Here is a 101,020-nt window from a genome sequence, read left to right as displayed (position 1 = left end):
TATCTCGAATCAAGGAAGTGTGGCGTGTGGTAATTTTGGACTACTAAATAACTTTTGGCATGCAAATGCCTAAAAGGTGTACAGATTAGCTTCTTTGCTTTGGTATAAGAATATGCTCAAGGGTATGTACGTCAATTGGAGATCTTATTTGGTTTTGGACAATCAATTTCTCTACATTTTGATAGGACATGTGTGAGAATGAGATCTCATACTAATTATATGATAATGCGACTCTCGTGTAGATAATGCGACTTTATTTAGAGTTCATGCATAATTTATTTAACGGGAATAACATTTTTAAGGAAGATTGCTCTTTTTTAGTGTGACATGTACCTTCAACTTTCATCAACTTCTTTGGAGTTTTTAATTTTATATTTCATGGTTTCATTTCCGTCGCACTTAACCTAACCCATGATTAAGATATTAGAGGAAACTAAAATGAAAAAGTTTAATAAAGGTTTCCTATAAATTTTCAATTGATCCACTAATATTATGCTTTGTTACTATTTCGGCCGAGTCTGAAAAGCAGAGAAGCCCAGGATCACAATACCTCTCTTTTGATCAGCCCTACACGACCTCTCTCGCACAAATCCTCAAGAAGATTAAGAAAATCAAGTAGATTAAGGAGTTTTGTTTTGCATTGTATTCTTGTTGTATACATTTGCCTAACCTACTCATACAACATGGAAATTGTAATATATTCTCATTCCAAACCTCAATTGTGCATGATTATGATTATAGCTAGCTAAACACGCTCATTGTGTTTTTAGTAATGCTTAACATGCCATCTTATCCAACACAGAAAATGTAATATTTCAAACCTCAATTGTGCATGATTGGAGCTACGGTCATTGAGCTTTATTGAACTAACAAAAATGCTTAACATGCCTCCTTTTTCTAAGACACTTGATCTAGCAACCCATTTTGCAAAGTTTTTTCTTTTGTTTGCTGAGGAATCAAAGCTGATGGAATAAGAGGATTAAAATTGAAATGGTTTAACCAACCACAAGGATCCTTAATTATTATCCAGATCGAGTTTTATTAATACTGTACTTTAGCCAAGAGACCATATATGCATCATCTCCTTGCAGTTCATTCAAACATGAAACAACAATAACCTGTATAAAGTTCGCCTCTACAAGTTTGGATACCCTTTGTTTCACTGCTAACTTCACAACATAGCAACTGAACCCCATGACTCACAGAGAAACCCAGATATCACCAAGTCCGCCGCATTTCCAAAGGTTTTGTGCAATCCTTCCTATTAATTCCTATTTGATATTGACAGAGATTTCAATGCATTGTGATTTTCTGTAAATTAAGCTAACACATTGCAATACACCATATCACTCTAGCTGCAATTTTGATTAATAATTCTGCCCGGTAAGCCAAACAAAATGATATTGTTTTTAATTTTAACAACTCTGACCAGCTCAAAGATGTTAGCAAATATTTGAACACTTAAATTCATGAAGATGATCATCCCCATTGTCCAGAACTTAACATTCAATATATAGACAATTAGACATAGAAAGTAAACGCATCGATTGTGTTTGAGGTCACTCAAAATATTGTACGTTTTTATCACTGCTTGCTGCTCTGTGCCAAATGTAGTACCCTTCAACTTGTACAGGTACCCTGTATTGCTCTCTCAAAATCAACACATGTTTTACTTCTTTAGCCTCTCTAGCTAAAACCAAGTAAGAGGATTTCATCAAGAGAACCATACTTATTAGTCCCCAGTAGTGCTCATCCATCTTGTCTTTTTGCCACAATATTCCCCATTACCGTTCCTTTCCCAGCCGGTCCACAGAGCCAGAAATTAATCCATATATACATGCTCTCTACATGCGGTCATACATTGTGAGGCCGCGACAACGTTTACTGTTTTGGACATCTCGACCACATACGATATAAGGATATATATCCAATCAAAATCCTAACCTCAGCATCAACTTCAATCCTTGCAAGGCACCCTTTAAATAGCAACTGCTCTGTCGTTGATCTCAAAACCAGTTTAAAGGTACGGTAAAGAAATATCCTGAAAGCCCTACAAATCCCAACAATGCAAGAATGAGGAAACAATAGAAAGCCTCCTTCAGCTACCACGATTCAAATGATCTTAAAAGTTTCTACACTGGTTGTTTATGTGTACTTGACAATCTGGGAGGGCGTTAGTTGCGGTTGCTGCACGGGTTTTACAACAGTGCTTCTACGTCCTGTGAGAGTCCATCTATGGATGATACAATCATTATCTAAACACACACTATGCAATGTTCCAGTTTTAGTATCTTCACAATCAACAAAAGTTTTCCAAAATTCTTTGCTGTATGCAATATGAAAAATAAAAAAGACTCAAGTTGATATTCAAAAACAGAAACTCATAAACAAGTGTTTACTAGGAACTCTCTTTTTCTTGGAATACAAAAACTTGACAATCAAACTTGCAACAGGGAGATAGACACAATCATTCATCAAGCAATTGTGCAATCATACAATCTCATTGAAAGCAATTATCAGAGATTCATTACTCACATTGTCGTTCAACGTATAAGCAAAATACATGAAAAAAACATTCATCAAACAAAGCCTGAAATTCTTAATATCAATGCAACTCAATTCCTTGACTGCAGAAGCAAATTTTATACATACTTGATAAAAACTACTAAATTGATCCCAAAAAGAAAAAATAAAAAAAAATAAAAAATAAAAAAAGCTAAATAGTACTTGTAGAATATGAAAATTACACTAAAGGCCTATGCGATAATTAGACATTAGTACAGAGTTGCACTTCATTAGTAGTCTTGCCAAAGAGGTCTTCATCTTTTGGTGTAGTTTTGTAGTATCTTGCATAAACTATCAATTGAAATGCCCCAAAAATTGCGCCGAGACCGTTGCTAATCAAAATGAAGTAGTCCACTTTTCCAATGAGAGCATAGGATGTCCAGCAACAACCATTCAGGAAGTTGGCCACTAGGAGAGTGAATGGCATATATTTCACACTCTTAGTTTTAATGACATCTCGCACGTTGAACAAAGGAGAGCCATACATGAGGACATTGAAAAAATCACAGATCACACCAACTACGACAGCCCTCAAAGGTCGATTCATTGCCATCTTATGCTCAGGTATTGCCAACATAGTTGCAGCCACCAAAGCCCCAAATAAAATAAGTTCACATATAAAGTATGTAGCAACCCTCTTTCGTCCTTTTGCTGCGGCATAATAGAAGAATATGACAAGATATATGAGCTCTATAGATAGCCCAATTCCATTAATAGTGACAACTAAAATGCTATTTGGGTTAACAAATGGCAATCCGTAGTAACACCAGAACAAACAGTTTAACACTGTTGTAAGGTAAGGTCTTGGATCGAAAGCTTCCACATCTTTTTTTCTCCATATTTGTATGAACGTAGGAATTGGGGAGAGGAAAAGGCCGCCAGAGATGACATTCCCAACCACACCAACCACGAACCTAGCATCTGTGTGCACCATCTTTGCGAGGAAAATGACAAAGAAAATGTATATGTGACTGAAATATTTAAGAGAAAGTTATCGAGTATTGAATGAATGAAGATATCGTAGTCACCCTCTCCCTATATATAGAGTGTCTTTTAGCCTAGTTGGGCACTGAAAAGGTTTCCAATTCTTTAGCATATTAGAGAAGTAGATCTTTTCCTAGAAGGATTTGTAAAACCAAATTGAGTTCAAACTTGCAAATCCTACTTTGTGTAGGAGGGACTTTTATTAAAAAAAAAAAAAAAAAGTCTCAGCAAGACAACTCGAGATGATATAAGACTTGAGCCAACAGGTACCGGCACAACATTGAAAGCCTTTCGACAGAGTTGATTGAAGAGAACAAAACATGTAGCAGGAAAGAGGTAACATTCGGAGCGAGTTCACCATTAAGAAGCAAGATCGACAAAGCAAGCATTGCATGCTCGGTTCAAATGTTTATTTCACACTAATTAAATTAATGAATCAAGCTGGTTCGAAGCAAATAACGCGCACGCCCTCATTCGTATTTGTAAGACATGCTTTTGCATATGATGCAGGAGTAGAATCTGGATGCACAAAACAACTTCTAATTGGAAACAAGGGTGATTAACTGTGCAGGCCAACACAAACATAATCTTGATTGCAGTAGAAACAAACATTCATGCAGTTTTTCACTTCAAGAATGGCTAAGTACATAAAAGAGACAAATACACAGAAGAAGCTGTCAACTGATCAAGGAAAATGGCAAGCATTGTGAGCGGTAAACACTAGTATCATCAAAAGCGGTAAACAGATACAAAGTACTAGCATCCATAGAGTATATACTTAAAACACTAGTATCATCAAAAGCCTTTACCAAGTGACCAAAACCACAAAAACTTAGCAACGTACACATCACAAAAGTAAAATGCAATTCCGATTGAGTACGTTAGGATCATAGGACACAGAAAATAAGTTAAAAGCTCTAGGTTAAGTAAACAATTTAGACTTTTTACCAACAAAAGGCCTACTACATAGTTAAGGTATTACAGTGGTTTTTGTAAAGGGAATGGAATGTCAATTCTTCCTTGCAATAACTGGAATTTCATTTAACACAACTTTATGCTCAAACATTCTACAATTTTAACATCATATATATATATATATATATCACGAGTGGCTACAAAGAAATTCACGGTCACATACGTACTTTTGGATTTAATACCAATAAAATTAAAATACCACTAAAAGCAAGTTTAGAATGACTTTCGATTCAATTCACAGCGACTTAAGTCATTAGGTGACCAAAGAACATTCATTTTTGCAGGGTTTTTCTTTTGTTTGCTGAGGAATAAAAGCTGATGGAATAAGAGGATTAAAACAGAAATCGTTTAACCAACCACAAGAATCCTCAATTACCATCAAATCGAGTTCTAATACCGTACGTACATTAGCTAAGTGACCATCATCTCCTTGCAGTTCATTCAAACATAAAATAATAATAATAACCTGTATAAAGTTGGCCTAGCCTCTACAAGTTTGGACACCCTTTGTTTCATTGCTAACTTCACAACTTAGCAATGAAACCCATATATCACCAACTGATCCCCATGACTCAGAGAAACCCAGATATCACCAAGTCCGCCGGATTTCCAATGGTTTTTTGCAATCCTTGTCCTATCAATATATTACTCCTTGACATGGACAGAGAGATTTCAATGCATTGTGATTTACTGTAAACTTAGCTAACACATTGCAGTACACCATATCACTCTAGCTGCAATTTGGATTGATAATTCTGCCTCGTAAGCCAAACAAAGTGACATCGTTTTCAATTTAACAACTCTGACCAGCTCAATCCATGTTAGCAAATCTTTGAATACTTAAACTCATGAACATGATCACCCCCTTGTCCAGAACTTAACATTCAATATATAGACAATTAGACATAGAATGTAAACGCATTGATTGTGTTTGAGGTGACTCAAAATATTGTTTTTATCACTACTCGCTGCTCCGTGCCAAATGTAGTACCCTTCAACTTGTATCGGTACCCTGTATTGCTCACTGAAAATCAACACATGTTTTACTTCTTTGGCCTCTCTAGCTAATACCAAGTAAGAGGATTACCCTAAAGAGAACCATACTTGTTAGTCCCCAGTGCTCATCCATCTTGTCTTTTGCCATATTCCACATTACCATTCCTTTCCGGCCCAAGCGGTCCTCAGAGCCAGAAATTAATCCATACACGCTCTCTACCATCTTTATCAGTCCATGACATGCAATGAGGCTGCGACGACATCTACTGTCTTGGACATCTCGACCATATACGATATAAGGATATATATCCAATCAAAATCCTAACCTCAGCAATCAGCATCAACTTCAATCCTTGCAAGGCACACTTTAAATAGCAACTGCTCTTCCGTTGATCTCAAAACCAGTTTAAATGTAAAGAAATATCCTGAAAGCCCTACAAATCCCAACAATGTAAGAATGAGGAAACAACCAAAAGCCTCCTTCAGCCACCACGACTCAAATGATGTTCAAGTTTTTACACGGGTGTTATCTGTGTACTTCACAATCTGGGATGGCTTTAGTTGTGGTTGCTGCACAGGTTTTACAACAGTGTTTATACGCACTGTTTGGGAGTTGTAATAGTGGCCGTACCATTGTCAACTCCAAGCAATGCTGCTGCTCCAACTCTCAGTTCCTTCCCTGCTTGGATATTCATCCCTCTAATTATACCGTTGTTCATTTTGTAATTTCAATTTCTAACTTGACAAGTGATTAATGAAAAAGTAGTGTTTTAATTGAGAATATATTGTGTCATTTGGCTGTAGGATTGGAAATTTTGGAATTTTTTCTATCTAATTTTTAGTATTCCATTTGATTTATTGTAGATACTCAATATCAAAAATATTTAAAATAAATGTTCTTGAATTTATTCTCTCTTCTAATATGATGCTGCGTTTTTTTTAACATCTTTGAAAAAGCCTGAAATTCTCAATATCAATGCAACTCAATTCCTTGACTGAGAAGCAAATTTTATACATACTTGATCAAAACTACTAAATTGATCCCAAAAAGAAAAAATAAAAAAAAATAAAAAATAAAAAAAGCTAAATAGTACTTGTAGAATATGAAAATTACACTAAAGGCCTATGCGATAATTAGACATTAGTACAGAGTTGCACTTCATTAGTAGTCTTGCCAAAGAGGTCTTCATCTTTTGGTGTAGTTTTGTAGTATCTTGCATAAACTATCAATTGAAATGCCCCAAAAATTGCGCCGAGACCGTTGCTAATCAAAATGAAGTAGTCCACTTTTCCAATGAGAGCATAGGATGTCCAGCAACAACCATTCAGGAAGTTGGCCACTAGGAGAGTGAATGGCATATATTTCACACTCTTAGTTTTAATGACATCTCGCACGTTGAACAAAGGAGAGCCATACATGAGGACATTGAAAAAATCACAGATCACACCAACTACGACAGCCCTCAAAGGTCGATTCATTGCCATCTTATGCTCAGGTATTGCCAACATAGTTGCAGCCACCAAAGCCCCAAATAAAATAAGTTCACATATAAAGTATGTAGCAACCCTCTTTCGTCCTTTTGCTGCGGCATAATAGAAGAATATGACAAGATATATGAGCTCTATAGATAGCCCAATTCCATTAATAGTGACAACTAAAATGCTATTTGGGTTAACAAATGGCAATCCGTAGTAACACCAGAACAAACAGTTTAACACTGTTGTAAGGTAAGGTCTTGGATCGAAAGCTTCCACATCTTTTTTTCTCCATATTTGTATGAACGTAGGAATTGGGGAGAGGAAAAGGCCGCCAGAGATGACATTCCCAACCACACCAACCACGAACCTAGCATCTGTGTGCACCATCTTTGCGAGGAAAATGACAAAGAAAATGTATATGTGACTGAAATATTTAAGAGAAAGTTATCGAGTATTGAATGAATGAAGATATCGTAGTCACCCTCTCCCTATATATAGAGTGTCTTTTAGCCTAGTTGGGCACTGAAAAGGTTTCCAATTCTTTAGCATATTAGAGAAGTAGATCTTTTCCTAGAAGGATTTGTAAAACCAAATTGAGTTCAAACTTGCAAATCCTACTTTGTGTAGGAGGGACTTCCAAAAATGTAACTCGGATGCGTAAACCTGGTAAAAAGATTCAGCTCAAACACGCTTTTGTGAGTTTCTCCCTGTGTGATCACCAAGTTTCCACCCCAACCGTTGATATAACATCAGGTGGACCACACTCTGTACAATCCTAACCCTAAATCCTCTGTACAAAAAGCGCACCTCCAACTCTTCAAGTCAAATAGTCAACTCATTCTAGATTCTCTGAGAGTCTGAGGGCCCATGCTTGTAGTCCAAGTCTAATTCCCCTACACCAGGTAGCACAGAAACTCCGTCCTACCTCTTCTTCCCAACTAAAATTTCAGTTCGCGCTTTCACATCACGAAAATTTCGCAATCTCCCTCCTTCCCAAATTTTGGAGGCAAATGGCCACGTGGCCCCGGAACGAAATTATTTTTAAAATCCTTTATTAAGGTAAAAGAATAATATATATATTTTTTTTACCTTAACTTTTCTAAATAAAAAAAAAATATTACAATCTACGTAGTTGTGGGATTTGGATTTGGGCAAAATAGAATTCTCTCTCTTTCTCCCTGTGACAAACGCAGCCCAGATAGAAAACCCTGAGATTTTTTTTTTTTTTTTTTTTTGAATTTCCGTTGGAGATTCGTAGCCGATTTTATAATAAGCGACGACTCTGAGGTCGGAATTTCGAGTTCGTTTTCGGAGTCGGAGCTTTTGGTTATCGGAGGAACGGAAAGTCGGAGTTTGAATCGGCGGTTTTTGGTTTCGTTTGCATCGGTTTAGGGTTTCCGAATCCGAATTTGGGGCTCTACGGTCATTTCCGGGGGGTCTTGTTGTGTTTCCGGCGACGGTTACTGAATTCGGAAGCGTTTTTTTTTTTGGATTCGATTGAGGAGGTTTTGCGTGGGAGGTTTGGTTTGGGGTTCAATGTGAAATTAGGGTTCGTTGAAATTGGGAGGTTGGAATATGATAATTAAGCGGCCGTCGAGATTTGAAATGCCGAATTTGAAACGGTGTAAGCTGGAGGAGGCGGAAGCTAAAGCCTATGCGTATTCGGCGAATCCGAAGAGGCGGAAAGCGAATGGGTACTGCTCAGTTGGCAATGGCGAGGGGGAGGATTTGAGCAGCGGCTCCGGTTCGTCGGGATACGACGAGTCGTTTTCGGCTGCGGTCGAGGTGGTGGAGTCGAATTTGCAGCGGTTGAGTAAGCGGCGAGAAATGAATCGGAGGTCCGAGAAGTTGAGGAGGTCAGCTCGAGGACGGCCGCAAGTGCCGTCTTCGAGGTTTAACGGTTCAGGTGAGAAAAAGCAAGCGAAATATGTAGATACATATACGGTTTTTGAAGAAGAAGAATGTGATGTTTTAGCAGCGGAGGACAGAGAAGGGATTGAGAAATTGGGTTTTGTTAAAAAGCGTAAGGAGGATATCAATGGGTTTAAGAAGTTTAAGAAGTTCCAATATTGTGGGAAGGTAGAGCAAGAAGAAGTGGATTATTATGATGATATTGGTTACAGACAGTATATGGGTTTGAAAAATTCGATAGCCTCGAAACAGGGGAGAAATTCTTTGCCAGAGGAAAGAAGTGAGGAATATGGAGCTGGGCTTAGTTTCGGCGGCAAGGAGAAAGTTAGCAAACCCGATTGTGCAAAGAAGAAAGAAGTGTATAAGCCGCAGGACTTTGCTTTGGGTGATATTGTTTGGGCTAAGTGTGGGAGGAGCTACCCAGTTTGGCCGGCGGTGGTTATCGACCCCATATTGCAAGCTCCAGAAGCAGTGTTGAGCTGCTGTATTCCTAACGCTATCTGTGTCATGTTCTTTGGGTTCTCAAAGAATGGAACACAAAGGGTAAATATTTTTTTACTGTTGATACTCTGTGTTTATTTTTGTGGGTACAATAGATTTGCTTACAGTGTCTGGTTTAAATGAACAGGATTATGGGTGGGTGAAGCAGGGAATGATATATCCGTTCAAGCAGTTCCTTGAGAGGTGTGTAGCTATTTAATCCTGAGCTGTATTTTGCTTGTTTGTTCTTTAAAGATAAAGTCTTTGAACAGTCCAGAGTTTTGGCTTCTTCAGATTTCGAGGACAGACCCAGTTGTACAGGAGTAAACCAAGCGAGCTCCAGATGGCAATAGAGGAGGCGGTGTTAGCAGAAAATGGCTTTATTTACGCAGCTTGTAAAACTACTGATTCAGAGGCAAATGCCCCTGAAATCCAAGAGGCCACAGATTTTTATCAAGATCAGGCATATTACAGTCAGAATCTGAATCAGGCAAGTTCTTTTCTGGGAATATTTTCTTGTCTCAACATTAGTCCTCTTTGAGAAATATGATCTGGAACTTCTAGTTTTGTTGTGAAGTTGGACACATTATTTTGCTAATCCCCAGATAAAACTTGGAAGTACTTGTCTATCTTTTTAGGTGGATGTGCATTTTATAGCAAAAGGACCCAAATAACTCTTTTTGCTTGTTAGTTTTTTTTTTCTTTCTTTCTTTCTTGCAGAGATTATAATCCTTAACGCAGGTTTCTGCAATTTTTTCTTTTTGTGTAAATTTTGTTTCCATGTTATATGAATTATAATCTTTTGCTATTATTGTAGCAAAGTCTGGTTGTCTCTGGAATGAGAGTTCATCCAATGAATTTATTGTGCAGGAAGCATATCAGAAGGACACAAGACCTTGTGATTGCTGTGGTTTGATCACTCCATCTAAAGCTATGAAAAAAGTGAAGGGCTCAGGTTCTGAAACCCAAGTTTTATGTAAACATTGTGCCAAGGTTCAAACTTGCCTCATGTTGGAGTTTTATCAACTTTTAAGTCAAACATTTCCGTACATAATTGGAGGTTTCTAATGATGCTCTCTATCATTTTATGTAGTTGAAAAAATCAAGACAATATTGTGGCATATGTAAGAAGATATGGCACCATTCAGATGGTGGAGATTGGGTCAGTAATCTGCAATCTTTTTCATTGTGATCAATCTGATGTCCTCATGATCAATATCATTCATTACTATAGTTTTGTAGTTGAAAATTTTGGGAATTTGTTCATTTCAATTATCTGTCTCAGGTATGCTGTGATGGCTGTAATGTTTGGGTGCATGCTGAGTGTGACAAAATTTCCAGTAAAGTTTTCAAGGTATACCTTCCATGCTTAATTTGACAATACGTTTCCGTTTCTCCTATGTTTCTTTTACCTAATTTGGTTAAGTAGTGAAGCATTACTGAATTGCCCTGTTGTTCAGGACCCAGAGCACATTGATTACTATTGTCCTGATTGCAAAAATAAGGCCAAAGGTGAAATGTTAGATGAGTTACAGTGTCAGCGAAAACACAGGCATGTCATTTCATTAGATTATACTGATTTAGTTCGTTTTTAAATTTTCTTTTAATTTTCATTAACTTACTGATTGATGTGGCAATTTTTGAAACAGTTCTGGCCGGAAATCTGTGACTGGCGTAACTGTGTCTGAGGTAACTGTGGTTTGTAATGGCATGGAAGGAACTTATGTACCAAACCTTCATATGTAAGCGCTTATCTTCTGAAATTGAAGTGTTATATTGAGATTAATTTCTCTAAGCATTTTTGTACCTTTTTGAATTAAAGTCATTTGGTATTTTGCCTTCCTAATTCAAGTCAATTTCAACTGTACTGTAAAGTCATATTTGGAGGATTTGCAAGCTGCTTCTGATTATTTTATGTTGCAGGGTTGCTTGTAAGTGTGGACCCTGTGATAAGTCAAAGATGCAGAGCCTTGGTGAATGGGAAAGGCACACAGGTTGTAGAGCAAAAAAATGGAAGCATAGTGTGAAAGTGAAGGCCACAATGCTAACACTGGAACAATGGGTTTGTACAATATCTTGTATCTTATCTACACTATGGTTTTGGTAATCAGCAATATTTTTGTTGTAATTCTGAGAAGAGATTGATGGCTCATTTTCATTTTGGTCAAAAAAGATAATCTTTCCTTTTAACTTTAGTTCTGCACTATATTGATTCTAGACAGTTTCTCACTAATCTTGAATATGTTTCAGATTGCAGAGTATAATGAACATGGCTTACAGCCTCTCAAATTAGATAAGCAGCGACTACTTGATTCCTTACAAGGTGAAACACATGCCTAATTGTTTACATGTTGGCTGATCTACTTGTCCGTCTGTGTCTCTGTGTCTCTGTGTCAGTGTCGCAGAGGCGGCTGAGCCTTTTGCTTAAGTGGCAAGGAGGTTTTTGGTTGATAATTTTTTTTTATAGTGAGAGACTCACTTGTATCTTTGTTGCAACAGAAAAGTATGAGCCAGTTAATGCAAAGTGGACAAGTGAAAGATGTGCAGTTTGTAGATGGGTTGAAGATTGGGAAGATAACAAAATGATCATATGCAACAGGTGCCTGTCTCCATCTTTTGTTGCATCTTTGTGCCAAGTTTAAATTTTTAGATAATTGTTTTATTTTTGTTTCTGATGCAAGACTAAGAGTTTTATATAATTTTTGTTACTTTGTCCAGGTGTCAAATAGCTGTGCACCAAGAATGCTATGGTGCAAAAGATGTCCAGGATTTTACTTCATGGGTTTGTAGAGCATGTGAAACACCTGATGTCATTAAAGAATGTTGTCTCTGTCCTGTAAAAGGTATTTTTGCCATCATCCAGTGTCTTGAGTGGACTTTAGTGATTTCATATTGATTTATATACTTGCATTATGAGTTTTTTTTTATGATACTACTGTAATTTCTAATAAAATTATTTATGTTTGACTGCAAAATTAATATTTTGCAATTTCAGAGTTCTTTCTCATTTGACTATTCATTTTCATGCCATTGATGATTCTAGTGTTACTAGTGCTTACTATCTATATTTCTTTCATCCTCTTTTGGAAGCTTAAGCGGATATTCTTTTGACTTCTGCGAATCATTAATAGTCATGCATATGTTTGAATAGTTCCAATGATGGTCACTGAGTTTTGTTTCTTATAAACGAAACTGAATTATCTACCTAGAGCATGAAATGTGCACCATAATGCTATCTTATATCTTCAGTAAGGTTGACTGTTTTCTTGTTTGCTAATTCAAAATTGGTTTCTTCAGGAGGTGCTTTGAAGCCCACTGATGTTGACACCTTGTGGGTTCATGTCTCTTGTGCTTGGTTTCGTCCCGAAGTAGGTTTCTTGAATCATGAGAAGATGGAACCTGCTGTTGGAATCCTTAGAATCCCACCCACTACTTTTATGAAGGTAATTTAATACTCTGGGTGATACTTTTGGACACTTCAATTACTTTGTTTTCTTATTCTTAACCAAAGGGGGTGATGTTATGCTGGGACTTTTTTTTTTTTTTGGTTTTCTCCACCAGTTAGGGTTTTGGTTTCCTTCACCAGTTAGGAAAGAGTTCATTAGTTGCTTATTTGGTGATGGTACAAACTTGTAACCTCTCTAATTCAGTTCACCTTCTCTTTTGGAACAGCGTTGCGTAATTTGTACGCAGACTCATGGTTCCTGCACCACATGTTGCAAATGTGCCACTCATTTTCATGCAACCTGTGCATCAAGAGCAGGCTACAACATGGAAGTAAGATTTCATTGTTGTTTTACTTTATGAACGCCCTTTCCACTTGAGTCAGTAACTACAACTTATGCATTAGTCCTTTAATCTCAACTGACATATACATATACATTTGCATCTTTTATTAGACTAATCTTGTCATAATTTTCTCTTGTTGTTTTATTGTTTGCACTTTTCTTTCAATTCTTAGGAATAATTTGTGAACAATGTTGGTGATTTGATTATATTGCATCTTCAACTTTCAGTTGCACTGCCAAGAGAAGAATGGGAAACAAGTAACAACGAAGATGATATATTGTGCTGTGCACAGGTTAGGACCGTACTGTATTTTTCATATGGTCCCTACTGCTATAAGTCCTCCCAGTGGGAGCATTTGTTTAAGGTTGCATTTTCCTGTGGCTCATATATATTCATAACCTTTGTTTCAGGACCCCTAATCCAGATGCTGTTGTCGTTGTTCGTACTCCTTCGGGGGTTTTTGCTGCCAGAAGCTTGCTTCAAAACGAGAAAGGGTTCTTCAGGGGTTCGAGGGTGGTCTCATCAAAGAGGACTGAAGTTCCAGAACCTTCAACCTCAGAGTCTGATGAGTTAGAACCACTCTCTGCTGCAAGATGCCGTGCTATTAAAAGATCAAATTTTAAGGTAACTTGTGTTAGCATACTATGCATAGCTGTCATATTTCCTCTTGAATTTCTTTTAAGTAGTTTACTTGTTCATTATTGTTTCTAGTCGAGTTATTAATTGTGTTTTTATGTTTCATTATTCTCTACCAGGGAGGTGAGCGGCTACCAATTTTTCATCGACCAAGGGGACCAACACATCATTCATTAGACTCAGTGAATAGCTTGAGCACATTTATAGTAATACTCTTGTCCTTATTGACTTTTACATTTTCTTCACTTTATAATATAAATGTTGACATTTTTTTATAGACAAAATATCTATATATATCATCTTTTGTTTTCCTTGGTTGGTTGGTGTGATGGACTAATTATATCTGTTTCCTTTTATTAGGAAGTAGAAGATTCTAAAATTTTTTCTTCCTTCAAGGATCGGCTTTACCACTTGCAGGCAAGTCACATCTCTTCATTTGCTGTGGTTGCTTACTTGATAGACTCTTGACATTTTTGTTTTATGTGCAGAAGTCATTAACATTTGTTCTTGTCTTTATTTCAGAAAACTGAAAATCACCGGGTTTGTTTTGGTAAATCTGGAATACATGGATGGGGACTATTTGCACGTAGGAATATTCAAGAAGGAGAAATGGTACTCAATTGTTACTTAATACTGTAGTTATTGAATGAACTTGTAATTCAAATATGTATATGTATGTAACTATGACTTCATATAGATTTCTTTCTTTGTGTTAACCGCTTAGGGAATATTCGTTGTCATCTGATTGATAGGAAAGTGTGAATTCCTTAATGCATATTTAAAATCTTTTGGTGAATAACTCCAAGCCATTTTCTTTGATTATGAAAGTTGATTTTCAGCAACCAAAATGTTCTGTTTCATGTGATCTTTTTAATGTTAACTATGCTTGTTTCCAGGTTGTTGAGTATCGTGGTGAGCGGGTAAGACGTAGTGTTGCAGATCTTAGGGAAGCACGGTACAGGCTACAAGGCAAAGATTGCTATGTAAGTCGATTTTCAGTATACTCCTATGTTTCTATGTATGCAGTATACCTTATCTTGGGAGTAGCTTATGAACATATATTAGCCAGCAACTGCTGGAATCAAGACTACTTAGCATTCCAATTACATGTGGGAAAAAATGATGGGGAGCTTAAAAATTTCACATGTAATCATTTTTTTGTGCAGTACTTCTTATCAATTGTTTTGAAACTTATTAGTCTTGGCACAAAATGAGAACACTCCTGTAGATGAGGATTTGTCCCATGAAATTAATGGTGCTTTATACATTTATGGGAAGTTTATCCATGTGCCAGATCAAAATTGACTTTTGAACCATTAGAACTAGTTCCGTCTTTCAGCCCAAAAAAAAAAAAAAAAGAATTAGTTCTATCTTAATTTAAGCACCATCTCTCTATTACACAACTTGAGGATCTCTAGTGTTGAGTTGGACAATTTGTTATGTTAGGGTTGCGGCTCCTAACATGTTATTGATTCAATTTACAGCCAAAGCACCCTCCCCTCTCGGCCTTCAGTTTATGTCATTGGAATGTGATTTAAAGTGTATGAACTACCTTTTTTTGCAGCTTTTCAAGATCAGCGAGGAAGTAGTAATTGATGCTACATATAGAGGAAATATAGCACGGTTAATTAACCATTCGGTTAGTTCCATTAATTAATGACTTTGAGCTTTTGTTTACTCATGGATATAATTAAAGTTGACCATTCAAAGAGTCAATTTATTGGATTTGCTAAACTCAAGTTGGTCTATTGGAAGTTCTGAATTACATATCATGATGCTAAAATTTTGTTGCACGTCCTGCAGTGCACGCCCAATTGCTATTCAAGGATCATGAGTGTGGGTGAGGAGAACCGAATAGTTCTCATTGCCAAGACTAGTGTTTCGGCCGGTGAAGAACTAACGTAAGTTTTCTGGTATTTTCTTTGGGTTTTGCATCAACGCATTTAAAAATGATGTATATAAGTATATTTGGTTGAGAAAGGTTACAAGTTTCTCCTTAATTTTTGTTTAACAGGTACGATTACTTGTTTGAGCCGGATGAATGTGACGAGGTGAGAGTTCCCTGTCTATGTAAAGCTCCCAACTGTAGGAAATTCTTGTGTTAGTTCACAGTTCACAGTTCACAGTTCATACATTTTTTGGTGCTCCCATATCATCTCTGCACAGAACTCTGACCACTTCTAACCATTGAGGAAACCCGTTCCCCCTGTTACAGAAAAGAAAGGAAAACTTTTCTCCTTGAGCTTGTAATTCTTTTCAATTTATCTAGGGCAATTCGTGTTGTAACCATATTAGAATAAAATGTAATATCATTATCACCTAGCTATTTGGCTGGTGGCCTTTTTGCTTTTGTTTCTCTGTAAGTAAAAGAATTTGACAGATTGTTTTATAATCTCCATACTGTAATTGTAATTGTTCCCAAGCCAATTGATCTACTAATTTCAGTTTGTACATATATCTCAAGCACCCAATTTTTTGATCCATCAAGCTCTTTCATAACGAAGTATGATTCAAGAAAAATTCAAGGACTTCTAAACACCCCAAAGTTTGATCTCTGGCATCCAAATGTTAATTAAAGTTCTTGGCAATATTCAAAATGGTTTTCAAGACTAGAAACTCAAACTTTGCAAAGATTTATAGATCTAAAAATAACAAGAAGATGAATAAAAGAGCAAAACCATATATATAAGATGTGCCAATGCCGCTTGTCTTACATTTGCACCCCCGAAATAAAGGTGTTATGTGAGAGTCGAAGTGGTATTCTTTCGGAAATTTAAATGTAGAAGAAGCGGTATTGGCCTCATACTGCTAGAAGGCATTATTTAGAGATGGAAATTCACCCGTAGGGCTTAATCACTCTGTAAAATCTTCCTCGGTTATTCTTTGGTTTAGTACTTCAGTTTAGTTGTCGAGTTTGTTAATTTTCTAGGTTTAAAGGTTTTCCCGGAATAGGATTCAAATTTGCTTACCACTAATACTTTGGTGGTAATATCACCACTTAATATAAAACTGACATCCTTATTTCAAAAAAAAAAAAAAAATATATATATATATATATATATATATATATATATATATATATATATAAAACTGACATGTGTTATGAAACATAATTATAGTTAATCATGATGTTTTATTAAAAAATTATATTTTAAATATTTAATTAATTCTATATGATGTGACAAATTTTAATAGGGTGGTGATATCACCACAAAATAAAAATTGTGAGCAAATTTGAATCCCCCGGAGATATATATGAAATTATCAAAAAAAGAAAAGAAAAGAAAAGAAAAGTTAATAACAAATAATAAAGGGGAGGTCTTGTGCATAAAACTTTTATGGGCCTGTAGCAGAGAGTCATAGGCAAGCCCATAAATTTGAATTAGCTTTCGGTAACAATATTATAAGTTAGTTATGTTTTTGAATGTGTGGGTGGCGCGAGTATAAATAGCGAAGCCTCAAAGAAGCGTGATCGATTCAGTTTCAAATTTTTTAGAGAGAGAGAAAGTGAGAGACGCAGTGTGAGGTAGAGAGAGAAAATGCCGAAGCGAAAGCAGCGAACCGGAGCCGTTCAGCCTCTGAAGACGCAGAAGCGTATGCGAAGAGCCAAGCCGATTTGCTCTTGCACCTCTCCTCGTTTCACTTCTTCTGGCCCCGCCTTCACCTGGTTCGCTCTCTCTCTCGCTCTGTGAATTTGAATTTGAATTTCGAAAACCGGTTTGAATTTCGTGGATTTGGATTTTGTGTGTGTTTGCGAGTGTGCGTGAATGGACTTGCGCTTTGATTTGAAATTTGCGTCGGTGAATTTGAGCTTGTATCTGTGTGAACTTGCTTGAGAAATGAAGGAGCTCAGAGGAATCGGAGCTTTGATTTGAATTTTCTGTACTTCGTTTGAATTTCGAAGCTCAATCGTTTGAATTTTATGTCTTCGAGCTCGATCTGGATTTTGATCCTTGTATCTATATGTGGATTTTGTTACTGTGGATGAGCTTAGCTAATTGAGAAATGAAGCATGATTTGAATCTGCTAAAGTTTGTTCGAAATTTGAAGCTGAATCATGCGTTGCGTGTGAACTCATCTCTTCGAACTTAGATCTTGATTTCGATATTTCTAACTTGCTGTTGATTTTGAAAATGAATGATACTAATTCTCTGTGCTGCTTTGAATTTTACTTTTCCGGCGGTCTGAATTAGTTGAGTCTAAATCTAGCAAAAAGCTCTTTCGTCTGTGCCGTTTGGTTTCCGAGAATTTAAACAGAAAAAAGATGTAAAAATTAAAGAGTTCAATTCAGCAGTAACCAAACAGAGCCTAACTAATTATCTGAGTTCGTTGGACTTGAACAGTTACGAGCAGGACGTTTGGACGGAGATCGCAAAGTTTCTGGACGGAAAGTCACTGGTGATGCTCGCTGCGACATGTCGTTGGTTCCACGCGCTGGTCGAGGACGGGAGCATATGGAGGTACTTGTGCTTGCGTGATCTTCAGGTCCCTGCTCCTCGCCACCCGGCGGCGTTTGATTGGAAGAAGCTCTACATTTCCGCTTTCAGTAAGGACCGCAGGATCTCCCTAACGTGTGACGTGTCAATTAGATAACGGTCTGATCAAGTGTTTGTGATTGCTAATGGTGTTGGGGGGTTTTTGCAGATGGGAGTCATTCTTACATGTTCCGCCAGCCGGAGAAGCATATAGGTGAGTGTCCCATTTTCCCATTTTTGGTTCTGGTTCAAAACTTTTGTGTGATTTATACATTTTTGTAAGGTCCTTACCATTTAAATTTGAGTAGCTACTCAGTTTTGATGTGCAAGAACTTTGTTTATATCTGACTTAACTTCCAAGAAAATCAGCGATTAATGGAATTTATGGATGTTAGCTGTGTAAAACTAGTTTCACTTTTCAGCTGGTTAATCTATCTCATTGGATTATGCCTAATGAGTGCCAAACTAGACTAATGGCTTCTTCCCTGTTGTGTCTTGACTCTTGAATGAATCAGACTGGATGCGGATCGGTGCATTTTTCCTGGAATCTTCTTCAGTACTCCTAACAGAAAGGCTGAGCACCCCACCGAAATTCCCCAAGGAAGATAGCATTCAGAAAATGTTGGAGACGAGCGGCAGTTGTGTGTTGAACAATATTGTGAAACCTGGGATATGGATTGCAGGTAACTTCAACTAGAGTCAATTAATCCTAGCATTTTCATTTTGAACTAATCAAGAGTATGAACTGTTTGTTATATATGCAATTTGATAACTTCAATTTTGAACTGAAATGAATTTTCACAGATCTCCAGCTTGTTCGATGCCCTGTCTGCGAGCTCAACACTTGTGATGGTAAGAAGAAACAAAGTCTTCTTGCTACTTAATATACTGTGCTTGATACCTGAGATTAGAAGTTGTTGTTATATGCTTGAAGTATCACTCCTCACAATGTGCATTCCTTAAAGGCCACTGTAACTCATCTGCTTAGTTATTACTTATTATTTAAGAGTTCAATCATGCTTCATTTTTTTCTTCAAAGCTCACAATGTGCTATTGCACATTATCACTCTTCACCAATGCACTGTCTTCTCTTCTGTTAATTAAAAACCAGACTGCTAAAATGATATCAAGAAGGGCAACTTGGTTTATGTGTATGTTTCATTATTATGCTCATCGACTACATAACTGAGAGAGCTTGCAAATATCCACAGGAACAATGCAAACATTGGATGCAAGGCATATTGAACTGTTCTTGAGTGAGGGATACCAGGATGGTAGCTGGGAATATGAACTTATTGGAATTCAGGATGTCAAAAAGCATGTTGAGGGTGCTTCTGGAGCTATTTTCGATGTCAAACACCTCAAAGACTCTTCAACTTCAGGTAAATTAGAAGCTATCTGCACTACCTTTTTACAACACCGAAAATTAATCAACTTTGCTTTTCTACTAAACGCCCTAAACGTACAGAGGCGAAAATGTTTAATTAGTCTTGATAGGGAGTTGTTTCTCTAGTTACCACTTTTACTTCTTTAAGTAAAATGCCCATCAACTATCTTTTGAACAAGTCAGTCAATAAGGTGAAATACTTGAAGCAACTTCGAGTTAGTAAGAATTGTTTTCATTGCCTTGCTTCCATGTCAATTACTATTAGCCAGAACTTTAGTTACATCTGTTTGATGAACATACCTGCTGATCTGGTCTAATTTCCGAATGACACTGCAGCAGTCTTCAACCTCAAGTCATGGGTCGGGAAACCGAATGACTGGCAACCCAAGGCTGTGATCACAATGCATGCAGTTGCTGTCAACACAAATCTGCAGAGAAATGAAGGTATTATAAAGAAAACGAAAAACCAAACTCTACAAGTCCTCTTTTCCGTGGTGTAACTCTCTGCATCTTAGGAAGCCTATGAAAGACTATTTATTTTGTTTCCAAACTTTTCCATAATTTTGTCTACTTTTTGATACCAGGCCTGCAAGTCAAATACCATGTGATGAGAGCTGGAGCTGGAGGAGAAGTTGTATCTATTCGAATCTCGCAGCAGCTTCTGTAGAGTCCCACTAGTCGACTAATCTTAGCCAAAAGGAAATTTAGAAGCCTTTCGATAATCTGATAGACAGAAATTTTTCAGAGAAGTAAAAGTATAACCCTTATGGGGTATATATGCATCAAGTCAGTTACTAGTTTTACAGTTTTACTATTGCTCCCTTTAAAGGGGATAGCGATCTTACAGACTCAGATAGTTTGTTCTTCCCAGTCGAAATTATAAATACATCAGTAGCTGCTGCGCATGGTTACATCAAATACATGTCTCTACATGCATGAAATTAGCAAATGGTGCACAACACAAGTATACATGAATAGCTGCAGAATCATCTCGGAATAAAAAATTTTGTGTGATCGAGCTTTCACAGCTGATGAACAAGCCTCTTAAGTTTGTATGCTGTATGCTTGGATTCTCAGTAACTTATGAATAATAACTTAACATCAGTTTTGAGCAACAGTTGGCCATTACTAATTTACTCATGTACAGGCGTGGATTCCGAAACTGAATGAAATCGTTTACTGGTGCAGATTCCAACAGTTATTTTTGGGTAGATGATGAACAGTTCTGGTAATGAATACTCCCTCAAAAGACTTTCCTAATTTTATTATGCACTTCACTTTGTAGTTGAACAAGCCTTGAGAATAGAAGTGGGTTTAGTTGTTGATCTCACCTATAAGCTCTCTTTCAATTTGACATAAACAAGTGCAACCAATACCACATGTATACTCTGACCTTTGCCCTCCAAAACATATTCTAATTGGTAAATCTTACAAAGCAAATTATCATGATAATAAGTAATCATTACCATATATTAGTGATTGCTCTTCTGTGGGCTTGAGCGAGCAAGCATTACACTACAAACTTTTGACTTTCACAATTTTTCATTACTTTAATCAACTTCTCATCTCATACAAACCAGCTACACATATTATATATGTACTAGCTATATACCTTACCATTCTGGTTCCAGATACTTTGAAACAAAATGGACATCTCAGATATCCTCTTTCTCCTTCTCTTCCTATTTCCTCATTTCTATGCACTAGAATTAGACGACTGTCCAGCCTCCATGTGTGGCAAAGGAAAGCAGGTGATCCGGTTCCCTTTCGGGCTACAAGGCTATCAACCCAAAAACTGTTCTTACCCAGGTTTCGACCTAACCTGCAATACACAGGGCATAACAGTCCTGAGACTTCCAAACTCGGGAGAATTTTTTGTCCGAGCAATCGATTATGTCACACAAGAGATTCAACTCTATGACCCTAGTAGTTGCCTTCCAAAAAGGCTTCTAACCCTCAACCTTTCAGGCTCTCCTTTTGTTGCTGCTTTTTATCAGAACTACACCTTCCTCAGCTGCCCTGCTTCATTCACAGAGTCAAAGTTCACCCCCATTGGTTGCTTCAGTAACTCCACAACCTCAGTCTTGGCAACCCCTTCCATCAGCCTCGCAAATTCAATGTCTGAGGTGTGCAAGATCATCGCTACAATGCCAGTTCCGGTTTCTGGGATAGTTGAGTCTGAGGATGGATTCTCAACCAACTTTGATTCAGACCTTAGTTTGACATGGTATGAGCCTGGTTGTACTCCTTGTGAAAGTGAAGGTGGCATTTGTGGCTTTGAGAGCAACACTAGCCAAGTACTTGGTTGCTTCTACAATTCTAAAGGTACTACTTGTTTCTTTGATCATCATTTCCCAGTTTTCTAATTCAAATACTTGCCCTCCTACAATTTCCCATCGAATTTTTGGATCCCAATTGATGCAGTAGTGTTTCATTTGTTCACATCTTAGTCGGTCAACTATCGTCGTGTCACCTACCACATCAGTTTTTGACCAAAAATTTGTGAGATTTGAAGTTATAGACATAATTCCTTGGGGGTTGGGCTTATAAAATGACTGTTTCTTCACAGATCAAAACCCTAAAAATTATAACACAGATGACATATGAATCTTGTGTAGCCGTTCTGGTTCAATGTAATGGCTTTTAGAGTATAAAAGCTTATAAAATACGGTATTGTTATAGTATACGGTATTGCATTAGATTAATTAGCAAAACCATTGACAAATGAAAACCATGTCAACTATCTGCAGCCGACATGATTTGAAGAAGTTCATTCTCCCTTCTTAAACACGCTTTCCCTCTTTATCTTATTAAAAAAGTTCCACTACATTTCTTGCTGGGGAAGCGACCAGAGATCAAAATTCAATAATTACTCCACTGTAATCTTTTTTCAGTACTTTTTTGTTTTTTAAATGGAGAATAGATGAAGAAGATGAACTAGTAATGATGGGAAAAAAGGGAAGGAAAAAGCAAAACTATAATATTGTTGCTTTCTCTTGCATTTTTCAACAGTACTATATAATATGAGTGGTTTTCTACCTCGAATTCTATGGCGTTTGCCTTGATCTAGCTGAACTCAAAAGCCATGGACTCTTCCCCAATTCTCCCCCTTGTCTACATACTATCTCATTCTACATTCGATAAATTGAAATTATGTGCACCAGTCAGTGGACTGTGATCCTACATATCTGCAGAACAAAGTGGTTGTTTCCGGCACTAATGGCTTCAGATTCCAGGCAGATCAGGCGACGGTTTCCAAGTTTTCAGGATTATTTGTGTCTCCATCGCGGTACCAGCGCTCACAATGGCGATTGGGATCGCTTGCTTTGCATGCATCAAGGACAGGAGTGGGATCAGTCCTGGTCGCACTGCACAGCGGAACCCCACTGCAGTTGCAGCAGAACCTGAACAACAATCCACAATAGTAATGAATGGTCTGGATCAGACCACCATTGAATCCTATCAAAAGCTAGTTCTTGGTGAAAGCCGGCGGCTTCCAGGACCCAACGACACCACTTGCACTATATGCTTATCAGAGTATCTCACCAAAGACACGGTAAGATGCATCCCAGAGTGTAAACACTGCTTCCATGCTGAATGTGTTGATGAGTGGCTGCGATTGAACGGTACATGTCCAGTTTGTCGAAACTCCCCCTCCCCAGCTCATGTCAACTCAGATGGGGTCTGATGTCTTTTATTATCTTATTTCATGTAGTTATTCCCTCTTTACTGTATATAATGGTTAAAATTTTGTGAGTCCAAGCTTTAGAAGACCGTTCACTCAATTTTGGGTTTATGTGTTTATACTGAGGTAGGCTTAGGCTTATACTTTGTAAACATGTCCACTTCATTCATTTTCAGTTTTCCTGGAGCATAAATGTTAAAACAATAAAATATAATAAAATATAATAAAATAGCTTAAGATACCGCTGATGACACATTAAAGTACAAAAATGAAGATTGCATCATATTATTGCTTCAGTCAAATTGTCAAGGATCATGGTACACAAAAGTAGTACATAGTCAACAACTGGGAACCTTACAGATTCAAATATACACAGTTACACACTTCAGCCACTATTCATACATTGAAGGAGAAACTTGCTACATGAAGTAACCTTATAAAAGGGTTAAATGAAGCACACCACGTACTCATTTCTTTGCGAGCAGCTTCTTTGGAATCTTCTCTATAGGGGTAGATTTAAGCATAAAAAGCCTGGCAGCACGCTCTCGCAAAGTACCCCCACATTTTAACCCACGAGCTTGCAATTCCGATTTCAACCTTTCCGCGCCAAGAACCTGCCACAATGAGGGTCCAAAATGAGTTAAAAATGCTTATTGAAGATTTTAAGTGATAGCAGTATAAGCACAACAGAAGAAATGATGGTGAAAGCTGTGATGACAAAAGCTATAGACAGGTATATAAAAAGCATCCGGGATTTTATTTTGCTTTCAACTAAGCAGATAATCTGATTCGTGTTCGAGGTGGACTAAAAAAGTAAATACTGCTCAATAGGGATTTGATCCAGAGGAAGCATGCAAATGGACTAAATCACCCAAAAAATGACATGATAAAGTAGTTTCAACAAACATACCTCCATTTCTGCTGCTGAACTGAACTCATCAAAATTTAGCGGCTTCTCCATCTCTTCAGTTTTCTCATTAGCAACTGTTTCTTCCTGAACAACTGGACTGGACTCTGAAGAACCATTGGCTTTGGATACAATCGATGTACTTTCAACTCCTTGCCCATCATCTGACTTAGAAATCTTCTGAGGTTGACTAACTAATTCTTCCATATTTCCCATCTCAGTTCCATTGGAATCCATCTTTTCATCTAGCATTGCTTCAACTCCCAGAACAGCATCAGGAGCTGAACAAGGTATAGCTATCTTCTCATCCTGAATCACTGGTTCAACCATGCCATTTTTCTCAGTATGAATAGATTCTTGAACAGTATGAACAACCATCTCTTTCTCTTCCTCAGAGCCACTCTCACATGCGCCTCTACCTGAGGTCTCACCATCTTGTTTCCCACCAGTCACTGAATCCAAACTGCCCTCAGCTTCCTTATTCAAATCTGAGCTATTCCCATTATTTGATATGGTTGATTTCTCCATCTCATTATCACTGTCATCTTCCTCTGTATCACTATCATTTCTTCCCATCCTGACAAAAGCCAAAAGAAAAGAATTCAGATATCAATACCAACAAACTTAATTCACAGAGATTACAGAGTTGCCAGAATGTTATAGAAATCAAAGGAATTTAATATTTCTACAACAGAGGTTCTCCATTGCTCAAGATTTGAAACTGCCACCTGCATTACTCTAAACCTCAAATAACCTTCTCGCTTAACCAAGTTGAGATTAAACTTTCATGCATGAACCTAATAGTTCCATTGGTTATCTTCATACCTTTATATTTCTGATCAATATCACAAATCCACAAAAACTAGCCACATATATCTTCAGTTCCCCATCACATTATTCAACTTTACTTTCTAAACTCCCTATCATACATATCATTAAGCAACAAATAACTATCCTTGACAAAACCAACTTCCTATCACTAATTTACATACCACAAAATGCACATAAATCAACACGAAATAAACACATAAATAAATAAACAAAAGTTGCAAAAAAAGCTTACCAAATTTTCATCCTTTTCGACTTGGGCTGGGCATTCTTCACCACAGCCTTACCCTTCCTCTTCCCACTCATGGCCTCCTTCACCGAATCCAACACCTCCGAAACGCACCTGGCCGACTCCTCCCTATACTTCTTCACATACTTCTCCGTCGCGGCGTCCCCCGTTCCCTTCTTGCCCTTCTTCGCCAGGCTCTTCAGAAACTGCTCCCCCTTCTTCTCCATCTTCCTCTGCTCCTCCAACGCCCTCCACTCCTGCAGCCTATTCTCCGCATTCACATGCCTCAGCCTCCGCCCACTCATATCCCGACACGCGTCGAAGTTGCTCGTTTTCTTCTGCCCCGCCTTCGTCGCCGCGCCACGGAGGAGCGACCCGAACCCGCCCTTCCCCCCGACGAGCCTCAGCAGCAGGTGGACCGTCGGGAAGTGGTGCGGCGCGTCGGAGCAGGAGAGTACGGAGTCGCCGCCGTCGCCGAGGTGGCGCGTCCCGGTGAGGAGGCGCTGGTGGCGGAGGGGTATTTTGGTGATTTCGTAGAGGCGGTGCTTGATGGAGGCGGCGGAGACGTTGGGGGTCGTGAATTTTAGGTTTAGGGTTTTGCCTTCCAAGAGGTTTACGAAGAGATTGTATGTGGTTGGGTTCGCGGTGGTGTCCGCCATTGATGAAGATCGGAGAACTTTGCTAGGGTTTGAGGTTTGAGAAGGAGAAAGAGAGAGAACCAGATTTGATTTGGAGGTTTTGGATTTTATATTCGGGAAAAAAAGTCGCAATTGCTGTTTATAACTTTATATAGTTTTATGGATTAAATTCCGGGTCGAATCCTTTGTCGATGTAAATACGGTTTCGTCCCTCTGTTATTTCTTTAGTGCAAAATATCATATCATGTCGGATAAAGTTCGTTTCGGGTAAATACCAATGATAATCATTTGATTAGTTAATAGTTGCAAAATATCATATGGAAACATGTTGTTTCTCCTAAAAAAAAAATAAAAAAAAACATGTTGTTAACTTTTGTGTTACTAAACATTTCACACATACTATTTTTAAATGAAATTAGTTTTTCTCTGCACATATGCTCTGTATGTGCAAGTATTTTTTTTTTTCTGAAAAAAAAAAAAAACAATTATTACAGAGAAGAGACAATGTGAGAGAAAATGGGTTGTGAGTTTTTTTTTAATCAATATATATTTTATAAATGTCATAATTAATTGTTCTTGTGATTTAATTAATTTTAAATTTTCTAGAGTTATTTCTATCAAAATTTTAAATTTTGGTTAACAAACCCTCTTCTCTTAATAATAATATTATAGATTATAGATGTATATCAAAAATGAAAGTATATCAATATCTCTACCTGACATATTTGATTCAATACACCATTTAAAAAAATGAACCTGCCAATCAAATAAGCTACTTTGTTGTGAGCCAATTGACTTCAACCATATTCTAGTTATATTTCTTCAACATTTTCACATAACTGAGATTATACCCATTATTTGGTCAACACATAAAGTAACTATGTAGTCAAATAACCTAACACCTAAATTCTACAATTTATCATATCCTATAAGAGCGGGTGGCACAACCGTAAGTAATTGGCAGCGAATAACTATTGTTATCCGAAGTGGGGTGGCTCGGCCGAAGTTAGAGGCGGCGCCAAGCAGTCGGGTGGTGTGAGGGTAAATATGTCATCCAATATAACCGTTAAATAGTAGGGTTTTTGTCCATTTACCCCATTTTTAGAGATTTTTTTCCCACTTACCCCATTAAATTTTTTTAATTCCCTCTTACCCAAAACACTCTAAGGAGGTCTTCCCTAATACCCCATTAAGATTTATTTTTTATTTTTTAATTTTTTTTAATACCATTTTACCCTCACCCCTTTGAAACTTAGAGAGAGAGAGAGAAACCATAGGAGACTTCGCGCGGAGCTCGGTCACCGGCCGCCAGAATCAAGCCAACTTTCGCCGGATTCCAGTCATCGGCCGCCGCCCACTGGATTTTGCTGAAAATCTCACCGGAAAGGTTTTTTTGCCCCTAATGTCTATTGCCCCCCAATAGACGTCTATTGGGGGGCAATAGAGGTTTATGAAACCTCGCCGGAAGTTTCCAAAGAGGTTGTTATAGATATCATATGAGGTTGGAGAGGTTTATTGTCCTCTGAATAAACCTGTATTGCCCCCAAATAGGTGTCTATTGCCCCCAAATAGGCGTCAATTGCCCCCCAATAGATGTCTATTGCCCCCTAATACCCATTTATTTCTTAAAATTAGACAAATAAAACTTTGATTAAAGAAAAAAAACGAGGAGATTACATCAATTCAAAACGTTTACTGCCCCCCAATAGACTTCTATTGCCTCTCAATAGACATTTAAAACTTTTTTTTCCCTCTTTTTCTGTCCCAATACTTCAAAAAAAAAAAAAAAAAAATTGATCGGGCACCCAGAAAATGATCTGGGCACCCACTATCTTTCTTTATCTCTCTCACCTTCAACTGTAGCAACCGTTTGCAGGTTTGCTACCAAAGTGATCGTAGCACCTTCAACTGCTCAAACCACCGGCCTGAACACCCGCGCCGACGAGACTGCAAGCGTAGTCGCTGACTTCAACGCCGGAGTCGCAGACTTAAAAGAGGGAAACGCCGATCTCTGGCCTGAGGTGGTGGTGATGCTGCTCGTCGATCGAAACGCCGCAGTCGGCTTTGCGGTGACTGGGATCGGACTACACCGGCTACGAAACGGTCGAAACCAGCTCCAATGTGGCTGGATCGGACTTCACCGGCTGCGAAACCCACTCTAATGTCGCCGGCCCAATCCTTCACCGGAGAGAGAGCAAGATTCATGCTGCTCAGTCCTTCACCGGAGAGAGAGAGAGAAGAGGAGAGAGGGAGAGAGAGTGTGAGTCAGTCGTGCTGGAGAGAGAGGAGAGTGGCATAATTTATAATTTATTAATTAGGCTGAGGGTAAAAAGTAATTTATAATTTATTAATTAGACTGAGGGTAAAATTATCTTTTTATGTTAAATTGGATGGATGAGAATAAAAATCTGTTATTGGGGTAAGTGGGATAATTTTATTTAATTTTAGTGTTTTGGGTCAAGGACAATTACTACTAATTGAGAAGGGAGGAAACGGTAAAATAGAGATTTCAACCTCGGAAGCAAACAAACAAAACCAACTGATATTCTCAAAAAAAAAAAAAAAAAAAAAAAAAAAAAAACCCAACTGGTGTTTGCTTTATCAAACGAAAGAACAAAAACAAAACCCGACTGGGGGGTTGTGTCCTTGGTTGAGCTTCCAGCCCAGAACACTAAGTCTCCTGTGTTCCTTAACAACTAGAAACTTTTGTCTCTTAATACCAATTCCACAGTTCAAAACAGACCCAAATATATAAAAGTTAGTTTTTTTTCAGATGGGTGAAAAGGGTCGGAGCTTTCCGGTGGATCCGAGTGTGCCCCGATGGGTCTGCCAGAATTGTCGCCACAACCTTTGCATCGTCGGCGCCGATTCCTACGCCGACAAATTCTTCACCGATTTCTCTCGTTCTGGTTAGTCCTGCATGTGTGTTTGTGTTCTTGCTTCGAATTCTTGAATCCCATTTTGGGTTTTGCTAGTTTCTTGATTGGTGGAGATTATGTGGTTTTATAGATTTGAAATGGAGTTTGAGTTGAACTATTGCTCTTTTGGGTTCTGAATTTTGGTTTCAGGATGAGAAAAACCATAAAGTCTTAAGCTTTTGATCGAAAAATTGAAGCTTTTGATCGAAAAATTGGGCTACGTAGTTTTTATTGCTAGCTCATCTGTTTTGATCGAGACCCTTTTACGCATTTTGATTGATTTAGTTTGCAACCCTTTTTCTGTGAAAGCTTAGTTAGAATGAGAGCTGGGTTGGAACTTGGATTGAATCTAAATAGGTTATATTATTTGAATGTAGTGGTAGAATGGCAACCAAGTTAAGGATTTGATGGTGGCTGAATGTTGAGAAGTGAAAGCTAATAACTTTTTGAATAAGACTGATGCTGTTATGTGTTTTTTCCGGTGTTTTTTAATCAGTTGGTTTGCTGATGGACACATGCAGGCATGCAGGGCTCTTCGATGCATGGGGCAAGCAGTGTGTTGGCATCGAAGATGGACAATTCGTTTGTTTTGTTACCGAAGCAAAGACCTCCAGCACAGGGAGTCCCTCCTCGTCCTCGTGGTGGAGCGGGCAATGCAAGCCAGGCTGGGAAGGCGATGGATGAGTCCTTTGTGGTTGTTTATAAATCTGAGTCCTCGGTGGATGGTGGTGGGGCCCAATCGCCGTCACCAGATGGAGGTCCGAATGGTCCTTTACAACCTAACAATTCTGGGTTTCACTCGACTATAACTCTCCTGAAACGGGCATTTGAAATTGCCACCACACAAACACAAGTATGTATCACAGTGCAAAAGTTTCAAGTGATTTATTAGTCTCCATTGATTGTGTACTGCTATGGTGGTGGCAGAAATTGTTTTTGAACTGTCAGTTATGATATGTATTTTCTGTTAACATTTTCAGGTTGAGCAACCTTTATGCCTTGAATGCATGAAGGTATTGTCTGATAAACTTGACAAGGAGGTGGAAGATGTGAATAGAGACATTACGGCATATGAGTCATGTCTTAAACGGTTGGAGGGTGAAACAAGGGAAGTTCTTAGTGAGGCTGATTTTCTCAAGGAAAAGCTAAAGGTGCTTACTTGGAATACGCTGTTTATGCATAAATCACTGTGTGTCCTGTTTTTCTACTAGCATTCCTGTTTTTCACTTTTGATCAACACTTTATCTGATCCTCTATGGATTCTCTTTCAGATTGAGGAAGAAGAGAGAAAACTCGAAGCAGCAATTGCAGAAATGGAGAAACAGAATGCAGAAGTTAATGCTGAACTGAAGGAACTTGACTTAAAATCTGGGCGATTTAAGGAATTAGAGGAGCGGTAATTTTCATTTCCTAATGCTGTTGGTTGAAGTTTCCTGATGAATATCAAGTGTCCATCATTGTGTTTCAAAATTCATCTCTTATGGTTGACTTATATATAAAGACCTTTGAAAGACTTGATTAGTGACTTTGCTTGAACCTAACTTTTAACAGGTACTGGCACGAGTTCAACACTTTCCAGTTTCAATTGATTTCAAATCAGGTGTGTGGAATAATTTTCTCTATTGCTTGTCTGCTTTTTTGGCGGTTGCACTTTGGTTGTCTAGAAAGTACAATTCTCCAGTATATTTGTTTCTGAATTTTTGTTGATTCTGTCATATTGTCTTTTGGTAATGTAATATGGTTTTAAAAGTTTGTTTGCATTGAACTTTATACCAATAATAGCCTTCCTAATGTGGTTTTTGTTACTCCCGGGATTGGTTTCTAACCTATGTACTATGGTCATCATAAGAGTTGCGCGTGTTGTTTTCTTTGATATGGATATTACGATTGTAGAATGGATATGTTCATGGACCAAGTGAGTGAAGTTGGCAAACATTCAACTTTTATTTGGCACCCCTAGTCGGATATTTTTATTGAGTTTTTATGGATGGTTGATATCTGTACTTAACTTTTCTTGGAACTAAGTGCAAGGAAGTTGGAGGAGAACATTTATTCTTGGTGCCTTGTTAGCATACTCCTTTTGTGTCTAAATAGAAATTTTTTGATTGACAGGAAGAGAGAGATGCAATTTTGGCCAAGATTGAAGTTTCGCAGGCACATTTAGAGTTGTTGAAACGAACTAATGTGCTCAATGATGCCTTTCCTATCTGGCATGATGGAGAATTTGGAACCATTAACAATTTTCGGCTTGGACGACTTCCTAAAATTCCGGTTAGAAAGCAAAGCATGCATTCCTTGTCCTTGAGAATTTTCATACAACCAGTGAATTGAATTTTCCCTTATATTGTTCTGGGAAGGGATATTGATGTTTACTGTTTATGAATAAATAGGTCGAATGGGATGAGATAAATGCTGCCTGGGGTCAAGCCTGCCTTCTCCTCCATACGATGTGTCAATACTTCCGGCCAAAATTTCAGTATCCTTTTCATGAGACTCATCAAATTTGTTTATTAAGCTCTTGTGAAATTGACTTCTTGGTGATTTTTATTGAAATGACCTTAATTCATTACCTTCTAGATATCGAATTAAAATACTTCCTATGGGTAGCTACCCTCGGATTATGGACAGCAACAACAATACTTATGAATTGTAAGTGTAGTCTATTCCCATTATCTTTCTGATTTCAGATGTAAATTCCGTATGGTAAATTTTTATGAGTGGCTTGATTAGATGTTATAAGTTCGTCACCAATGTTTATATGTCTTTCTTCTTTACGCGTAGAAGTGTACCGGAATTGATATTTAGATTTGGTTTGCTATCCTGTTTTTAATATCATTTTTCTACATTTTGTTGGATTTTAATTGATTGGAGTATTTATCAGGTTTGGTCCAGTGAACTTGTTTTGGAGCACTCGTTATGACAAAGCAATGACACTGTTCTTGACATGCCTTAAGGAGTTTGCTGAGTTTGCAAATTCCAAGGACCAAGAAAACAACATACCACCTGAAAAATGTTTTAAATTGCCCTACAAGTAAGTTTCGCAGTCTGTATATATGATCATATGGTATCTTATATCATGTTCTAAACATTTGATGTGTTTCCTTCGTTTCCTTTTTTTTTTCTCTCTTTTTTTTTTTTCAAAATGATAGTGGTATTTGCATATGCGAAGATAGTTTATCTCCCACCCCCCCTCAGTTTCATAAATTGGTTGGCTAGTTTTCTTCTGCAAGTTAACTGCATATTTAATGTCATCTATAATTGTTAATGTCCACGGAGACACAGAGACTTCTGTCTTGATACTCACAAATTTTATGCACTTTTTTCTTTTGCAGAATTGAGAATGATAAGGTGGAAAACTATTCTATCACTCAGAGCTTCAATAAGCAGGAGAATTGGACCAAGGCACTCAAGTACACCCTCTGCAATTTGAAATGGGCTCTGTATTGGTTTGTTGGGAATACAAACTTCCAGCCTCTTTCTGCACTTGTGTCTTCACATTCTGAAGTTCCAGGTGTGAGCTCTTTGTACACAAGACGTGGTAACGACTCCAAGTTGGAGTTCCGAAACTCATCACCCATGACATAGATATCGAATATACAGCTTGTAACATGTATATAGCAACACATAGTTTAGTCTTGTGCAGTTTAAATCATTATTTATATTGTATTGTAGTACTTAATGGAAATAATCGAAGTATTGGAGCAAAAGATTGCTGTTTTCTTGTGCAATTACTTTCTTTGCATGGACTTTAAGTTGGTGTGGAAGTGTTGCATTCATAATTTTATTTGTCTTCATAATTTAATTAGGAAATATTTTTACCGACGAAATGCTGAAGTCTTACATTCACAGTTTTAATCAGGAAATAGTTTTGCACGTCGGCAAAAGTGTTCTATACTTCTATTCACAATTTAAATTAGAAAATACTTTGCCGGAGAGGTGGTATTAGTGTTAATACTGTCAAATACTTTTGCCGGAGAGGTGGTATTAGTGTTAATGCTGTCAAGCCTTTTAGATCACCTGTAGTGTCCAAGACTGTAATCCTTTCATTGTGACATAAAACACTTGGTTTTCATTTCAAATAGGACTTGGCCGTTAGTAAGTGTCATTTTCTGTGATCAAGGATACGGGACACGGCAGTTATGAATTATTTGATCACACGAAAAGGATCTGATTCCTTTGTTCATATATTTTGTCTCAATATTTGTTCATATCTGAAATTAGGTTTCCCTTTTTTCTTCTCTTTTTCTAACTATCCAATGCCTAACTATTAAATCTTAAAACAGAAAATAACTTGAGCAATTTGAGTACAGAATGGAGATTGGGATCCAGATTTTTGGAATTGGGTTTTTCCAGCTTGCTTTTACTCAGACTTTTAATTCTGCAAGTATTTTATAACCTTCAAAGTGTATGAGCAAAATAGTGGTAGATTATAACAATTTTGGACACGAGATGTGAATTGTAATATGTGATTACGTAGGAAATTGGCTCTTTTCAATTTATTCACGTAATGAAAACTTGAAAGAAGTTCCGGCGTGGAAATAGGAACTGATTACTTCCAATGAAACTAGCATGACAATAGCTAGAGAGCACTCTAAACCTCTAAAACTGAAACTAGCATCTATATATACTCCCTTCCAGTCTTTAAAGTAATACAATTCAACCAAGGATTTTCATCAAACTTCTTGCTTCCAAGTCCCAACTCACCACCTAATACTTAGAATTGCATCCATGGCTCGCTTGATTGCATTCTTAGCCATTCTCTTCTTCGTTTCGGCTGCACATTCTGCGCCTTCATGCCCCGTCATAGCCCAGGAGATGGCCCCTTGTCTCACTTTTGTGAAGGGTACAACTGACGAGCTATCTCAGGCTTGTTGCAATGGTGCTAAGGACCTGAGCAACAATGTCCATTCCAACCAAGACAAGAAAGACATATGCCTGTGCCTCAAGGACGCCTTGTCCAAGATTGGAGACTATGAGCCATCTAGAGTCTCTCTTGTTCCCAAGAAATGTGGCCTGAAGCTCAACCTTCCTCCCATCGATCAAAACACCGACTGCTCCAAGTAATTAAAACACACTCGAGATATCTTATTACTAATTAATACATCAACTATCACCTTATATGGTACAAGTTAATGTCATTCTTGAGCACACATTGAAGTTTGGAGGTACTAAACTTTAGTTTTTTGCTATGCAGGTTTGCTCTAATGGGTTATTGAAGCATGATTCCTGTATGCTATAGCAAGACCGTAATCCCCAATTAATGAGAGGAGTATGAAATAAATAATAGTGCTTATTTCCCACATAATGTACTATTCAGCCATGAATAATACTAGTTACGTATGAAAAGAGTGTAGTAATTGAAATTACTTATATTTATTTCCTGTTTTATTTGATAATATCTGTGTGTGTTTGTAACGTTTTAACTATCAATGACCAAAACAAAGTAACAAGATAAGTTTAACTAAAAAAGTACAGAAATTGAAAACACCAGTACAATGATTAGTTAAAAGCCTAAAACTTTCAAAATGTCGTCAAGAGATCTCAATACTCGTAAAGGAAATCGGAAAACAACCCAATTCAGCTCAAGAAATGTGCAAAACAGCATAATGTGCATATCAGTGCTTGTAATTGGGGTGACGTTAGATGACCATTTGCCGTGGGATTGGGGTTAAATAACATGTTTACTGGACGGTAAATAATGTGGAGGTTAAAAAAGTTATTCTGATTATACGACATGGCGTTTGAGACTAAGCCTCCCAGGGCTTACTGCGAATATTATGAAAATGAAGCAGTGTTGCTCCGAGTTGTGATGGAGTTTCAGTCTCTTGCGTCCGGGAGAGAAGAAGAGTCATAAAGGTGAATGCTTTCTCTTGCTCTCTTCTTAGTTTCTGTTGGGCTGCTAAGAAAACATAGTAAAACGACGCAAAGTCTAAACCTTTTATGCTTATTACTCATTGGTTTCATTGTTTTCGACTTCAATGTTAAACCCAATAAAGTTTGATGCTTTGGTTCATAATCTAAATTGGGTTATATTCATTGGGGCTTGGTTAGTCATTCATTATATGTAAAACTTAACTTGGCTCAACCCCAAAAAGCCTTAATCCCAAGTTGTGAAGCTTTTTCATGGAATCTATGAACATGTTCTTTTGGTTGATTGAGAAAAGATTACGGATTTTGTATCCCATTATATTTCAGTATTATTGAAGACCCAAGAACCAATAGGAACTTAGGAATGTAATATTTCTTTTCTCCTACTGGGTGTAAACCATAGTGGGTTATGAATGTAAAGCCTAAAAGTTGCAGGCAATGGTGCGAGTGTAATGATCATATTGTTTTGCCTTGTTGTTGTTCTGTGTTAAACATGTAATGCCTGTTTATAATGTAAACATATCTACTTCTTTCAGCAGAACTTAGGCACCTGAAATGGCATGTAGACGTGCTGTCTCCACCACGGCTACCCTTGCCACGAGACGTTTCCATCCTTCATTGAGTCACGTCCTTCATGATAACAATGAGGATACTAAATCACATTCACCGAGTTCAAGCACTCAACCCAACATAAAGAGTATTTTGCCAAGTGGATCTTACAACTCGACAGTTGGATTTAGCTTTGGTTCTCAAAGTAGAGGGAGGACATGCTCATCATTGGCTTGGAAAATGGGCCTTGGATCCTTTCATTATAGGCATATGTCAACCACAATTGGTGATGGGTCTGATAAGATGGATGACATTGGATATGTTGCAGAGGTTATTACAGATAAGACTGTGGAAGTAGTTACCTCCCAAGGACCGGCTGTGAGTGAAGTGGCTGTTGCTGCAGCAGATTCTTTCTTGCCTGTTGCTGGCCTACAATACTTGATCGATTTCGTTCATTCTCTTACCGGATTGAATTGGTAAGTGAATCGATTTTAGAGGGATTCTCTTGGTTGTTCTCTGTGATGTTTATTTGTCTGTTTCTGATGCTTTAAGTAAATTTTTAGATGTTGTTTATAGTTCATACTGAGACATTTTATATGGATGTGATGTTTTGCAATTTGGTGCCGGAATATTTATTTGTTGAATGAGCTGTGTTTCTATGTGCATATAGTACCTATTTTATTTCACTGAAAAATATTTTTATTATATGGTATATATGTTCTAGGTGAATGGTTTTCAAACTCTCAGTACGTGTTTGTTTTTCTGTTGGTGTGGCATTACACATTCACTTCACAGTTTGACCAATTCTAGGAAATGTCATTATGTAAGGGAAAATTTGAAATCACGATATTGAAATTCAGTAGACTAAATAAATGATCAAACTGAGCACATGAAGATGAAATCCATAGTGTTTTGGAGGAAGGTTAATATAAATAACCATTCTTTACATTCAGTTGATTTTTTTTTTTGCTCAAATCTAGGCAAGTGAAAATTAAGAAACGTAAAGGGAAGATAAATAAATAGAGGTACAAAATTTATGTCACTAATTTGATTTACAGCTATGTTTCTATAATAATTGTTCAAAAAGAACTCTGTATTTTTAAATGTATGCCATGCATATTTGAAAACCTTTGCAATTGCCAAAGCATCAATGGTTTGTAATACTTGACTTGTCTGGAAGTGAGAGACCACTTACTCTTGGTTATCCTCAGAAGTAATTAATTGTTTTTCCAGGTGGGCATCAATAGCTTTAACAACTATTTTGATTCGAGTGGCTACAATTCCTCTTCTTATTGATCAACTCAGGGCTACTACAAAGCTCAATGTAAGTTGTTCATTTCCTTATAGTCAGTGGATTTCTGTATGTGGGTCTTCGTGCATGTGGGAATCTCTTGTGGAAAACTAGAATTACATCAATGAAGTTCCCGTATGCTTGAGTTCAAAATGGTTGTCATAGATACTCCAGACTCTCTCTCTCTCTCTCTCTCTCTCTCTCTGTGCCTTTTTTTTTTAACCAATTCTATGACAGTCATGTTTTGTCAACTCTCCCTCTTATATGTCATTTGATCTATGCAGTCTTAGCTTTTTTATTGTTTTATATAGCTTCCTCAGTTGGTTTGGAAGGACAGAACATTTTATACGTGCCTCACTGTGTTTACCTTAATTTGTGTTTCATATTGCAGTTGATGAGGCCTCGTTTAGAGCAGTTGAAACAAGAGATGCAAAATATGGTATGAATAATCTTTTTTTTTTTTTTTTTTTTCATTTTCATGTGTAAGGGGCGGGGTGGTTGGGATGTTTGGGGGGGGGGGGTGTGAGAAAGTGGGTATGGGCGAACAACGAACAATGTGGGAGCGTGTTAGTCTATATGATGAAACTCATCAGAATCCATCATAGCATGTTTGCTTCTTTCAGCGGATTGCCATTGTTGTCGATTTCATTCCCAAGTTTAATTGTCTCAGATGATATAGTGGATGTTATACAGTTTGCAAAAAGCTTCATTTTCAGGGTTTGAAACTTTGAACACATTTTATTTGTTAGGAAGCAGATCCTGAGGTTTTAAGAGAAGGTCAGAAACGGATGATGGCATTGTTCCATGAGTAAGTGTTTTTCAGTCTGATTGAATCACTTCTGAAGTCAATTTTTTACGTTTTATAGCTGCTTGTTTGTCAGCTATACTTGGCTATCATTTTTTATTTAATAAATGTTATGACTTATTTCAAACTTTGAGTTTAGATATAGATTTCTTAGCTACAGTTCATTTCAGTTCCTATCCTCATGCAGCCATCTTGTGTGCATGCCCAGGCATTTAAGTCGTTAACTATGAAACTGCATAAAATTCTGCAGATACGGAGTCACTCCATTTTCTCAATTGAAAGGATTATTCATTCAAGGTCCTATTTTCATCAGCTTCTTTCTTGCTGTAAGATATGAGCCTGTCAAATTTATAGCATCTGTTAGTTCCATTTAAGATTTGATACATCTCTTATTCTTGAATTTGTGAATTTCAAATTTTGTAACACTTATTATTGTAGATTAGAAACATGGCTGAGAAAGTTCCGTCTTTTCAAAATGGTGGAGCTCTCTGGTTTACTGATCTCACTACTCCAGATAGCATGCTGATCCTTCCAATTCTGACAGCAATGACATTCTGGATCACAGTTGAGGTAGGGCTTTTCTTTTATTGATTTATCTTGCAAAGTATGGTATTTAATACGTGTTTGGCATATGGTGAAGTAAGCATCAATTGATTGTGAGTCAATACCACTTATAGTTTTTGCTGATACCATTTCTTTTGTCTTATTTCTATAATGGTTTCTAAAGAGTGCTTAATTATGTGATTTCCACTGTTTCATCCACAGTGCAACATGCAGGAAGGTCTGGAAGGAAATCCTGTTGCCCAAACTATGAAAACCTATTCTAGAATCCTAGCTGTCATTGCAGTTCCAGTTATGATGAGCTTCCCCAAGGTAAGTGAATTTTCTGAATTCAATGTTCATGGGGGGAAATAGGATTTGTTAGGAACTGCAGCAGAATCCTTTATTTCACTGTTTGACTCCTTTTCAGGCACTGTTCTGTTATTGGCTCACCTCCAACATCTTCTCTCTTACATATGGATTAGGTGAGTTTTTCCTAAAAATCATGAGCTTCAATTGGTATGTCATTTTTTTGAACCACACTATGAATTGAACTATTGAAGCAAGGTATTTGTTTGCATTGATGAGATGTTCAAATGTGATTGGCATACTGTTTGACCATTCATGGTTTTCTTGGAATCTAGTTGGCAATGCTGCTTCAAGAAGGAAACCTGTGTGCATGGAATGCACATTGCCTGAGGTTTAGCATCTCACCAAACAGTGATCGCATAGGATTTTTTTTTCTCATTTTTCTTTCTGTCAAGTAAAAAACTTTTTACTGGAGGAAAGTTACTAAAGTACACAAGCCATATAGACATTGCTTGGGGCATGATAGAAAAATTGTAATATGTTAGATAAACCAACAAAACCTTGGGTTCTTTCAGCTCTGGTATTGTTTGATCTAATCTTTTCTAAAACATTTCAAGCTGACGGACTATATTATCTTCCTGCAGCAATTAGGCGTCCAGAGGTGAAGAGTTTACTTAATCTTCCTGAAATTCCTGAGCCACCTCCTACTGCATCACAGCCTCCATTTTCTTTGTTTGAAGCAGTTAAAAAAGACACTACTATTGAATCCGAACCTTCATTACGCACAGAGACATCGAAGGTTTCTGACAGAAGCATATCGTCGTCTTCAATTCTCAAGCAGAGACTCAAAAGTCTAGAGAAGCATGTCAAGGGGAAAAAGAAACAAAATTAGTCAAAGATCTACCTGAACCCATTCCATATTTCCATGGTGCACGGACCCCGCTTTCTGAAGCAAAGGACTTTGGCACAATAATAATGTGCTAATCAGTTGGTTATAATTTAGGACTAGACGGCGAATAAGTCAGTTAACAGTGGATTCCCTTTTGATAGAACAACTTCGTAGTTAGTACATTATGATCTGTTTCTATCTGTATTGACATTAAACTTGGTTTTCTGTACCTCTTTTCAAATACAAAGGTGCATAAACCTCGGAGAAAAATTCTCTGTTTTTGGTTTAGGAAATATGCTATAGATTAAACTATTTATTCAGCTCATATCTGGAGTGGATCTTACATGATTTTCACACTGTAAAAAGTAGAACAGCTCTAGAAGGTGTGACAGTGATCCTACTTGAAAAAAGCATATTGATAATTGTGTTAATCGTGAACTATATAGTGGTGTAAGGTAGCTGTTAATACCAAAAAGGGAAGTATATTGAGCATCTGGATTTTACCAATTTACAAAAGGAAAATACTTTTTACATAGAAATTTACATATTATAATGTCATGTATGAAGATGTATACACATTGACCCTCCTTGGATCAAAAGAGAACAAAAAATGGTAAGTATATACGAAGAATCCTCAATGGATCACAGAGTTACTAAGATATTGTACACAGGAAACCTCTAAGAAAGGACCTTGTATATAGATACAAAATTGAGATGGTTATCACACTCCATGAGGATGAAGTCACTCCTGATGTTCTGCAGTAAAATCAGGCTCAGTGGGCTTCTGAGGTAGCAGTGGCATCAATGCTGGTAAAGGTCTAGTGTCACGCACACCCTTCTGTCGCAAGGCGCGTAGTGCATTGGCTGCAAACCTTGATGCATATACAGTGGCAACAAGGCCTGGTGAGGTTCCGGCATCTCTTGCAAAAGCATCATGCAGCTTGTCTTCTGCTTCACGTAATGACTTCTCAAGCTTTCTCTTGCAGTGCCGGCGCCAAGCTGCTTGTATGAAACAGGCTGCCCATGTCCTCCACTGCATGGAGTAAAACCTGAAAGTAGACATTTAGGCTAGCATTACTACAAAATCAAGATTGAAGCTGTCAAGAAGAACGATATTTTCAATCCCGATACCGCTTTGATTCAATATAACAAGTTCTGAGGTTTTACCTATCAAGTCATCAGAAGTACTCTACTTTAAGAATAACAGATGACAAAAAAGAAAAAAAGGAGGATGCTACTTCTATTTCATATTTGAACATAAGCTAATGTTGTGAGGGTTTTTTTTTTCGTTCAGATTGTACAATGGGTTATTTTTGCTTAAAAATGCAAAACCATGGTTTAGAGCCTTGCCTGAAAGCATGTTGGACCTGCCTGCTGTGCAGGCGCCGAAACTGGGAGGCGACAAACTTCAAATCATCAGCCCTGAGAGCAAATGCTTCAACCTCAGTTCTAGCTTCCACTGTTCGAGTTGAGCTAGGAAGATTGGAAGTGGATTTTGGATCCAATGCCCATGTAAGAAGCTCTTCTCCACAGAAGTCACCGGCCTTAAGATCAGCACAGTTAAAGAAGCCAGTTCTTCCACCATTAGTAGTCATAGTTGCCAAGTTTCCACGCATAACAAATAGCATCTCATCAACTGGGTCACCCTCTCGGATGATGAAGCTGTTGTCTGTGAAAAGAACTGGCTTGAGATGATCACACAGGGCATCCATCAGTCGGTCATCCATTTTCTCGAACATTGGCACCTAAGGAAAATCAAAGCAATGAAAATACCTGCTAATACTTGGACAAATAATGATGAAGGAACTTTTAGTGAAAACACTCACTCTCTTAACAAGAGCCAAGCAAAGATGGCGTTTTATGTCCTTCCTCAAGTCTTTAGGAAGGTTACGAACTAGAGTATCTTCCTCAACACCTCTTGTTTCTTGCCATTTATACTGATCATAGCGTCTGATCCTTTCCTTCAGTTTCTCAGGGAGCATTCGGTGGGACATCCACTGTTCTGCATCTCGCCTTTTCACTCTCATTTCTTCAACTCTCAGAGTAGTTGACTGCAGAAATTTCTGTAACATCACACGAAATGAGGAAATTTCTGTAACATCACACGAAATGAGGTTTTAGCATTTTTCACTAACTCAGTCCAGCTCTTAGCAAACTCGAAGAACATAATCATTTAACATGTGTCATACAGCAACACTACTAAGAGATTGATTTGACACAAATGTCATTGTAGTCCAAGGTTATTAATTCAATTTACAGAATCCATAGTCTGGTTTTTGGTCAAAAACACTCTCCAAGTCCTCATCAGTTAGTTTAGATGGCATGCATGGAGCACAAAGCTCAGCACAACTGTAATGATCTTATAAAATGTGGTCACAGCATATGTTGTCAAGACAGTCACTGAGATTCAAGTATTACCTGCATATTTCCAATAAGCAATGAAAATAGCACCAGTCCGAAGATAGAAATAAAGACTGCAAAGAGTATCTCCCAAACAAAAGTGCTTGTTTTGAGGTTTTGACCTAGAGAACTGCAAAACGGCTCCAAGTTAAACCTTGTTATGTACATCTGCATGCAATCTCAAGGAAGAAAGCTTGACTACTAAACTTAAGAGTAGAGTTAAAAGTTATGATTACAAACCTAAGGCTGCGCAGACCCCACCAGAAGCAGTAGAAAAATTTCTTTGGAAAATCTGTCGTCTCCATCACACCAGACTCCAGAGCCTCGAAAAATATTCCAAAGTTGAACACAGATGAATTTGTAATGTCCTCAGGGTTGGTAAGACGGCAAGAATCTTTTAACATGTTAACAATTGTCGTGTTAGTTTCCCTGCCATGGCCACAGTACAGGTACCGCTTACAATGTACATCATTTCCACAATGATCACGCCAGCACCAATACTCTCGTTCTACGGAGAACAAGTACCATAATGCTCCAACTAACTGGTATATAGCATCTATCATCAGATCAGAAAAACTAAAAGGATTTATAGGATGGTGTTGAAAGATATCAAATCAAACTTACATGGCTGGCTAACATGTAGAGCAAAAGATTGAATGCAGCTGCCGCCCACGCTGTTTCAGTCAGGAAGCCAGAAGTTGCTGTAACTTCTTTGTATAGTGGACAGATTCGTATAAGTCTTGGCACATATTGGCAAACGATCACAATTGTCAATAAGTTCTTTGCGGCCATTGGAACTGGGCGTTCTATCATAGGGACTACGAAAAAAACTACAACCTGAACAAATTAAGAGAACAAAATATTACCACCATGAACATACTTTCTAGAGCTTTGAAATACTTAGAAGAATTCATTGTTACCTGTGGCAGAGGAAGAATAGCTAGAACATCTATAATGAAGTATGAAAACAAATATCTTTTTGCAATGGCCACAGGGTCATCATTTAGCTCACCCCTTCCGAATACTCTAGAAGATGGGGCAATAAACCCAGTGCGGAACTGAAAAATAATATGAAGTATATGGAAAACATCGGTGAATGAACGAAGAACGCAAGCAATGATCTGCAGCCTTCTGTCCAAACCAAGGCATTTATTATTGCCATCAACCACTAAAGTATAAAGAAACAATGGGTCCAATGACACAGCTATGACACAGGATATCACAAATATCTTATTCCAACTCTGAAGAACTGATCCCTGAGGGTCGAGAATGTTCTTCCAAGGGCCTGACTCCTTTGCTGGCTGCTTACCTACAGAAGTGGGACTTAATGGTTTTTTGAAGCTTTTAAACCTATCTGAACCCCTATCGAATCCTCTCCAAATACTACTCAATACTGCATTCACAGATGGTCTAGCTCTTCTTGGATTTCGTCCATCATCAGTCGAAAATTCCCTCTCAGAACTTGAAGATCTCTCTGAATGCCAATCATCAAACCTGGATAGAACATCAAACATACCATGCAGCACAAACCAAGTGTTAGCAAATAGCTAGATAAGTACAGAATCAACTTGCTCAGTGCGTGGACTGTTTAGTAAGTGAAACTAAAATCATCTAACAAATCCAGCGGGGTATCCAGCATAAGTAGTTAAAAGCAAACAGAAGTAGTAATTAAGAGCAACATTGAAGTAAATTATTATCACTCAGGCTTGAACCAACTAACCTTACAAACTTGGTCCCCTTTAGATTCATATCAGGATCTTCTGATTTGCTTTATTTACTTCTTGGAAGAGCTACAATCCAGGCCCTGCAAGATTCCAACTTGAATATTGAAAATTTGCCTAATAAGAACTGAATTATTGGTAATATATCAAATCTCCAATGCAAGAGTGACAAGCATGACTATTAATCAATAATCTTGCAATGAAAGTCAATTACAATGTCAACTTTCTCGTTGACCCAAGTCAATCCTTCCACATGTAAATCGTTTAGGTTAACATGCATACTTTCATTCTACTTTTTAACCATCCCATTAATGAGGATAAAAAAAAGTGAATTAGCAATTACACCATAATAATCTAGACTTGAACTTTAGGGATAGTAGATATTATACAATTAAAATTAGAGTATAAATATTGACTAATTCAAAGGTGGGAGGATAACCAGCAAACCAGGGATGAACAATCCAAGATAAGCAGCCAAGTGTCCTAATCAGCACCAAACTCCAATCTCATTCATTCACAAAATCAAAGACAACCCAGAAAAGTTGCATGCAGGTTCAGAAACCAGAAAATTCAACCCCTTCCCCAAGTTAACTTCCTCACTTTACCTTTGCATAAAAACCCAAGTCAACAAAGAGCAAGACTCTTTGATCTCTTCACCAAGTTCCAACCTCCAAACAAAACCAAGATGGAAGTTGCAGCGAAAAAGTACTAATAGGGCCTGAAACTCGATGATCAAGGATGAGAAATATCGTTTTCTGAGCAAAAGGCACAGAGAGAAATTTCGTGGGGGAGAGAAGGTTGGTTCTAAATGGCAGTTTATATGGGAGAGTTTTAAAGGGAGTATATAAGAGGGAAGAGGGGTAGATAGACAGAGTCCACGCATTAGAAAAGTCAGTCAAGACACAGCCACCTTGAGGTTGTCTCCAAGAAGCTACTGATGGTATACCGTTTTCTTTTGTAACTTGTGGCTTTGTGGGGGTTATATTTTGGGTATTAGGTTGGAAAATCTGACTGTGATGTTTCTGTAACAGTAATCTAATTAGGCAAATGGAATAAAGAAATTAGTGTGTGACAATTTGAGATATCTAACATCTTGTTTTGTAAGAATAAGCTTTGCTTTTATTATGATTAATTAGCTTGCTTTGCATGTGATCAAAACATTGGTCTTGTAATAGCTATTCATTGTTAAGGCGGCTTTAAACTTACCTTATGCTACTTGTTGATTAGATAGAGTCTAAAGAAAATATGAGAATCTTCGCTGTTGTAAAATTTTAACGAAACAATTTTTATATTTCTTAAATTTTAAGTATTGAGTGTAAGTTTGTCATCTTATAAGGCTCTTATTTTTTTGATCATACGATAAAATCTTTGTAACTAAGTAGTATCACACATTCAATAACTATCCTTCGATCTAATTGTATCTCTCCCTACTTAATTTGTTAGAAGAAGTTTCAAGTCCGAATAGATCGCTCCTTCCCTGTCATTTGATGTCCGAAACCCTTGTGCAACTGCAGATTGTATCAAGCTCTCATAACCTACACTTTCCAAGTTAACCCTTTATGCCTTAAAGCATCCACTTTCCTCAAAGGGCAATGGCTTCAGAAAGCAGCGGATCGAAAAAGACCTCCCAGCAAATCAGCAATAAGGTCATCCATCTTTGTCAAGAACGACAGATGAAATTTTGGGGTGTTGGTATCATACAACCATACAAGTTCAATAATCAAGTGACCACGAAACCTCCTCAATGATGAGAGATTCTTACGTAGGACAAACGTACCACGTGGCTGGTAGGGTTGTTCAATCAGTTAACATGCAAGGAGATGTTTTGGGTATTTCATTTTAACTAGTACTAATAGTTTCGGAACACATTTAAAATTTTATGAGTTTTAATTGAACTGTCCCACCGCCACGTGGTACGTTTGTCCTATGTAAGAATTTCTCATGATGATTTCACATAAAAGCTAGCCTGCCTCATTGTGTCTCCTTTAAATGCAAACCACGTACAGCTCCATCAATTATGAATTTATGACTCATCTTTTGTGATCTCACAAGTCACAACATACATCAACCTCACTTAAAAGGAAATGCAGTATTTTTCTTTTTATGTTTTAGGGAGCTTCTATTTATACCTCCTATTTTAGCATTTAGACCTTCTCTCCAAAATTAACCCTAAAGTTTCCAGTTTTACCCTTATTTCACACCACTCGTGTACCTCTTTCATCGACGCCTCCAGCAACCAGCGACGGAACCTGTCAATTATGAGAAGAAAGCAAACCTATTACTAGACGTTACATTAGTCCATGGGACACTCACATAGCAATAGTATTTAAAATCATATTGAGATTCATCTGATGTGGGAACATGTATCTCAATTACCTTCAGAAAGTTTCTTCAAATGTTTGGAGATAGTTTTAGTTCTTATAGCCCTTAAATTCTTGTCATCTCTCAGAAATCTAATTCAATTTACATATAGAAAGTTTGCATTTTCTGTGTGAATTCCAACCATATTCTAGAGTTTGTATTACTATAGAAGAAAAGACTGATAATTGTCAAAGCAGATGCAGATGGAGAGTGAGAGATAATCACTATTGTATAATTATGATCTACCTTTTGATTGATATCACGATTCACCTTTACATTAGACTCTTTGACTTGTCAAAATCTAGTATGTTAGAGGTATTATCCTGTGTTTGTATAGTTCCAGCTTTAGTACTTGAGAAAAATATTTGCAATCTTCTTTGTCAAATTCTTCAATTACCTTACTATCATCACATAATGGGGAAGAGAGAGAGAGATGGAACGTGTTTAGGGTTTTTGAGAGAGGCGTCTAATCGCTGGTATTGGATGCGAATGATATTTGAGATTTTTTTATTGGATTTAGGGCAAAATAGGATTTTTAAAGTTTCAAAAAAGTTGGGAGGTCCAAATGTTAATATGGGAAGTATGAATAGAAGCTCCTTTATTTTTTATAAAAGACACTTAGAGTAAGTTCACCCGTTGGGTCACCGGGTCAGTTACTATTCATTACTTTTTAGTGTTTATTTTCACCCTCTGGGTCACGAGCACAGTTTCCAAACTGACCTGGTTCATCGAGTCAGTTTGCAGGTCATGAAAGTGACCCAAAGGTCACCAGGTCAGTTTGAAAACTATGCCCGTGACCCAGATGGTGGAAATAAACATAAAAAACAGTGAATAGTAAGTGACTAGCTTGATGACCCAACGGATGGACTTACTCTTACTATTATTTAAGATTTTTTATAAGATGGTTAATATAAAAATTTTATTGCAGCTTGAGGTTCAAGTTGTATATCCCTTGCAACATTCTTCATAAATAAAAATAACCGAGCATAGAAATGAGCCTGCTAGTTACGTTATTAGGTTCCAAATCCTAATAGAAAAAAGAGAGCAAGCTTTTCCAAGTTTGGTACAATATCTGTATCACGAACCTATTAGCAGTAAACCACATTAGCCCGATGTGATTATGTCTAATTAAACAAAAACAGGGTTAAGATTATGCTTAATCAGCAAATACGTATAGCCGGCAACAATTCAGTACTTGGAGGACTTTCATCTGTACTAATTAGTTGAAATGTCTTGATTCAATTAACTAATATCTAAAGACAGAGTCCTTGTAAATTAGGTCAACAAAACAGTTCAGGAGGCAAGTTTGTCTTGGAACAACTATAAGTTGTTTAAACAGAGGGGAAAGAATTAGTCCAATTAGGCAAATATGAATCAATAATGTAATGGAATGTGAAATTAGGACCAGGACCAGGAGGCTTTTATTCTTGAAAATATGTTATTACACTCATTTGTATTAAAGTTTGTCACGTCGTACGTTGAAAATGAACCAAGTAGGTGAAATTTTATACAATTATTCATGACGGGTGTCAAAAAGGAGCAATCTTCTAGATTTATCAATTGAAATTCATTACACAGTATGATAAACCCTAGGGTTTGAGAGAACGCCACCCTTGGGTATGCGTTTCTGCAACTTCCTCCATGAGCAAATTTCCGGCACTTCCCCTGGTGTCGCAGCCATCGAGTACGGTCCAGGCCGTCTCCCCCTTTTATCTGTTACCCTCCAAGACGTCGAGGTCCTCTACCTGTGTTGTAGCGACTTCGTTCATTCCTCCTCAGATTGGTTCGATCTGGGCCTTGAGGTCGCTATCGGTTCATCGTCCTTTTGGATTGGGGATTGTTGGTGACTGGAAAATCTCGGGCAGGACAGATCCGAGAGTCGGACGTCTTCGGCCATCTCGGGCACGGCTCAAGTCGACAGTGTGCGGATCTGGACTGGGGGCGAGTGAAGGGCTCGTGATGGGCCGGTTGTTGATCCAGTTGTGCATTAGACCGGCAATCGGAGTGGAGCAGTGCCTGGGCTTTCGGCTGGACCTGCGCTACATCTGGTGGAGGTGGGTGGAGTCGTGCTGGAGGGATCGGGTTCTCCGACGTCGGGCGATGTTGCAACTGTCGGGGCCGAGATCCATGTGGCGGCTGGAATCTGGGTTTGGCTTTGATGTTCGCTACCCTGCAGCTTTGATCAAAGGGGGTTGGGTCGGGCTGAGAAACAACCTTCCTCTGGTTCTTCGTGGGAACCGCTCCAAGGCTGGTGGGGTAGGTGGCGGTGCATTTCGAGCGGCCGGAACTCGCTCTGGGTTTCTCCGGCAAGGGATGGTGGAACAGGGGAGGTTAGGGCAGGTTTGGGTGCCCATAGAGGTTTCGGGTGCCCAACTAGTTCTGGGCTTCTTTTTGGTTGGGCCATTCAAGATGGGCCTTTGTTTGGCCTTATATTCTGTTTGGATCCGCATTTGGGACCCAGGAGACTTTTTGGGACGCTGTTTCCTACTATACTTTGGAATTGGAATTGCGGCAACTTAGGTAGAAGATTGCTCTCTACTCGACGTATTATTTTGCGTGGGGTGGGCATGGTCGGTCACACTACCGGCGGTTATCTTGATAGAAGGTTACCCTCTATTAAACGTATTTATATGCGTGGAAGCATGATCGGCCATACTATTGGAACCGTTTTACACAGCCCGAACTCTATTCTAGGCGTCATCAAATGCTTAATTGCATCCCTTCGTACCTTTGTTAAGTTTTATTTCCGATGCTTTATTGCATCTAGTATTTCCCTTATTATTTTATATTTTGATGTAGTTTCTACATATTTAAGTTGTAATTTTTCTTATGTTTATTATTAATAAAATGGTTAACTATTATTCTCAAAAAATAAAAATAAAAAGATTTATCAATTGAAAGTTTGGCAATGAATATATGCTAGTCCCCTTCAAATGTGTGAAATCTCCGTTAACTTACAATCCAAGAAACCGTTATAATTAAAAAACTGAGATAAAAAAAATCAGCCTGTTACTTCGTATGTTAGATGAATGTTAAGTAATAAGTTCATATGGCAAAGAGAGAACTTGGCAAGAGGTGGATGATAATGCTTGAAGTAGCATTAATCATACCAATTTATCCAAATACATGACAACCAACTGAATTATTCCTCAACTTTCGCCGATAATTAAGTTTCTGGAAAGAAAAATTACAAATACTAGTCGATTATAAGGAATTTCCTATCTGTATGCTAATACAGATCAGACTAGCTAACTAGAAATGTTGAAACCTGCTGATAATAGAACCCTGAAGTGTCTTTTAGTGAGTGGATGACAAACTCTAATGGAGTGATATTCCTTCCTATCAATTTCAAGTGTAACGGGACTTTCCCCACCTTTATCTAGGGTTTCTCCTCATCTGATTGAGAGCAAGGTGGCTCGGGGACAGAATCGACAAAGAATTCCTCTGCTAAAGCAAGGTAAAGTGATTAGTAACTGATAACCAAGATATACCATGCATGGTTCAATTGCTAACAAGGGAAATTAAGGGAACAATCAATCTTAGGCATGTTTGAACCTCCAACCACATCTCACAAATCAGTAAAACTAATGAAAAGAGGCAATTTCCATTACCTATATCCTCTTGCTCGGGAGAGTCGAGTAGAATTTCAGAATCAGAAGGCAGAAAGGGGGAGCCAGGATAGTTTCCCAAGGCTCCTAAATCTGCAAAAGATATCCCGGCAAACATCAAAGAAAGCGTGAGACATGCATTATACAACAGCTACTCTATTTCTTTGTTCATGCTTGGATCTAACTATATTTGGCCACGCATGTAAGCAGCCTTTCAACAGCTTTAGAAGTACCAAAAGTTTTACTGCCATAACAGCATTTCACGAACTCGTACATATTCAATTTTTGCTTCAATGATTATAGAATGTACATGCAAGAAAACTTTATGGAAAATCTTGCACAAGTCTGTAAATTAAGCATGTATGTTTCCTCCTATATGTTTGATAAATCAACTGTGTCAAAATGAATAGCGTCTGGCTTTCAACAGTTTGTACAGTTTCTTTTCTTTTCGCTCCTGGTTTGCATTCATGTCTTTGAATACAGCTCTACTATAAGTATTTTGATACATAAATTGTCCACAATTTCTAAAGGTATTTTGGATTCATGTCTTTGAATACAGCTCTACTATAAGTATTTTGATACATAAATTGTCCACAATTTCTAAAGGTAGCTTACACGCTTAGAGACGGTTATAAGTGGTTCAAATAAACTTACCTCCTAAGTTGGACAAATCTGCTGTAAGATCTGATAGGCTGAAATTCCACTGGATCTGATCCAGTGATCTGCCACCCCCACCATCGGGTCCAAGCTGCAACCCATTACTTGCCACATCAGATGTAAATGTTGTATCAAGTGCCGATGTGTCTACTCCCATTCCTGATATTTCTGATGCAGTGAAAGGGAAATGACCACTGGATGCAACTGATGTAGGACTTACAGGAATTTCGGACATGGATGACATGTTGCTGTTTGGTGGAATTACAGGAACCACATCAGAACTACTGCAGTCCATCACCATACTTCAAAAAGGAGAAAAACAGTTTCCATTAGCAAAAATTCTATTGAACAAAACCTGATATAGGTGCAGATTAGAAGCCACAGTCATCCAATACACATGTTTGGACTTTGAACCAATATACTTCCTTTTACAATGCGAACAGGGGCGGAACAAAACTTTTTTTTCTTTTTTTCTTTTTCGCTAAAATATTAACTGGCATGTTAACTGGTAATTAAACAGAGAATGAGGCAAAGGACAGATTCTCACTCATTCCCAGAATTCATCCGAATTGGATGGAAATTGCTCGGTGCGGGAACTCCATTAACTACATGACAGTTAGATATTCCCATGGAATCAAGATGGGGTTGACCTGCTGCCCGCATTGGAGGTTGCTGAAGGACAGGGTATCCCATAGGTAAGTTGTTAACTGCACTGCAAACAAGCGGCAGTGAATACAAATGGAAATCATCATATAAACCATAATACATATCAATCACATACTCCCAGGCTTATATACATCTGTAACCACGATATTTTCAAAAGTAATATTCTTTAGCTTAATCTTTATCAAGCATCATGTTTTACCCTCCTCATTAACGTCAATCAAGAATTCACCCAAAGTTCCAAATGACCATAGTTCTGTTACCATTAAGGAACCCAATTATGATCCTCGTGCATCCACCAAAGGAGAAATGAGGATATATAGACCTACTACTATCAAAATAGGATTAAATCTTTCTCTTACACCTCCATGTTGCTGTAAGCTGAAAACTTACCAGGCATGGGATGAATCCCATTCTGTATAGGTGCCAAAGGAACCTTTGGATGCATGGGATGATACTTCGACAGATGACAGTGATGCTCCAGTAGATGATTAAACAGGATGATTTGTTTCTTCAATTTTAGCCTTATGTAATAGGCCCTGAAAAAGTCAGCATTTTCTTCTTCCAACTTCTGCCATACTGAAACAAGAAAAGAAAGATGATCTTGGTGCATATATTACGTTTAAAACGAAAAATATCATGTAGCTTCTTAAGATATTTAATTCATCAAATCCTCATTATAGGAGAAAATGTCATGTATAGCTGTAGTAACATGTCTAGTACATATATAACCATGAACTGCCCGGTCCCACATCATTTCAGTTGTGGATCAGTGGATCCTATGCTAAAAGTGACAAAGGCAACCAAAAAACTAAATAAAAAATATGGATTAATTTTAATTATATAACTAATGGAAAACACATACACCAGGATCATGGTTTTCATAATCAACCAATTCTTGGTTTAAGAGCTTAAGATATGTAATTAGAGTAGTCAGGTTACACATATTTTAAATTGTAATCTGAAGTTACCTACCCAAAGTGGTAAATCCAGGATCTATTCTTGCGCGAGTCAAGAGAGTCTTAACCACCTCTTCTCTATTCATATATAATTGTAAACACCGCTCTATTAGATTCTGGACCTACAAAAATTCATTTTGGAGAGCATACCATCACAAAGATGGAAAATGTATTAGTCTAACTCATTCGAGAACAATATTCAGAACACGGTAAAACATAATAGAATAACAAATGTAGAAAAAGAAAAGGTTGCAAGAATAGTTTGATTTGGTGGCCTTACAAGTTCAATATCTTGGCGTGATACTTTCTTGTTGTCATTGCCTGAAGATGATATTGAAGCTGAATCAGTTCCAGGAGCCTCATTTGTTTGGTTTTTCACTTGGTCACCTTGTGTATCATGTATAGCTTGGTTTGAAGATTGTATTTCTTGCCCACTCTGTGGAACCCAAAATAGGAGTATTCAATTTAGTGAAAAGCAATATGTGCACAAAACAAGCTAGATATCACGACCCCTATGTTAAAAATTGTAAAGTGGCACCTGTAACGTCTTCATTTCAGCTGAATGCAAGGGACCACATCTCTTTAGTATGGCTCTGGTATTCCTCAAGCTAAGGCTGTGGTCACTGACAGTAAATACTTTTGCACAAATAAATAACAACGATGACTTGTGGCAGTTTTACCTGGAATGGGAAATCAACTTCTTAAAATCAGTAGAGCTAAACCATTTTAATACAGTCAACAAATCCATGAACAGTTCACAGCGAAAGCATAAATATAACAATAGAGTTAAAACACACGGAAGCAAGATCTCACTAAATAAGATCTATTCCAAACTGGAAGCATTCAGATTGTTAAATGAATACAAATATCATATCTTTTGGCTTTAAACAAGCATCCGATGTTTTCCTTAATGGGCTCAGTGCAAATCAATAACGGTGAAATATGGTAAGTCACTGTGATGTTTTTTATCTACAATATTGGTCTGAAAAGATTGGCCAGAGCTTGAACATACAGAACAACCGCATTCAAAATCAGAGAGAGAGATGCATACACCATAAAAGGTTGAAATTCATGTCAGATACAGTTGATACTTCTTTTCCCATCCCTCAAAACATTGCATTAAAAACACAAATTTAAAATATACAGTGCAGATCATAACAGCTCCATTAGCAATGGTTGCCTACCTAAATACACTCATTTCACTCTTTTTTCATATTTGCCATCTTTTTTACCACACTACTGGATGCTTAACTAGCTTTGTATCTTCGATGACACTAACAACACCGCAAATGGATAGATGCATTTTGGATCCAACAATATTCCGAAATTCCTTGGAGTTTTTAGGTTTAAGAGCAAGAGAAAGAGCATCCAAACTTCAATTGGCAGTTCCTTTCCTTGTCATACTTCCAAACAACCAAAACCAGCTTTGTTACCACAAATTTCCGAGTGCCTAATGTTATATGAGAATTACAATAGCTTCATAGTAGCTGAGAAACTCCACAGACTCCAGAACTTATTTGAATTTTATTTGTGAAAAAAAATCAATCAGATCTAAGTCAAGTCCACTAATCTGCTACTTTACACATTACACACAAGCCCAACCAGTAAAATAAAAGAGTAGAATCAGTCAATAAACCAATGAACAGCTTCAGAAAGAATCAAACTTTTTAAAAATATGAGAGAGACACTGTCAAGGAATTTAAAAAGTTGGTATAAAAGATTAAAAAGGTAAAGATCTAGCATATACTATATTACCTCACCAACCCAGAATCTGAATCTCCAAGAACACAGAACCAACCAACCAACCAACACTTTAATTTCGACGAATTAACAAAACCCAGTTGCTCTATCAAGTCAACAAATTACCAAAACACATGACCCAGAAACGAAAAAAGCTTCAATCTTTGCAGAGAAAGCAAGAAGCTTTGGAGCTCAAATCAGAATTAGAGACAGACCCAGTTTGAGTTTTTAGTTCAGGGACTGGAACAATTGGGAAATGGGTGAAGGGTTGCTATGACATTATTGGAGGAAGCAGAGAGAGACTTGCAAAGACAAAACAATAAGAGGAAGAAAAAAAAAAGAGAGAAGGAAAAATCTTGTCCCAAATTGGCGTTTTATACAATTTGGACTTTCTTTTTTTTTTTTTTTTTTTTTGCAGGGAAATTAATTATTTCGAGAAAGCGAAACTTTCTCGAAAGGGAAATAAAGTTTAATTACTGCAGTGGGGTGTGGGGAGTAAGTGTACGGAAATTAATTAAATTTTTGCTAAATTAAAAGTAGACACGTAATTGGGGGCACGGGTCACGAGGTGTTTGTGATGAAGGCACTTGTCATGATTCATGAGACCCTTCCCCGATTTGTGCACAACAAATTTTTCTTTTTCTGAAAGGGTACGACATTTTTTTATTTGTTCATATTCTTTCTTTTTTTTTTGTTTGTAGTATGATTTCTATTTTACCTTTAACAACAAATCTCTACATTAGACAAGAAAAAAAAAAAACACAATATGTATATATATATTTTTTTTTTCTTTTGCGGTGACTCGATTTTGGTGTTTTTGTTTTTTTGGTTATATTTGAATCGAAGCCATGATTTAATTTAGTCTTAACCTAATTTTCAAGTCTCTCCTTCATTTCCTCGCCTCTTGGACTAATACTAAAACCAACTCAGTTCTAGTGTAACGAACCATGAAACTAAGCCCTTTGGTTCTTGAAAACACAAACCGACACTAAGTTCAAATATTTTAAATTGACAGATGTAGTTTAATGGTAAGACAATGTGGTTTGGTATAGTTCAAGTGTTTTGATGGAACCAAGTCCAAATCTTGGGTTCTTGGTTCTGAACCTTGGACTTGAGGCGCAAATCCATTTGACCAAATTCCGATCGAGCACAATATGCAATCACAGGGTTCAAAACCTAGTTAATGACATTGGTCTCCAACTGTAAAATCTACTTCCCATACCATCAGCCTTGGAAGATGGGCAGAGACCTTGATTAGGTCGATTTTGGATTCAAACATAAACCCTATTAGATACCCAATTTCCAATCCCATCACTCGAGCTTGATTTCAATTTTTATTACCATGATATTAATTTTATTTCCTTTCAGTTTGTATTCTCATTATCATTAGCAGATTTATGTACATTAGGGTCCTCAATGCGATAACCACTTATTAAACAATGAAATACTTCGATGTTCTACCCAACGTTTATGACATTTCATTGTCATATATGAACGTCACATTAGTAGAGCATTTATGGAAACTACAAATCTCAATAATAAAAGAAAAATATGGTGTCATGCTAAGTACACATTATAAAAGCCTCCTTCAAGAAAGAGAGCTAAATTTTTGGCCTTTTGTGTTGTGTAAATCTGACTAAGATGGTATGTATAGAAGAACAACAACGACAATAGTGATATAATGCAAATATGCAATTCTATCCAAGATCCAAAATTCAAGTTGTCGATTGTTGTTTGTTTCACTCGTATTCATATATGCAATGACCTATAATGAGAACGTAATTTTTAGCATATATATTATCAAAATAATCAGTGGGCTCACTAGTATTATAGTGGTCCAAACCAAATGAGATTTTTCCAATCCCATTTGTATGAAAGCTGATTCCTCATTGTCATTTGTAACTAGATCGATGTTCAAGATATTATTGTTCAAATGGGGGGCGAGGACCACATTCCAGAATCATCACAGTACTAGAGTGAAAACAAGGCAAATTAATTCACGGAAAAAGGAAGGAGAAGTTGATTTTTATTTATGATTGGGTAAATTTCCTTTATGGTAACTGAGGTATGGTCAATTTAATGCTTTGGTATCTAGTCTTCAAAGAAGACAATTTTATACATGAACTTAGGCTCCCTTTGACATTTTTGGTATTTCTGTTAATTTTTCAATCAAATATAAGGATAAAATTTACATTTTGAATATATGTATAAAAACAAAATAAAAAAAACATGAATTTTGTGCGTTAATAGTCATTCTTCATCATTTTATGAGTACGAATTAATGTTTTTGGATTATGTTGAAGATGAAATAATCAAATTTTATGTGTAAGAAATACAGTCGTCGTGATTTGAACACCCACGAGACTTACTCCACCGAGCTATGTCTATTCCACCGAAAGTAGTATTGTGGGTGTTCAAATCACGACGACTAAATTTTTTAAACATAAAATTCAATTATGTCATCTTCAACATAACCCAAAAGCATTAATTCATATTTATTTACTTCAAATGACCCAAAAAATGATGAAGACCCAGGTGTTTGGACCCAAAATGAGCATTTTTGCCTGACAAGGCACGTCTTGGAGAAATTGAGCCAAAGTCAGTGGCTCAAGCTATATATTGTCGACAAGTTCGAAATATATATTTAGAGGCTAAATAAAGCCTACTATGGAAGCATGAAAAGTCAACTTTAGCACATTTTCCTACTTCGGCTAGGAGAAACCGAGCTAAACAGAAGGAGCGGCCGCCTGACCAAATGAACTCTAAATGAGCTGAAACTCTGCAGATCCATTCTAGACAGACCAAGGATCATTTCTTATGAAGAGTGCCAGAGCTAGTTTTGAGTGGAAGGCCTTCAAACAATCAGTCCAATTTTCTGCAGAAGCAAAACTGGAAAACTAGACCTGTAAGAGGTCCAGCAGCGTTTCCGGCCCAACCACATTGAAGAAAGCTCTGAAAATTTGCCACAATGATCTACACTCATTGTGGATCATTTGATGTGAAGAGGTCGAAGGCCCATTTTAAGTTCTTGGTGGAGATATAGCTGCAGCAAAATTGGAGCAGTAAGTGCTTAAACCTAACATTCCATTAGTGTTTTAAGTGCTTAAACCTAACATTCCATTAATGTTTAAGTGCTAAAACCTAACCCATTATGAATTGTTTAAGGCCAAATAGTGTTGCTTGGTAGCCTATATATAGAGGCTACAACAAGTATCAAAAGAACAACACAATTCAACAACATCTCTAAGATGATCTAAGTTCTCTCTAGAGCAACCTCTCTAAGAGCAACTCCTCTCCTTCTCTTTCTCTTATCGGTGATCACACTTGTTTGGCTCCAATTTTGTTGCAGCTGGTCAACAGTCTCTTTTATGCGCGGGCGTGCCAGCACCGTTCGGGTGCGGTCGTTGGGGGTGTCCCTTGACCTAACTTCTATCAAGCGATTGTAGACGAGGAGAGCACCAACCTCGTCGCGGGATTCTTTATGCCTCGTGGTGAGGACTTTTGTTGAGTTTCTTCTTGTTCACACAATCGATACTCGACGTCGTAGATCGAGCAGAGCGAAAATCACCGGGAAATGGGGAGAACTTGCTAAAGCGTGACTTTAGCTTAGCTGGTTTGCGAGGGCGTTACCCTTGCTTGGCTGGTTCTGTAACCGTTGTGGTCGCGGCACTACCGTCAGCTCCCGAGGAGACTAGGACCGAAGCACGTTGACAGAGGGTTTGGTACTTACTAAAGCGTGACTTTAGCTTGGCTGGGTTGCTAGGGCGTTACCCTTGCTTGGCTGGTTCTGTAACCGTTGTGGTCGCGGCACTACCGTCGGCTCCCGAGGAGACTAGGACCGAAGCACGTTGACAGAGGGTTTGGTGGCACTGAAAGTCGGATTCTGAGAAGACTAGGACTAGGAGTGTGATCACCGATAAGAGAAAGGGAAGGAAAGGAGTTGCTCTTAGAGAGGTTTGCTCTAGAGAGAACTTAGATCATCTTAAAGATGTTTTGATGTATGAATGAGTGTTTGAATTGTTCTATGTTGTAGCCTCTATTTATAGGCTACCAAGCAACACTATTTGGCCTTAAACAACTCATAATGGGTTAGGTTTTAGCACTTAAACATTAATGGAATGTTAGGTTTGAATACTTAAACACTTAATGGAATTTGTTAGGTTTAAGTCATTTTCTGCTCCCTTATCCCTCAATTTTTATCTCCACTAAGAACTCAGATTCAACCTTCGATTTCTTCATATGAAATGATCCACCATGAATGTAGATTATTGTGGTAAAATTTCAGAATTTATTTCCATGTGGTTGGGCCGGAAATGCTGCTGGACCTCTTACAGGTCCAGTTTCCAAGTTTTGCTTCTGCAGAAAATTGGACTGTTTGTTTGAAGGTTTTCTACTCCGAACGAGCTTTGGCACTCTTCATAAGAAATGATCAATGGGATGTCTAGAATGGATCTGCAGAGTTTCAGCTTATTTCGAGTTCATTTGGTCAGTCTGCCAACCCTCCTTCCTTGTTTAGCTCGGTTTCTCCTAACCGAAGTAGGAAAATGTGCTATAGTTGACTTTTCATTTCCATGTTGGTAGGCCTTATTTAGCCTCTTAATAATATATTTTTGAACTTATCGAAAATATATATGTGAGCCACTGATATTGGCTCAATTTCTCCAAGACACGCTTTGTCAAACCAAAATGCTTATTTTGGGTCCAAACAACACTCCTAGTCCTAGTCTTCTCAGAAGCCGACTTTCAGTGCCACCAAACCCTCTGTCAACGTGCTTCGGTCCTAGTCTCCTCGGGAGCCGACGGTAGTGCCACGACCACAACGGTTACAGAACCAGCCAAGCAAGGGTAACGCCCTAGCAACCCAGCCAAGCTAAAGTCACGCTTTAGCAAGATCTCAATACTTCCCGGTGATTTCGCTCTGCTCAATCTGCAATATTGAGTATCGACTTGTGAACAAGAAGAAACTTCAGCAAAGTCCTCACCACGAGGCACAAAGAATCCCACGACGAGGTTGGTGCTCTCCTCGTCTACAATCGCTTGATAGAAGTCAGGTCAAGAGACACCCCCGACGACCGCACCCGAACGGTGCTGGCACGCCCGCGCAGAAAAGAGACTGTTGACCAGCTGCAACAAAATTGGAGCCAAACACCAAGGTTGATGGTCATTAACCCACAAAACTCATGTCTTTTTATTTTATTTTTATAAATAGATTCTAAATGCCAATTTTAACCTTATATTTGACAGAAAAATTAACAAAAGTACTAAAAGGTCAAACGAAGCCTAAGTTCAGGTATCAAATTGTCCTCTTCTGAAGGCTAGGTATCAAATTGTCCAATTTGTCATACCTCATGTACTATAGAAGGAATTTACCCCTTCTGATTTCACAGTTCAATTATATTTGGCAAATTTATTGGATGAATTCGGGGACAGAACTGGGATTAAAAGACAGGGTGTGGGCTTTACTTTAAAGTTAATTTTGGGTGAATAGTGCTATTGGAATTTAAGCAAAAGTTCTTTAAATTAGAGTCATTTTCTTAATTATTGACTAAGGTAGAGAAAAATTAGATCTGGGAAGTGGAGATGAGGGGCTAGGAGCCTAGGATAGGAGACATTTGGCCTACTTGAACTAATTTTTCCTCAAAAATGAGGTGGCTAAGAGCTCTGAATTATTGAGAAAATGGGAATTATGCATTACTATTTTTGTAAATAAGTGTTTTGATATGCTTCTAATGTGGGTTCATTTTAGTTCAAGAAATAGACGAAATACATAGTTACTCTCAAATTGGGTTAGCCAATAAACAAAATAATTCACAATCAATCACTTAACCATATTTCACTCTACTTAACCACATTACTCTCTTAAGCCACAAGTGGATTGTCTCTGCATCCCCATCCCCACCACAAATTAGCCGAGCCCTCCGAGGTTTGCACAAACAAAGTTTCCGTGCCTAGTAACCTCGCAACAATTTTAAACTAAACTTTAAAATACGACCATTTGGTATAGTTACATAACTCTCTCATATTTATAGCAAGAGGTCATAATTTCGACTCAAGTCTTATAAATTGTTATGATTCTGAATGTGAAATGAATTGTTCAGTACAATTTGGTCTCATTGTAAATGGAAGGCTGTGAGTTCGACTCACAATAAACTAATTGTTGTATATTAATTATTCATTTAATTTATTCAAAAAAAAAAAATTATTCATTTAATAAAATAATGTGAAATGAATTATATGACATTAATTAAAATAAAAAGTCAAAATTAAAACAATAATCATGTGACAGTAATCATAGTTTAGTATTTACAAATCAGAGTTGCTTTCATTACACTCTGATCTTTGTCTTGCCTTAAATCTATCTCATGAAAGAAAGCAACAATAACATCATACTCCAAAGTCACAAAAAACTAACATTTATATATGGCCGACCAACTAGTACGAGCTCCATTTACCTACCAATTTCAGGCCATAAAAATTACAGCTAATTAACACCTTATGCCTAATCTCTCATTATTTCCACCAACTAATCAATTGATATATTGCAATCATTGCATGTAGCTTTGCTTTATTGGCTAATCGCTACAGATAATTTAGGTTCAAATCAACTGTTTATGAGCATACCAACAAGTATTACATCTTTTTGTTTTGTCAGTGAGCGAAAGTGTCAAATTGTATTAGAATTAAGCTGGATTAAGAGTTTAATCTCCGTTCATTCTAACAACAACAAAATTTGTTTTCTTGTCAATGGATTTACGTGAACCGTAGTGTTTAGGGAAAAGTCACAGAAGGTTACCTCTACATCGAATTCCTTCTATATACGTCTGCTCTTGCAATCTTGTCAATGGACTTCCCTCTCACTATCCTCTAGTTTTTCTTCCTTATCCTCGATTAAGGATGTAACCCAAAATGTTTTCACATGAGTGTCAATATATATATATTGTTGCATTATGTGCCTTATCATGATTAAGTTTTGGGAATATCTTTGGACTCTTCTATTGTTTTTTTTTTTTAAATAAAAGTTGCGGTGACTACTGAGTACTATTCCAAAAGTATGGTTCAAGTTATTCGATTCTGGCAACACCACCGCTTCTGGCCACACCACATTCGTTTTCACCAAACTCCGTCGGTGTCATCCAGCTTCGATAATACCAGTCCGATTGGACAGAGAACCTCACTTTGAGACAAATCTGAGGTATGAAACTCAAATATCAATGATAAAGGAAAATACATATCGACAGGCGAGGTTATATTAGTATTTACTACTAATTGTATTGATGCATTTTGAATAAAATTTTATTCTTAATAGGTGGTTAAATTGAGAACACTATCGGTGTTGAGCCAATTAGTAGTGGCTAACGTGAGTTACACTTGTTGTTATGCCTGATTTATGGTTCTCAAACTTGATTTCTTAAGCTAGGGTTTCAAAAAGATGCGTTAACTCAGCCAATTTTTGATGTGAGAATTGGCTACATTTTGCGATGTAGATATATATGGTACATGACTTGACAATTTTCTAACGTGAAAACTAGTTACCCCCCATGTGACGTAGTAGTTTAATAATAAATTACAATAAGAATTCAATGGATTTTATATACAAAAGAAAGAAGAAAATGTGACTGTCAACTATAGTGTAAATAGAATCGAGATTTTCTACTATGCTGAATTATAGTGGGTGTTTGATCGCATAATATTTTGGTTTCATTCCATTTGTATGTTGTTTTCCCCCTAATCGAATGACTCTCGATGCAGTCATGATGACTGTGAAATAATTGTCCGAGTAGATTCTCCACATACACTTTCAATAATATAAGGAGAGGTATCACAAACTTTGTGAATGATTCATGACCTACAATGTGGTAGCATTAATATCGAAAACCTTATATATATCTGTTTCAGGCTGAAGGCAGCTGATAACAATAATCAAGACGTCTAAATCCAATTTCTTAGTATGCAACAACTTCAGAAACCTCTCTGATCAATTAGTTTGGTTTCTAGTTTGGATTTTGGACCCATATGAATTAGCATTAGGGCCCCAAAGTTTCTTTCGAACCTATTGAGAAATTATTGGAGGCAAGGACCACTTCATATCATCTTCACCAGGTCGATCATCAACCTTTCTTCTTCACAATTTGGAGACCTTTGTCTTTGGCAATGTTTCTCTCAACCCGCTCGTCTCAATCCGAATAATTAATGGAGCCCAGCACCTAATTGTTTGTTACCCATGCCATGTACTTGTGAGGTTTGCTCTTAATTGGGTGATTGTGAAGTGTGAACCGTCAATTCAATTGCACAAATAGGGTTGCGAAATCGGCAAGTGCACACGCGCTCACCGAATTTATTAGAAACAAATTGAATAATTCTCGTGCATTTGTTTATTTCCCATTGAACACATCTTGTACATACACCACATTGCCCAGCATAATCAGTTATGGCTTGGAGGTATCTCCGGTTATGCCAAGTTCTCGCGGGTGTGACCTACCTACGGGAACACCAGAAGCCAGACTTTCACTTGAGCCAGACTCAGGCCCAGTCACAACAAATGCCATAGAGGGTAGAATGCTCAAAACTGATGCATTTCTTTTTTTTTGATCAAAAGATGAACTTCATTAATAAACGAAGATTACAATGAGATTGGGAGCAAAAGCTTTCAGAAGAAAACTATGCCCACATTAGATTTCACACTCGAAGTCCATACTGACACACTGGTAGAGCCAACTAGGCCCCGACTCCAAACATAATAAAGGGTGACTCAACTTCAAGGCTTCTTTTGCAAGGCGATGTGCAACCTTGTTACAATCTCGCCTTACAAACCGCCAACTACAACTAACAAAAGACTTAAGTAACTGTCTAACTTCATCTAAAATATGACCTTCCAAACTTAGGTCATCACTACTAATATTTAAAGCATTGAAAACTGTTAAAGCATCTCCCTCCACTTCCAATTTATTAAACCCAACATGCAAAGCAAACCTTAGACCATGAAGCATCGCTAAAGACTCCACTGCTCTTGGGGGAAGGTTACCGACCTGAGGAACTGCCAAGGCACCTTTAAGCTTGCCCAAATGATCCCGGAAAACAGCTCCAATTCCACTTACACCATTTCTGACATTGGTAGCGCCGTCAAAATTTAATTTGAGACATCCCATACCTGGAGGTTCCCAACTCGCAGTCTCCCTCTGTACCACCGAATTAGGCAAAACATGATCCGAATTCTTGATATTGGCATTGCAATACTGCATCTGCCACTCCCCATCAGCTAGCACCAAATCCTCTGATCTCAAAGTCTTTTCTCCATGCCTATGCAGATTTCTATTTCTCCAAAGCCACCACACCATTAATCCAAAGAACTCCATGTCACTTCTTACAGCAACCTTTTGCACATGTGAAATTAAATCCAAGAAGGAGGGCTCCTTCCACGTATTACAAACTTCACTCAAGAAGGTCAGATTCCACACTCTTCTAGCCATAGGACAATCCCAAAAAACATGAATAGGAGTTTCACAAGGAGCACCGCATTGCCAACAACTTGCATCTGGTGTAATTCTTCTTTTTTGTAGATTATGACCACATGGCAAAAAATTTTGAATGGCCCTCCAAAGCAATAATTTAATCTTGTGTGGGACAAATAGGCTCCAAACCTTTTTCCATATATCTGGAAGAGTAGAAGAACTGCTCCCAGCCACACTATTACCATTCTTAGCTTGCAAACCCCGGGCCACCCAGTACCCTGTCTTTACACTAAAGCTGCCATTTGTTGTAAAGTGCCATACCAACTTGTCTGGAACGGATCTCAAACCCATAGGCATACTTAAAATCATGTCAACCTCATGTGCAAGAAAGATTGATTTTTCCTTTCAAAAAAAAAAAAAAAAAAAGAAAGATTGATTTTAATAAAGGAACGTTCCAAGCTCCAGACTCAGTAAACAAACTTTCCACCTTTAAATCCACCGAAATATTAAGAGGAGATACGACTTTAAAACCTGTTGGGGAGGGTAGCCAACGATCGCCTTTAATACTAACACTTTTCCCATTTCCAATTCGCCATCTCGTTCCATGATCAAGAACTTGTTTCCCCCATAATAATCCTCTCCAAACTGCCGAAGGCGTTGTCCCTAAGGAAGCATTCAGAAAACTCGTATTTGGAAAATATTTTGCTTGCAGAAGCGTACTAACCAAAGAAGGTCTACCCCAGAAGATTCGCCAAACTGTCTTAGCAAGCATGGATTGATTAAAAGCCCTTAGGTCCCGGAAGCCTAACCCACCATCCTCCTTCTTGTTACACAACCTCTCCCAACTACACCAATGAATTCCTCTAGCTCCACCACTTTTACCCCACCAAAATTGACTAACTTTCGATTGAAATTTCTTGCACACACCAACTGGCAATTGGAACACACTCATAGAATAAGTGGGAATAGCTTGAGCCACTGCTTTAATTAAAACAAGCTTACCCGCTTTTGAGAGGAACTTCCCTTGCCAACCCTGTAAATGAAAATCCAATCTTTCATTCATCTTCCGGAAAACATCTTTCTTGTTCCTACCTATCGTCGTTGGGAGTGTTTGGCTCCAATTTTGTTGCAGCTGGTCAACAGTCTCTTTTCTTGCGCGGGCGTGCCAGCACCGTTCGGGTGCGGTCGTCGGGGGTGTCCCTTGACCTGACTTCTATCAAGCGATTGTAGACGAGGAGAGCACCAACCTCGTCGCGGGATTCTTTGTGCCTCGTGGTGAGGACTTTGCTGTAGTTTCTTCTTGTTCACACAATCGATACTCAATATTGCAGATTGAGCAGAGCGAAATCACCGGGAAGTATTGAGATCTTGCTAAAGCGTGACTTTAGCTTGGCTGGGTTGCTAGGGCGTTACCCTTGCTTGGCTGGTTCTGTAACCGTTGTGGTTGCGGCACTACCGTCGGCTCCCAAGGAGACTAGGACCGAAGCACGTTGACAGAGGATTTGGTGGCACTGAAAGTCGGCTTCTGAGAAGACTAGGACTAGGAGTGTGATCACCGGTAAGAGAAAGAGAAGGAGAGGAGTTACTCTTAGAGAGGTTTGCTCTAGAGAGAACTTAGATCATCTTAGAGATGTTGTTGTTGAATGTGAATGTGTGTTTTAGAATGAGAGGAGAATGTGTTTATATAGGGAAGAAAAAGAAGAGTGAAATGATGAGTGGAAGAAAAATAATGAAAGTGGAGTATGAAAGTGATTTGTAAAATATGGAAAAGATAGAGAAATGATGAAATGAAAGCAAAGCATGAAGGTGTAGAAACATAGAAGTGATGATGATCTATTAAAGAGATTGTCATGAAAAATATATCCAAGGAAAAGAAGAAAAGCATCTAGCTTTCTTCATGTGGGTAGGAAACATGAACATGTGAATATTGAGCTGGTTTTAGGTCAGTTTCTGCCTCTTTATTCCTTCAATTATTTCTCCAACAAGACTTCCGAATGAGCTTTCGACTTCTTCATAAAAAATGTTCCACTATGAGTGTAGATCATCCTGACAAATTTTCAGAGCTTTATTCCATGCGGTTGGGCTGGAAATGCTGCTGGACCTCTTACAGGTCCAGTTTTCCAGTTTTGCTTCTGTAGAAAATTGGACTGATTGTTTGAATGCCTTCCACTCTAAAATATCTCTGGCACTCTTCATAAGAAATGATCCTTGGGATGTCTAGATTTGATCTGGACAGTTTTAGCTCATTTCAATTTCATTTGGTTAGTCTGCAGCCCCTCCTTCCTTGTTTAGCTCGGTTTCTCCTAGCCGAAGTAGGAAAATGTGCTAAAGTTGACTTTTCATGTTTACATGCTTCCATGCTTCCATAATAGGCTTTATTTAGCATCTAAATATATATTTCGAATTTGTCGATAATATATAGCTTGAGCCACTGACATTTGCTCAATTTCTCCAAGACGTGCCTTGTCAGGCCAAAATGTTTATTTTGGGTCCAAACAGGGAGGCCTAAATACTTCTCATGAAAATCCACCACCGGGACACTTAGAATTTCTTGTATCTCCATTCTCACCTGATCATAAACATTAGGACCAAAAGACAGTGTCGATTTTTGAAAGTTGATACGCTGCCCTGCAGCACTCTCATAAAGTAACAAGCACTGCTTCAAGGAAACACAATCCTGGGTGGTTGCATTCACAAATAATAAACTGTCATCTGCAAACAAGAGATGAGAAATGGATGGTGCAGAAGGAGTCACTTTCACCCCGTGAATCCAACCCCTCTCGTCTGCTTGATGAAGAAGACCTGATAAACCTTCAGATACAAGAAGAAAAAGATATGGAGAAAGAGGATCACCTTGCCGAATGCCTCTTGTGGGGTTAAAGTGTCCAACCGGTTGACCTTTCCATAGGATAGAAAAAGATACCGACTGAACACACTTCATTATTAAACTCACCCACTGATCCGCAAACCCCAACTTCTTCATTACCTCTTCAAGAAAAATCCACTCTACCCGATCATATGCTTTGCTAATATCTAATTTAAGCACCATCTTTGGCTCTGTAGTTGTCTTCTGAACACGAATGCTATGGACAGTTTCAAAGGCTGCAATGACATTGTCCTGGATGTTTCGACCGGGAACAAAAGCACTTTGAGTACTAGAGATGATATCTGGCAGATGCTTCTTCAATCTATTTGCAATGGTTTTAGAAATTAACTTATACACTGTGGAACAAAGGCTTATAGGTCGAAACTCTGTCACCTGCTTCGGAGACGAAATTTTTGGAATAAGTGATATGAGAGTATGATTAAAATCAGCCAAGTCCTTCCCGTCATTTAATACACCCAAACAGAAATCACAAACAACATCTCCCACTACCTCCCAGTAAGATTTAAAGAATAACACCGACATACCATCCAGTCCTGGAGACTTTGTTGCACCCATGTGTTTCAAGGCCACCTCTATTTCCCATCTCTCAAATTTCTGTAACAGCTTGCCATTCACTTCATCTGTAACTTTCTTCGGAATGGTATCTAGCACCAAACTCACATTATTACACCCTTCTGCTGTATACAAATTAGAGAAATAAGAAACAAAAGCATTTTGAATTGTTTCCAGGTCTTCACACCAAACTCCATCTTCATCAAATACACCTTGGATTTTATTCTGTTGACCACGTCCCTTGGCCATAGCATGGAAGAACTTCGTGTTCTTGTCTCCCTCTTGCAACCATTGAACACGGGATTTCTGCTTCCAAAGAGACTCCTCATATTCGGCATATTTTTCCAGCTCATATCTTATAGCCCTACGTTGACTTTTCTCTGCATCAGAGGACACATCAATTGGATAGCGCTGCAACTCAGCTTTCAACGCTGCAATCTTCCTTGGAATATGACCCACAACCTTCTGATTCCACTCTTGTAACCTCTCTGCACAGAACCGTAACTTTGAAGATAGAGTTTCAGATTCCATTACTCCCCATGCATCCTTCACAATAGACCCACATTGATCATCTTTGACCCAAAAGCTTTCAAATAAAAACCTCCTAGTAGACCTTTGCTGTTTCGGCAGACCAACTCCCTTCAAGTCAAACACTAAAGGAAGATGATTGCTAGCCCCAACTTCCAAGTGAAATACGTGTGCTTGGGGAAAGGAAACTGATGCATTTCAGTTCCACATTGAAAACAAGGCTGAGGCTAATCCCCTATAAAATCTCTCTCTCTCTCTCTCTCTCTCTCTCTCTCTCTCTCTCTCTCTCTCTCTCTCTCTCTCTCTCTCTCTCTCTCTCTCTCTCTCTCTCCTACACACTTATTATTACCTAACACTCTGCCAATATTAATACATTTACTGACTTAGGCATCAGAGCATGAAGATCGTTCGCATTGTCTCCCTCTTGATGCTTGTGTATTGTATTTGACAGGTGGAGGCCTCGCATACCTCACTAAACCAGCTGAGACTCCGGACCTGCGTTCGTGTTAACTACAAACTCAAAACTACTACACCTTTTTTTTTTCCTTCCAATAGCAAGAAAAGATGTTTTGTATATCTAATTCACGACCTTAGTGATACATCGTTTCATCAAATCTCGTGTTTAAAAACAAACAAAAAATACGCAACAACAAAATTTTGCGATTACAGTTCAAATTTAGGGTTTTATTTTCTTGACAAAATCAATAAAAATACATTTAAGTGAAATAACTTTCTATTGAAAATTTGAAATAGCAATATAGAATTTTTATAATTTATACTAGTTATTATAAGTAGTTTTTTGCTGTTTTTTTTTTTTTTAATAAAAAGGATGACAATTTTTTTTGATAGAACAGGCTTGTACAAGAAGTAGAAACTAATTCATCAAGTACCAGAGGGACACTCCTACTCCATCAAGTAGAAAAGAATTAGTGTTTACCATTAATTATATTGATGTATTTTGAATAAAATCTTAAAAACATGTTTTTCTCTCTGACTCTCTCACGCGAGAATGTCCGCTTGCGGCTATCTAACCCGAGGGCCGGCGGTATACCTACGATTGGAAAGGTGGGATTTTCTCTTCTCTCTGATCGCTCTTCCGGGGACGGCGGTGAGCTTCGTCTTCATCGAGTCGCTGAGTTTGCTGCATCTGCTCATCTTCTGTTGATTGGAGGCGCCTTTGCCTTATGGCGGGGGGGGGGGGGGGGATATCTCGGTGGTGGTGCTCTGCTGGCGGCTGCGACGGCGGTGCGGCATGATTTCAAGTCTGGCAGCGTTGTGGCTTTTTCTGGATGGCTCGTTGATGGTGGAAGGAGTGAGAGCGAGTCTGTTGGTTGTTTCATGTTTCTACCCACGTCGTTCGAACCGGGTGGATTGGATCTGGCTTGGGTAGTGTTTGTCGATGCTTTCCGGGTCGCTGAGGATGGCGGCGATGTGGTGGCTGGTCTGGTCAATTGGCTGGGAGCTATGGGATCGGCGATGGTAGTAGTAGCGCCGGCGGTCATGTTGCTATCGGTGGAGGTTCTGTGCAGGCTAGGGTTTCCAATGGTTGGGAATTCTGGGCCTCAAGTGGGAGGTTGGGCCTCCTTTGTTATTTTGTTTTTCTTTTTAGTTTTAGTATTGGGTCTGCCTTCTTTTTTATCAAAGGAGGTTAGGTCAAGTTTCTTTTTTTGAGAGAATAGGTCGCAAAGATCTAATTTGCTCTGTTGATCTTTTACTCGCTTCGGAGCGTTAGGTTTTTGTTAGAATAAAGGTGCGTAATCTTAAAAGGTGGGTGTACTGGGGGTATACTGGTTTCTTATTCTGTATTGAGAATAGGTTCTTAGGGTACTCTGTAATACGGCTCTTTCTGACGGCCTCTAGGGGTGTGTCGTGTTGGTACTGCTTGCTGAAATACAATATTGGGATGACATTTTTACTCAAAAAAAAAAAAAAAAAAAATCTTACTTTTAATAAGTGGTTAAGTTGAGAACACTATCCATCTATGATCTATCTATATTGACCCGATTAGTAACGGCCCACATGAGATCAAACTTTGTGTAACCACATAGCAGCAAAAGTTAAAATCGAGGTGGTGATCTGTTTGGGTTGGGCCAGTAAACTATGAATAAATCCGGCCCAACGGGTCAACCCACAATCCCAGTTGGCGGGATAAGAAAGAAATGCTGGGGAGCTTAAACCCTATCTCTATAAATCCCTTCACCTCCGTCTCCTCAAAACTCTTAAACCCTAAAAATCCCCATTTTGGGGACTCCAGACTCCTCTCTCAAGTCTCACCTTCTCCATGAAAACGACGTCGCTTTCGTCCACTATTATGCCCGTTAAGCTCCTCCTCAACAACCCTTCTCTCCCAGTAACCCGCTTCCTCTCCATGAAATTCGGACCCTCCATTTCCGCTCCTCGACCCGTACCCGCTTTCTCCCGGGTCTTCCCGCTCCGCCTCAGGTACCTCGCCCTCGGCTCCCACCGCACGTTCTCCACCCGCGCCTTCCGGACCCCACGAACCGGGTCGGGCTCCCAATTCTCGCGCGGCTACGAGCGGAAGGCGGCGGTCGGGGGATCCAAGAGCCTGGTCGACGACGAGGCGGAGCTGAGTGACTGGGTCAGCGAGTTGAGGACCGACCCGACCCGCGGTGGCCGGGGAGAGGAATCGGACGGTGGTGGTCGGAGAGGTAGTAGGGTTAGAGATAGGGGCGGCGATAGAGAGCCGTATCCGGCGAAGCGGAGCAGGAGAGATAGCGGCGCCGACGAGTTTTGTGAGTCGAGAACTCGGGGAGGGTTTCGGAATCCGAGTCGGTCGTTTCCGGGAAGTTCTCGGATGAGTAAAAGGGATGATGATGACAGAGAAGGTAGGTCGTTTCCGGCGAGAAGCAGTTCGAGCTCGAATGACCGGTTTGGTGAGTCGAATCGGAGACGATTTCCGAGCTCGAATCCGTCGGCATTTACTAGAAATCCACGGATGGATAGAAGGTTTGATAACAAATTCGGGGACAATGCTGTGAAGAAGGAAGATGAGTTTCCGGGGAGGAGAGGTCCGAATTTCAGAGGGAATTCGAATGCGAGTTCGAGTTCTTTGAGTAAGAGAGGAGGGAGAGAGGTGGATTCGGGTTTCAGACGAGGCGGCGAGGGGTTGAGGAAGGGTGGGAGAGATTCGAGGAAGGAAAAGGAAATGCTTGTGGTGGATGATAGTGATGAGGATGAGGAGGTGAATGAGCTTGGTGTTGGTATTGGGGATTTGCTTACCGAGGAAGATAGTGATAGTGCTGCTGCGGATGAGGATGATGAGTATGAAGGATTGAAAAATAAGAGTGCAGCTGCATTGTTTGGTTCGGATAAGGAAGTGGTGACTCAGAAGGCTGTGCCGAAAAGTTCAGCGGGAGACTCTGACTCTTATTTGAGCGAGTCAAGGTATGCTTGCATCGACATTTTATGTGATGGGATTCGTTTCAAGTTGCTTGATTGGCTAAATTTTTCTGCAATGCTTGCAGGTTTGATCAGTGTTCGGTCTCACCACTGTCCTTGAAGGGAATCAAGGATGCAGGATATGAGAACATGACTGTGGTACAAGAGGCTACTCTTCCCATCATACTCAAAGGTTTGCTCTTTACGGAACTATTCATGATCGTTACAATTAGGGTACTGTTTTCTTTTGAATAGTGGATTTTCAAGAGGACTAGTTTTAAAACAACAACCATCAATTCCATTGCTTAATCTGTAATGACCATAAATTAGAGAATAATCTGTGTCCCCTATAGAATGTCTGTTCTTATCTGTTGTTAAAATTGATTGATCTGCGTGTGTTCATGTTATGGAAGTGCTTTTTTCCTGATTAATTATGTTTTGTAGGCAAGGATGTTCTAGCCAAGGCTAAAACCGGAACTGGAAAAACTGTTGCATTCCTGGTATGACACCTTATTTATGTTTCTCTGTCTGAATAAGTTTTAAAAAGTAAAAATGAACTTTGTAAATTCGATGCTTCTCTAGTTTATCCATCATATGGCATTTATTTACCAATAGATGTGATTACAGGAGTTTCTTTACATCCTACTAAATGCTGAAATTCTTTGTTTCAGCTTCCATCAATTGAAGTTGTTGTAAACTCACCTCCTATTGGACGCGATCATAAGAGACCCCCAATTTCTGTACTTGTAATATGCCCAACCCGAGAGCTGGCGAGTCAAGCTGCAGCAGAAGCCAATAAATTGTTGAAGTATCATCCTTCTATTGGTGTTCAAGTTGTGATAGGAGGTACAAGACTTGCTCTAGAACAGAAACGCATGCAAGCAAACCCTTGCCAGGTAACATCTCTATCTTTTCTGGAGGACTTTGTCAATTGCTGTATTGTCCTGTTTCATTCCCCTGATCACTTAACTAGTCAAAGATCAATTGAGTTGATGTTTTATTAGACATTGTTAAAGCAGTAGAATCTCATGGATTGGTTAGGAGTGAATGGTTTACTAAGTTAGTTGATTGGATATATCAAGTGGAATTAAGGTACTAGGAGCGAAGGTTGAATTAAGGTATAGGGAGTAAATGTCGAATTAAGGTAGTTGTCCTATTTTCTGACATAACAGGTATTCCATATACTTAAATCACCACTATAAAATAATCTTTTACTGAATGCCCAGCTAGTTTGATACTCGCTCTTTGCTGCATGTCTACCATAAATAGGATGCAGTTAAGGACAAAAATGAAAACTCATGCCAACATAATCACATGATGTTATCTATATCTGATTTGTCACATTTATAACTAATAGATTCTTGTCGCTACACCGGGAAGGCTCAAAGATCACATTGAGAATACCGCAGGTTTCGCAACTAGGCTGATGGGTGTCAAAGTCCTCATTCTTGATGAAGCTGATCATCTACTGGATATGGGGTTCCGTAAAGACATTGAAAGGATTATAGCAGCTGTTCCAAAACAGCGACAGACACTACTGTTCTCTGCCACCGTTCCAGAAGAGGTTTCTTTCACACCTTATTTTTTTGGAAAAATTTAAAAAGAACCTACATATTCATTACAGTATATGTGACATGATATCATCCCTGATTGTAGGTCCGTCAAATCTGTCACATCGCTTTGAAAAGAGATCATGAATTTATTAACACGGTTCAGGAAGGCAGTGAAGAGACACATGCGCAGGTAGGATCTTGAATGACATGTATATGTGTATATTATAACTAATACTGACAACAGACAACTTAATAATTGTATGTATTGTTGAGGTTTGTATTCTAAAAATGTTGATGATTTCAGGTCAGACAAACCCATTTGGTTGCTCCTTTGGACAAACACTTTTCCTTTGTATATAGTCTTCTTAAAGAGCACATTGCTGACGATCCTGACTATAAGGTATGTATTGTAGTACCACACAGCCTAGGTTAGTAGGTTGTTGGTATATTCAATTTTTTTGTAGAAGAATTGTGGATGCTTGCATTAGTATCAATTGAATCGATCACTTCTATAATGGATTTTCTTTGGAGAGCATTGATGTGAACATCACCACTATTATTTCAATCTTCATCTATAATATTGGACTCTCATTTTTGCATAGGTTCTCGTATTCTGCACTACTGCAATGGTCACACGACTGGTCGCTGACCTTCTTGGTGAGCTGAACTTGAATGTTAGAGAAATCCACTCCAGAAAGCCACAGAGTTATAGAACTAGGGTTTCCGATGAATTTCGGAAATCAAAGGGTCTTATCCTTGTGACTTCTGATGTATCCGCACGAGGGGTTGATTATCCAGATGTTACTCTAGTCATACAGGTATAAAATGTCAATTATTAGCTTAGTGACTTCAGTTCATGGTCCTTTGCCATTGTTTTGTGCATGGAATATTTAGGACTATGCAGTTCATCTCTAGCTTGTTAGAAGCATGCTTGTGAGGCATTGGAATGATGAATGTATATGTATGGAGTATGCAGTTCATTTAACCCAGAACTACTCTACAAGATGTCTTTATTTTATCAGGATTTGGAGTCTTTGCCCCGTTCATGCTTTATAGAATACATATCTTTTCCAACTTCACCTGTCATTGATTCTAATCCAAGTTCCCTTATCCTCCTCCCCCATCTTGTTGCAATCACAGGTGGGCATTCCAGCTGATAGACAACAGTATATTCACCGACTTGGTAGAACTGGCCGTAAAGGCAAAGAAGGGCAAGGAATATTGCTACTGGCTCCTTGGGAGGAATTTTTCTTATCCACTATTAAAGATTTGCCAATGACCAAGGCTCCTGTACCTTTAGTTGATCCAGATACGACCAAGAAGGTGGGTTTCCTAACCCCCATCCCCCCCCCCCCCCCTCTCTTCCAGGTCTTTTCTCCATCTTCCTTGAAGCATATGGTTTTGAGTTGCTCAAGTTGCTTTATCTTAACAGGTAGCACGAGCTCTATCCCAAGTGGACATGAAGAACAAAGAAGCAGCATACCAAGCGTGGCTGGGGTATTACAATTCTAATAAGAAAATAGGGCGTGATAAGCATAGGCTTGTGGAGCTTGTGAATGAGTTTAGCCGAAGCATGGGATTGGACAACCCTCCAGCCATTGCCAAGCTTGTTCTTGGTAAAATGGGTCTTAAGAATGTCCCTGGACTGCGTTCCAAATAAGCTGATAGCAGCATATTTGGCAGTCGATGAGACTTGTCTTTTTTTATTAACGGAACACGACATGTAATTGTTGGAAACTTCCAAATTTTACCATCACATAGAGGAGTTTTCTAGTCTTCCTTGTTGAGTCCTTCAGTTATTTTCCTGCTATTGTGTTTCTAGCTTTTTGCATGAATTCTACTTTTCCTTTGCTTCTTGTTTTCTTTCACTCTGGCCAAAAGAAGACGAGGGATGAAAACGAAGATTTCTGGCATTCTCATAATATAGAAATTTGGAGTATGCTATGCATGGATGAAAGCGTCAAATGAAACCAAAGTTCAGCAAAACAGACTGCCACCTTTGCGGAGATGATTGGTTGCTTTGTGTAGCGGTTAGTTTTGCAAATTAATTTTGTACCATAGTAATGAATTCCTCTTCCTATTAAAGGTAAAACCCTAGTATGAAATAGATTATTATGCATCAGTCTATTACATTGTAAATGGGTTTTATTCATTAGCGGATCAAAACTTCAAAAAACAATTTATGTTGTTCATTATCAAACTATATTGGAGAGTCTCGACCCAATCAACCACAATCGTACGATAAATTGGGAAAGCTAGCTTGCTCCCCAAGCAACAAACCAATGATGTTTAATCGTTGTCCCTTTCGGCTCTTGATTTCCTTTTTTTACTAGGAGAACAAGAACATAAGAAGAAGAGAACAAATACCAAGAAAAACACAACAAAAGAAGACCAAGAAGAAGAGAAGAAGTAGAAGAAAGAGAAACAAGATGCCGAAGAACAAAGGAAAGGGAGGCAAGAACCACAAGAGGGGGAAGAACGAAGCCGATGACGAGAAGCGTGAGCTCCTCTTGAAACAGGAGGGCCAGGAATACGCGCAGGTCATACGCATGTTAGGCAACGGCCGATTGGAAGCCAAGTGCCAGGACGGCGTGGCCTGCCTCTGCCACATCTCCGGCAAGCTACACAAGAAGGTCTGGATCGCGGCTGGCGATATTCTCCTCGTTGGGCTAAGAGACTTCCAGGATGGCAAGGCTGATGTCATCTATAAGTACATGCCCGACGAGGCCCGGTTGCTCAAGGCTAATGGGAAGTTGAATGACAGTTTCAGGCCCAATGAGAGCGGCGACCATGATGACGACAACTCTGGCGATGGTTACATAGAGTTTGAGGATGCTGATGTTGATACAATTTGAGTTTTGTCCTGCTGGAGTGCTGGGATCATATTTTTGTTGTTATATAATGTTTGAAGTGCTAGTAATGTTGAAATATATCTAATAATGAGAATTGTTCAGTTCATCAAAGAAGTCTGCCTTTCTTAATGAATATAGATTTTATAATTTTGAGCTGCGTTTAAGTTTAACTAGACTGAATTTTCCATTCAGCGTCCAGGTCAATGGATTAATTTAAATCCATCCCTATGCTACCAGATCAATCCAATGTTTCAGAATGGCTCTCAGGTCTATTAGGTTTGATTTCCAAACAAAATTCTTTGCTTCTCTGTGTATGCTTCTTTGGGGATATTTGGAATAGAAATGAAAGGTATGAGAGTCATCTTCCAGGTCTTTTTTCCATCTTCCTTGAAGCATATGGTTTTGAGTTGCTTAAGTATACTGGTGCGCGCTTTATCTTAAAAGGTGGCACGAGCTCTATCCCAAGTGGACATGAAGAACAAAGAAGCAGCATACCAAGCGTGGCTTGGGTATTACAATTCAAATAAGAAAATAGGGCGTGATAAGCGTAGGCTTGTGGAGCTTGCAAATGAGTTTAGCCGAAGCATGGGGCTGGACAACCCTCCAGCCACTGCCAAGCTTGTCCTTGGTAAGATGGGTCTTAAGAATGTCCCTGGACTGCGTTCCAAATAAGCTTATAGCAGCATATTTGGCAGTTGGTTAGATAGTCTTTTATTATTAAGCGGAACGCGATTTGTTATTGTTGAAAACTTCCAAATTTTACCCTCACATGGAAGAGATTTCTGGCATGGTCTTCCAAATTTGTAATTGTGTGTCTAGCTCTTTACTTTGCTTCTGCTTGTTTTCTTTCACTCTGGCCAAAAGAAGACAAGGGATCGATAAGATTTCTGGCATTCTCATAAATCATAATATAGGAATTTGGAGTATGCTATTGAAACAAAAGTTGAGCGAAACAGACTACCAATACTGTCTTGCAAATTAATTTTGTACCATAGTAATGAATTCCTCTTCCTATAAAAGGTAAAATCTTAGTATAAATGGATTATCATGCATCAGTCTATTCCATTGTAACTGTTTCTTATTCATTAGCGAATCAAAACATAAATTCTAATTATAAAAAATTACAAATAAATGTCATTTTAAGACTTTGATTAGTCATAAGGCCACCTCTTTTCTTTTTTTTTTTTTCTTTTTTTTTTTTTTTTTTTTTGCACACGTAAGACCACTTTAGGGCCCAAAATCATCATCTTCTTTTTATGCTATACTCCTGAGCTATCTCTTTTTTTCTATCTACCATTTAATATGTTTGTTTTGTGGAAGCACGATCTCGATCTCAGCGCTCTCTCTCTCTACACGATGTAGTCCGTGAATTGCACACTCGATCTCTAATCGGTCATTGAGGTCATCTCTCTGCACTCTGTTTAGCTTGATTTATAGTTTGATTTTCATCATTGTGATTTCATTTTTTGTTTTGATTCGATCTTAGCGTTCTCTCTCTATGGACTATGTAGTCCGTGAATTGCACACTCTCTCGTCGAAACTACATTGAGATTCTCCATCAGGATGAAATTGAAACCACAATCGTCGGATTTTTTTTTTTTTTTTAAATTAAAATAGAGGATTAGGCGATATTAGCACCTCGTTAGCGGTCTTTGCGGATAAGTTATAGGGAGTAAAGCCCATTAATGTTTAATCAAAATCTAATTAGGGAAAGCTTGCTCCCCAAGCAACAATCAATGATATTTAATCCTGATTCCTCACGGCTCTAGATTTCCTTTTCTTACTTGGAGAACAAGAAAACCCTATATATATATATATAAGAAGTTAAGACCAAGAGGAAGAAGAAGTAGAAGAAAAACAAAACAATATGCCGAAAAACAAAGGAAAGGGAGGCAAGAACCGGAAGAGGGGGAAGAACGAAGCCGACGACGAGAAGCGCGAGCTCCTCTTCAAAGAGGACGGCCAGGAATACGCGCAGGTCACACGCATGTTAGGCAACGGCCGATTGGAAGCCAAGTGCCACGACGGCGTCGCCCGCCTCTGCCACATCTCCGGCAAGCTACACAAGAAGGTCTGGATCGCCGCCGGCGATATTCTCCTCGTCGGGCTAAGGGACTACCAGGATGGCAAGGCTGATGTCATCCACAAGTACATGCCCGACGAGGCACGGTTGCTCAAGGCTTATGGGGAGTTGAATGACAGTTTCAGGCCGAATGAGGGCGGCAATGATGACGACGACGACAACAATGGCGATGGTTACATAGAGTTTGAGGATGCTGATGTTGATAAAATTTGAGTTTTGTCCTGCTGGGATCATTTTTTGTTTTGTTTTGTTTTATAGTCTTTGATGTACTAGTACTGTTCCCATTATTTATCTAATAATGAGAATTGTTCAGTTGATCAAAGAGATTTTATTTTGTTATATATTGAATTATCAAATCTATAATTTTGAGCTGTGTTCAAGTTGAATTAGACTGAATTTTCCATTCAGCGTCCAGGTCAATGGTTTAATTTAGATCCATCCCTGTGCTACCAGATCAATAGGCTCTCAGGTCTATTAGGTTTGATTTCCAAACAATCCTTTGCTTGTGTGTGTATGCTTCTTTGGGATATTTGGAAGAATAGAAATCAAAAGGCATGAGAGTCACCTTCTTCAGGTAACCTAAAGTTGAACATTGATGCGGCATTTGATTACCCTAGTGCAGGGGCGGGATTAGGTGGAGTTTTTAGGGATGAGAATGGAGGTTTTGTTGGTAGGATTTTGCATTTCTCGAATGAATCTTCTCTCCTCAAAACGTGCTGAGCTGGAGGCATGTTTATATGGAGCACAGGTTGCGTTGGAGCATGATTCTTCCCTCTTGTTATCAAGTCTGATTGTTTGGAGGTGCATGGTTATTGAGGTTAACTCTAGAGGTGAAGCTCTACCAAAACAGATATTCTTGGTGGAAGATCTTCGATTCCTTCTCACCCAATTGAATGTTGCCAAACTCCAACACAGGGAGATCATCTACCAGCTCATGAAGCTTACTACTTGGTTGTGATTCTGTTTATTTGTTGGAACCCTCTCCTCATGTGGAGGAGGAGTTGAATTTTGATTGTAAAGATTTATAATCTATGAATTCAATTCATTCCCCTAATAATTTACAGATTGGTTACTTATTTATCTCTTTTTCTTTTTCTATGGAGATTAGTCTATGATAGGGTTTATAATTGATCGTTTAAACTTTGAACTATGGTTAAGAGACAGAGAAGGGCATGTAGCTTGGGTTTCAGATCCTGAAGTTTAAATGTCTCTGTTGGGTCTCTATTTTCTGGAGGTCTAATTCTCGCAAGTATGTTTCACAAATCCTGCATATAGTAGTAGTTTCTTTTTATTTTTTGAATCATAGAAAGAGTTGGTGCAGCATGACTGGATATTATCTTCCTTGACAAAAGGAATGACTTTCAATTTCAACAAAAGGATGAAGAACAAAAAAATCAAGGTAATCGAACATGACCCAATTTTTATCTATTGTGAAGTTATTGCTACACTGTAAAATCTTAAACAACAGTACGTAAAAGGGCACTGGTACACATTCTGAATGAAAACCCTAATAATCTCTGTGAAAGACGCGACGGACAGTAAAATCCTAAATTTTGAACCTAAAGCAAGTTTCTAGTTTAGTAGTGTTACAAGTCCTAAACTAAATCCGAATCTGTGCCGCCGAGTCCTGCTCTCCCCTTCACCAGCACAAGCATCATCATCATCATTATCATCATCATCAACATCAACATCATCATCACGACGTGCCACCACCAATATTGCATTCTTGAAATGGAGCAAGTGGTTAACCAGAAAGAAAAGGGAGCAAGTAAACTACTTCCCAGTGTACATAAAAGCTCCAAGCAGGCATAGTGTGATAAGATATTAAGAATCATCGAATGGAATTTTAACTCTTCCTTTCTGAGAATGGGGTGGTGAGAACAAGAACGCTTGATAATGGGAGCAGTTCTCATTGTAGTTTCTTCCATCACCATTACCCTCCCTGATCTAAATATGCTACGCGCGGAAGATCCTCATTTTCCATCCTGATAATTCCTTGCAGCCACTGCTCTGGCAAAGTAATCAAACTCCCCTGTTAACATAATTAAAAGCATCACAAGACAATCCCAATGAAGTAAAAAATAACTAGAGCGAGTCTGAATGAAATCTTCCAGGACTTGGCCATAAGAAAGAAATCTCGAATCCACCATTGCCATCACCAAGACAAAAGAAAAAAAGATAAAAAGAATCCCAAACAAACTACCTTTGGATATGTGGTGAGGAAGGCTGATCAGGTGACGATCGTTGAGTTGAGCCACCATGAAATCTTTGTTCCTCGAATACTCCACCCATCCGACTTCCCTCATTTAACTGTGAAACTTCATTCAAACCTGAGAAACCCACTGGTCCAAGAGAACCAAACTCCAGCTGTTCGGCAGGTGGTGGCCCATACCCAGCATTATGATCATAAGGATATAGCATGACAAGAGGGGGAATGGTAGGTCCATTTGATGACACCCCACCAGGATTCATGCCTGGTAGTGGATACATGCCATACGCCACATTAGTGGAAACACTCTGAGTAGTGCTTGAGCGGATAGGACCGTTTTGAGATTGATATGAAGGGAATGAGTCATGTCTATGTGAGCTCCATGGCCTCTCAGCACGGCTCTCACTAGCTGCCATACGGTCTACTCTTGAATTTGACTTCTCAGCTTGGCTGCGACTGTGGTTGCGTGCAGAAGCTCGTGACTTTGAGTTGGCATTCCAGTTCCCTTCTCTATCACCATGGTGGTCATTTCTGTCATAATTGTAACTCCCCCTTCTTGCACTTGAAGTATGCCGGTCCCTTACAGAAACCTTCTACAGTAATTTAAAAGAAAAAAATTAGAGATAAGTATAAACTAAAAACTACAGCAGGATCTATTATCACCTAATACAGTTTTGGTATGGCAAAACTCCTTTTCTACATCATGCTTCAACCAAAGCCTAACTATTCATAAACCACACCAGTCTAGGTGCAACATACTTGAATAAACAACGAAAAGGACCTTGCAATTAAATCAAAACAATTCCCCTCCAACAATACTAAAAATAAGAATAAGAATAATAATTGTAATAAAAAAAAAAAAAAATTCAAGATAATAAGCCAAAGGAACAGGAACATATTATCTTACAGGATTTGGAAGGTAGGTCCCTGTCCCACTGCGGTATCTTGGAATCTCATCGACATAGCGTTGATACACACTAGCAGGTCTGCTAGAAACAGACTGGTGAGGTGCAGCAACAGGAACAACACGAGGGCCATAATTCATAAGCTGAGTGATGAGATTCATATTGGCTGAGAGAGGTCTCCCAGGACCATCCCAAGGAAATCGCCCTTGCAAGTAGGCTGGGGGCACCATAACAGGTGAAGGATAGACCATAGGTGGAGAATGCCGAGGATTTTGGCATAACCGTCCATACTGCAAATTCTGATAATGGCTGGCAAAGTCACTGTGGAGGATGTCAGATTTATACTCAGAAGGCTCAATAGGAGCAACCCTTCCCATGGAGTTAGAAATTCTTAACTCAGGTTGACCAATTCCTTCAGCTGGATCAAAGTTCTGACCAGAATCACTTTCAGGTCCATCTTCCCTACTGAATTGGCTTGATACATCTGATGTTCCTGCCTCGGCTGGGAAATTGTAATATGGTAGCATTGTAACAAATGGAACTGGAGGTCCCGTAGGATAAAATGTGTAGGTAGCACCAGAATCATTTGTAGCTCTCTGTCGTGAGCCAGGCCCTAAGACAACTGGGAAAGGCATCAGCGAATCTGATCCACTTGTTTGAGATGGTTCAAAACCAGGCATTTGATGTCTTGGAACATGCGAGGAAGCAACAGGTTGAGATAGTGTGCTTCTTTCTACCATTTCAGCACCTAAAGTTGTTGGCAGATTCCAATCTTTGTTTTCATCATCTGCCTGAGTAGAAGAATGTTCAGACACACTCTTACCTTTCCCATATGAGGTAGATGGAGCTGTTGACAGAGCAGCTTTTCTGCCCCGTTTTTCCCTTGTTGACTTTGACACTTTTGCTGATGATCCTTCCCAAGAACTCTCAGAGGAGGTCTTGCTTCTTGCAGAACTAGTATAATTGGCCGACAACGACCTAGAACTCACTCGGTCATCAAAGTATACCTCATTTCCTCGGTTATCTTGATACTGAAAATCATCAACATGATCTTCCCTCATTGAATCTCGGCTTTCTTTAGGCGACTTTTGTTGAACTCGCATAGAACTTACAGCAGCGCCTATCCGAGATGAAGGATGGGAGTTATAACCAGCTGAGGTTGACTGTTGCCTATCATCTGCCTCAAGCATTTCCAAACCTCCATTATCATGATCAAATCCACTAGTAGATCCCCTCTCCTGGTTGTGCCAGAAATCTTGATCAGCTTCACTTGAGTTCATCTCCACAGAACCAAAATCTTCATTACCAGGTTCCACCGATTCTTCAGGATTTGATGTCAACCCCATGCCAGGGAAATAATGAGTTAAAGGTGACGGGACAACACCTTGCGGAAAATGCATATTTGCTCCCCAAGGACTCTCCATCAAGGGAAAATTTGTGGGAAACATGCCACCCATATTCCTCTGACCATATCCCATCGAAGCAAGAACAGAAGGTGGGATTGGAAATGGTAAATGACCGGAACCCAAATTCAGGGGAAGATGAACCTGTCCATTGAAACCATGAGCTGCAGACGATGCCATCATGTTAACAAGATCTTGCTCCTCTTGGTGCATCCCTTGTGTCCCCGAAATAGACGGAAAATCGTCAGCAACAGTACTCGAACCAGATTCATCCTGGTAGCTATTATTTGAATCAACCACAACATCAAGGCTTTGATGGGATGAAATATGGTTAGCAGATGAAGGATCATCAGCTGAAGATCTAATTCTGTGGCTTGCTAAACTATCAGCCTCAAGGTTCTTCCTCCTGCTATTATCCAACCTCGTGGAATAAGTTTGGCTTTTCCCACTCTCTGGTGCCTTATTCCGCCGACCTTGAGAGGGAACTTCACTGTATGTATCAGTAAGCTCAGGACTAGAGCGTGTCCTTGCAAAAAGAAACCTCCCGTGAAGGTCATTAACCAAGCTATCCGGTTTTCTCTGACCTTTATCCACATGCGCACCCAGGTCAGGATTGATTTCCTTTCTAATCTGATCAGAGGCCCTCCCCATGTTCATGTTCACATGATTCTTTTGGCTTTGACCATCAGTTACACTAGAAAAAACACTGTTCCGTGATATGTTTTCTATAGGATAACTACCATGCTGAGAGGAAACACCAAGTGAACCATGTTTTCCCTCACCTTGAGTATCTCGACCAGAGGAACTTTCGTTTTTTTTGCCGCCTAAGTTGTTCCTGCAATTCTCAGACCCATGTAAGTGGTCTGCATTTGAAAGTCGCAAGCGCCTAAGATCATTACATGGTGCATCAGGTCGATGACCACTTCCATGTCTATCCCAAGTGTTGAGAAAAAACTGATTTACTTCGAAACATAGATCCTCCTTTGAACAATCAAGCAACCTGGCCAGCCTTTTAGCCCCAAATGCAAATGCACTGCGTATCCTAAAGAAGTTACCTGCAAAACGCATACACAGTGCACCATATATCAACACCAACAATATGAACACAGTTTATACCTTACAAGAAGGTGTAAATGACCAACAGATAGACAATAACATTAGCACAGTTCCACCTTAAAACAATATTATCACATTGAGCAATAAACATTTAAGCACTGACCAATTAAGATTATGTATACACAAAGTTAATAGTTGGGTATCCCTTATTATTGTCCCTATTTTCTTATATATAACAATCTGCAACACTGTCCCCTTTTCCTTATACAAATAGAATATCATCTAACTAATTCTAACACTGCTATTTCAAGTAGAACAGCCTCTCTTTTTTTCCTCCCATAAGCTGTTTCCCACAAAGCCAGTCAAATTAAAGTACCACTAATCAACTAAGCAACATACTTTCCACTCTAAATCAAAGGCGAAACCGGCCAGAAACATAAATAAACCACAATTGACGGAAAATGTGTTACAAGCACCGATCCAAAAGCATATAGTTTCCAAATTATGTACCTTTACTAACACTACGTCCAAGGTTGTTGTTGATTCTCAAAGGATCAATAACATTAAAATGTTTGGAAACAAAAGCTTGACCCTGATTTTCTTGACCGCCAGGGAAGACAGCATACACTGTGCTACACGCATCAAGAAACAATTTGCTTAGTAGTAACTCTCCACCATCTTTTCGAGGAGGTTCAGCTGCACCATAAACAATAACAAATTAAGCTGGAAAACATAAAACAAACAAGAAAATTGGGTAATTCACGGTGAAAATTTTAAATAAAAATTTCAAGCAAATTATCAATACCAGTTACATCTGGAAGAGAACTAATGGGCACAGGACCCCATAAGCTAACACAAAAGTTCTCCCAGTCAAACTTACTAAAGAACTCTAGAAAGCGATACAAGACCTGCATAGCAAAGAAAACCATTCAGAAGCATCCACAAAGAATAATGCAAATATAATCCGCAAAGGTAATGATAGCCACCTCAAGTGGTCCAGCAAAGGAGTTGTTGAAAACATGAAAAATGTATAAAACCAATGTTTCCAAAGCGTAGGTGGAGATAAGTCCATGGTGAGCGCCCAGTATTCGGCTCTCATAATAACACCAGGCCTTTATCAGTATAATACTACGCTTGAACAAATGATTCTGATTTATGAGATGATCGACCTGCAGAAGCAAACAAGACAATTAGTTACGGCATAGATGCATTTAACAAGGATTTTATTTTTGAATGCACCATTCACCTCCTCAAGGAAACAAAGGGTGCACAAGCCTCCCAGCTGATTAAAGGATATGTCTACTACAATGTTTTCCACAAGGCACTTGATTATCTTTACCTGTAGATATACAAAGAGAAGTATTAATGCTTGTGATCCAACACGTAAACCCAAGATATAGAAAGAATCAAGTATTGTACTAATGATGAACAGGGCCAAAAGAATAAGAAAATAAAAAGAATTCTTTCTCAACATGGAAAAAACAACAATATTTATAAAATAAAGCATATAATACATAAAAAGGTAGATGCTACTAGGAGGAACCTACTTCAGCTTGAATGTATTGAACCTCTTTGACACGAAATTCAGCATTCTCATTCTTCTCCTCATTCTCCAGCATATCACGAACCTGATGTGCCCATGAGTCTTTCAAACTTTGAGTCTTGCTGAAGGCTGTGAGGTCAATATCTCCATCAGGCAAATAAGTCTTGAGGGGCACAGACCCAAAAGTGAACACCTGCACACAATCATAACCATATTACTAATTATAATACTACTATGAAAGAGGAAAAATATGAACCTATGGACCAAGTTAACAGGAAATTTTTTTTCCCAAGGAAAAAAAGAAAAAGAAAAGGTTAGCAAGCAATTTTTCATAGCAGTATCATGAAGTCCAACTTTGCCAATATGAAAAGCATGAAGAGATTAACCAATGTTGAATACATTAGTTGAATTCTAAGAAAGACGGGGAATGGTAAAGTCGAGGCCATATAAGACAAGGGAGACAATAGAGGAAAAACCGGAGGCAACGCTAAGTAAGAGTTTGATTCATGCATAGAGATGCAGTAGGGATTCAAAAATGTTAGAAACAGAACTCATTATAGGCGAATGTAATTCCTAATGATCTGGCCTAATCAACCTTTCTTTTCCATTCAGATGTTCCATGAGCCAGAGCTTAATATTTCTTCTTCTCTTTCCTCTCAAGCTGCCTACGGTTAAAAACCACACCCACATTTCAAGATCCAACTTTCAATTGTTTCCTGGTGATGCAACCGCTACTTACTGTCAGAAAGGCATATTGTCTTCTTGAAGGAGAGGAGAATAAAAAGAGAAGGATGTTCATCGTATAAGAAGCTCTCTCTTATCATCTCATGCTATTCCATTTCCCAAGGGTCAAGTCTCAGAATTCCTATAAGGGTATGTAAGTTATCGGGTCCCCTCTCAGTTCTCATTGCCTTAAGCTACTACACTTATTCTCTCACCCTTATGCTTGCAAAGACTATTGCAATGAAATGCTTCATAGCTAATGTTAAACCAACACTTATTCAGCAAAGATGACAACTTTATAATGCATTTTCCACCCTATCTATCTAAACTAGCATTCTACCAGAAACAACAATAATAGTGTGTAAACATGTCAAACCTGGCATGGGAAGCACTTCATGATAAGCCGCTGCACATAATCGGCAACGGCATTTCGGCGCTCTTCTGAGGGTGGATTGGGCTGAATGCAGGCAATAAGCTCTGCAGTTCTCTCCTCCGCCTTGGTCCATCGCTCGGAATCCAGCACTCGCATCACGGACGCGGCTTCATTGGGCAATAGGCCATTCGGCAATAGCCCACTTGCTGGCTGTGCCCACCCTTCATGTTCGCCCATGCAAGCTTAACTTTTCCCTTCACTTCCACACTAAAAATAACTCCCCTCTTCCTTAGAAAAACAAAAATCCGAAAGCTGTGTACTTTTCCCCAATCAAAAAAAACCCAAAACAATTACAACAAGCCTCTCAAGGTAGACTCCTTCTCCTCCAATAAAAGGAAACTTCGGCCTTAACGAACAAACCCAGATAGAGAGGATTTGTTATCTTCTATTCAAAACTTGCAAGACAGTATTTTGCTAATAAAAACTAGCAGATATATCGGGTATTTCAGGAAACCCAAAAATTGAATCCTACCCAGTACCTAAAATTAAAAATTAAAAATTAAAAAATTAAAAAAATCTAAACTTGATTATAAATACAATCAAAATCGAATCCACAATCCGAACGGGACGAAACCCTAAAAGAATGAAAGGAGGGTGTGATTGGGAGATTGGTGAGAAAGAGGGAAGAGGGTTATAAGAACCCTAGAAGGAACAGTGGAATCCCAAATAGTACGGAAGTGTCGACGAATCAGAATAAAGAAAGAAGGGGGCTGAGGAGGTAGAAGAAGAGGGACCAAAAAAGAAATGTGGGCAGGGAGATTGAAAGGGCGGGGCGGTGGTTCAGACTTGATCAAAATTAGGTTTTTGGTTAAAACAAACAGACCTATAGAATTTGGATTGGAGGAGGTTTGTCAGGTATTTTTTTGCTTTTTCTTTGCTGAAAGAGGAGGAGGGGGTTGTCAGGTTGGGGTGCATTTGTGAGGGGTTTTTCAAATGGAAAAATTTATTGGAGAAGAAAAAGAGAGATTGAAAAAGACCAAACAAAAAATAAAGCTGTTAAAATATAAATTTGGGAAATTAAAATTACAGTGCTGGGCCAGCAGAGGCCTCAAATATTGGACTCACCCAAAAACTTCATCACTATTTGTTGAATCCAAAGTAAATCTCTTACTTTCATCACTGTAGGAGTCTCCTCACCACGATTGATCATGGTTCACTATAAACAAAAAGATCATAAATTCACTCTTAAAAATGTTTTAGACCGTAGAAACATCGGAAAATAGAGATAAAACTTATATACGATGGTCGTTGTTTGGAAACTCAATAAACCTCACGAGAATTTTTCTTTGAAGTTTCCTCATAAGTACATAACCAGAGGCGAATCTTCTTAGACGTGATCAAGACTTCCTTATTCACATGTGACTGATGTGAGTGAGGTTTTTAGAACATCTCACTATTTAGAAGTGACCTTTATAAAAGTTTAGAAAAGTTTCCATTTAGTTAACCCGTTCACTTTTGGGCTTGTTCAATTCTCATGACATGGACTCCACTTGACCTACAGTTCGTCCATCTTGTTCAATCCTATATTTGCACACGAGCTTCTTCAAATAGGACGTTGTCTTCCTGTAGATTTTAGGGCTTCAAAGACACAAGTCGACCTCAAGGTTTTTAGCTTTAGCTAAACAGATTTTGCCGTTTTGGTTTGAACGAGGTTGGTACTTCAGGTGTTAAACTTTTTGTTAGTATATCTAGGTCTCACTCTCCCTTCCATAGTTTTCTTCGCGACGCCATTGATGGCATATATGGAGCAAAACATTCGAAAGCGGAACCAGGTCGAGCCAACTCAAACAGAAACCCCCAAGAAGAGCAAAACAGGAGGCGCTAATGGGCCTCGGAGGGCTTCTGCTTACATTAATACTTCTATAAGAATAGATTATCAGCTAGACATTTGTAAGGATTACAAACAAACTGGTTTTTGTGGGTATGGAGGAAGTTGCAAATTTTCACATGATCGTGGGGACTACGAGTCTGGTTGGCAGTTGGAGAAGGAGAGGGATGAAGAAAGGAAGAGAAGATTAGGTCTCGATGAGTTTCGTGATTCGGAGCAAACTGAAGCAGAAGAAGAAGAAGAAGTTGACAATGAGCATGCATGTTCCATCTGCAAGAAACCTTTTGTTGTTCATGTTGTAACTAAATGCAAACACCACTTCTGTTTGCGTTGTGCACTAAAGGTAATTAGGATCCAATTTCTTAGTGCATCATTCTCAGTTTCTGTTTTAAATTTTATGAATCCAAAAGATAATAGCTTTAAAAAAAAATTCTAACCTTATTTTTGTTTTTCATTATCAGCATGATCAAAAGAAGAAGAAGTGCTTTGTTTGCCATAAGCCGACTAATGGTTCATTCATCCCATTCGATGCTGTTTTTAAGAGAGGGAAAAGAAGGCATGGCTGCTGATGAGGGTAAATAAAAGCTCCGATTTTTACTTGTTAATCTCTTTGCCCTGAAGTGCATCGTTTATTGAAGACAGTGTTCAGTTTATTATTATTGTTTGTAAGCATATTGGACTATTACCATTCAATACATGATTTCTCATTGTCACAAGGAAAACAAATGATGCAGATAGACTTGGAGAATGATTCTCCTATCTTCCCGGTGGTTCAAGGAAACAAAGAAGAAGATCACATAATCGGATCATAATGAGAAGATCAAGCAGAATTGATTCACTGATCTTGAGTTTAATATGGTATTATCATTTTGCATGATTTTAAATTGATATGCATAGGTTAGATTGATTCAATATTCTCATCTGCATTAAAGAGTTTTTTTAACATGCATATCAATTTGAGATATTAATTGATCTTGGTTAGGAAAGATTCGATTGCAGTTTTAAACCTTCCTATATTTATCTTAATTGATAATTAAGACAAGATTTGATTGAGGGGGAGTTTTTCTCCCTTATAAAAGGTTTCGAAACTGAAGTCAAATGGTGGGTTTTTGATGCATAAAATTGTTCTCTTTTGAACTACTTGTTTTGTTCATATCAGTTTCTGAAAAACCCTCTTTACTTGTTTCATGTATTCCATTGCATAATCGTTCATATTTACTCTCAAGATCAGTGATTCATTTGAGAGCAAGGAAGGTTGAAGATAGATTGTCTAGAATGTTGTATTAGGAGTTAGAACAGTTGTAAAACAAGTTAGCATGTGTTGCTAAGTGAAAGTGTTTGTTATGAACAACACTACTTGTATTCTGTAAACTCTAGTGATTCATATTGGATTATCTTTTCGTGTTGATTACGTTAAAAGCCACGCAGTGAAGTTTCCTCAGTGGAGAGGTTTACACTGCGTTAGCAAATCTCCGTGTTATGAATCGTATTTTCTTTGGATAAATTCATATACATAAAGTTTTTCTTTATACTTGTTCCATCTAGTACTTTCATTGTTAGTTGTTATTACAAGTTAGATTTCTCATATTGTGGTTAAAAATTCTGAAATTGTATTTGTGCTTATTCTAATTGATAACAAAAATTGAACTCTCTTCAACACTTATGAACATAATTCAGCAATTTTTTTTTTTTTTTGCTGGTGGTAGAGTCTGAATCCTGAAACCATGTTTGTGCTTATTCTACTCTGTTTCAGATAGAAACGGTTAAGAAACCAATAAGATGATAAAGTGAATCGCGTGGTTATTCTTGGTTTATTGGTAAGAGAATGATTCTATAACTTGTCCCTAGAATCATCCACACAAAATTGCATCATCAGCTGAAAGAATATATCTACCTTTACAATAAGAAATTGTTCAAGTAACTGTTCATTCTTGTACATTCGGGTGGTTGCCTTTGAGCCTTGTGCTAGTTGTGTTAAAGATTTTACATTTTATGCTGTGTTATTAGTCGATGATGGCAACATCGATACAGAGTTCAGGGGGTAAGAGATGTACTTTGAACTAAGAGAACGAATTATTCCTCTACTTTTTATGAACATACTCTAAATGCATGTACAGATTCCCCCAAAAGAATGGTCTTAAACTCCTGTGAGAATCTCCTTCGTCACCGATCTGCCGCTCTCCAGATTATTTTCATCGTTCCATGTGTGTGGGGATGGTGAAGTAAGTAGCGGCCACAAGACATTCCTCTGTTTCCTAGCTATACGAACAACCTTTCTTGTGTGTAGCCTAAGGACACCATTCACAGCCTTCAGATAGTTGCTCGAGTCATGATCCCGTAGGATTGTACCTTCCGAACCATAAGCTGTAGGATCGCTTAGGGTTTCTAGTGGATGCGGGGAATTTAAGAAGGTTCTAAGGACGCTTGAAGAGTACCCATGTTGAGTCTTGTCCAAAGCATAGAGGGCACTCCCAATGGGGAGAAGAGGGTGCGGCGGAGATGAGTTTTCATCAGGTTGCAGAATGAATATTTTACCCATAGGAGAGTACAAAATTTTCTGCATAAAAAGACAGGCAATGGAAGAAATGAATTATTAAACTTGGCCAAACTTTGAATTTAGAAACAGAGTTGATCATTTCTCAAAAAAAAAAAAAAAAAAAAAACAGAGTTGATCATGCCATAATCTAGTGACATATAACATTAATTTTCATAGTGACACTTACGTTTTTTATCAGACAAGGGTGTGATCGAAATGAACCATTTAAACGCTTGAGGAGCGTAGCCACATGGTTAGGGTAGTTGCAGGAGAAGGCTCTTGGGACAATATCTCTATGCATCATCACGCAATGGATTTGGTTCTCATCCACACCCAGGTCGTCTAGTATTTTCTGGCCTCCACAAAACACAAATGGTGAGCCAAATGTCACAACTGGCCGAAGAGTGGAGGGCTTGACAAAGTTCCTGGTCAGTAACATCAAGTGGACTAGAAGAGAGAGGCTTCCTCCAAGAGAATGACCAGTGAACTGAAACTTTGCACGCTCCCCATATCTATCCAAGTGCTCGATTATCTGTGGCATGAATTGCTCGTACATCCCCTTTGCTGCTTCATAGATTCCTCTGTGAACAAGTACATTTGTTCCCTGTACAAGATTATAAGGTTCGTTCAGCGGTTTCTCATTTTCTTCCAAGACAACAACCAGTAAGTAGTTATGTACGTATCTTATGCTTACCTCAAATTTTGTAGGTTCAAAGAAGAGGTTTGCCTGCCAGGACGCAAGGGAGTCCGAACCCTGCAAGTCATGAACAATTTGCTTAGTTATGATTGAACAACATCTCTTGTGTCGGATTAGAGTACCATCTGGATGAAGGGGTAAGAAATTACCTGAATCACAAAGCAGCGAGTATATGTACTGTTGTCATCACAAACAAACCATTCACAAGGTGCAGATTGGGGTGACCGAAGGTCTTGTGCTGTTTCTTGCTTTTGTTTTTCCCCTGCTGCAACCACGACTGTCATCGTTGATGCTGTTAAGGAAACAGCTACCTCCGACTTATAATTTCGGGGGGAGCTCCCTCCTTCCTCTCGTTGTTGTTGTTGGTCTCCACTTCTGAATGAATTCTCTACATCACCACCATCCATGTCACGCGAGCGAACATAAGATGCCGCTGAGGCAGCAATTTCGTAAGCAACAGATGGATGGATTGAATGCTTCTGCTCAGAGTCTGCAGCTGCCTCTGAAGTGGATTCCTCGTCAGTTACAGGTACACGAGTAGAGTCCTGATCAATTCCTTCTTTGAGTTCCTCTTCCTCTGCTTTCTTTACTAATGAAGATGTTACAAACTGTAGGCCGTAATGTCTCTTCAAATCATCGGCCTGCACGGGCAATAATACTAGGGATTTATTTCACATTGTTGAGACACTCGACTTTTGAATCGAAGTGTATGATATATGAACTATGCTGAACAAAGACATTGACATACCTTTATCAATGCTATTACATATGCCAGGTTGCTCAAGAAGGCTAGCTGAGAAAATTGTTTGGTATCAGACCATGGTACCTTGACCAAAAACCTTCGGAAACTTTCTGAAGTTATCTCTCCATCATCTTCATCTGTACTGTAATCCACTAAACAACCACCCTCTCCACATTCACAATCACCATCACCTTCGTGACAAACACTGTCTTCATCCCCAACTTCTTTTTGCTGCCTATTACTCCATTTTCTTCTGATCTCCACAAGCCTCTCCACCCAATTGGCTCTCTTTATCTCATGATCTTCTTCTTCTTCACCGCTCTCCCTAGAGTTATCGATCATTTCCATTTCCCTCTCTGCCGTGCTCATATGCTTACTCGTGTCTGCATCAAACAAAAATGATCTAACCGAGTTTGGGAGAATGGAGCTCGAGAATTGAAAGGGGAAAAACCCCATGGACCGGCTGTTCTTTAGTTTTGGTTGGGCTGACGCAGCATGAATAGGCCTAATGCAGTAGCAAAGATGGTTATCGGAATAAGACCTCCGAATATTTGCACGTCTGTAAAGGTCTTTGCTGGATTGCGATCGACGAAGACCACTCTGCTCCTTGAAGACGTCTATAGTCCTCGTTGAAGCCGGAGAGCTAGGTATAGATAATGAAGTGCAGGCCATGGTTGTAACAGAGTGCAAGCGAATATCAGCTAAGCTCTTGGTAGAGAAGCTTCAACTTTTGCAATGGATATTATAGTATTATAACTCGCCCTGGAAGATGAGGATCAAACTAGGTTAGCGAACAATGTCTAACTCTTCAGTCAGATTGGCTATTCGACCAATTTCTTGAAATTGTACTAGGCTGTGGTAATGGCTTATATAAGCACACTGTAATCAACTACCTCCTCCTTGTTTACAACGAAGACATTTGGAAATTACCATTTTGTTCACAAGGCTATAAATATTCCATTAATCATTATGGTTTTAAAGTCATTAAACATGCTATTTGGACAAAAACATTGCTATGATTCTGGACAAATCAATACATAGTAATATATTCGAGAACATCATGAATCCATCACCACTATAGATGCTTTTTTTTTCTTTTTCTTTTTTTGAGAAAAATAATTTCATTAACTTATCAATGGCCCGAAGGCACGTATATCATATGTTGTCTTACACTAAATGAAAACCTAGATGGTCTAAGCTACCAAGCACATGACAGGTAACCCTCACTGTGAACAAAGTGAGCACGATAAAAGACCTAGCCATATGAGGGCAAATCCAACACTACCTAAATTCTTGCTAGAGTAACCCTAATCGCCTAAAGACCTCAATTAGTGTACAATTAGAGAAACTAAACTTAAATAGCAACAGACTTGAAGCGACACATGCTAGGTACCAAGAAATAGAAAGCTTAGAGCTTCCCGTTGCCCTTATCTATAGGGCTACCCTCTTGAACAACATCAGTAGTAGGGTAAGTGAGACGCAAAGGAGCCACACACCCACCTTCTTTTGAACTTGGAAACCCTAGCCTTGTCGACCACCCAAGTGTGAAGGTTGAAAGTAGATGGGTCAACAAGTCGGCGTATCAGAGATTTCACGAGGAGCAAAGCTTGGGAAGAACAATGAACAGGGCCACCCCCAATCTTGCTAAGATCAAGAGCACCATCACCCTCTGCTATAGCAGAGGATGCAACAAAACTCGCGGTCACAGCTTCAAGGGAAGCCATAGGATTGAAGACAAGAAGTGAAGAAGCAAGGGTGTAGTCTTGGAGGCTACAGCTAGGGTTGAGAGAAAAAAGCTCTCCTAGGGTTTTATTAATATTAACAAATTGAGATCTCAATCGTAGATGATAATAATATGCTTTTAACTATGATTTTATCGTAAATATCCAATGTAGCGTACGCATTTTAAATTTTAGGGTTTGACCAATAATAACTTACAAGGCATATTTGTTAAGAGATGACCACATTTCTTTGGACCATATTGTCGAGAAATTCCATGTAACTTTATGCCTAAAACAAGCCTTCATTTGGTAAATCTAACAATTTCAATCAAGGACCTTTCATTGTTGTACAATGCTCCAACCCGGAAGGAGTTAGTTCGGGTTTAATTAAGATGTTACAAGCCTACTTTTCTATAAGGAATGCTTCTATAAGTTTTATGAGATGTTTCTTGTTTACAATTGAGCGTTTAAACAGGTGAGGTAGTTGTCAATTTTTTCTTTGGAAATAAAGTGTCACTTGCTTAGAATAGGCTTGATTAAATGCAAACTCAAAATTGTTTATAATAAACTAAATCAGCATATTGAAAGCAATTAAGGAAACAAACTTCCAACTAGCTAGTCAGTTATTAGAACTAATTTTCCTTCACAATAATTATTCTACATAAATCGTGATAATTACTAATTATTAAAACAACATGGATTTCAAATAATTCGGTGCACCTAAAAATTTCAGTCATAGTATTTGCATTGATTGCTTCTATTATAGGGTATAGTTGTTGCAACTTGCAACCAATATATATGTAAAAATAATTAAATCGATTCTTCCAGTTTCTTGCATCTAAATTTCGTTGGCCACAATATTCTTCAACATGAAGCAATCATAAATCTCATACATGGGGCTAGGATTAGCTGTCTTTGTTCTAGGAACGGTTGGTCCGAAATCTCTGGTAGTTTTGGTTGTTAGTTTCAATGGTTTACCTCGACTCGCCCCATCGACAAAAATCTAACCAAACCTTAGGAGTATCCGCCCTTCCAATCTATTTTTATAGGAATTGCACTTTAACTTGTTTTTCTAATATTGTTTTGTTTATCTTTTTCAAGACAACAAACTATATAGTTGTGATCTGCTTGAAAATTCTTAGACATACTTGTTTCTACTACATAGTTTCTAGTAATTATCGTGATTAGGTAGTTGATCAACGGAAGTTAAAGTCGACCCCATTACTTTAAGGAGTTTTTAAGTCTTAAAACTGTTATTATTTAATCATTGATAAGGAATAACATATATGATTGAAAATCATTGAAATAAGTGTAGAAAGAGGTTGCGCGTTACTGTAAACGCGTTATATGATTTAGGGTTTAAACGCGTTATATGATTCTATCATGAGAAAATCTCAATAGAGTAAAAAAAACTCGAACAAAAGAAGAATAAAAATACAATCGACACCTGAAATAGAATTATATAACATCATATATAGGTACTGAATTCTTTTCCAAGCTTCAAAAGTTATTTCTGAATGCAGTGAATGGATATCGGACAATGTCACATATCACGTACATAACAATATCTCAAGCGTTTCAATATCCAAAATCCGAGCTCCAAACACACTTCATTTATAAAGCAACTAAAAAACTTCACACACCCGAGTAGTGACCCGACCCGATGGAGTCTGGAACTTCGGCACGGTTTAGGTGACTGGAAAGTGGTCAAGGAGACAAGGAGTGATGGGTGTTTATCTTGGTTTGACTCTATTGCCCTCTCTACTAAGTAAATTGGTTTCAAAAGTATTTTAATTTAAGAAGGCTATAAATGTCAACACCAAATACTTTACTCTTACGTAGTAGTATGGATCAATCGATAACACTAGTAAAAACATAATTACTAACCATTCCATGACTTTAATATACACGCTCTAAATTTCAATATTCTCCCAGCAAACCTCCATTACAAACCAAGTGATTCTCTTTTTTCTATTGTTGGGTCAGTTTACTACATGATTCAAAGATCTAAAACTACATATCATTTTACGAATATTTATTTTTCTGTATTATGTTCTCTATTTTGGGGAACAACTTGGGAAAAATATTCCATTGCTGTTTTTTGTGTTCTAGCTCTTTGAAATGAATTATGGTTCGACTGTAGAACAAAAAACGAAAACAAATAACAAAAGGAATATATCTCCCACACTAATTCACAAAAACAGGGCTCCCAATTTTTTCTTCTCCTATATATAAAAACAAGTCCAGAAAATGCAAGGAACAAAGCCAATACATAATCATGCTATATTGCTAATACATAACAAAACTTTGGACCCAGAAAAGAAATATATGTGAAGAATTAAGGTACGGACCTCAAAACTTCGCCAGCGATAAATGTGAAGGCTTGTCGACTTTCACAGTTTCACATTGTCAAGGAGACCATAAACTGAAGCAGGAGGGTATGATGGCCGGAGCGCCGACGATTGAGGATATTCCGGTTGAAAATCCCCGAGATGATCTATCTGAGAATGTAGGATAATGAATACAAAGTGTAGGATAATGAATACAAAGTGAACTTAGACGCGATTCTGAATATTTTGATGTTGATCGATCTTGATGGTTTCAGAACCCTCTTCTTTTCTCGGGTTTTTTTTTTTTTTTTCTCGGAGTAAGATCTGGCTTTTACTATAATTGGAGGAATTCAGGTTTTTAATATATAAGGAGGTTACAGAAACAGCCATGAAGAATCTGTTCACGTGGACCGGAGGAGTTGCCACTTTCGAAAAAATTTCTTGTGGTCCAAAATGCCCTCACTATTCTGGAAACCTTAATCAACCATTAGTTTTTTAAGTACAACTCTACAACTCGATCTAGCAAATTCCTTACCATTGATTACTTGTAAAGTAAAAGTAGGAGATCGACAAGCTGTAGATCCAATTAAAATCTTAGGGCTAAACATTTTCACATGTTTTTAATAGACTTAGGCTTTACGTTATACGTGTAGTTGTACAAGTTAATGTACAAATATTAATCTACTTTGGACTTTAATTGCATTCACAAGTAAATGAATTATTAGGGGCTTTTTTCTTCTTAATTAGATGAGAACAAAAGTTTTTTGAGTTTCTGCTCTGAGAAAACAGGCGAGAGAGGTCTAGGGTTGGAAAGACAGAGGCTCCGGCCTGTCCGGCGGCGCTCCCGCGTTGACAGCGGCTTCCTGCCTCGTCAACGAGTGGTGGGTGTTGCCGGACGGGTTCCAGGGGCTTTAGGATTCTTCTTTTTCTTTGGTTTTAGGTGCTCTTGGCTGTGTATGCTTTTTCGTCTATCTCAGGCAGCGGCGCAGACGTTGGTGAATGATGCTCGGCTATCAGCGACGAGAAGGTGTTCAGTGACCAGATCTTAGCGGCGGCAAGCCATGGATCGTATGGCACTGGTCTCTTTTCTGAGGCTTACGTCTGGCTGGGTGGAGGATCGAGTGTTTGAAAGGGATTCTCGAATTGATGGGAGGCCGGATTGGTTTCAGATCAATTTGGGATGGATTTGCACAATGGGTCGGTAATGAGTTCAGCCAAGGAGGATGGTGGTGGCCTGAGATCCCAAGCTGGTCGTGGCAGAGTACATGGCTTGGGTGTCTTCGATGGGGCGTGCTTACTTGGTTGCACTCATGGTGGTTTGCCGGCGGTCTGTTGTCAATGGTAAGGAAGATAGAAGTGGTTCAACATAGCATGGTACTTTGTTTTATTAGGTTTTTATGTTTTGGTTTTTGGTTAGTTTTAATAAGTCCCTCCTCCATTGAGCTTGAGCGAGGGTTTTCGTGGTCTTCCCTATTGGTTGTGCCATTGTTATGGTGTCATCTCCAGGGACTAGCGGTTTTAATTCCGATGTTTTCTTGTTGTCAATGTAATGGGGAGGTGTCCCTGCACGTATACTGGCGGTATTGGTATATGGTGTGGAAGGGGATTGGTCTTTTCTTGAGGTTGGCTCTAAGGATGTATCGGGACTCCTGGAAAAAGTTGATCGGTTGTAGCCCGGAAGAAAGAGCGATTTATGTGGTTAGAGTTGAGCTCTTATCGGCTCATGGTATCTGTAACCGCCAGTTCTATAGTAGGGGGTATAAGTATGTCCTCTTCCCTAGTTGGAGTATGTCATCCCCATCAGTGTAATCTTTTGAATTAATGGAATTTCTTCTTTTCTCAAAAAAAAAAGGGGGCTTTTTTCTTCTTTGTTTCGATAAAAGATCCCATTTTTATATTCTTGGTATTTTCGTTGACTATGAGATTTTGTTTTAAAACTGACAAAACATGATATAGTATTTGGATCCTATTAATGTGATCGATATAAAGATCTACGAACCTAATATATATAAAATCACAAGTTACGTGAGTCACGTATATTTTCATTAAAAACATGCACTGAATATAGCTACGTGTAACTTGCATCACATTTCTTAAGTGGTATATCTAAATTGCCTTGATCAAACTAATCCTCTTATATTTCAGTTTTATACTGAATATCACCTGCCTTCCGTGCATATGCAACAAAGATGACATGAAGGAAATGGGAAGAATATCTAGGATAAATTGATATTTTGAGACTCGAGAGCATTATCTTTTATATATGGAGATGATTAGAAGCCACATTCACTTGATCTAATCAGGGTCATTTTCGTCAGACCAGAGAATAAAGACTCCAACTTCATGCGAGCCAGCACCATTGTAAACTTTTGCAAAGCTGACATAAAAGGTTTGTCCCGACCTTCATAAATCGTAACTGACTGTTAAAGCCCACTGTATTTTTCCCGGCCAGATGTGCGGTTGCATGCAGCACCGGACCACAGTAGCTTACACATTTCGTCCACCCGCTAGTTACACTTACACTGCAACCCACCTCCTCCTGTTTCCCTCCAATTCCAGCGGCACCTGCTTGACGTGTCACTCCGGATTCCTCTTGTTTTTCACTGTGCCGTTCGGCCACGTCTCCGTTTAGCGAAGCTTGTGTCAGTGCCGAAACGCCGGGCGGTTACTGGCCCTTTTCGGGCTGTGTGTGACCCGTTTCTGGATGTGTCTGCACTCTGCAACTCTCTCTCTATCAGATGTTGGGTTGTCTTTTGGGGCTTCGTTTATAGTTGGACTGAAGTGAGTCATTGAAGGAAGAAGAGGCTCTAAACAAATGTTATATTTGGGCTTTGATTTCTGCAATGCAAAAGAAGCATTTTGTATAGTTGGGCCAATTGGATACAACACATAAAAGAAAGTTTATTTGCAACTACGAAGTTTGCCAATTGTTGGAGTTGTATGATTCGATGTGAATAGGTAATGTGAAAATTCTACACAGCAAAAGACACATAACATCTATTAAAAAGAGTTGGGCTTTCATCGGAAAATCCTTTTTGTAACCAAAAAAAAAGAGTTGGGCTTTACTCTAATAATATCGATGTCTTATGCGTGAAAACTCACACTTGTCATCGCTCAAGGCCTCAAGTGAGTAAATTAATAGGTATTATTGGTGCTCTGTGATGCAAGTATGCAACTAGCAGTGGGATATGTGTAAACAGGTATGGTCATGACACGTCTGTCAAGAAGGAACCTAGGATATAGTCAGAGTAACAATTCAGAAAAAAAAAAAAAAAAGGTGGGTATAATCTTATTAAGGTGGAGTCTTGGAGAAGGTTAAAATAACAACTCAAAGATATTATAGAATTCACCGTTAGAATACTCCATAGGTGATGTACTGATGTAACTCGAAGGCTTAGATGGAGTAAGTTAGACTGAGGCAAATCCTAATCGAAAGCGCTATTGCAAATACTCTGATATGATTCAGGGTGCTTATAGGTGGCATTTTGCCAATGTGGAAATCGATCATTGGGGTTGTCTAACTTGATGCAGACCAATCATGAAGTGAAGATGGAAAGTTTTACATTAGAAAACAAACACAGTAACATACATAACATAAATGAGTGATTCACTGCTAAGTGCATCAAAGCGATAACTTCATTATTAGAATTAGTTTTCACTTATGCCACCATCAAAGTTTTTGGCATGGGAACGAAATGCCTCGGTTCATCGAAACACCGGCTGACCGGCCAATTTGAATTGAATATATCCCCACACTGATCCGTCATTTACCGGAAAGATTGAATATGATTACTAGTCCACTCCAATATTTAGTCTCATATGTTAAACATCGATCTCATACTTTGTTTAGGGCTTAATACATTGTTTAAGGCTTAATTACACAATAATCGGTTGTGCTTGAATCGAACTCACTTATGTCACTAAACTAAATAATTGCACACTCAAATAAAATAAAAAAACAAAATACATTGTGGTGAAACCGTGAAAACTCAACTGAATCGTTATAAGTCCGAATAACGTTTTCTTGTCTAGTTGATTTATCATTTATCCACAAACATATCATTGCCACACATTGCTCTACATTTTTTTTTTTTTTGAAATAACTACTCTACTTTAATGATCACTGTGTTTTGTGATCTAGCTACTTCAACTTTTGCAAAATATAACGTCAACCTCAAACAGTTCAAAAACTTCACGGGAACTGTCATGATTCATATGAAATCAAACAAACAAAGACCATTTCAGCTTGGCAGATGCCTTTGGTTCAATCCAAGATTCCAGATGCATATTCTCCATTACTTTCGATTATGCCATTTCTAATTTCGTATATTGGAAACTCAGACCTTATCCACCCATATTACCATATATCTATAAAAACTTGGCACGACCGATTCCAATCAAAACTACCACTTTGAAAAGTTCAGAATTAAGCTTTGTACCCGAAAGTGAAAAGTTTGATTTCAGGGAAACGAATAGAAAGCAATAATTACAGGAAATAATAATGGAAAAGCAAAGTTCTATCTTCCCAGAAATCATGGCATTCTAGGGTTTGTAGGGATGAGACCCAACCCTAAGGTGACACGTTAGCCTCTCCTGCGCCTTGATGGTTACGTTCTTGTTTGGAGTTATGTAGAATAAGAGAAAAACTCCAGTGAAGTTAGGTTAACTTAATAAGTAGCTAGTACTAGAAGTGGTCCAGTTTCCAGAAAATTGTTGTGTACGTTAAGTTTGTAGACTAGTCCACTAGCTTCATGAATCTTATCTTCGATTTCTTTCTCTACAACATTCATTTATGTCCTGGCCTTTATCAACTTTTCTTACGTTATTGCATCTGTTTTCTAATTATTTGGTCGATATATATAGTATCAAAAACACAATGATTCGATGAATGTAGAATTACCATGCATGTTTTTGTTCTATCTCTTTCAAATAGTGCAAAATGATTTTCACATTTAATAAACGTTTTGCTAAACGAGACAGGTTTTGAGATTATGCTTTTGATTAATGTTTAATATTTTTTTTTAATCCTTACACCACATCACCCTTACATATGTCAGTGAGAATCGAACTCATAATCTTTATAATGTTGTAATTATAACTTACTAACATGTCACAGGTTATCGATAAATAATTTTTACTTAATTTTATGCTTGTAGATGTCATGCTTAAGCTTAAAATAACGTTTCAAAGATTGCAAAATATTTATTTTGAAGTTCATGGACGACCTCATTGCTCGTTGTTCAATCCTTGTCGTGAAAAGCCTTACAAAAGTGATGTACCTTGGTCTGTGCATGCAAAGGGTACTGCACTGAGTTCGCTGTACTTTAACAATGATCCAATGAACTTGAAGCAAGTTGAATTTTGGAATTTGGAAAATGGCAAGCACGAAATCTTCAAAGTAATAATCTTGCCCCTTGAAAATCTTTTCCTTTCTTTTGGGTAAGTCCCTTGAAAATCTTGGGTTGCCCCAATCATATTGCACCAGCTATTCCGTAGTAGTTGTGTTTTCATCCTCACCTTGTATAATACATAGACTAGTGTGAGTCTTTTCATGCACACGAAGGAATTTAGATGGCATATGAGTGGCTTTAAAAACATAATATGATTAGACATCACTTAGAAGGCATTTACATACCAACTTCAAATATGGTAAACTATAAATTAACAGTGTGTATGAGAATTAAAAACGCGGTGTAGTGTAATTTTAATCACCCTAAAGACAATATTTTTTAGTAATATGCATACGACTTAACGTCAAACAATTTGAAATTGGGTGCAGGCTAGGGTCTAATATAAACGCCCATTACTTAGGTAAAATGGAGACGCCAAAAGCCACATCTAGGATTTTTTTTTTGAAATTATGTATAAGAGAATGTCAAAGAAACATGAAGATTAAAAGCTTTTATCTCATGATATGATCTCACTTGCTAATACTCCACACTAACATTCCTTAAATATTTGCTAAAAATTGCTATTATCATCATCACCTTTTTCTTTTTGTTAAGTATCTTCATCACTTTTTTATATTGTAAAATCGCTTTCTTGAAGAACCAAAGAGAGAAAATATATATATATATATATATATATATATGAAGAAACAGAAATAGTCGAATTTGAGTGACTGAGTCCACATGCTGTGACAAGGACCTCAGAAACAAAGCAATGTTTTTGTTTAACGGTCATAATTGATTATTGGACCCGTCTTAACCTAATTGCAAGGCCAAATTAATGCTTACTTCCATCTGTGTTCGTTGAATACTTTTATACATGTATGATTCATTGTATGTGGAACTGTGGATAGTCATGTGTCATGTGTTCTTCCATAGATAAGCACACAACACGTGATAAA

The 101,020-nt window shown here is 38.4% G+C and overlaps 18 protein-coding genes across 24 annotated transcripts; 10 read left to right on the top strand and 8 right to left on the bottom strand.

Annotated features, from left to right (window-relative positions):
• Positions 1-2,767: 2,767 nt before the first annotated feature.
• Positions 2,768-3,499, bottom strand: LOC133714215 (bidirectional sugar transporter SWEET6b-like). The gene has a single exon (XM_062140300.1). It carries the CDS (start codon positions 3,497-3,499, stop codon positions 2,768-2,770), a length of 732 nt encoding a protein of 243 aa, XP_061996284.1.
• A 3,155-nt stretch (positions 3,500-6,654) lies between these two features.
• Positions 6,655-7,386, bottom strand: LOC133714214 (bidirectional sugar transporter SWEET6b-like). Its single transcript, XM_062140299.1, has one exon. The coding sequence runs from the start codon at positions 7,384-7,386 to the stop codon at positions 6,655-6,657; it is 732 nt and encodes a 243-aa protein (XP_061996283.1).
• A 754-nt stretch (positions 7,387-8,140) lies between these two features.
• Positions 8,141-16,270, top strand: LOC133714359 (histone-lysine N-methyltransferase ATX3). 2 transcript variants are annotated; one of them, XM_062140456.1, is made up of 23 exons: positions 8,141-9,453; positions 9,539-9,594; positions 9,685-9,884; positions 10,265-10,383; positions 10,484-10,552; positions 10,676-10,744; positions 10,851-10,942; positions 11,040-11,132; positions 11,314-11,452; positions 11,641-11,713; positions 11,890-11,989; positions 12,109-12,233; positions 12,688-12,833; positions 13,063-13,167; positions 13,407-13,471; positions 13,590-13,803; positions 13,935-14,021; positions 14,176-14,232; positions 14,338-14,427; positions 14,712-14,798; positions 15,380-15,454; positions 15,619-15,716; positions 15,830-16,270. In XM_062140456.1, exons 1-23 carry the CDS (start codon positions 8,575-8,577, stop codon positions 15,918-15,920), a joined length of 3,129 nt encoding a protein of 1,042 aa, XP_061996440.1. In that variant the 5' UTR covers positions 8,141-8,574; the 3' UTR covers positions 15,921-16,270. The 2 variants fall into 2 exon arrangements, with proteins under 2 accessions (XP_061996440.1, XP_061996439.1); XM_062140455.1 differs by having other exon boundaries at positions 8,142-9,453; positions 9,685-9,880; positions 10,261-10,383.
• Positions 16,271-17,346: 1,076 nt separating this feature from the next.
• LOC133714361 (probable F-box protein At3g61730) lies at positions 17,347-20,400 on the top strand. Its single transcript, XM_062140457.1, has 8 exons — positions 17,347-17,482; positions 18,159-18,361; positions 18,460-18,504; positions 18,806-18,973; positions 19,095-19,142; positions 19,502-19,672; positions 20,017-20,121; positions 20,262-20,400. The coding sequence occupies exons 1-8, from the start codon at positions 17,355-17,357 to the stop codon at positions 20,342-20,344; spliced, it is 951 nt and encodes a 316-aa protein (XP_061996441.1). The 5' UTR covers positions 17,347-17,354; the 3' UTR covers positions 20,345-20,400.
• Positions 20,401-21,282: 882 nt separating this feature from the next.
• On the top strand, positions 21,283-23,549 carry LOC133714961 (putative RING-H2 finger protein ATL21A). The gene is made up of 2 exons (XM_062141245.1): positions 21,283-22,002; positions 22,914-23,549. Exons 1-2 carry the CDS (start codon positions 21,324-21,326, stop codon positions 23,363-23,365), a joined length of 1,131 nt encoding a protein of 376 aa, XP_061997229.1. The 5' UTR covers positions 21,283-21,323; the 3' UTR covers positions 23,366-23,549.
• A 74-nt stretch (positions 23,550-23,623) lies between these two features.
• LOC133714960 (uncharacterized) lies at positions 23,624-26,088 on the bottom strand. The gene is made up of 3 exons (XM_062141244.1): positions 25,333-26,088; positions 24,273-24,846; positions 23,624-23,976 (listed from the first exon to the last, which is right to left on the bottom strand). The coding sequence occupies exons 1-3, from the start codon at positions 25,983-25,985 to the stop codon at positions 23,830-23,832; spliced, it is 1,374 nt and encodes a 457-aa protein (XP_061997228.1). The 5' UTR covers positions 25,986-26,088; the 3' UTR covers positions 23,624-23,829.
• A 2,480-nt stretch (positions 26,089-28,568) lies between these two features.
• On the top strand, positions 28,569-32,610 carry LOC133717698 (beclin-1-like protein). Its single transcript, XM_062144412.1, has 10 exons — positions 28,569-28,873; positions 29,404-29,735; positions 29,863-30,033; positions 30,154-30,278; positions 30,434-30,482; positions 30,995-31,153; positions 31,273-31,358; positions 31,460-31,531; positions 31,764-31,913; positions 32,215-32,610. The coding sequence occupies exons 1-10, from the start codon at positions 28,738-28,740 to the stop codon at positions 32,465-32,467; spliced, it is 1,533 nt and encodes a 510-aa protein (XP_062000396.1). The 5' UTR covers positions 28,569-28,737; the 3' UTR covers positions 32,468-32,610.
• Positions 32,611-33,549: 939 nt separating this feature from the next.
• LOC133713970 (probable non-specific lipid-transfer protein 2) lies at positions 33,550-34,268 on the top strand. Its single transcript, XM_062139985.1, has 2 exons — positions 33,550-33,942; positions 34,077-34,268. Exons 1-2 carry the CDS (start codon positions 33,611-33,613, stop codon positions 34,096-34,098), a joined length of 354 nt encoding a protein of 117 aa, XP_061995969.1. The 5' UTR covers positions 33,550-33,610; the 3' UTR covers positions 34,099-34,268.
• Positions 34,269-34,597: 329 nt separating this feature from the next.
• On the top strand, positions 34,598-39,426 carry LOC133715126 (mitochondrial inner membrane protein OXA1-like). 2 transcript variants are annotated; one of them, XM_062141498.1, is made up of 10 exons: positions 34,598-34,738; positions 35,290-35,775; positions 36,533-36,623; positions 36,982-37,029; positions 37,340-37,398; positions 37,646-37,721; positions 37,834-37,965; positions 38,161-38,268; positions 38,366-38,420; positions 38,889-39,426. In XM_062141498.1, the coding sequence occupies exons 2-10, from the start codon at positions 35,306-35,308 to the stop codon at positions 39,134-39,136; spliced, it is 1,287 nt and encodes a 428-aa protein (XP_061997482.1). In that variant the 5' UTR covers positions 34,598-34,738; positions 35,290-35,305; the 3' UTR covers positions 39,137-39,426. The 2 variants fall into 2 exon arrangements, with proteins under 2 accessions (XP_061997482.1, XP_061997481.1); XM_062141497.1 differs by having other exon boundaries at positions 34,617-34,738; positions 35,287-35,775.
• Positions 39,427-39,733: 307 nt separating this feature from the next.
• LOC133715125 (cyclic nucleotide-gated ion channel 1-like) lies at positions 39,734-44,130 on the bottom strand. Of its 2 annotated transcripts, none has more exons than XM_062141495.1 (9): positions 43,860-44,130; positions 43,254-43,337; positions 42,454-43,027; positions 42,158-42,370; positions 41,774-42,075; positions 41,552-41,663; positions 40,960-41,196; positions 40,484-40,878; positions 39,734-40,182 (listed from the first exon to the last, which is right to left on the bottom strand). In XM_062141495.1, exons 2-9 carry the CDS (start codon positions 43,280-43,282, stop codon positions 39,876-39,878), a joined length of 2,169 nt encoding a protein of 722 aa, XP_061997479.1. In that variant the 5' UTR covers positions 43,283-43,337; positions 43,860-44,130; the 3' UTR covers positions 39,734-39,875. The 2 variants fall into 2 exon arrangements, with proteins under 2 accessions (XP_061997479.1, XP_061997480.1); XM_062141496.1 differs by lacking the exon at positions 43,860-44,130 and adding an exon at positions 43,694-43,853.
• Positions 44,131-48,693: 4,563 nt separating this feature from the next.
• LOC133715127 (uncharacterized) lies at positions 48,694-53,581 on the bottom strand. 2 transcript variants are annotated; one of them, XM_062141500.1, is made up of 9 exons: positions 53,258-53,581; positions 52,041-52,182; positions 51,783-51,938; positions 51,519-51,624; positions 50,937-51,122; positions 50,428-50,587; positions 49,878-50,182; positions 49,227-49,316; positions 48,694-49,059 (listed from the first exon to the last, which is right to left on the bottom strand). In XM_062141500.1, exons 2-9 carry the CDS (start codon positions 52,053-52,055, stop codon positions 48,995-48,997), a joined length of 1,083 nt encoding a protein of 360 aa, XP_061997484.1. In that variant the 5' UTR covers positions 52,056-52,182; positions 53,258-53,581; the 3' UTR covers positions 48,694-48,994. The 2 variants fall into 2 exon arrangements, with proteins under 2 accessions (XP_061997484.1, XP_061997485.1); XM_062141501.1 differs by lacking the exon at positions 53,258-53,581 and adding an exon at positions 52,687-53,167.
• An 8,330-nt stretch (positions 53,582-61,911) lies between these two features.
• Positions 61,912-66,661, bottom strand: LOC133716766 (uncharacterized). Its single transcript, XM_062143425.1, has 3 exons — positions 65,261-66,661; positions 63,172-63,724; positions 61,912-63,020 (listed from the first exon to the last, which is right to left on the bottom strand). Exons 1-3 carry the CDS (start codon positions 66,659-66,661, stop codon positions 61,912-61,914), a joined length of 3,063 nt encoding a protein of 1,020 aa, XP_061999409.1.
• A 2,190-nt stretch (positions 66,662-68,851) lies between these two features.
• On the top strand, positions 68,852-73,389 carry LOC133714815 (DEAD-box ATP-dependent RNA helicase 31-like). The gene is made up of 10 exons (XM_062141068.1): positions 68,852-70,063; positions 70,144-70,250; positions 70,502-70,557; positions 70,729-70,953; positions 71,415-71,621; positions 71,714-71,800; positions 71,915-72,010; positions 72,213-72,428; positions 72,751-72,933; positions 73,043-73,389. Exons 1-10 carry the CDS (start codon positions 68,940-68,942, stop codon positions 73,268-73,270), a joined length of 2,529 nt encoding a protein of 842 aa, XP_061997052.1. The 5' UTR covers positions 68,852-68,939; the 3' UTR covers positions 73,271-73,389.
• A 137-nt stretch (positions 73,390-73,526) lies between these two features.
• On the top strand, positions 73,527-74,541 carry LOC133714816 (eukaryotic translation initiation factor 1A-like). Its single transcript, XM_062141069.1, has 2 exons — positions 73,527-73,640; positions 73,944-74,541. The coding sequence occupies exons 1-2, from the start codon at positions 73,575-73,577 to the stop codon at positions 74,463-74,465; spliced, it is 588 nt and encodes a 195-aa protein (XP_061997053.1). The 5' UTR covers positions 73,527-73,574; the 3' UTR covers positions 74,466-74,541.
• A 1,747-nt stretch (positions 74,542-76,288) lies between these two features.
• LOC133717992 (eukaryotic translation initiation factor 1A-like) lies at positions 76,289-76,908 on the top strand. Its single transcript, XM_062144760.1, has one exon. It carries the CDS (start codon positions 76,330-76,332, stop codon positions 76,756-76,758), a length of 429 nt encoding a protein of 142 aa, XP_062000744.1. The 5' UTR covers positions 76,289-76,329; the 3' UTR covers positions 76,759-76,908.
• Positions 76,909-77,939: 1,031 nt separating this feature from the next.
• Positions 77,940-85,756, bottom strand: LOC133718129 (uncharacterized). Of its 2 annotated transcripts, none has more exons than XM_062144944.1 (9): positions 84,761-85,756; positions 83,666-83,854; positions 83,365-83,457; positions 83,105-83,287; positions 82,924-83,026; positions 82,629-82,814; positions 79,662-82,117; positions 78,749-79,344; positions 77,940-78,577 (listed from the first exon to the last, which is right to left on the bottom strand). In XM_062144944.1, the coding sequence occupies exons 1-9, from the start codon at positions 84,992-84,994 to the stop codon at positions 78,568-78,570; spliced, it is 4,050 nt and encodes a 1,349-aa protein (XP_062000928.1). In that variant the 5' UTR covers positions 84,995-85,756; the 3' UTR covers positions 77,940-78,567. The 2 variants fall into 2 exon arrangements, with proteins under 2 accessions (XP_062000928.1, XP_062000926.1); XM_062144942.1 differs by having other exon boundaries at positions 78,749-79,347; positions 84,761-85,755.
• A 638-nt stretch (positions 85,757-86,394) lies between these two features.
• On the top strand, positions 86,395-88,174 carry LOC133713485 (zinc finger CCCH domain-containing protein 15-like). Its single transcript, XM_062139523.1, has 3 exons — positions 86,395-86,988; positions 87,107-87,219; positions 87,380-88,174. Exons 1-2 carry the CDS (start codon positions 86,551-86,553, stop codon positions 87,212-87,214), a joined length of 546 nt encoding a protein of 181 aa, XP_061995507.1. The 5' UTR covers positions 86,395-86,550; the 3' UTR covers positions 87,215-87,219; positions 87,380-88,174.
• Positions 88,175-88,482: 308 nt separating this feature from the next.
• LOC133715356 (phospholipase A1 PLIP1, chloroplastic) lies at positions 88,483-94,923 on the bottom strand. Of its 2 annotated transcripts, XM_062141831.1 has the most exons (6): positions 94,693-94,923; positions 90,627-91,382; positions 90,028-90,519; positions 89,876-89,935; positions 89,369-89,785; positions 88,483-89,202 (listed from the first exon to the last, which is right to left on the bottom strand). In XM_062141831.1, the coding sequence occupies exons 2-6, from the start codon at positions 91,290-91,292 to the stop codon at positions 88,783-88,785; spliced, it is 2,055 nt and encodes a 684-aa protein (XP_061997815.1). In that variant the 5' UTR covers positions 91,293-91,382; positions 94,693-94,923; the 3' UTR covers positions 88,483-88,782. The 2 variants fall into 2 exon arrangements, with proteins under 2 accessions (XP_061997815.1, XP_061997814.1); XM_062141830.1 differs by lacking the exon at positions 94,693-94,923 and having other exon boundaries at positions 88,484-89,202; positions 90,627-91,442.
• Positions 94,924-101,020: the final 6,097 nt, after the last annotated feature.

Source organism: Rosa rugosa, chromosome 6 (genome assembly GCF_958449725.1).
Source record: "Rosa rugosa chromosome 6, drRosRugo1.1, whole genome shotgun sequence".
Lineage (NCBI taxonomy): Eukaryota > Viridiplantae > Streptophyta > Magnoliopsida > Rosales > Rosaceae > Rosa > Rosa rugosa.
Note: the sequence above shows the minus strand (reverse complement) of the source record. Positions and strands in the feature narration are given on the sequence as shown.

Bases quoted from the DNA above. Each gene is read 5' to 3' on its own strand.
- LOC133715127 (XM_062141500.1), bottom strand. The intron at 50,588-50,936 runs GTAAGTTTTCAG...TTTGCAGTGCAG, and splicing joins TGGGATTCATCCCATGCCTG to TTAACAACTTACCTATGGGA. The intron at 50,183-50,427 runs GTGAGAATCTGT...TCCTTTTTGAAG, and splicing joins CGGATGAATTCTGGGAATGA to TATGGTGATGGACTGCAGTA.
- LOC133714215 (XM_062140300.1), bottom strand. From the start codon at position 3,499: ATGGTGCACACAGATGCTAGGTTCGTGGTTGGTGTGGTTGGGAATGTC.
- LOC133713970 (XM_062139985.1), top strand. From the start codon at position 33,611: ATGGCTCGCTTGATTGCATTCTTAGCCATTCTCTTCTTCGTTTCGGCT. The intron at 33,943-34,076 runs GTAATTAAAACA...TTTGCTATGCAG, and splicing joins CAAAACACCGACTGCTCCAA to GTTTGCTCTAATGGGTTATT.
- LOC133717698 (XM_062144412.1), top strand. From the start codon at position 28,738: ATGGGTGAAAAGGGTCGGAGCTTTCCGGTGGATCCGAGTGTGCCCCGA. The intron at 28,874-29,403 runs GTTAGTCCTGCA...GGACACATGCAG, and splicing joins CACCGATTTCTCTCGTTCTG to GCATGCAGGGCTCTTCGATG. The intron at 31,359-31,459 runs GTATCCTTTTCA...ATTACCTTCTAG, and splicing joins TACTTCCGGCCAAAATTTCA to ATATCGAATTAAAATACTTC.
- LOC133717992 (XM_062144760.1), top strand. From the start codon at position 76,330: ATGCCGAAAAACAAAGGAAAGGGAGGCAAGAACCGGAAGAGGGGGAAG.
- LOC133714214 (XM_062140299.1), bottom strand. From the start codon at position 7,386: ATGGTGCACACAGATGCTAGGTTCGTGGTTGGTGTGGTTGGGAATGTC.
- LOC133714960 (XM_062141244.1), bottom strand. From the start codon at position 25,985: ATGGCGGACACCACCGCGAACCCAACCACATACAATCTCTTCGTAAAC. The intron at 24,847-25,332 runs GTAAGCTTTTTT...GGCTTTTGTCAG, and splicing joins TCGAAAAGGATGAAAATTTG to GATGGGAAGAAATGATAGTG. The intron at 23,977-24,272 runs GTATGTTTGTTG...TCATTGTGGCAG, and splicing joins GTTCAGCAGCAGAAATGGAG to GTTCTTGGCGCGGAAAGGTT.
- LOC133715125 (XM_062141495.1), bottom strand. From the start codon at position 43,282: ATGAATCTAAAGGGGACCAAGTTTGTAAG. The intron at 41,664-41,773 runs GTTTGTAATCAT...GCCGTTTTGCAG, and splicing joins TGGGGTCTGCGCAGCCTTAG to TTCTCTAGGTCAAAACCTCA. The intron at 40,879-40,959 runs GTGAGTGTTTTC...GATTTTCCTTAG, and splicing joins GCTTGGCTCTTGTTAAGAGA to GTGCCAATGTTCGAGAAAAT.
- LOC133716766 (XM_062143425.1), bottom strand. From the start codon at position 66,661: ATGGAATCTGAAACTCTATCTTCAAAGTTACGGTTCTGTGCAGAGAGG. The intron at 63,725-65,260 runs GTGAGAATGGAG...TTTCATTTACAG, and splicing joins GTCCTAATGTTTATGATCAG to GGTTGGCAAGGGAAGTTCCT. The intron at 63,021-63,171 runs GTTTGTTTACTG...GATCCGTTCCAG, and splicing joins GGTGGATTTAAAGGTGGAAA to ACAAGTTGGTATGGCACTTT.
- LOC133714816 (XM_062141069.1), top strand. From the start codon at position 73,575: ATGAAACCAAAGTTCAGCAAAACAGACTGCCACCTTTGCGGAGATGAT. The intron at 73,641-73,943 runs GTTAGTTTTGCA...TTTTTTTACTAG, and splicing joins ATTGGTTGCTTTGTGTAGCG to GAGAACAAGAACATAAGAAG.
- LOC133715126 (XM_062141498.1), top strand. From the start codon at position 35,306: ATGGCATGTAGACGTGCTGTCTCCACCACGGCTACCCTTGCCACGAGA. The intron at 37,030-37,339 runs GTATGAATAATC...TTTATTTGTTAG, and splicing joins AACAAGAGATGCAAAATATG to GAAGCAGATCCTGAGGTTTT. The intron at 37,966-38,160 runs GTAGGGCTTTTC...TTTCATCCACAG, and splicing joins CATTCTGGATCACAGTTGAG to TGCAACATGCAGGAAGGTCT.
- LOC133714815 (XM_062141068.1), top strand. From the start codon at position 68,940: ATGAAAACGACGTCGCTTTCGTCCACTATTATGCCCGTTAAGCTCCTC. The intron at 71,622-71,713 runs GTTTCTTTCACA...CCCTGATTGTAG, and splicing joins CTGCCACCGTTCCAGAAGAG to GTCCGTCAAATCTGTCACAT. The intron at 72,011-72,212 runs GTATGTATTGTA...ATTTTTGCATAG, and splicing joins CTGACGATCCTGACTATAAG to GTTCTCGTATTCTGCACTAC.
- LOC133713485 (XM_062139523.1), top strand. From the start codon at position 86,551: ATGGCATATATGGAGCAAAACATTCGAAAGCGGAACCAGGTCGAGCCA. The intron at 86,989-87,106 runs GTAATTAGGATC...TTTCATTATCAG, and splicing joins GTTTGCGTTGTGCACTAAAG to CATGATCAAAAGAAGAAGAA.
- LOC133714359 (XM_062140456.1), top strand. From the start codon at position 8,575: ATGATAATTAAGCGGCCGTCGAGATTTGAAATGCCGAATTTGAAACGG. The intron at 10,384-10,483 runs GTTCAAACTTGC...CATTTTATGTAG, and splicing joins TATGTAAACATTGTGCCAAG to TTGAAAAAATCAAGACAATA. The intron at 14,233-14,337 runs GCAAGTCACATC...TCTTTATTTCAG, and splicing joins ATCGGCTTTACCACTTGCAG to AAAACTGAAAATCACCGGGT.
- LOC133718129 (XM_062144942.1), bottom strand. From the start codon at position 84,994: ATGGGCGAACATGAAGGGTGGGCACAGCCAGCAAGTGGGCTATTGCCG. The intron at 83,027-83,104 runs GTGGCTATCATT...TTTGCTATGCAG, and splicing joins CCTTTGCTGGACCACTTGAG to GTCTTGTATCGCTTTCTAGA. The intron at 82,118-82,628 runs GTACATAATTTG...TGCGTTTTGCAG, and splicing joins TGGACGTAGTGTTAGTAAAG to GTAACTTCTTTAGGATACGC.
- LOC133714361 (XM_062140457.1), top strand. From the start codon at position 17,355: ATGCCGAAGCGAAAGCAGCGAACCGGAGCCGTTCAGCCTCTGAAGACG. The intron at 18,505-18,805 runs GTGAGTGTCCCA...TGAATGAATCAG, and splicing joins CCAGCCGGAGAAGCATATAG to ACTGGATGCGGATCGGTGCA. The intron at 20,122-20,261 runs GTATTATAAAGA...TTTTGATACCAG, and splicing joins AAATCTGCAGAGAAATGAAG to GCCTGCAAGTCAAATACCAT.
- LOC133714961 (XM_062141245.1), top strand. From the start codon at position 21,324: ATGGACATCTCAGATATCCTCTTTCTCCTTCTCTTCCTATTTCCTCAT. The intron at 22,003-22,913 runs GTACTACTTGTT...TTCAGATTCCAG, and splicing joins TTGCTTCTACAATTCTAAAG to GCAGATCAGGCGACGGTTTC.
- LOC133715356 (XM_062141831.1), bottom strand. From the start codon at position 91,292: ATGGCCTGCACTTCATTATCTATACCTAGCTCTCCGGCTTCAACGAGG. The intron at 90,520-90,626 runs GTATGTCAATGT...TTGCCCGTGCAG, and splicing joins ATGTAATAGCATTGATAAAG to GCCGATGATTTGAAGAGACA. The intron at 89,936-90,027 runs GTAATTTCTTAC...CATGACTTGCAG, and splicing joins CTCGCTGCTTTGTGATTCAG to GGTTCGGACTCCCTTGCGTC.